At 32.5% G+C, this 116,160-nt stretch overlaps 2 protein-coding genes across 4 annotated transcripts; both read right to left on the bottom strand.

Moving 5' to 3' along the window:
* Positions 1-5,376: 5,376 nt before the first annotated feature.
* Positions 5,377-41,085, bottom strand: LOC127721443 (aminopeptidase N-like). Its single transcript, XM_052228174.1, has 22 exons — positions 40,830-41,085; positions 35,279-35,375; positions 33,944-34,448; positions 33,432-33,587; positions 32,317-32,434; positions 31,568-31,688; positions 30,687-30,841; positions 28,104-28,217; positions 26,595-26,729; positions 26,353-26,418; positions 23,937-24,002; positions 20,337-20,524; positions 18,385-18,485; positions 16,751-16,890; positions 16,063-16,118; positions 14,639-14,786; positions 13,462-13,538; positions 11,421-11,534; positions 9,642-9,809; positions 8,688-8,828; positions 7,256-7,334; positions 5,377-5,996 (listed from the first exon to the last, which is right to left on the bottom strand). Exons 2-22 carry the CDS (start codon positions 35,328-35,330, stop codon positions 5,853-5,855), a joined length of 2,844 nt encoding a protein of 947 aa, XP_052084134.1. The 5' UTR covers positions 35,331-35,375; positions 40,830-41,085; the 3' UTR covers positions 5,377-5,852.
* A 3,982-nt stretch (positions 41,086-45,067) lies between these two features.
* Positions 45,068-106,519, bottom strand: LOC127721442 (aminopeptidase N-like). Of its 3 annotated transcripts, XM_052228173.1 has the most exons (22): positions 105,966-106,517; positions 83,796-84,282; positions 82,287-82,442; positions 78,987-79,104; positions 77,150-77,270; positions 76,362-76,516; positions 74,054-74,167; positions 73,673-73,807; positions 72,188-72,253; positions 70,887-70,952; positions 69,728-69,915; positions 68,702-68,802; positions 66,869-67,008; positions 66,092-66,147; positions 64,992-65,139; positions 64,606-64,682; positions 63,393-63,506; positions 62,034-62,201; positions 61,194-61,334; positions 60,501-60,582; positions 47,206-47,287; positions 46,527-46,666 (listed from the first exon to the last, which is right to left on the bottom strand). In XM_052228173.1, the coding sequence occupies exons 1-21, from the start codon at positions 106,291-106,293 to the stop codon at positions 47,234-47,236; spliced, it is 3,015 nt and encodes a 1,004-aa protein (XP_052084133.1). In that variant the 5' UTR covers positions 106,294-106,517; the 3' UTR covers positions 46,527-46,666; positions 47,206-47,233. The 3 variants fall into 3 exon arrangements, with proteins under 3 accessions (XP_052084132.1, XP_052084133.1, XP_052084131.1); XM_052228172.1 differs by lacking the exon at positions 60,501-60,582 and having other exon boundaries at positions 45,068-46,666; positions 105,966-106,508; XM_052228171.1 differs by lacking the exons at positions 46,527-46,666; positions 47,206-47,287 and adding an exon at positions 56,477-58,428 and having other exon boundaries at positions 105,966-106,519.
* Positions 106,520-116,160: the final 9,641 nt, after the last annotated feature.

Genomic DNA, 116,160 nt, shown 5'->3' with positions numbered 1-116,160 from the left:
AGTAGTGTTTAATGAAGCGATACCATTTGCTTCATTTACGGATAATACAATATTTTCTTTTTGAAATTCATCCACTATTTGTTGAAAACTATAATAACCATTCATAATCCTTTGCTGTTCCTCTCCGGTTTTTGTTATAAACCCATGATAAACATTATACCAACCTATGCTGTATCTTATAAATTTCAAACCAATACGTTTATTTCCATTTCTGTTATTTATGTATTGTTCTAAGTTTATTGTATTATCAATATTTGAAATAGTATAAAACATTTTTAATATAAAAAAATGATAACAAAAGAATTTAAATATAATCCTAATGTTTCATATAATCCAGGTATTAAATATTCTGAAAAAGATCATCAATTAAAAACAAATCTTGTAAATCAAACGATATTTGTAAATCAAAAAGAGAACTTTAAAACAGCTTTTCCTGATTTATTTCAAAACTATCAAAACCCATCAATACACACTAACGAACCATGGAATGCCTGGATTCATTCTTCATTTGATTGGTGGCAATGTCAGTTAAATTTTGCAGTTTGGTGTGCAAGTACAGGATGTGGTGTTTCTTATAATGATCATATACAAAATACTTCAAATCTTACAAAGTCTTTTTATATGTTTCATTTATATTATTGTATTGCCAGAATTTTAAAAGAACTTAAATCACCTTTACCAACAGATTCTTCTTTCTGTTATTACAAGAACCCATATGACAAAGCTGCATATCAGAAATTATGTGATGAATTTAATATTTCTCCAAATACAAATTGGAGACAAAAACTAGAATCATCATGTCAAGGATTAGGAAGTTTTGAGCAATATTATAAACCAAGTGGAGAATATAGACAAAGAAATAAAATTAAAGGACCTTTCTTTAGTACTCATGATACTATTAAGCATGAAAAAGATATAAGTATGGCTTGGACAACATTTATTTTAGATAACTCTAATGGGTTTACACAAGCAGGTATTGAACGTATTAATGAAAGTATTAAAATTTATGTATGGGCTTTGTTAGGTGCACAATCTCAAACAAAAACAAAAATTTGAAAAGTAGGAACAGGATTTGATGCACAAAAACAATTCTTAGCAAATGTACAAGATGTAATAAATAGTCCTATCGATTTACCCACCCAGATATCGAATTATGAAAATGTTTTAAAATATGCAAGAAGTAAAGTTGATTATGCTTATGGACTTGGTTTATATATGTCTCCCAGTGATATGGTTTTACAAATTGGAAGTATTGTTGGTTATAATAATAAAATTATAATTGCAACAGAAAATCAAACACTTGGGTTAAATGATGATTTAAATAATAAAAATTTTGATCATGTTGATTTTAAACCAAAAGAACCTGTAAAACCACAAGAACCTATAAAACCTGAAAAGCCTAAAGAACCAAAAATAGATCCAATAAAAAAAATTGAACATGAAGATCATGAAGATAATAAACAAGCAATAATATTTGTATTTGTATTGTAATAGGATTTACAGCACTTTATTTTTTCAAATAATCTCTAGCAGCAGTAAACAATAAACTAACAACTAAAATAAGCAATGCCCATAAGTTGTTTGCAAACCAATTTACTACGTCTTTTGTTGCAGACAATAACCAAGAAACAATAGAACCTATAATACCTGGTAATGCAGCTGCTAATTTTCCTGCAAGAAAAGATAATAATTTTCCAAGATTTTTTAATTGTTTTTTTATCCAGTCTTGTACACCACCACCTTTTGATGGAGGAGAAGGAGAAGGAGAAGGAGAAGTAGTTCCACCAGTAAATGCTTCAACAATAACACCAATAATCATTCCAAAAGCAGTTAAAACACTAACTATTGTTATTCCTTGTTCTCTGAATAATGTTCTTATTCTTTCACCTAATGTTTTGTCTTCGTTTAACATTTTATGTATTGTTTGTTTAAATCTGTTTACTTGACTACGTAGTTTTTCTTTATTAATATTAATTACTTCTAGTCTTGCTCTTCTCTCAGATTCCAACTCTCTTATTCGACTACTTATTCTATCTATTTGAAATTTATTATTGTCTTCTTTAGCTTGTTCTAATTTGGCATTTTCTTTTGCTAAGTCTTTATTTGTTTCATTCAGTTTTGCTAAATTATTTGCAATCTCATCTTCCGCTGTTGTAAATGCTTTTATTATACCATCCATCTCTCTTTTTGTCATTTTTGTTTGTGTTTCTTCATTTATTAAAGATGTTCCTTGTTCAATAAATGAAGTTTCTATTTCTTTCACATATGTTTCTGCATTACTTGCTGTTTCTAATAATTCTTGTCCTTCTTCTTGTGTAGATATTTCTTGTAATGGAATTTCTATATTATCGAGTTCATTTAACATTCTCTGAAACCCTGCTCTACCTTCTCTTAAATTATCAGATATTTTATAATCATCTACACCTAAAACATCCCTGACAAAATTAACACCGTATTCTCTTTGAAGAGTGCTAAATTTATAAAACTTTAATACTCCTTTTTGGTAATATGTTAATGCAATATCATTACCTTTTTCATCTTTTACATATAAGATTTGTCTTCCCTTATGATTTTCCCCAACAAAAAAAACCTCTTCATTACGTATAGTTTCACCATTTTTTTTATAAAATTGTTTAATCATTTTTTTTGTAGTTTCTTTTTTACGAATTTTAACATCATTTTCTGATAAATCTCTTGATATTTCAAATTCCTTATTTATATTATTTTGAAACTCTTCATCATCTTGAAAAGACGTTTCTTCTTCTTCATAATCATCATCATAATCATTATTTTTAAACTCAGGATTATCAAACTCATAACCTCCTTCAGCCATTTTATTCATCTAAAATATTAGATAATAAACAATAAAAAGAACCTGTTAAAAACAACTTAAGATAAAAATAATTAAATTTTTTATTTAACATTATTTTTACATTTTTTACTAATTTTTCTTTTGTTTCTTCATCCATTTATTTAATTAAAAATTGATTCATAGTTTGGTGGATTTCCGTTATCAACTAAAATTATTTTATTAAAGAAAATCAAAGATTTTCCATTTTTTTTTTTAATTCGTTTTTTACTCTATTTTCTGTTTCCTCAATTAGTTTTTTTCTTTCATCATCTGGTAAACTTTTTAAAATTACTTTTTTTTTATTTTTTTTCATCTCATTAAATTTTTCTAATTCATCTAAAATAAGTTTAAATTCATCTACACTTATCTGTCCGTCAGTTAAAGATTTTGATATTAAATCTTTTATGCTGTTTAACTTGCATTCTGCCATTGTTTTAATTTCATAATGTTTTTTTGATTTTGTTGTCAACTTTCTTCTAATTAATTTAACTAGACCTCCTAAACTTCCACATACAACAGCTGCAATTTGTATGGGAAGTAAGATAGGAAAAGCTATTCCTATACCAGCTAAAACAACAGATGTCGAAATTAAACTTGTATCAACACCATCAGTAACATTAACTCCGCGTTTATATTTTTTGTATAGTGATTTACGTTTATCTCTCTCATTTATTAATGTTTTTTCTATTTCTGTTATTTTTTGTAGTCTATAATTTTGTCCATCTTCTATAGGTAATTCTGGATATAAATCAGGAGCTGTAGGTTGTTTCATTTTTTAAAGTAAAAATTGATTTTTTTTTTTTTCTCTTAAATCCCACAGAATTCTTTCTTCGCCTGTTCTCCCGGTTTTTTTATTTATTTTTTTTTTGGAATTTTTTTGTTGTTTTTTGGGTGTTTTTAATAACGTTTTTTTCCAAAGTAAAAAAAAAATTTTTTTGGGAGTAAGAAAATTTTGTTGTTTTTGCGTTATTTTTTGCTTTTTTTTTTATGAAAATTTAGGGCTCTTTTACTTGAAATGAGGGTAATTTTTTGGGGGTCAAATTTTTTTTTTTTTTGGAGGGGGGTATAGGTGTGTGATATTGTGTGTTCCTTTTTTTCTGTTTTTATCAGCACATCAGTGTTTGTATTATGTTTTTGATTTCTAATAATTTGGTCCTATGCATCATTGATTACATTAATTGTCGAAACGAGCATCTGGTGTAATTAAATTATTCTGGATAATTTTAAATCTCGATCTTTCTCTGAAATTAGTTTTATTAAAACCTTTGATTTTTCAACCCTTTATACCACCAATCCGCATTATCCCCATGTGAAATTGAAAAATCCTCTAAAAGAAATAATCCACAATGCTTTTCAATATAAAAATGGTTACATACGCTATATAGTTATTGCTTTAGGTTACCATTCAGCATATTTTGTTAATAGTGAACAAAAAGATATAACATGCTGCACCGAAAAACAAATGATCAGTATACTGGAGTTTCTTATTGACAGCATATTTGTTGAGTTTGGAGGTCGACTTTTTCAAACAAATTGTCGGCATACCTATGGGAACGAACTGTGTGCTTCTCCTTACCGACCTCTTCTTATTTTCATATGAGTCGGAGTTCCTTCAGACACTTGTCAAAAACAAGATAATCAAAAAAGCCAGATCATTTAATTTCACATCCAGATATATTGATGATGTTCTTTGGTAAAATCCTTTTGGCGTGGTTGGGTATTTATACATCCAGCCATTTTGTTATTGTGCTATGGTCATTTTTTACATTTTTGTCTTTCATTTTTGCTTATGTACTCTGTCTATGGAGTAGTGTCTATATACCATTTTTGTATGTTGACTGCTGTACCCATATTTTTGCATTTGTAACTATTATGGCTGTTTGTTTTGCTCACACATTGTTGTCAATATGATGGAATTTTATGCGATTGTCATATAATTGAGAGGTTTAGCTAGCTATAAAATCATGTTTACTTCACTATTTTCTACATAAGGAAATGCCTGTACCAAGTTAGTAATATGACAATTGTTTCCATTTGTTTGATGTGTTTGAGTTTTTTATATAGCCATTTGATAAGGGACTTCCCATTTTGAATTTTCCTTGGAGATCGGTATTTTTGTTATTTTACTTTTTATCATCGTTGATGTTATTAATCGGTTAAAGAACGTCTTGTGTATGAACGGATGGACTAAGACACATTAATCCGCCTCTGTAGTTTTGTGGCAGCATGTTTGCCTTGATTGCAGGAGCTCGTTGTTAAACCAATGACTTCAAAAATTAATATTTGCCGCTTTCCCGCTTAACACGCGGCGTTAAGGAGAAAGACCAAGAACTGGTTGGTTGAGAGTCATATTCACATGTTAAATATGCATTTAACTTGACGTTTAGCAGCCATTATCAATCATCATCTCAGGCACTTTGAAAGGTTTATGTTTACTATTTGTCTATCTTTTTATCGATATAAACGGCGTAAAACAAACACATAATTCTGTAAATTAATCCCTTATTGTAAATATAATCTAAAAGTTATATTCTTGATTAAACACTTTATTAATTATAACTTTATTTGCAAAACAGCAACACTGTATGCCATAACTATCTGCTATTTTTATCAATCAGTCAAATATCAATTACGGCGTGGACATAATATACTTAATCATGAATATAACATTTCGAGTAAACAATCGTATTATCTTAGCATATAAAAAAGTTATTATACATTTAACATGTTTTAAAACCAACAAAATAAAAATTCAAGATTTTATAAATCAAATGATGTATATATATTATAAAAAATAATGATTGAAATCGTATACACCGCGTAAAATTTAATGTAAAGAAGATTTCATAATACATTTACACGTTATGCTGTTCATCATCATTGACTTAATCTATTTTTATTTATGTTATTACTCAATTATGTGATTACATGAATCATCTCCATTTCAGCCTCTAAGTCAGTGTTTCGAATTGAAGCTCTTTCTAACATCTATCAGTTTTCTCTATGGAAGTGTCTGTAACCAAACCTGTATTATCTGCGGGTTTTTGGCCATCCATTTTATGTTTAGGCTTATTTTCTCAACAGCCTGTTGAAAAGCTCTTGCTCCTGATCCAAGACTTGGAACACTTTCTTTAAAATTGTGGACCTGTAATATACAAGTGTTATAAATTTATTAATGAAATTCAGATTGGCATTACTACGCAAATTTTACTCTATTTAGGTATATTTCAAATTTAAAAAAAAACAACTTCCATCTTTTTCAGCGATCTTTTACTTGTGGTATGTTTAGAAGTCCTTATTAATTTTTTATTTTTTTTTTGCAACTGATTCATACCGCTATAGTCAATTATCAGGCATTTAAGTATGTATTGCATAACACGGGTATTTTTCCACTGAATTGAATACTGAAAATGGACTGAGCAGATCCAAGTGAGGTGGCTGAACAGAGGGGAATTTACTAAAGTAGAATCTTCTGAAAGTCTTTGATTGAAAGTTCAGACGTTAATGTTGGTTCTTTTAAAGCTTAGAATGTATGTCAATATAAAATGACCTCAATAGTATGTGATATAATATATAGTTTGTTTGTTCACAGTTCTTCATCATTTGTGGCTTGTGCTGTGGTACTGTTCTCGCTACAAGTCATTATTATATCAAAGGATCGAAACTGCTCCTGGTGGAATATCACATTTCGTCCTGCAAGGACCTTTCATAGCTCATTATACAGTGCTCATTGTAAAAGACTGTACTGTGACCTATAGTTACTTACATCCACTTCACTAGATCTCTGGTTGATAATTGTCTCATTAGCAATGAGACACAGTTGACTTAAGACGGTCGTGGTGTAGTAGTTCTATTGAGATCCATGTAACTATAACGCTTTCAGTCGTTTAATAGTCCAAACAATGAAATCCTGTTGACGGTTATTTCAGAAACAAATAACTGTATCATCATTGGCCTTTGGTTTTGTGAAAATGTAGCAGTTCTATAGATTTGACTATATTGTAACGTACATGTACATTGAAACCTGTTAACACGTGATTTTGCGTTACTTACTAGTAGTTTACCAGATAGCATGTAAGACATACTAATACAGTCTATAATAATGTATCTCTAATCATCTGTTATACATGTTATCCGTTCAGATGACAAGAAAAGAAACATTTAAGGATATTTACCAAAAATAATTTGTAACTAAACGTGCTGGAAATTATCTTATGATATTTTTTTTTCATTATTTGATATAGCTATCGATTTGTGTAATAACAGCTCTTAATGCAAAGTTAAATCATTCATGTTTGAAATATGGATTTGCTCGCAAAGATATCATAAGTAATAACTTCACACTGTATGTGATAAGAGTACACTATTGGTTAAATAATTTAACATAATTATCCAATGTCGTACCGATTGTAGGTCGAATTCGGTGTTGAATTTAGCTGTAATGCCAGTTATCAGATGTGAAAACAAGAACGAACCACCATATCTGCAAAAGCATAAAAAAGACGTGTTTCTTCATACTATATATACTTCATACAGCAGAAACAAATCTTGTAGAAAAAGTATGCATTATGTATATCATCAATTTTCACAGTGCATATAATAAAAATATATAAAGTTGCGATTGGTAATGATCATCTTGAAAATGTTGGAGAATGTATACAAAATGTGTGATTCAATGCATATTTAAGATATGAATACAGAGAAAGTTTCTTTTTGATTATGTAATAACGTCAACGTACAAGTTTTTGTTTAAAAAAAATGTACATTTTATACATGTCACATTTTTCTTTCTTTTTGCGTGTTTATTAACAGAGGTGTGAAAGGAAGCTAATTTAAATCGAGATTTAAATGTATCGTGATGCGGGAATTCGGAATTTGGCATTTATTTTCTCGGGAATGCAGGATGAGAACCATCGTAACATTGAACGTTCATTCGGTACGAACCACAGGGAAAATCTTAATACATATACAAATCTTAATACGCACATTCTTTAGTTATTTGGGACATATAATAGTTAATCGTTCAACAGAAACAGAGTAATACAATTACTGATGGGCAAGGTGTATGAAGTATAGCAAAAGACTCTTGGAGTTTGATCTATATCATATTCAGGAATACTCATAACTTTGCTATTCTATTTTATTTGATTTTTGTTCACATTTTGTCATGTCGATGCCTTTTAAAGCTTTCTATACGGTATAGGTTTTGCGGATTTTTGAAGGTCGTACCGAGACCTATATTTTCTAAAATATGTATCATTTGAACTCATTTGGATCGTTGTCTCATTGGCAATCATGCATCATCTCATCATATTAAATAATTTTATAATTGAATTTAACTGATAATTGAGAAAATAAAATGTTTGATAACCAGACTGTTTAAAATCCTTCGTAGTTAAATACAGAATTATTCCATAACCAATTAAAACGAGACAGGTACATTATGTTTTTATTTGAACAGTCCTCCTTACCAACAATACTTTAACATATTTTTAAGAAGAGTAAATCGGACAATACTACATATTTCTATATTCTATTACCGTAAAACAAATTGTTGCTTTGCAAATCAAATGCCAAAAAAATTTTTTTTAAATAAATTTGTGCCAAAACTGGTGTGGCCATAACAATTAACTACTACAATATATGAACATGTTGCACCATCTGAATATGCATAAGTCAATTTATTGACATAGCATAGATTAAAAACACTGAAATTTGTTGATTCTATTTTAACAATAAATACACAATAAAATAGTATAGCTTCAATAACTGTGTTTTTTGTACAATTTAAGATAGATAAATGAAAAGTTCAGACACTAACTATTCTAATACTTACTGATTAAAAATAGCATCCCAGTTTCCTCGAAAAAAATCCCATACTAAAGATCTACCAATACTATTTCTTGATATATAAACTATGATGTTAACTGCATCCTGCTTTCGGATCTCCTCGGGCATTAATGCATATCTAAGAAATCTAAATAATTAGATAAAAACACATTAAAAGTAATGTAATAAAAATACCGAACTCCAGGGCAAATTCAAAACGGAAAGTCCCTTGTCAAAAGGCAAACTCAAAAGCTCAAAAATCAAACGAATGAAAAACAACTGTCATATTCCTGATTTGGTACAGGAATTTCCTTATGTAAAAATGGTTATTTAAACCTGGTTTTATAGGCAGCTAAACCTTTCATTTGTATGACAGTTGCATAGAATTAGAAATTGTTCAAAACATATATGGGATTTTCCTGGGTTTTTTTTAAGGATTGATTGATTGATTATTTTTGGAGCAACTTTTAACCTAAATGCCATTTTCTGGTGGCTATTTTCGATTGACGCAGAAAATAAAAGTGCCCGGAGAGAACTGCCGACCTTTGGCAGGAACACTGATAAACCTAGTCAATTAAGATTGGAGTCAAACGCATGTGCGAGGTTCGAACTCACAACTTCAGTGTTGACAGGTTATAGATATAGTAGATGAACTACGTAGACAACTTGGCCACCGACCGAGACCCCTGTTAGAATGGATTTTAAACACTGATCGATACGCAGAAACATTAATAATTTCATAATGAATATTTGCAGCAAGAGAATTGTCATTGTAGATATTAAATTGTCGCAATAAGGTTTAAAGTGATTAATTTTACTGAGAATTTCATGTGTTTAGATTTAATAAAACTTTGAATTTCTTTATAACCACGAATGTGGACTCCACTACAAATATTAGTTTATGTTACAAACTTAGTTACGAGTGTAAAATATAGGCCTTAAATTCATTTAATAAACAAACCTGCTCAAAACCCAAACATCCCTGCTGCAGGACAACGAATACAGCAAAGCAGCCCTTTCAGTGGCAAAATTCGATGTTTTATATTTCTTATATGCAAAGTCCCATTCTTCTACACCCCCAAATCGTATTGCTGTACAGTATACAGTTGATCGCAGATTAACATTAATTCTGAAAAAAAAAAACATTCACAATGTGTTCATACTGTATGTATGACTGAAAATAAAAATTGTCGGTATTCAATATTGATTTATTTTAAGGATATTCGCTCCTCTGATTATGGATAACAAGCTTTTAAAAATACTATTATAAATGATAGTATATGAATAACGGAATTTAAAAAGTAGAAAAAATGACAGGTCCGTGTTCTTGTTTTTGAGATATAATCAACTGGAAATTTGGCCTGAAATTATTCTCTCTAGATTTTTCATATATTTAACATTGGCACCTTTTTTCTTTCAAAACGTGTAAAAAATAAGGATTTTATCAGATTTTCAAAAATAGTTTTTTTCCACTATATGTAATAGAATTACGAAAAGAAAAGTAGGGGTTAGTGGTCAAAATTTGTATTGGCAGTACATGGATAAAACTATAGAATTCCTAAGATCTGACAAAAAGTGGAAAACAAGAATAGCAAACATCCTTAAGTGATTTTGCGGGGTTAAGTTTGTTCGCTTTAAAAGATTAGTCAACTAGTATTTATAGACAGCTATTTTGAGATAAACCCATCACGAATGGTGCGGTAATTATATGGTCCTTGATCCGTTTAAATATGTAAAAAAAATAGGATAACAAAAATACTGAACTCGAAGGAACATTCAAAACGGAAAGTCCTTTTATCAAATGGCAGAATCAAAACCTCAAACATATCAAGTTAGAAATAAATTTAGATACGATCAGGGTAAACTTATTGGTCCTTTGAATAAACTTATTCTAAAAGGTTACCAATTCAACACTGTAATTAGACTTTGAATATTTTTTGTATTGGTTTTAAAATTGATTTTGTTATCAGTAGATTAAATCCAAGCTAAATATTATTTTTATATACATATGCATATTCATGACTCTACAATTTGTCGATACTTGTATCTTGGAATTGCACAAGATCGTTTTAATCTCTGGCTGTTAATGACGTCTTTACATTACATTCATTGGATGGTGGATGTGTACTGATTATTATTTTGGTCTTAGATGTATGAATTTTTATTAGTTTTTATTGGCTTTGAACTAACTGTCAGTACCTGCGAGTACTCTAAGATCTATACTTAATGCCTTTTTTTGTTGAGGGGATGTATAAGTACGTCCTGTCTGTGGTTTTTTTGTTGTTAGATGCATCTCTTTTTTGTATCGATTGATGAGTTAAGCCCTTTTCAATTGATTTTTTTAGTTTACTCTTTTGTTTTGCTGTTACACCACTGTCCCAAGTAAGGGGATGGATGGTGCCTTCAAAATAGTTTAAGCCCGCTTATTCTGTATCTTCGAGGAAAGGAAGACGGGTATGTGGTTACGACAATTGGAACATATTCGTCGTCATCTGTGAATTAGATATTCAATAACGGTCAACCAACTTGCGATGAAGTCCGTAAAAAATTTTAACATATGATTTCAACCTCACCAAATTCTAACAGATTAAACGATACATTTCAACTGTATAGAAAATTGAAAGACGTTAACATTTGAAAGTATGTCAGGCAAAATGCCGTATCTAGCTCAAATGCCTACTTTATTAACCAACAATCAAATACCGGTGTGTTACTCAGTTTAATAGTTTATTATACTCACGGGTTTGTTCCATTTGTCAATTCCATTAGCTCCCTATATAGCTTTCTTGCATTTCCAATACATTCTTCATTACCATATCTACATGCTAGGGCAACAACAATTCTTCTAACATATCTAAAATGTATCCAAACGGACTCATATTTACATGCTAGGGCAACAACAATTATTCTAACAAATATAAAATGTAAAAAACGGACACTTATGTCTGTTTTGTTACTAAACGTTGATCTGAAGACAACACAATCTTTTTTTGTTCTTTGTATCGTTACCTACAGGATTTGTACTTGCATGGGCAACACGACGGTTGCACTATGTGAAGCAGAAACTGCTTACCCTGCAGGAGAACCTGAGGTCACCCCCGATTTTTGGTAGGGTTCGTCTTGCTTAGTCTTCATTTTTGTATGTAGTGCTTTGGGGATTTTTTTTTTTTTGTCGAATTCTGTTTTGCTTGTTTTAGACTTATGAGTTCGCATATACATGTACCTTCTTGTACGTTCCGCTTGTCTTTCATTGTTTTAACCCATTTTATTAGTGTTCATTGGAATGTCTAAATATAAAACTATTCATATAATGCAGATTTGTTTGTGTCTGTTGTAAAGATATAATCTAGATGTTGTATAATACAAAATCAAAAGATAAGGGGTATCCATCCATGACACTAAATCAGTATATTCACAACAAAACCACATAAAAATCGCTTTTATTGCTGTTCTTCATCTCAAAGTATATGACGGCCCTAGCACCGATTTGACAGTTGTTTTTCATTCGTTTGATGTGTTTGATCTTTTGATTTTGCCATTTCATAAAGGACTTTCCGTTTTGATTTTTCCTTGGAGTACGATTTTTTGTTATTTTACTTTTTTGAGAGGAATTTTTTGCAAACAGATTCGGATAGACTTTGTAAGATGTATCACCACCAAATCGGGTCCGGTCAAAAAAGAACATACTGGAAAGTAGTACATATTTAAAACAAAATAGTTCCTACGCATAGGTATAAATATCAAACTAGGTAGAATATATTTTAGTTATTAAGGTAACAAATGAAAGGTGAAGAAGGACTGGTGTGTAAAACAATGTAGAACATGTATGGACTGATGATTTTGAATAATACAAAAGTGTATGAATGTATTATAAAATTGAGGGCATATATTGATTGTTTCTCATATATGACGTGCCTGGTTTTGTGTATCCAGAGTTCCGGTAATCGGTCTGATGTATAAATAACGGTATAATGATCCCGTTCAAATAAAATGTTTTGAAGTGATTTTTTAGCGTGGAAAGGAATGAGGGCCAAGAATAGGAGTAGTGCGTCTTATCAAAATTTTAGTACACAATCTGGCCTTAAATTGAGGGAAAAATGTGGCACACAATAAAAATGTTATCTCAATAATGAATACAACATAACATTAAAAATTCAGAAGAGCATAATAACCTATTTTTTATCTTATTTTCTCTTTTGGAGGTTATGGATGGTGAAGATTGGTTTTGGTTTTCATTTTCACATAATCGGCACTGTTTGTGTTTAAAACGACAAACTATGCTGATTTATTTTGACATATATCATTTTATTCAGAGTATTCATCTAGTTAGTAGGTTCTATTCTTTATTCAGAACTCTAAAATCCCAAAGCAGCGTGTGCAAAGTTGTCGTATAAGGACATAAAAGCTCCGTTTGAACCTCAATTTCATTTGAAAAGTGTTTGTAAACATAAAAGATTGCCTTTTGTTAATTAGTTGTCATTATTCTTTATAACTAGATTTTTTCAAAGCATAAATGGTCAATTGATGTACTAATATACTTTGAAGTTTAGTGCTTCAGTTTTTTCCTATGTTTTACTTTTCCCTGATTTCCGCTCAAAATAACAAGTGTTACATTTTAAAATTCGCTTTTGCTTCTAACCTTATTTAACTGTTTATGATTTTATGCTAGGCTTCTTTTTCATGCATATTATGTATCCAAATGAATATAACCGACTTTTCATACATTTGGTTCTAAGCTATGTATCATATATCTAAAAAATGACAAAGTGTGAAGTACTTACGTTTCTAAATGACCTGACCCCGAGTTGTCCATTCCAAATTTATTGAAAGGAATTGTAAACGTTGATTTCATGAATTTCTTTAAAAATGTGAAACATGAAATCATTAAAAGCAATTTTCAAGTAGTTATATTAGCCAATATATAAAAGATTATATATAAATGTACATTTATAAGCTACTTAGAGAAAAATTAGGCGAACCATTAGAAAACAAACAATCTGTTGATTAAATATAAAAAAAGTATATAGATAATGTTAAAACCCGGTTTCAATAGTATCCAATGTTCAACAGCATTAAATTTAAAGTAACACAAAAATTCACGGATGATAAAAGAACAGAGTTCCATTGTCCCCCGCGTTGCACATATTTTATATTTCCAAGGGGCATAACTCTTTTTAAAAAAGTCAATCGTCCACCATTAAAGAACTTGTCCGAGATATTGCTGATATTAACCTATAGTATAAGTTTTATAAAAATCTGGCAAGAATTGTACCCGTGAGAGCGCTAACGAGGCCATATTCCATAAATTTAATATTTCCAAGGGGCATAACTCTTTTAAAAAAAGTCGATCGGCCACCATTAAGGAACTTGTCCGAGATATTACTGATATTAACCTATAGATTGAGCTTTATAAAAATCTAGCAAGAATTATACCCGTGAGAGCGCTAACGAGGCCATTTTCAATAAATTTAACATTTCCAAGTGACATAAATCTTTTTTAAAAAAGTCGATCGGCCACCATTATGAAAATTGTCCGAGATATTGCTGATATTAACCTATAGTATAAGTTTTATAAAAATCTGGCAAGAATTGTACCCGAAAGAGCGTTAACGAGGTCATTTTCCATGAATAAGATATTTCCAAGGGGCATAACTCTTTTAAAAGAAGTCGATAAGCCACCATTATAGAACTTGTGCGATATATAATGCTGATATTAACCTATAGTATCAGTTTTATAAAAATCTGGCAAGAATTGTATTTGTGAGAGGGCTAACTTGACTGGACGTACGGACAGACGCCCGGTATTTCCATGTCCCCCGCAACGCGGTACGCGGGGGACAAAAAGCGTTGCAACTTAGAATTTATCGCAATTAAGTAATGTTCTCTTCAACTTAGAAATTTTCAAGAAACATTGTCATTCGTTTTTCTAATCACGGTGTAGATATTAAACATACTAACGGCGAAGGCTCCAAATAAAGCTGTTCTTTCAAGCATGCCATCAATATAAAGTAGTTCCTCAGAAGCCGCTGAATACGGTAAAAAGTTTTCTTCAGTCGACAGGTATTCAACTGTTTGAAGGGCTAGATTCATCTTGAGGTCACCTGATCTAGAAATGGGAAAACAATATTTAATAGGCATCTTGATTTTAAGAGTCACACAAATAATGAGTCTATTGAAATTGAAAAAGTACTTTGTAGTCACTTTTTCAAATACCAATTTACCCTGCCGATGCACACGATTACGATTCTCATGGGGTTCATGCGATTCTTACAGTGTCTGATTGTTATCTTTTTTGGCTCTCCCTTATCGATCGACGAGATTTGAACATGTTTAAACTACTGTCGCCTTACTATATAATTAGAGATGTCTTAGAAAGCATCATGACTTAAAGATAAATTTGGATGATAGTGAGCATTTGACGTATAGTGCATTCGTTATGGCATATACCTTAAATTCGATTATCGTCTTTTTAATTAAAATAATTATAAAATATATCATAAAAAATATATTGCAAATGCATTAAAAAAAGATAACAAATGCATTAAAACATAGAATATAAATGCGTTATATGTATGTAAGATAGGACATATACATTGTTTTTTGGTAAAGGATAAGATAAATCGTGTTTCTTGTTGTCCCTACTATAAATGTACTTAATTCAGTAGTGCGTAAATTTGCTACAAATATGTATAACAAATATACCGTAGTATACCAGTACTAGCTATTGCTGTACAGCTTTAATTATGGTTATTTAAATAGAAGAACAACATAACTGTCTAATACAATGTGTCAGTGCGCATGAAGTATGTTTTGGGAATTACTCTTATGGGGTATTCTCGAGAACAAAATTTGGGAACTGGAAACTAAATAATCGTTCAGTACAATGTCAGTGCGCATGAAGTATGTTTTGTAATTACCCTAATCGGGTATGCTTGGAAACATAAATTAGGGATTATAAAAATTATAATATTAATGAGTTACGACACAAAATATGTCAAAACAAAATTGGCATACCAGTGTGAACATAAGTCATTACTTATTAGTTTTCATATAGAATATAATAGCTAAACTGATACATTAATAAGAAACTAAGGTTCAAACTCTTCCATGTAAAGATGATAAATTATTCCTTTTAGGACTCTTTTGATCATACAGCTTCTTATATTTCTTCGCATTTACTCATGCCTGGCTTTCAAATGTGTGAAGTATAGGGTTCCTAAAGAAGGAATACCAGGAAAGCGATTTTGACGCATACAATATATAAAGTGTTATTAACATGTAAATTACAAATGAAGGTGAGTGTGTACTAAGAATCATGCTAATATGAAAGAACCGGGTATACGTCTAACACATATTTATAATTACATTGTTAAATGACTTACTTGGCTAAGTTAAACGCATCATTTATAATTTGAGCTCTATTTATTTGATGAATTTTCTGCAAAAAACAATCAATAGTTATATTCATATAGATATGTTTACGAAAGTAGTACTGAATATTGATAGAAAAGGAAAACACATATACTTGCGATGTGCATGATGTATCCTGTGGTTTAGTTCAATTACTTAAGAAGCCAAGATGATGGCAAAATCACTTTAGGATTTTCCAATGTTGCACTTGTGTTCAAAGTCAGCTTCAAAACAAATTCAAACTTAAATAAAAACAGATATTTCGCAGCTAATGGTTTTTTTTTTTTGTCAAATACTTTTATGAACACGTGATTTCGGTAATAAGGTTAGAAAAATGTAGATAACCTTTATGGTGACCAATATGTAAATACTAGTTCAAACAGCTAACAACGTTCAAAGACGACTGTGGTATTAAACTTTTAATGTTAGATAAATATCAACAGAAACAACGTGCTGTTGTTTTGGTAAAAACATGTACAAAGATCATAGAAATGACAAAAATGAAAAACGACGAAAAGACCAACAACAGTCTACAAAACATATGAAAATCTATAGGATTAACAAAACCCTACCAATGTAGGGGGATGATGCTAGGTGCTCCGGAAGGGGTATCACATCATGTTCCAAACCAAATGTGATTGAATTAATGGGTAGTAATACCGTAAGATCAGTCTTAAGTTGTTGGATCAATTTCTGCCAGTTGCTCTCTGGATAATTCACCCTGTAGTAACCATACTGCATAACATTCCCGATGTACCAGCTATCCATGGATTCACCAGGCAATGCATTTTTAAGCTCAACTGAAAGAAAAATATTGTTTTGTTCTTATTCTAATATTTTAGTGTTTTTGTAATAATGTAAAGTTTCCGCAATCTTCTAAATGAAAAAAAAAATAAACTGGATACATATTGTGCGTCCGATGTGCTTTCCTAAACTCCAAACCATAAAAAATGACAGCTAAGGATATATAAGTGCCAAAACACTTTAAGATACAAATATCCATGTTGAGCGTATGCTTTTATTTAGTGCTTGGTTATTATACAATTGTTTAATGCGCTGCAGAAATAAATGTATTGCTAACAGTTTTGACAATCTGCACTTCAACTGAAAGTCTTGAATAACAACAACATGTACGAACTAAAATCATAGGAAAAAGCCCAAAGCGCGCCAGTGAAAGAGGATAATTAGAAAACCAGCATAAGATAATCATATGCATGAATTAGTCTTACTAAATGAGAAGTCATTAGTATTATTCTGATGCTCCATTTCCGCTTCTTTTGTTCTAAATTTCTGATAAAAAAAATTGACAATTCCTCTCAGTATAAAACAGGGAAATGTCTGCTTTCCAATATAAGAGAGGCGAAAGATACGAAAGGGACATTCAAACTCATAAGTCGAAAATAAACTGACAACGCCATGGCTAAAAAAGAAAAAGACAAACAGAAAAACAGAAAAACAATAGTTCACAAAACATAACATAGAAAATTAAAGACTGAGCAACACGAACCCCACCAAAAACTGGGGAACTGGAACATATTCGCTATCATCTGTGAAACGGAATTTCCATAAAGGTCAACCAACTCGTGATGGCGTCAGTAAAATTTACGAAGGGATGAATTCAACTTCACCACTTTGTACTCTTGGTTTAATAGCCTCCTTGTGAGCAACAACTCTCTATCAAGGAAATCATGATAGCAAGTACAAGCCCTGGAATATCGTATCAACTGGGAGATATATACTCCGTATGCAGGCGTTACTGGAATGTTGCTACATAGAAATGGAAATAATTAGACTTCTATCCACCAGATTTTAAATAAGGTAAATTTAAGAAAGTACGGCCTTTTACAATGAGAAAATCCATACCTAATAGTAAGCTCCATGAAAAATGTGAATAAATTCAAACGAGAAAAACTAACGGGCTAATTAATAACAATACAATTTACGAACAACAAAATTGATATGACGAATATGAACCAACAACAACCACATAACTACATGATCATGACTTGGGACAGGCACATTGAGGAATAGGCGGGGGTAAACATGTCTGTGAGCGACCAACTCTTCCTAACCTGGGACAGTGGTGAACCAGCAAAACATCAAAACAAATTGTTAACTGTAGACTTGTTATGTATTCAATTTGCCTCCATGCCTTCATTGTCAAAATCGTCGTAAGCTTCTGTTGAAGGTCACAAATAAGCATTGAATTTAGCAAAAGTAATATGTTTTGCTTCCACTATATGCAGTAAAATTTACTCCAAAATTCTAGAAAAAATATTGTATGACATAGTTACCGATATCTCCATCTTTTCCCATCCAGTTAATATCAGAGTCTGTTTGGTTGAAATTTGAAATTGATTGACTGGTGTATGTAAAGGGTATTTCCCATTTATATCTAAAAATAATAAATAATATAGTTCGAATAGAGAATACAAGATGCACATTATATCTTCCAAAAAATCATGTCCATATATCAACTGACTTGTTGTTAGAAATCTCTACAAACACTAATAGTGATTTACTAAGTTCAGGCGACAGTAGTTCATCGGTGTTCAAAACTACTAAACTGTCAAATACGTCGACAGGGTAAGCGTCATCTGTAATGCAAGCATCACTCATCATACGAATTTAGACTCATAGTCCTATCTTTGTCAAAGGCAATTTCGAGATAAGGCGGTTGTTAGAACCAGCTGGTATAGTTTGCCATACATTAACACTTCAACCATCTTCAAACCCTAAAGTTTGACTACTGGGATATAGAATTAAGTAAAACAACAAAAATACCGAACTCCAAGGAAAATTCAAAACGGAAAGTCCCTGAACAAATGGCAAAATCAAAAGCTCAAATACATCAAACGAATGGAAAACAACTGTCCTATTGCTGACTTGGTACAGGCATTTCCTTATGTAGAAAATGTTGGATTAAGCCATTGATTTTATCAAATTATACGCCTGGAACCTTAAATGAGTTTTTGTAGTTATTTCTGAAACACCTGATAATACCAGCCCATGATTTCACTACATAAGACATGTGTTTAAGAGAAGAAATATTGTTGTTGTTGTACATGTTATTTTCATGTGGAAATACAATCAAGAATGGTAATATGATAAAGTTGGTTGACTGAATTATTTTTGTTGGCTTTATGTCCAGTTTCAAATATTTCGTGCATTTTCAGGACGATGACAAATAACAATATAACAGAAATTAGGTTGGTAAAGTAAAATGAGTCGACCGGGATGAAGGACAGTGAATTTTGAAGGCACTCGACGGTGAAGGTAAATTGTTGATTGAAAGAAATTTAGTCGTGCAATAGGACACATGCTGATCACTCAAATAAAAAGTTGTTGACCGAATATGGTCCTCCCATGCGCTTTCTCAGACCGGCGGTAAAACTGCTATATCAAGGCGTCAGAAACTTCAAAAGGAGCGAGACCGAATGCTTCGACAGAGTAAGCGTCTCCTTCTATGCAACTATCACCGACCAAACAAATTTACAGTCATAGTTCTGAATCATATAAGGCCCGTTCGAGTTAAAGTGGTTGTTGGAACCAGGTCTTAGAGTTCGCCTAACATCCAAATTTCAATAATTTTAAAACCCGACAGGTTGACTTTGGTATAAATATTGTCATCATGCACGTACGTGGTCTTCTACAGATCATCAGAAGAACCCTTGCTAAGAAAGGGGCGTCTGTTTGCCTGTGCTGTATTTTTGATTTTTTTTTTAAATTCGATGCTACTTCCGAAATGCTTAATCCGATGTCTCTTGTGTATATTGTGCTTCGGTAAAAACAACTCTTTATTTGAGTGATCAGAATGTGTCATGTTGCAAGACTAAATTTCTCTCAATCAACAATTTACCTTCACCGTCGAGTGCCTTCAAAATTTACTGCCCTTCATCACGGTAGACTCCTATTACTTTATCTACCAAATTTCTTTTATTGTTATTTGTCATCGTCCTGAAAATGCACGAAATATTTGTAACTGGACATAAAGCCAACAAAAATAATTCAGTCAACCAACTTTATCATATTATCATTCTTGATTGTATTTCCACATGACATCTGAAAATAATATGTACAACACCGAGAATATTTCCTCTCATTAAACACATGTCTTATGTAGTGAAATCGTGGGCTGGGATTATCAGGTGTTTCAGAAATAACAAAAACAGACTCATTTAAGGTTCCAAAACTATAATTTGATAAAAGTAAATATTTTAATGTAGTGTAAACGTAAATCACCTACCCAAACGGTGATGTATATGTGCCTGGGTCTGTAGCATTTGTATCTAGTAGATATCTGGACTGGCTTAGTCTTAAGTTATCTTCTGTTCTCTCCACGAAAACCGTTGGAAAATTCATCTGCAGTGTCCAAGTATCCATGATTTGTTTGACATTTTGAACTCTTTTTGGTTTACCATCTGCTTTGCCTTGCTGAAATTGTATAATAAAAAATATACTCTTTCAGGTAACAATAATGTTCTATGTAATGCATACTCATAGAGTATAATCCCTTTTTGTAAGGCCCATAACTTCCTTTGTGATAATTAGCAGCTTTTTGTATTGTTTAAGCTTTTTCAGTTTCATTTGCTATAAGCTAAATAGCAAATAATGTTTTAGTTAAATTTATATTACACTTTAGTAAAATTAGAGTCCGTTCAACGTTGACGGGATGTTTATTTGGACTATTTATAATCAAACAACGATCAATTTATTGATAGCATTATACTAGTATTATCAAACTGAAACCATAAGTAAGCATGTGCTATGATGAAAAAGAAAAATTGAAAATCCTTGTTTGTTTAAAGTGACAAGTCTAATGGGCATACGGACGTTTATTTCATAGTTGCTACACATATTGCGTAATAGCAACAATCGTATAAAGGTTGATTTCATTACAATGATGTTGAAAATCGACCAATGCTTAAACCTGACAGACGGAATAAACTCTTTTTGTGATTTAAAAGAAAATATTGGAATCATTTTTTTCTATTGTATCATGTCGTTGTCATTCTATATTTTGAAATTGCCATATTATTATTCTCAAGAACTTTCAAATGTCGAACATAATCTTCCATAAGTGACACCCCACCCCCAAAAAAAACCGAATCTACTAACAATTTCAAAACATGAACAAATAAAGACATATATATATATTTCATAAACTACATACTCTAGTTATCAATTAGACAAAAATCCAGTCTGTTGGCATGTATCGACAAGTTAGCGCTTGAAGAGTATAATTTAAATAACTTTTTATGTCAGCACTCTTGGTCTAATGGTATCATGCATCGACTGACAACTGTACTGATTTGCGATGCAAATACGCGCAAGTTCAAACCCTTCATATTAAACTCATTACAGTGGTCATTGGTCTTTTCGGATTGGAAAAATCTCTACAAAAAATCTGTAACTGTTTGAACATTTAGTTGTTATAAAAACCCTACAAAACTGACAAAAATTCATCTTTTTTCGTATTTGAATGTTACAAAATCAATCACAGTCTCATACATGCAATTGTATATGTGCACTTGCATAAGATCGATTACTATCCGACGCAGCTCAGATGTTAATGAGAAAGAAAACAAAGTTCAACTTGTTTGTCATTTTTAGGTTATATTTACTAATATTATTAATTCGTATTTTTTTACTAATTTGATTCGTTCAGAGATTGTCACATGTTAAACTATATTTTCGAAGGTAGAGAGAAAACGGCGGATAGCAAAAAGCATATTGCACACCAAAAAGAATATTGCACGGTCATTTTTAGAATATCTAAAAACCGATATACTTTGTGACGTCATGTAATCAATTTCATGATATTGTTAAAAGTTTATAAAAAAATATCTATGATCGATTATTTGAAGAAAAAAAATCTTCATATACATAAGATGTAAAACTAAATGTAAATGAAATAACAACTTATATGTTGTTATTGTCTAGGAGACAATATGATATCTATAAAATTCCAACAAAATCAAAAAATCAAATCAGGATTTTGATACAAATATGGTCGGAAATTAATAATATAACAATTATAGCCTATTGATGAGGTCAATACAGGATATATCGACCAAAAGAAGTATATCGACGTCGGACTTCGTCCTCAGTCAATATACTTCTTTCAGGTCAATATATCCTTGTATCGACCTCATACAAAGGCTATAATTGTATAATATTTTACAAATGTAATAAAAATAAAATACATCCTTTTGCAAATCGATGATATACATTGGAATTTCTTATAATCAATATTTTTTTTCTGATTGACCAATACCGATACTGATTATTATTATCTTATTTGTCAATATGTTCAAACTAGGAGTGTACAAGACATATAACATGTATAATAAAAAAACAAAAGATATAGGGTATCCATCTATGACACAACATCAGTACATGCAGAGCAAATTACACGCAAAAAGCAAAGCGCTTTTATTACTGTTCTATGTATCTCAAAGTCACAGTGAGTCCTTGAACACGGAGCAACAAAATAACACTCACATCACTGCAAGTTTAAGATGGCCCCAAGACCTGACGTGAGAGGAATTATTTGCAAAAATAATTCGGATAGACTTTGTAAGATGTAACACCACCAAATCGGGCGCGGTCAAAAAAAGAAAACACTGGAAATAAAATATTTAAAACAAAATAGTTCCTACGCATTGGTGAAAATATCAAACTACGAGAATATATTTTAGTAATAAAGGTATCAAATGAAAGTTGAAGGACTGGAAATCCTTGTAGAACACATATTGTATAACCATTTCATAAATGTTGTCTGCCTTATCTACGTTGTAATTCAAGCCAAAAAGTATTTAACATGTTAAAGGGGCTTTAGCTAGGAATTCGAAACAAAAATGTCTCCAACATTATAAAAGTGGATAAAAGAAATAATATTTCGTTGTTAACAGTTTGTTTACTTCAATTTCGTCCAAATCAGATTAAAAAAATCACTGGAGGTGTATAATTGACTTGTAAGTCAATCATTCAACTCATTTGAATCCGTATTCATGTGACCTTTAATTTAACCTTTTGAGAAAAGGGTTGCGCGTGTAATCAACATGTGGTTCAATCATTAAAAAAAGCATGTCAACATTGATAAGTGAAGCAAGTGAGACACAAGTAATAACCATTTTGTTGACTGATCCGGCCCACAAAAATTATCTGATACAGGTAAAACCATGATTTACATATATTTTTAGCCTAAAGTATGAAATCGAAGAGACCTAGAAATATCCTATCGCACGTGGTCGCTTTCTACTTATATTTATATTCAGTCTGCTGTCTTCGGACGTCATTTCGATGGGTAATTAGTTGGCGTCTGGCCTGTAATACGCACGAAATACTGATACAGTATAACAACCTCATGCATTTGTAATAGTTTCTTTTTGAATTTTTGTAATTTGGATATACCTCTTAGTATGTTATGAATAAAATATCAGAATTTGGGTCAAATCGGTGAACATGAATTTCACAGCTAATGCCTCTTTCGGTTATATATAGAACTAAAGATGAGAAATAACTGACAGCTCGACAATTGTCCACCAAAGGCGAAAGAACAAAGATGATAACAACTATAGAACAAATCACGGCTTTCCATAGTTTACACAACCCATACAGTATAGTAAGCTTTAAAAAAGATAGACTTGACAAAATGATTACAATTCATAACTAACTAATTTATGCATGATATACTCATTATACTTATGCTTTTGTCGGAAGTTAATACATATACTTATTATACTGAATTTACTGAAATACATGCGAAAATACCTAGGGTGTCTTTTTGAACATGAATTGAGTTCTAATTTTTTTCAAAATTAAGAATGTTAAGAATCCATACCTCTGATAAAGCTTTCCATAAATCGTCATGAAAAGCAGATCCGTACGCTAGTTCTTTAAGATATCTCTGCAAAATTTTCAAATTGCATATTAAGTGTTTAGTTGTTAATGCAATGTTAACCAATGAAAAGACCAAATTGTTTGTTTAATATAAGAAGCATAAATATTCTCTATTCTTTTTTAAGATATTATATAAATATAAGAAGATGTTGTATGATTGCCAACGAGACAACTCTCCACAAGAGACCACATGACACAGAAACTAACAACTATAGGTCAATGTATGGCCTTCAACAATGAGCAAAGGCAATACCGCATATTCAGCTATAAAAAGCCTCCAAATGACAAATGTAAAACAATTCAAACGAGAAAACTAGCGGCCTAATTTATATACACAACAATGAACTGAAAAACAAATATGTTACACGGCAACAAACGACAACCACTGAATTAAAGGCTCCTGACTTAGGACAGGCACATACAGAATGTTGCGGGGTTAAACTAGATTGAGGGCGCAAACCCTCTTCCTAACCTGGGACAGTGGTGTAACAGCACAACATAAGAACAAACTATACAAATCAGTTGAAAAATGCTTAACTCAACAGATGGATGCAAGTAGAAATACATCTAACTAAAACACAGAGTTGACATGCCAGGGCACTTCTACATCCCAACAACAAAGACAGTAAGTACAGATCTGAGAGTACTCGCAGTTACTGACAGCTAGTTCAAAGCCAGTAACAACTAATAAAAAAAATCATGCATCTAAGACTAAAATATCAATCAGTTTACATTCAACATCCAATGGATTAAGTGCAACGACGTCATCAACAGTCAGATAAAAAACATGACCTTGTGCAATGCCAAGATACAGGAAACGACAGATTATAGAGCCATGAATGCATATGTATAAAAAAAAACAGTAAAGTTTGATTTTAATTTACTGATAACAAAATCAATAATTATACCAATAAAAACAATATTCGAAGATCTAATTACAGTGCTGAATTGGTAACCTCTTAGAATAAGTTTATTTAATGGATCGATACGTTTTCCCGGATTGATTCCTAATTTCCGGGAACGGTAATTAACATCTCCGTAAAAATTAGGATGTGCTACCCTGTTTGAAATAAGTTTTCTACTGGTACAACCAAACTTTAAAACCAAATCTTTAAATCTATGGAAGAATTTAGTAAAGATTTCAAGTAATTTGTGGTAATGAAATCCCTGACTTAATAATTTACCAGTAATACATAGATTACGTTCATTGAAATCCAAAACGTCACAACAGACACGGGCATAGTGAACGAGTTTTGATATATAAACAGCGTAAGATGGAACCAAAGGAACATCACCGTCCAAAAAAGGAAAATTAACAACAGGGAACGAAAAATCGTCCCTTTTATCGTAAATTTAGTGTAGAACTTCCCGTGTAAACCTGAAATATCTAAATCTAGGAAAGGACAGTTACAGCCCTTGGATGGTGTAAACTTCCCAATAAAACGTGTATGGTGTAATGATGTATTGCATATGGTGCAATGGTAGAAGGTGTATGGTGCTATGGTGTATGGTGAAAGGGGAATGGTGTAATGGTGTAACGTGCGATCGGGAATAGTTTGAATGAATGGTGTACGACATTTAAAACTATGCAAAATATTAATAAGAACTGATTTTTAATTTTATACATTAACTTACAATATTTTGTGATCAAAATTCGTTTTTTAAAATAAATAAATAATTTTGAAGTCGCACGCTTTCTTTGAAATTAAATTGCATTATGGTGTAATGTGTAAGGTGTATGGTGCAAAGGTGTTACGTGCATGGTGTAATTACACAGGGTGTATGGTGTAATGGTGAATGGTGTAATGGTGTATGGTGTTAGTGGGAAGTTTTCACCATCCAAGGACTGTATTACCGTTTATATTTTATATAGATATAAGAAGATGTGGTATGAGTGCCAATGAGACAACTCTCTATTCAAGTCACAATTTGTAAAAGTAAACCATTATAGGTCAAAGTACGGCCTTCAACACGGAGCCTTGGCTCGCACCGATATGTTCACCACATTCTCGAATTCGAATGTAAGCTATCTCTGAAGACACCGTTAAGCTGCATCCACACAACGGCTAATGACAAATGGATTGTGACGTTATATTTAACATTCAGTATAAAAAGTGTTACATTGACTAAGTTTATACAAGAAAGGTGATGAATATTATCCAGTCTGCCTTCGCCATTTTACACCCAAAACGACAAAAATTACACATAAATGTATCACTTTTATTAAATAGAGAGATGGCTCAAAGGTGGTTGCTTTTTATTGATATACTTTGTAAACGTTTGCGGTATACACATGCACTTTAGTGATGCTGTCTTTCTGCAATCGACCTAAAATCTCCTGTATTTAACAAACTTACTTGAAGCCCCTTTTTGAATGTTTCTTCTCCAAGAAAGAACCTCATCATTCGTATAATAGTTGAGCCCTGAAATACATAGTTTTGTTAAGATGTAATGCTAGAAATATGACAATTAGTTAAAACCATCCATTTCCGAACCTTTTCCGTATGAAATTTGAAACAATTCTTTTCAATGTGAATATAAAGTTTAAGTCAAAACAAATCCCTTCCGTATGAAATATTAAAATTGAATGAAAACGTACCTTCTCGTAGGAAATTTGATCAAAAATTTCATTGATTTGACTTGGATTAGAAACTGGTACATAGAGTGGATGTGAGGTAACCAGACCATCCAAATTGAAAACGTCTTGTAAATCGTCAACCACAAATTGTTCAAACTAGAAAAATAAGAAGTATACGTTTGCAATTTATACCACTATATACAACTGTAACATATAACATAATACGACTGAATAATATAATTCATTCAAAATTACATTGTTTGTATTTTTCACACATATTTGCAGATTTCTTTGAACATTATTAGTCAAACGGTCTGCATTTTTTAAGGTTTAAGAACACAATTACTATTTTCTGAAATAACATTCTCTATACAGTCAACAAACTAATAAGTTTAATTCTTAGTTTTCACGTGAGTTATTTTGTGTGGGTCCCTTTTGATACATCTACAAAATGCATGTATTCGTTCAATTTTTGCTCTACACAGTTTTTGCTCAGGATTGTTTTGGTGAATGGAAAAGAGCAACACACGTCAAATACAGCAAATACAATGTTTTACATCGATTTCAAAACTTTGCATGATACATAATAAATGAGATAAAAAAAATCAGACTATTCGTAATAAATGTTAGTCCTCTTTAGAGAGCGGTGAAATATATTAAAGGGACATTCAAACTAATTAGTCGACTATAAACTGACAACGCTATGGCAAACACTGAAAAACAAGACCAATAAACAAACATCATTATACAAAACACAACATAGAAAACTATAGACTAAGCAATACGAACACCACCAAAAACCGGTAGTGATCTCAGGCCCTTCGGAACGGTAAGCAGATCCTGCTCCACATGTTGTACACGTTGTGTTGCTCATGTTAGTACACACCCGGTGATAAGTCCAATTCGGTAGGTCACATTCGGACAAAAAGAGGACGGGATTGTGGTAACGAAGCTTTGAAAATATCCATTTCATCCTTGAAACAGTTATTTCATAACGTACAACGGACTCGGTGAAAGTTTTAAGAGGGATTATTTCAACTTTACCAATTGAAACTCTTGGTTTGATAATTTCCTTGTAAGCAGCAACCCTCTGTCAAGGAAATTTTGATAGGAAATGCAAGCTCTGAAATATCGTATCAACTAGGAATATATACTCCATATGCAGGTGCTGATAAACGTGCAATGGTAAACCAACTCATTAAAGATACCAGGGTTATAATTGTGTACTGTGCGTATCGTCTACAAAAAGTGACGCTCGAATACAAAAGTTAATAAACCAAAACTTCACAAAGGTTTAGCCAAGGAAAGGTAAGATAATCTATATCTGTGGTAGAAAATCCTTAGTATTTCGAATGATTTAAAGTTTTGCAAACAGTTAATAAATAGATATGACAATATCAAGGCTAATGCATGTCAACACGGAAGTGCTGACTACTAGGATGGTGATTTTAATATTCCTTTTTACAGGACAACAGTATAATTGATCTTCTTGTTGTATTTCTATTGTATAAATATAGATGTGTTACATACCATCAGCCAATCTGGATGGACGTGGTCGACTCCCATATATTCAAAAAAGCTGGCAAATCCTTCATTTAACCATAAATCATCCCACCAAGATGGTGTTACTAAGTTTCCAAACCACTGTAAAATAATATGTGTACTGTACATTCAGATTTTAATGCGTACATTAATTATTGCGAATCTTTGCATAACTTTCAATAAATTGTATTGCAATTATAAATACTAAAGGTTATCTTAAGAAGTGTATTGATGCGTTTTCACATCAATAAACTTTAAGGGAAATTGAATTTCTGCTTAAACTGTCGCATTAAGTATAACAATATTATCGAAAGGCTAATGTTACTGTGTTAATGTTTAACATACTTGTAACTTTGAATCAATAAATACAGAAGAAGTCAGAGGGTATATTCAATGAAATAAGTAGTAGCCAATTTCCCCTAAATGTCTTTCACTCACAGCGTCAATGTTCCAAAAGTAGTTAAAACCTACTGACATTAAGAGATTAATTGTAAATAGTTTCCAAAATCTACGGATTTAGACGTTTAAGCCATCTTACGGCATTTAAAATCCAATGGTATGTTCGGGAATAACTGTTGGTAGATAATCAAAGTACACTTATGTCACGGTAGGTATAGTGTTAGGCTGAGATCTTTTTTTTTTAGTGAATCGGTCCTTTTTTCGAGTGTAGATCAGGTTTTTTTCGAGTGATATTACATGCGATCAGATCAATTTACTGCTTTTTCGCGTATATGATAGTTTTATTTATGACTTTTCATCTCATTCTGAATATTAAACATTTTCTGAGCACAAACGACGCAAAATTTCTTGTAGTGCACTAACAATTCAGTGTTTTACATTGTCCGTGTTTATGTGAATAAGAGAGAAAGCATTCTTGGGCTTCAAAACTAACTTTTTCTAGCTTGTAACTGTAATATATATTCCAAACGAGTAGACAAACATATTAATATGTTGATCAATTTAACCCTTTTCAATTTAATGATAATTTTCTGTTCTCAAATTTTCCACAACCTTGCATTATTAAGATATATGAGAAATTACTGGATTTTTTGTAAAACTTTCTTTAGAACCGAGAACAGGGGACTCGTAATCTTTTCAATATAATTTCATGCTACAATATTTTTTACAGTAAATGATAGTTTATGAATAATATATATTGCAGCGGCGAAACCTGGATTTTAAAAGTAGGGTTAAGAAAACAAAGAGACAGAAGTTATAAATTCAGTAAAATGCAATATACCACACATATGCTTCTAAAAGAGGCCTGGGACCAGCAAAGCCCTACTCCCATCTACCCTCCCCCCAAAAAAATAAACCTAATCCGCCCTTGTACTATTTCTTATTGACCAAAATGTTGCTAAATATCTGTCCTACCGCGATGACACATGTGTTGTTCTTCCCGCAGATAAAGCCCAAAACAACATTGTGTTTTTGTGTAATTCACATTACATAAACTGCTTGATAAAAAAGGGATATTGGCAATTCACATAGAAACTCAACATATACCCTAACTATACTTACCAAAGAGGAAATTCTGAATAATCATAAGTTTGTTTTTTGTTCTTTTGAATTTCAACCAAATTTGACGAAATGTATTGGATGCCTCAACTAAATAAGTGTCTCTACACACAACTTTGTATTACTGAGTCTTCCATTTAATTGCTCCACGAAATATATTTCTAAATTATTAACATAAATTTTATCAGCAATCAAAACCAGGTATTGTGAAACTATCTACTCTAGGGGAGTTGCAAAGCAGATGTGCATACTAAAAAAATCAAATATATAGGTAAGGGCTCATACAATTTAAATCTTTTTCCTCTTGCAATAGTATTAGAATATTTTCCTTTTCTACCCTTTACACAAGTATTTTCCATTGCCAAGAAAAATTGAAATAATTGGTTATCCTTTGTTAAATCAAAAATAATGGTCAACGTAGATACAATATAAAATTGAGAATGGAAATGGGGAATGTGTCAAAAAGACAACAACCCGACCATAGAGCAGACAACAGCCGAAGGCCACCAATGGGTCTTCAATGCAGCGAGAAACTCCCGCACCCGGAGGCGTCCTTCAGCTGGCCCCTAAACAAATATGTATACTAGTTCAGTGATAATGGACAACATACTAAACTCCAAATTATACACAAGAAACTAAAATTAAAAATGATACAAGACTAACAAAGGCCAGAGGCTCCTGACTTGGGACAGGCGCAAAAATGCGGCTGGGTTAAACATGTTTTTTGAGATCACAACCCTCCCCCTATACCTCTAGCCAATGTAGCAAAAACAAACGTACAACAGTACGCACAGTAAAACTCAGTTTAAGAGAAGTCCGAGTCCGATGTCAGAATAGGAAACAAAAGAAAATACACAAAATGACAATAATACATTATGAATAACAACAGACTACTAGCAGTTACTGAAATATCTTTTTTTAGGAAATGATAAATTGTACTTTGGAAATGATAACAAAAAAGCAGAATGACATAAAAATGCAGACCTCCCTCCCTGCAGAGCTTCTGGTGTAAGAGAAGATCAATATGACATATTCGAAATAATTGAAACTTACTTGATGTGCCAATTCATGTGAAACGACTACAGCTACTTTCTTTTTGTTGGTTTCTGATGACTCCATTGGATCATACAACATGGCCGTCTCCCTGTAAACAATTAGTCCCCAGTTCTCCATAGCACCGGCAACAAAATCTGGTACAGCTATCATGTCTGTAATATAACATATACATAAAAATGATATACGAAACAATGAAATAAAATTAGGTGATTACTGGGCGAATTTTAAGCTGGGCACTTACTATTTACCATTTACCAGCAATGGAAACAACATGGTGGTCTTGTCTCATCGCGTGATTTGCATGTTCTTATTGACACCCTTTAGCTTTATTCTATTTTTTTTAATCGTCTTTTTCTATATTTGTAATGTTTTGGTTTCTGCAGGATTTGCCTGTAAAGTTTCATGTAAAGTTTAGAATAAAAAGGTTATGTGTTCAGAAATTATGCAATCGTTTAAAAATACAGTGCGTTTGAAATTACCTTTGAAAGTTTAAAATTAGACAACAGCTTGTGGCGACACTCGCCACGAACTTAAAACTAAATAACTTATTCTATCCATTATTGTGAACAGATGTTCTACCGTTATGATTAGGACATTACGGACCGTTCAAAAGTCGGAAGATCTAGTGGCGCATAAAAACTGACCTGTCACTATTGTTTTTAAACACCGTTTTTTATACAAAGTCAATTAAGTAATCGCAAAATTATATATAAAACGAAATCACTAAAATAACAACAACTATAAAAGAAAACGGTGGAAAAGTTGGATTGATAAATTGATAATATTGTATTGTCGAACGCATGGCTAGGGTATGATTTACAATCATAATTTATTTTGTATATTGAAGAAACATTTGCTTAAGATATAAGCTCCCATACCTGATTTTGGTAGAGGGAATGGAATATCAAAGTATTCTTCAAAGTAGGTTAGGATCTTGACGCCAACATCTAAGGAATATGGAGTCTGATCAACCGCCTCTGAGCGTGCCCAGGCTCTATACTACAAATATATTATATGTCATTGGATATTTTTAGTCTAATAAAAATGCATTACTTTTATTTTATGTATAGTGCTTATCGAAGATAAAAGTAAAAGCGTACATGTAGTTATCAATTTTATTATAATTCTTATACGATTTGCATATCTTCAAATTACTAAATATGTTTGATCCGTCCAAATTTCTGTTCTTGGTTTGCACTTCAACTGATCATGTTCACAGAAATACTTCCTTTGAATATGTGAACACTGTGTCGATTTAACTCTTATGTTTTCATGCGCAATACAGAATCAATGTAATGCTAAAGTTACAAGAGAGGTGAATTTTAGACACAAACATGTTTGTATTGTGAATTATAAGGAACAAACACATATTTTAAGAGGTTATTGGTCTGAAAACTGGGCCGATGCACTTCATAAAAGTCCTATACAGCTGTCATTTCTATTTTGTTCTGTTTGCATAAAGAATACATGCAAAATATAAGTCAACATTCAAATAGGCCATTAATAAAGTTTTCTAACTCTTCTGGGGATCATTTGTTTTGAATCCTGCAAAAAGGTGTGTTTTGTTCTTTAAGTATCTTCTTACTTTTATAATTCTTTGTATCACGAATATATACAGATCACTAACCTCTACGTTATTTTTAGTGATGTTTACTGTGTATTTGAAATCACAGATAATAAAAGCCAATAAGTAAGTTGACATCTTTGGTGTGACTTCATAGTAATCGGCAATCCATCCATTTTCCCTAGAAAATACAACAAATATCTTAAGCATGTATATATATGTTGTGTACAAGTTGTAATTTCGTACAAATTATAATTTGTACAGGGTTTTTGTACAAGTTATCAGTATTTTGACACACACCTTCTTTCACCAAGTGATACAAGTTTATATTCAATAATTATCCAGTTCGATGTTTTACTCACAAATTTATGTACTTCAACCTAACATTAGGTACTGTCCTCTATGTCATAAAACTACAAATAAGGACACCTGATTGGTTTAGATTATATTTTTATTGTTTTACTAATACCAAATTCTATGTCCACAAAATACGTTTTAGTGTTTTTGTTTAAACTTTGTGTTAGTACTATGTGCAAGACTGTAGCATGTAGTTGTGGAAATAAAACAGTGATAAGCTTAACCAACGACTCTGTGCTTATTTTATCTAATTATGTAAAGAGATTCATAAAATACTGATAACTTGTACAAAAATACTGTACAAATTATAATTTGTACAACATTAAAATTTGTACACAACATATACATGGCCATTTCATATGGCATGAAACATCTAAAATTATCTCTCAATGGGAATAATCAGTCCCATTATGTACTCTATGTTATATTTCCAAATCAATATACCAAAAATATAGAACTCTAGGTAAATTCCAAAAGGGTAAGTCTATTAAAAATGACAAAATAAAACGTTATCTACAAATGAAACAAGTGGAAAACAATTGTCATATCCCTGACTTGGTACAGGCATATCCGACGAAAATTGTGGTTTAAACCTGGTTTTATAGCTTAAAAACCTCCTATAAAAATTGCAAAAGGGCACAGCAAAACAATCAAAATAACGAAAATTACATCAATGTAATAAGATTTTTTTATTTTTGGTGTATAAACTATAAAATAACTTAATATGCAGTTCTAAAAAATGTATATTTTAGATTGTGCTTGACAGTCGGATATAAGGAAACTTGAATATTAAAGAAATATCCATTATTTATTTTTCTCACCTGGCTATATTATTGATAACTGGCGTGTTTGACAGTGAAACCATGGGTTGTTTTCTAAGAAGTGTAATTTTAAATTGTGCTTTGACAGCCGGCTCATCAAAACATGGGAATGTTTTTCTGGCGTCTGTTGGCTGCATCTGTGTTGTGGCAATGTAACTGATAAATATCGAATGATACAGTAAATCATTATTATGTAAATTGCATGAAAAATCATAAATAAAGTACATTGAAAAGATGTACAAGGAAAAAAAGAATTACAATGATTAAAATTTATTTGCATATTTCAAAATAAAAATAATAGTAATAAATGATATGTTGGCGTGTTTTTATTTTTTTCAAGCCAGGATGATTTTGTTATTTCAATGGTGCTTGTTTTTCAATGATATTAAGTAGACAATAATTTACGACTACAACAAAAGCCAAGAAAAAAATTATTTTTTGTTTTGTTTTCATCGATATTTGATTTCCCTTTCTTGCATTCTACACTGTTCAAATCTATAATTTCTACTTACATTGTATCATTTCCATGTTGGTAAGAACTTTGATAAAACCCAGCCATATCAGCGAGCAAAGGTCCACTGAACTGAATGTAAAGAGAATAGCCCGACCCACTTACAAATTGTGTATTTGATTTCAAAATCAGGAACTGATTGACAGTATCAAACTCAATTGTAGGAATAATTGGTTTTTGTCCAGGTGACATTGGCTCTATTCTAACAGAGCTTGTCGTGATGATAAGTTTATTGCTGTGCAGAACTATTTCGTTTGTCGATCTTCTGCATTCCATATCAATCTTAAGTTTTCCTTTGAAATAAAAGTCTGCTGGATTGCTTTCATATATAAAAGGTTGAAGTTCAAGCTCATATAAAACTGGATATAAATTGAGTGGTAAACGAACACTTCGCACCCCGGATGGCTTTATAGTTCCATTTGGTGGTGTTGTAGTTGTAGTTTTGTTCTGTGGGAACCACGTAGGTTGCCATTGTCCAACATCACCATATTTTGTCGTTGTTCTGTCTGCAAGTAATTATGCGTATCGATAACACTTCTTGTGTTTGAATAGTTAAAATGATTATAAAAATATTACGAATATGAAAATAAAGAGATGTGGTATGATTGACAATGAGACAACTATCCAAAAATGTTCAAATGAAGTGAATGTAAGCAATTATGAGCAACCGTATGGCCTATAACAATGAGAAAAACCAATACCGTATAGTCGGCTATAAACGGCCCCAACATGTAAATATGAAACAATTCAATTGATAAATTTTACAGCCTAATTTATAACAATACCGTTTAGTAAAAACAAATATGACAGACGTAAACCAACGACAACCAACTAACAACATGCTCCTGATTTGGAACAGGCACTTACGGAATGCGACGGGTTACACATAGTTTAGTAAATTTTGAAACCCATGTATCGTTTATACTTTTAGAGAATATTGTAGTGTGACAATTAATTGGAAAAAGAGGTGTACTAAATATACACAAGAGAAAACAGTTACATGTTTAAAAATGTTAAAAATGAAAACAAAATTTCTGTCGTTAAGCATTACGATATTAGAAACGACAATTCATCACAGAGACAAGGATTAAAATTGTATACGCCAGACGCGTGTTTTGATTACATAATTGCAATTATTGTTCGACTCCGATCTTAATTGAGAATGATTTCAGTTTTCCTGCCGAACGTCGGTATTTCTCTCCGGTTGATTTAGATTGCTACACCAATAAAAGAAAATGTCTCCAATGGTTTAGCCAATATTTAAATATAAAAACCAACAAACAGACAAACATTTATTTATGACATATGTGAATATGAACTATTATTTTAAACAGACCTTGTAGAGTATAGTCCACCAATACAAATAGAAGTAGTATTTTCATCATCATCAAAATTCGCAAACTGCCTCGATGTACAGAATTGTATAGCAACAGCTGTAATCAACACTAATAATCAAACCATGATTATAAATCATAATATGCCTTGAAGGCCTTTGAATTCTAAAATTACTAGCATAAACATATCAAATACCTACCAGGTATTAGTTTGATCGATATCAATTTTATGGGTCATTTTTAAATATTATATAACTGATTCATACTTATTTTCTTTAGATAATCAGACGTCTTGTATTTCTAGAAAACTTGGCAATAATATTCACAAGCAAAGACTTTGCAGTATTTTGTATAAAATAAGACGATGTGGTATAATTGCCAATGAGAAAACTCTCCACCAGAGGCCAAAATGACGTAGTAATGCAGTTAAATGATCATTCGTGTGAAAATGTACATTTAATTGCTGCTTTTCATTGACTATCACAAATTAAGCAACCAATGTCTTTCTTGTACACAAATGATGGAACTTTTATATCTAAATTATGATTTGTTACAAATGTTTCAATGAAATTCACATATTTGAATTAAAAAAAATCATGTAATATCTGTGTTACCTCGCACAGATTTATACTCTTGCAGAAAACATGTGATTTAAATGTGCACAGATAAATGTTGTACACGAAATTGTTTTGCTGGACGTTTATCATCCATAACTAACTATCAAAATAATAATAAAGTTTTAAAGTTAATAAAAGTACATCATCGATAAAATTTTACACAGTATGAAAAGTGCACTACATTTTCTGTCAAGTTTGTGTTGTTCCTGAGAAAAAGGGCGATACGATAGCGAGCGAGGAGACAATCAGACACCGTAGGTCAATGTAAAGTAAACAAATCCGTTGAAAAAAAAAAAACGTCGAAAAACAAACAATAGTTTAAAAGTTAGGCGGAAGGAACTAAAGGAATATTCACGCTAATAAGTCGAAAACGAACTGACAATGTCATGGCAAAAAAAAAAACGAAGGTAAAAAACCAACATTCCACAACATAGGAAACGAACGATCGAGCAATTCGAATCCGTGACACGTGGAGTACATTTTCCTGTCATATGTTGTTGCCGAACCTAGGAAAAAGGGCGACAAGATACCAAGCGAGGGGATAATCATAAACCGTAGTTCAATGTAATACAAACAAAACAGTGGCAAAAAGAATGAATAAAAGACAAACAACAGTTTAAAAGATAGGCGGAAGATACCAAAAGAATAGTCAAACTTATAACTCGAAAACAAACTGACAATGTCATGGCAAAAAATTAAAAACGACCATAAGACAAACAACACTCCACAAAACACATAATGTGAAACTAATAACCGAGGAACACGAACCCCAGCAAAACGAGTGAGCTCCAATTAACTTCTGTTTTAAACTTCTTTCAGGATTCTCTTTTTTGTCGTAATGATACATAACTTAAACAAAATGTAGGCAGGAATACAACCGAGAATAAAAGTAAAATGGAAAGGTGTCAGATCTTTGTAAGAAAGGCGTGGACAAATGTTCTGTAATATAATCAGATTCGGAGAAATCGTTTGTGTTTCTCGGAGAATATTGAGATTTGTGGTAAATACCTATGCCGAGTAAAATGCAAACAAAACAAAACAGAGGACCAAAATTTATATAACAAAACTTTAGTTCGCAACACATTGTTTATTGGGATTGAAGGATGGGATTCGAAAGAAAGAAAGAGAACATTTGTAACTCATATTTTACAAATTCAATAAAACAAATATCTATAGAATGGTTTTTGCTGAAAATCGTTAAAAAAATCAAATAGTATTTTTTATCATTTTACTATTAACATAATTAAATAAACACTAAATCTTAACAACAACTTATCAATCAAACCTATTTAATCGAGAAACAAACGAATACCTGTATAAATACTTATTTACTTAGTGTATTCGAACCTTGCGTTAATAACTAGAAACATGTTTACTTAATATTCATTACTGAGTAAATTTGCTCCCTAGCCTACACATAGGTTTTCAGGTTTTCAGAAGTAAAAGAACTAAATGTCATTTAGTCATCAATTTCAAATCAGTTATACGTTCGTGTTCCTTAATATTAAAGATGGAATACATGTACTTGCTTCGTAAAAATCAGTTTGAAGTCGTAATGGGCCGAAATACTTACAACATAAATAGTGTAAAATGTTAAAAGTTACAAAGAGAATTGTCATATATTGAGGTGATGTACATGATGTACATACAAGTAGTCTTATTATATATGAACCAAGTTTAACAAATCGATCTCTTATATTAGTATTGCTCAAATTGTCTCATTGATATAAAATAAATACTGTGTGATCGTGAAGGTTAGGACAAGGTTGTTTCCCTACTTGCAACAGTTTCCTGGCCCTTTTTTAAGGCTTTTTTTTACTTTTTTTAATCAACCAATACGAAGTATATTTTACGTTTTGTCATATGTATTTCCTACATGATTATTTAGTTTAGTTTTCTACTCTATGGCTCACGTACATTTTGTCATTTTCACCAACCAACGATGAGATGGAACACATAATGCATTGGTTTGAAAATTTAAAATGATTGTCACCAAGACATACATAGTTCAACAATGTTAATAATAAACCACAAAGATAGATTCCAAATGTAGGCAACAGTAGTTTACCGATGTTCAAATCTCATAAATCGACTAAGGAGAAATAACCAAGGTATCAAACACAAACTGAGGCACAACTGAACAAGAGGCGAGATCTAGTGTAAATAAGTCACATAAGTAACATACTTATTGGAATAGAATATCTGTTATAGAGATTTGAAATGTTTTGCCAAAGGTAATATGATCAAGTTCTTATTTGTAAAAATATATATCTCATTTTAAAATTGCGTCTTTAAAAGATTCTTAGAGTCGAGCAGTTCAGAGATTTGTACAGGAAGGAAACACGATATAAGATTGACGAAATTTACAGACATTTCTCATTGTTACAACGTTGCCTACATATAATATAAAATGGGAATAAGGGATAATATATGAAGTAAATAAATAATATAAACGTGAAAAAACATAGCACGAAGACCATTAAAGGAAAGAAAAAGACTAAAATAGGTCTACAACAGAAGTACACAACGCACAAAACAAGACCGATCAACATAATCCGTACTTAAACCCAAAGGAGAATTTAGGCTCGATAAGTAGATCCTGTTCCACTCATGAACGGTAATTTATAAAGGGTAAACTTTTTGTTAATATTCGGAAGAGTAAAAGGGATTCCACATATACCTGATTGCTGACAATTTGCAAGTAAAAATGAACATTATATACTTGTTCGTGGTAGTATTGTATCAACCTAAATATTTAATTTATCACTCGTCACCTGGTTATTGAATTGTTATTACTATGCCAAGTTTTAACTGCAATAAGTTCGGTTTAAGCCAGGACTGACACAAAGTCCTGTAGGCATACTAACGTATCTAAAACCTACCTGCTGGATACTATGTCAATAAGGAAATGTTGAAGATTTAGCTAAATGACACACTTTAAGGTAACGTTCCGTAATCTAATTTTATCAATACTGTTTTACACATATGTTACATAAAATACTGATAAGGTTTTGGTTGGGAAAAATGTTTTATCGATAAAAGAAAAGAAAAAAATTCAAATCTCTTCCTTATTCTAGTGAAATTTAACAAGCATATGGATATTTGTTCTCACGTTTCTAATTTCACTCGCTTGATATACTTCCTAATCAATTTATGCGCACAAATCAAAGTTTAATGTTGTATAACATGAATAACATGTATAATGCAACACGAGAAAAACATTTTATCCTTAAGCCGTGTTTTCTTTTTTCTTTACATTTAATTTGCTATTAGATAAAAAAAGGACATTAGAATAAAAAGGAGACAAGATACGAATTATTAGTCTAATAAAATCAGTCAATAACAGAATAAAAGATCATAAAGCGACTAAAAGACAAACACAAACAAAAATTAAAGAACCTTAGTGAGCGCGCTCACATTCCCCACGTCCCCACATTGTCATTGGAGAAATAAAATAAGTGTAAGAAAAAGAAATTGTATCAGAGGTGAACTCAAATGGCTTGGAGATGGAAAAGCTCCTAGTACATACTGAAGTTGAATTCGTGATTTTGCACGCTAACATTCCGCTATATCCTGTCGGTCTTGTATACAATATATTAATATTCAGCTCTTTTCCGTCCTGACTGACATGGTTACAAATGTTAAAATAACGTTTTATAACTATCTATCCAACCATCCATGCTAAAAGACTATGTGTTGCATGTGCACCTACCAAACAATAGGATGAAATATTGCTTAAAAGTAATAGATCAGAATGAGCAAGGACCAAATTGTAAAATGTAGTTACAGCAGTAAATATTCGGACATAAAGGTTTACACAACTTGCGTATATTTACCATCATATAAAAACAATATAATTTTTTCGAACGAGTGATTGAAATTCGAAACATTCGAGTTTACTCTGTAAATTTATACTAAAAACGTGTTTACCTTTTAGTAAATTAAAATCTGATAATCAATGTATTATCCAATTCAAATCAATTATTTCGGCGTATATTGATTTTTCATTACTATATTTAACTCGGTTTTGATACGTTTGTTGACGATGATATTTAAGTTGCACCGTCTAAAAAGAAATGACAACAAACTTTATATTTCTACTCCCCGTAGATTAACCAATCTATGTATGAACGCACATGCAAACATCAGACATGTATTTTAGATTGAATAATAACGTTAAAGTGAAAAGCAATTGCTAAGTATATGTTAGTTCATTCATTCTTATAGTCAAATGCATTACTCGTATTAATGTTTTTAATTTAGTATTGTATAACAACTGAAGGAAAAATTTTAGAAAAGGGATGGCACATGTTTTTACTCGAGGGAACTAAATTGAGTATTTAGTTACGATTTAATTTTTTTTAGATTTAAGTTATTGACTGTATTATTATAATAATAATTGTAATTTACTAAAGATAAACACCTTTGTTGCCGAAATTTATAAAGCTTATTAGAATCATTCTAAATATCAACAATTGCTCGTTCGGAAAAGTGTCTTGTTTTTATATATAAGCACGATTTAATTATGACGGGTGTCACAGGTAGAGTAGAATTTGACCAACACGTTCCGGAGCACCTGAATTTCCAACAGCCAAAGTTTACATACAACTCGTAGGTTTATTAAGAAATTATTGACAACGTTTCAAGAATGTATTTATATAGGCATGCAGTATAACCTCTTCCGTCGTGTTTTTTTTTCTACTTTTAAATTATGTTGCACCCTACATTAATAAAGGTACTAAAAGTAAGCAGTTAGCAACCACACAACATGAATAACTAAAATACATCAATAGGTCAATAAAACATCTTCAACAATAGTCATGTAGTTATACAGTTAAATGATGTGATAAGAAATTGAACAGAAACTTTTAAAGATATGCAATCAGCACTTTATACTCCCATTACAAAAACTAATACAACGTTAAATAAGACTTACCGACAGGTGCAGTCGTAACTAACTGTGAAACCAGAACAGAGAACACCACTGATATAATAAATACATGATTCATTATATAATGACTTAAAAATAAATAGGGACAAGCCTGTTTATATGACGTAGTGCCATCCTACACATTTCTGTCAGAGACTGTACTTCATTGAATATTCATACATACAGCAACGGTACAAGAAGAAACAATATCTATGACAAACTGTACTGAATTGCAAGATAGAAACACAAAATAGATATTTATCATTGCTTCAATTTATAAATTAAGATAAGATTACTTTAGCTGTATTTGGCAACACCTTTTGCAATTGTATGTTCCCAATGCTCGTCAACATCGTACTTGTTGGCCTTTTTTACTTTTTGGATTCGAGGGTCACTGATAAGCCCTTCGTAGACAAAACGAGCGTCTGGCTTACAAAACTTTATTCCTTGTATCTATGATGAGTTTATTTATTGAACTGATGTTTATTCAATGTACAACGATGATAATTATAATATTGACAATGGAATAATAATAGTGAGGCGGAAGATACCAAGAGGATATTTCAAAGTCGATGACAAAATGACATAGCCAAGGCTAAAAACGGAAAACGACCAAATGACAAACAACAGTATACGAAACACAACATAGAAAACAAAAAACGTTCAACAAGACCCTACAAAAACGGGGGTTGATCACAGGTCCTCCGGAATAAGAGGCACATCCTGCTGAACATGGGACACACGTCGCGTTAATATAATAGTTCAAACTCAATGAAAAACAACACCTACGTTCACCATTGGCGGAAAAAAACTTGCATATTTTATTTTTAGGAGTCTTTGTACAAACTTTGTTTTCTTCTCATTTCAACTAAATACAAAAGTTTGTTACTTGAAGCGATTGTACGCATGTGCATAGAAATACGAATGCTCTGGTTGTATTCATTAATCACACATTTAAACGTGAAGAAATATCAAAATGAATAACTATTAGAATTATTCATTCTCTCAGGGTTACAGATGCTATGTTATACATACAAAGCATGGCAACCGGCTGAAAATGTAACGTCGTTACATATTTGAAAAATAAAAAAGGATAAATGATTAATGACGCTTTTTGCAATAATGATATTTTAAATAAATAATCGTTTTGATGAGTTGTTTATGATTATGTTTTAATACCAGAATGTCATCAAATATTTCTAATCTGTTTATGTTCACATGCATTTTGAAAATGCCAAACTGATTATGATTGAAAGTTAAATTATTTATTTTACACAATTTTGCAATTTTATACTTAAAAACATATGTAAATAATAAATTGTCCATAATTGAGGTATATATAAGTAAATGTCACGTCATTTTTCGTCACAATTATTGCTTGTTGAGGGATAGACAATCCGTTTTGTTTATGTGTTAATATTTTCATAACTATAATAGTAGCAATTTTAAACTGAGGTGTAAAACAGATTATATCTATGCCTTTCTTTTTTTTGTCTTCGACAGAAAACTGTTAGAGGGCTCGGTAAGCTTCACCTTTCCCGAGCTTCTTACTATATACAAAAGTTAATATTTTCCTCACATTGTATATGCACTTATTATTTTAGCTAACCGTAGAATCATGATATCAATAGATACTGTAAACCAACTTGTTTTCGCTGATAGAAAAATAACGAGAATGTAACGAATATGTCAAATGTGGATCTTGTCCTTTATTATTTCATAAACTAAATTTGCAAATGCAGGGCCACAAAGTCGAATAATGTGGTCAAACTCTTGTTAAAGACACATAGGCTAAGGATTTAGTATTCGGTTATTTAGTCTTATCAATCAATCGCACTCAAGCCAAGACTGTCATGCGCTTTACCATTTGTTCAGTATCTTAATTTCAGGTTGACTTCAGATGACTGTTGCTATACTTTCATGATCCCTTTGGTTATATATCTCCTAACGTATTCCGGTATTTTACATCCTGGATTTAAAACTATTTTGGGTTTGATTGTTTCTGATTAAGCTCAGTTTCGGTAGCACAAAATGTTGTTATTAATATTGCTGATTTTATACTCATTTTAACTTTCTCATCGTTTATTATTGTTGTCATTTTGTGACATCCAACGTTCCTTGTATGGCTTATCTTTACTGTATATTTTTGTCTGATGAATGAACCTTTGGTCAGCACTGTCAATAATAACGATTTTTTAATACAGTCCTTGAATGGTTAAAATTCCCCACTCAAACCATTGATCCTTATACCATGCAGCATTCACCATTACACCTTTACATACACCATTCCTCATATATAATAAAGTATACCGCAAACCATTCCCTATACACCATTACAGAATTACTCTTTCCCCATTCATATTTAAACTAGATACGATTTGAACCATTCAAAATTACGCTCAATGGAACGAGGTTGAGGGAATTGCAAATTTCAATGTATCTTAACATTTATAAAAAAAGTAAAATCTAAAACCGAAACAACATTCATCATACCAGATTCACAATTCTCTATTGCATCCTACGCTATTTACCATTGCAAAAACAAAAAAGTATTGAATTTGTAACAAAATGCTTACATAGGCAAAAAACGGAAAACGACCAAATGACAAACAACAGTATTAGAAACACTACATCGTAAACTAAAACAAGACCCTATCAAAAACCGGGGGCGATCACAGGTGCTCCGGAATGGTAAGCACATCCTGCTGAACATGTGACAGAAGTCGTGTTAATGTGATAGTTCAAACTCAACGAAAAACAACACCTACATTATCACCTTTATTTCTGAGCAAAATGAAAGAAAGCATTGAAAGAATATTAATAAACGTGCCAGTTTTATCAACAATATTACCGTGAGTAGAAGTACACCTTTCAACCATTGATGAATTAATTGAGAATGGGTCCATGAACGGAACCCTATTTCGGGACGGACAAGGGTAACACTGAATTTCCCCCTCTGGTGACGGCGAGGGCATAAACAAATAGAATTGTTTACTAAAGTTAGCTATACAAAAGAAATTTGCTATATATAAACAAAATACTGTATCGGTTCATTTGATACAAATGAATGTTCAATGAAACTATTCTTCACATATGGTGCATGTTTAAAGTTTACTTGTAAACATAAAAATAGAAAATTAATGGAATTATTCGAAAAATATAGTATGGCAATTAACGTTAAAAATTCGTTCTAGTATGTTCTTTCTCACCGGGCCAAAAATAGCCCAAAAGCGGTCCTTAAAAGTGGCGTTAAAACACCAAAAATCAAATCAAATCAATCCTCTTTCACTATGTTTTTTCTCTGTTTTATTATTTTTCAATTTTTCTTAAGTTATTTTTCACACTATGTTTAAGTGTGAATAAAACAAAAGATGTAGTAAAAATAATAAGAAAACAAAAAGGAAAATTAAAAAAACCAACATATTGTTCGATTGATTGATTGATTTTTAACGTCACTTTCAGCACTATTGGCTATTTCGTGGTGGTCAGTTTTTATTGTTGGAGGAAGCCGGAGAGCCTGGATAAAACAACCGACCTTTGGCAGGAAAACAGACAATTCTAATCAATTACGATTGGAATCGAAGGCACCTGCCACCTGCGGGCTTTTAAATCAACCTCAGTTGGTGTTGACAGGCTAGTGGTACATTCGTTGACCTATTTAGAACACTCGGTCACCAGAAGTCACTATACATTCATCAACATAAGACAGGTAGATATATAATTACAAATGAATATTCCCCAAGAAACTACTGAAATTAACCAACATCAAATGGCGACCATAGAATTTTTAAAGTAAAATTGCTGTCATGAAAACAATTACTAGATATGATACAATTGTATGCATTCGCACGGCAGGTTAAGCGTGCTTAGCAAAAGACGCTTTAATAATCGACAGACTTGGTTCCATTCCTTTAAGAGTTAAGCGATTCATTCATTTTTGTGTTGTTACGTTGATTCAAATCTTCATAATCGATTTATTAGACTTGAACATAGATAAGCTACTGTTGCCTAACTATATGTACAATAAACTCATCATATATACCAGGATAAAAATTGTGTATGCCAGACGCGCGTTTCGTCTACAAAAGTCTCATCAGTGACGCTCGTATCAAAAGCAATTACATAGGCCAAATAGGCCAAATTAAGTACGAAGTAAAAGAGCATTGAGTACCAAAAATTCCGAGAGGTTTTGCCAAATAAAGCTATTGATTGGCAAAAAAGTCAATGTTTCAATAACAAATGCATAAAATGTAAATTTTTATTGTATTATTAAACATGTGAAGTTATAAATCGGATATACAAAGATTTTTATACAATAGTAATACACATTTTTCTTTTTTTCAAAACGATTAACAATAAAAGAATGATTAAAATATTCACTATATTTTCATAAGATTTGATTAAAATAATGAAGTACAATCATATACACATATATGTCATGCCAATATCACAATAGCCATTCATTCTAACAGTTTGATATGTTACCAGACATTGAGACTTGGATATTTCAAGTTTGATTTTTATGTAGATTATAGCTATATTATACAAGTGCTGAATGTTATTATTTACCATCAGTCCTAGATTGAAATTGATTGCATTTGCAAAGTCTTCTCAGGGTCAGTACCAACGGGTTATCATTTGTTTTACTGCAAAAGCCTTACTGTCCAATTAACAAACATATTAACCGATATTATTGCAATAACACCATTACAGAATGACAAAACTATCTAAATGGCTAAAACACTTTGTTTTAATTACTGAAAATAAACAAAGTGTAATGGCGCTCTTTTATCTCACAAGGAACTTTAATTTATACTGCTTGTACATGTTGTATATAAATTTCTTCGATGCAAATACAGTAGAATAAACACATAGTTTTACGATTTAATCATTATCAGGATTTGACAAATGCAATACTGCCATAATTATAAGCTGATTCCTTTAATCAGTCCAATACTAACTACAGCGTGAACATAATCTACGTCAAAGTGTATTCAATTTATAAGTCATGAATATAACATTTCACAAAAAATATGTTCGTATTGTCTTCAAATATAATAAAATGTTATCATCAATTTTACTCGTTTTAAAACAAACAAAACGATATTATTTGAAATATAATAAATCGAATGATGGAAATGCTTATATGTTGTAGAAAAATTGTAATTTATTATTTGAACAGAGGTTTTCTACAATTTATCAGAATTATGGCACTTCTGCCAAATACCACGGCTACAAAATAAATTTAAGTGTTCTTATATAAATTTGGTATCAATGTTATGTATAAGACGGTTGCGTGCAGTCATGAAAGTATGAGAGTTATATGGTGAACCAAAAAGAGTGTTAAATTTCTTGTTGTGTTCAATTATATGAAGAAGTTAACAAAATTTTGATTACTTATACAACAATTCTGTACAATGTACAATGTGTACAACATTACATACAATATGTACACAACATATATATTAAAAAACACATTTTTGTAACAATTGAAATTGTATACACTGAGAATATTTGATGTAAAAAAGACAGTTGAATTCATTATAAATTTACACGTGATATTTTTTATTAATTCTTTTTGACTTATTTTATTTGTATTTATGATATTACTCAATTATGTGATAACATGAATCACGTACATATCAGCCTCTTCGTCACTCTTTCAAATTGAATTACTTTGAAACATCTATCAGCTTTCTTTATGAAAGTGTCTGTAACCAATCCTGTACTGTTAGAGAGTTTTTGGCCATCCATTTTATATTTAGGTTTATTTTCTCAATAGACTGTTGAAAAGCTCTTGCTCCAGACCCAAGATTAGGAACACTGTCTTTGAAACTCTTCACCTGTTATATACAAGTGTCACATATTCATAAAAGTAATTGTCACATATTCATAAAAGTAATTGTCACATATTCATAAAATAAATGAAGAATGTCGTGCACGCATTTTGATATATAAAGGTGAACTTTAAACTTCAAAATTAAATTTCGGCTTTATTCTTCTTTTTTTTTTTGAACTATTGGTACTTATTAGGTAGTTTGGGAAAAATGCCTGAACAGATGTCAGTGATGTGTCTATGCCGTTCGCAATGTATTGCATTGGAATTACCTGAAAATAGTTTTTTGAAAGACTGAATTTTTAAAAATGGTCTCAATTTACTATCCTTATCTTTTCATTTTTGTAATTCAACTAAATTTATGTGGAAATTCCTTGTGGCACAGTTGACCAAAGTTGGACCTGGCAGTTCATGTCAGACAATTTACTTGAATGGTGTCTGCCGTTTTATAGTTATTGTATTTCATGATATAATTTCACTCTTTAAAGGGTAAGAGTAATACACTGTCTATATAATTTGTCAAAACATTTATATGCAATGACGTACCAATTCTAGGTCGAAATCGGTGTTGAAATTAGCTGTAATTCCAGTAATCAGACGCGAAAAGGAAAATGCTCCACCACCATATCTGCAAAAAATAACAAAGACGTTTTTAACATACCATTTTGTTGCATTTTACAGTAGAAAACAATCCTGCAGCAAAATGTAAATATCGTATGACTTTAATTTCAATCTATATATAATAAACCAGTATATCGGCAGGGTTTAAGAACATCAGTTGTTCGACCTGTTAGTCAAATGCGTTTTGTTAAAATAGACTTTTTCACTTTTTTTGGTCTTTTGGAAACTGTTGTTTGTGCTGTATTTAGACACCTCTATCAAGAAATTTGTTTTACATGCACACGTATAAAAATTGCGTTTTTTATCCAACGCATCATAGGTTTGAACGTTGTTTTCAATTTAGACTTTTATATATATATATATGTATATATATCTTTACAAAAGGTAAAACGTAACCCCAAGTGACTGTAAAATAGAAATGTGGTCAACGTTGGTCTTCTTCCGACCGGAAGTTAAATTCTTGCCTAAGTAGGGCGTCAGTTTGGTTGTACGGGATCTATAAATTTGCAGCCATGTTCGGTCAGTATGGATGTTAAATCCGATTCTTCGGTTACAGAGTGTAGAGTGCCATGCTTTCCGCATGTAAAGAACAATTGCAACACATCTTTGAGAAGTCCGTTGCAAGGCTGATTTTTTTTTCCTAACCAATATATCCGAAGTTTTTGGTAGTATTCCTAATTGTGTCTTCTGATTTCACGGTCAACCCCTTATTGCAGGACCTACCCATGAAATTTTTTTTAACTTGTTTTCGTCCTGAACATGCATGCAATATTTGCCACTGGACGTTAAGCAATCAAACAATCAATCAATCAATCTTGCAAACATTGGATTATTTTACAAAATGTATTGTACAGTGAATTTTTAGACATTATATGTAGAGGAAATGGTCTCTATATATCCTACAACGTAATCGTTTCAAAAACTGTAGAAATTAAAATGTCAAATGTTTCAATTGCCGTAGAATGCATTAAAAAGCTCTAAAACACACATAAAAGCTTTAAAATATAACAAAAAACACATAATTCGCTATTTGCGACATGACCTTTACTTTTGACATTATGACTTTTTTCAACGTCATTGGTCCACGATGCCATTGCAAAAGACCCCATAGGACCTTGGTTTAAGAGTTAAAGCTAATTTTGTCTTTTCAAAAACAGTTAACGGATCATATGCCCCTTACAGATAGGTCAAATCTCTTCAGTCAAAATGTAAAAAAGTTGCGCCTTTATGTCCCAACTATTTTTCACTATTTATTTTTTCTGTAAGTATAATCGTTTTTGAGATATCCAATAAAACGTTGTAAGGTAAAAGGTCAAGGTCAACCTTGAAAAGCTTTAAAACACACTTAAAATCCTTTAAATAAGGTCAAAAATACATAATTCGCTATCTGGGACATGACCTTAACCTTTGACCTTGTGACCTTTGTCAAGTCAAGGTCATTTGTCCCCAATATCATTGCTGAAGACCCTATGGGTCTAGGACCTTTGGTTTAATAGTTAAAGCTAATTTTGTCTCTTCAGAAACCGTTAACGGAGGTTATGCCCCTTACGGCAAGGTCAAATCTCATCGGTCAAACTGTAACAAAGTTGCACCTTAAAGACCCAAACATTTTACACTATTCAAGACTTCTGTAAGTATAATGGTTTCTGAGATTATCCCATAACAAGGTGTTAGGTCAAAGGTCAAGGTCAACATGAATATTTGACCTTGGGACATTTTCAACGTCACATAAAATTATGATCATTGGTGAAGATCCTAGGTTACTACAACTTACGGTTTCTGAGTTTTTGTGGCCAACCGACATCGGTTAATTTTCAAAGGGGCATAACCCTGTCAATGAGTCATTGAATCTTTTCGATCCAAATGTAACGAAGAACCAGGGTCTAATCCTGAACAAATTTCACCCTACGGTTTATTCTACCTATTACGGTTACGGTGTTTGAATGCTAACAAGATTTTTAGGTTTCGGGCAGTTAACTCCGGACCGACAAAATTTTACGACTCACAGGGTGAGTTCTGGATAGGTATTTATGACACCGAAACAAGGTGTGAACCTGAAAGCGACACGTCTTATGGTTAAGGCTGCTAACTTCGTCAAAGTTTGGCGGAAAAAGAATAATAATAATTCAAATGTCAATTGTTCTTGAACAATTGAGAGGTCTTTCCTTTTCGTAATGTAAATTGTATTTTTCAATAGGCCTAGAATGCATTGAAAAGCTCTAAAACACACATAAAACCCTGAAAATATGACAAAAACACATAATCTGCTATTTGGGAGATGACCTTGACTTTTGACATTATGACCTCTGTCAAGGTCATTAGTCCACGATGTCATTACAAAAGACCCCATAGGATTAGGACTTATGTTCAAGAGTTAAAGCTGATTTTGTCTTTTTAGAAACTGTTAACGGGCGTTATGCCCTTACGGATAGGTCAAATCTCTTCGGTCAAAATGTAAAAAAGTTGCGGCTTTATGACTCAAACATTTTTCACTATTTAAGATTTCTGTAAGATTACCCTTTTTTGAGATATCCAATAAAAAGTTGTAAGATCAAAGGTCAAGGTCAACCTTAAAAAGCTTTAAAACACTAAAATCCTTTAAATAAGGTCAAAAACACATAATTCGCTATCTGAGAGAACTTTGACCTTGTGACCTTTGTCAAGGTCATTAGTCCTCAATGTCATTGCTGAAGACCCCATGGGTCTAGAACCTTTGGTTATATGGTAAAAGCTGATTTTGTATTGTCAGAAGCCTAAAACATGGTTTATGCCCCTTACAGAAAGGTCAAATCTCTTCGGTCAAAATGTAACAAAGTTGCGCCTTAATGACCCAAACATTTCCTACTATTCAAAATATCAGTAAGTATAATGGTCTCTGAGATTATCCCTTAACAAGGTGTTAGGTCAAAAATCAAGGTCAACATTCAAATTTGACCTTGAGGCATTTTCAACGTCACATGAATTGATGATCATTGGTGAAGATCCAAGGTGGCTACGACGGTTTCTGAGTTTTAGTGGCCAACCGACATCGGTTAATTTTCAAAGGGGTATAACCCTACCAATGAGTCGTTGAATCTTTTCGATCCAAATGTAACGAAGAACCAGGGTCTAGTCCTGATTAAATTTCACCCTTCGTTTTTTTCCTACCTATTACGGTTACAGTGTTTGAATGATAATAAGGTTTTTAGGTTTCGAGCAGATTCCCGGACCGACAAAATTTTACGACTCACAGGGTGAGATCCGGATAGGTATTTGTGACACCGATACAAATTGTGAACCTAAAAGCGACATGGCTTACAGTTACGAAGGGAAATTTTGTCAAAGTTTGGCGGAACAAAAAGATTAATAATCAGAAGAAATACAGTAAGGTCTTTCCCTTTTGGAAAAGGAAAGACCTTAATTATGTAATGAAGCATTCATTTTTATTTGAACGTTGCAATAATCAATACTTTGAAACTTGATTAATTAAACGTCCATTAATAAAAAGCAACTTGATTAAATAAATCATTAACTTATTCTGGAAATGAGTTTTGTTATCATTGGTCTTTATTACTTGTTTTATCAATCATTGAAAATATCATTTCTGTATTCAGTATTCATAGTTTTCTTTGGGTTTTTTTTACCTTATATATAATTTGAAACAAGGATTAAACGTTCAGGTTTACATTTAGATATGTTGTCCAAGAATGCTAATAATCTGCATATAAAAAAAAGAACACATAACAAAAGAGGAAACCTTACAACATAAAACACTTTGGTCGAAGTTATTTCATTGGTTTTCTTTTGTACTGCAGCAGCATTTTTATTATTAATATTCAAAACAAGTATAAAAAAAATACCGCTATCAAAAAAAAAAGGAAATTTGACTATGACACCTACAAAACATTGCTTGTCTTTGACAGTACATACCGTATAGAGTATACACTTTCTCGATAAAGTAAAAATTATGAACATATAAATACAAGGCCATGGTAAACAAAATAGTACCAACAATGTATAACCCGAATCACCCCTCAGAATCCACCTGCAATAGGAATGCCCAAAGTCAAAAAGTAAAAAACCCAATGGTGGGATGAATAAATATTGAGTCACATCAAAAGGCATACGACCTACAGAATCATTTTAACACGAGGACAAATAACAGGGAAACGAAAGTAAAAAAAAAAAAAAAGATACACAATTTCAGCACCTAGAATCTATAACTCAAAGCTATCTTGCATTATAAGTGAAGTAGACACTGAATATTTATCTATTAGGTCTTGGTACTTTCCGATGAAATTTTTTGAAAAAAGGCCGAGACCTACTTTGACAAAACTCATTATTTTTTTTGCTCAGACACCGATGACGCTCTACAAAGTATGAAAAACAGCTGCTGTCGGGTGAAGTTGATATATTGCTCCTGAGGTGAGGAAAAGTTGTAATTGCAAAATTAAAAATCGTCTCGTTTGATATAGATTTTGATGCTAATATGACAGATGTTGTGAAATTCGAGGTATATGTCTAGAAATAATGCAGAAAAAGCTGTCTCTGTGGTTTCTTTAATCTCTAGTTGAGCCACCCCAGGGGTCTCGTGGTAGAGTGTTCGCCTCGAGTGCCAGAGGTTGTGTGTTCGAACCCCAGCCGGGTCAAACCACAGACATTGAAATTAGTATTTGCTGCTTCACCGCTAAGAACGCGGCATTAAGCGGAGACTGGTCGCCTCGGAGCGGTAGGTCTTTTCACCGCCGAACACCACCACACACCATCAAACACCTACGAACACCGCAAAACACCCCAAAAACTATCTCAAACTATGGGAAAATCTTATCTATTTCACATATTATAGTAAAACGTTTAACAAATAAAAAGGAAGCGAGACCAATTATTTACAACCAAAAGAGTGGAAGAGTCTTCTACACTGCAAAACACCGCCGAACACTCATAATTATACCTCTTTGTCAATTGTTGTTATTTATTTTACCTTTTTGTTGTTATTAAGTAAAAAGTTTAACAAATGAAAGGAAAGGCGACGCGTTTCAACATCGTAAAGAATAGGAGAGTCACCGACCACACTGAATTAAAACACTGCCAAACACAAAAAATATTTTTTTTATATTTTTCTTTTTTATATTTATTTAATCTATTTGTTATAATTTAGTCAAGAGTTTCAACAAGTGTTATAGAAGGTTTGGTAGGTTAAATAATGAAGTAATCAGATAACAAATAAAAGGAAACAGGAACAAATATTTCATATTTAAATTGAAAAAATAAAAGAGTCGCCGAACACTTCAAACACCGTCGAACTTCCAGAAAAATATTTGTTCTTATCATTTTTGATAATGAAGTAAACACTTATACAAAAAATAAGACAAACGCTTCAATCTAAATAGATCGATGAAACAGAATAATAATTATGAATATATTTGTGTTTGAATCATTTTGAAAGAGAAGTAAGGGAATTTTAATCAATTTCATTTGTTTTCTCTAGCAATATTTGATATGTTCATAATTAGAACAATTAAGCATTACAAACTTGTAATCAGATATCTTCTTATAATGAAAAGAGCAGATGGAAACAAAAGAAACAGAAATGTAAAAAAAGTAACAGATAGCCAGTTAGTTGTGTTAACAATGTCTCAAAAAATTTCATAAATAGCCAGTTTGTTTTGCTAACGATGTCTCAACCGACTATAAAACAATTGAAAAGTGAAACCATAAAGTATTGGAATCACAGATATTTCCTGTAAAAATTATTAGACAACATTTTATTTCCGATGAAAATAATTAGACAATATTTATTTCAAATGATGTTATTGGTCAAGTTTACGATAAGTTCTAAAATCTGAAGATATTTTAAAGCAGAGGCTTTAAAGAGCCTGTGTCGTTCACCTTGGTCTATGTGCATATTAAATAAAGGACACTTTCCAACACTGTAGACGAAAATAGAATTCATGACAAAAATATCTGTTTTGTTAATCTTGTATTGCTGATCATTTAGTTTCTTTAGTTTCTCTCTCTCTTCTTTAGTGTTTGTTCAAAACAAAAAAAAGAGGATAAAAAGAAAATCATATAACGGTAATCACTCCTATAAGGAGTGACAGTCTACAAACTAAATCGGCAAAATTTGACTTGTTAGTGATCTTGCAATTGCCTTGCTGATCATTTTTGAGATTTAAAGTGTCTATTTATCTTTTATAATTTTTATCATATCAGGCAAAGCACAACAAGAAATTGGTAAAAATCATCATTAAAGGGCAATAACTCCAATAAGGAGTCGTCGGACGATTTCCTCAATTTGTCTTAATTGTACATCTTGTCATGCAAAACATTTTTGCTTATTTAAGTTTCTATCTATCTATATTAATTTTTAAGATATAAGGCAAAAACGCAAAAAATTGTTAAAAAAATCTTCAAAGGGCAATGACTCTGATAAGGAGTCGACTGACGATTTCGACTATGCAGACTTAATTGTAGAACTCCTACAAGAAGTCGTCTGACAGTATTGACGTATACGAACAATTAGTAGAGCTCAACATTTTGAACATGTTTGCTCTTATCAGACTTTCTCTATTTATAGCGGTTTTCAAAATAATAGACAAACCTTGCATTCTACCGCTATATTCTATTTTTAGCTATGTCAGCCATCTTGGTTAGCAGGCGGAGCATTCGGACACACTTTTTTTAAACTGGATACCCCAATGATGACTGTGGCCAAGTTTGGTTAAATGAGGAGAAGATTTTTGTAAATGTTAACGGACGACGACGAACCTTTGGGCCAGGTGAGCTAATACGTTATTTATTTACAGAACAAGAAATTTATAGAAAAATTCTCAATAAAATATCTAAACGTACCTAAAAAGTTCCGTTTTTTGGCCTTGCGCGGACTGCACACAGAATTGTCCCAAGAATTTAGTACAGTGTGACTACTGTAACTCATGGTACCATTATGACTGTCAGCAATTATAACCACCTGATATTAATCACCTTGGACCCAATTATAAATGTTTGGATTGTAAATTGAAAGAACATAATCAATATACCTGTATGTGAAATTTTATAATCTATTTTTTTTTATCTTCTTGTTTTTTACAAGAGTCTTAATGAACTCCCACTCAACTGAAAATAAGAAAAGGTCGACCAGAAATGATGATCAGTTCGTTCCTACGGGAATGCCGACAACCTGCTGGAAAATTTTACCTCCAAATTCAACAAATATGTTTTCAATGAAAAACTCCAGCATACTGATTACTTTCTTCTCAGTAGCATATTCTATTTTCGGGCTCATTTTTTAACAAGATATGTATAATGATATCCAAGAACAATAAATTTCAAGCGTATGGTGCCATTTTTATAGAGAAAAGCATTGTGCATCATTTCTGTAAGACGGGTTTCTATATTTACATTTGTTTGTTGGCGTAAAGGTTGGAAAAATCAAAGTTTTAATAGAATTTATCTCAGAAAATGACTTTGTTTGAGAAGGATGTTGCATACATAAACGAGATGATTAACCATTTCTCCAGGATTTCGGCATAGAGGTAACATAATTGAGAAATTTCTGTTTCTTGGTGTTTAGGACTACTAGTAACTGTAACCTTTCAAACAACAGCAATCATCAAAATTATTCTAGTATATATAAATATGTTGCATTTACACATATTAGAAACACAAGGACAATCTTCTTTTGAATTACATCAACACTCTCTTTGTCGCTCTTTTCAATAAAAATACTCTCATTAATTTGCTTCATACGTTGTCATCTCATGATTATAATATGTGACTATACCACATGATTTTTCTCATTATTGAAGGCCATGTATCAGTGACATTTGACTCTAATGGACAGTTGTGTCATTGGCACTTACAACACACCTAATTTTTATATATAAAAACAACAATAAACTCTACAGAATAGAAGTCAATCAGTCCACATCTAAGCACTGAAATTAATATTGAAAAAGCATCAACATGAACCAAAAAGGGTAAATTATGATGACCCATGCAGAACAGAAGTTCAGAGTCCAAAGTTAAAACTTAAGGTTTCCATTTGGTTAGTCGGTTAATGAGACTCGTTAAACTTTCTACGTTAAGGTCCTAAAAGAATAAAGAATAATACTTTATACATTTGTGGCGTCCGAAGCGCTTTTCCTGGTATGGCTTTCCTTAAGAACGCTCATAAACAAGTAAATTGAGAGCCAATGATTTATAACTATGTGAACCCGTGAGAAAGTCGCTTACATATCAATTGCACATAGGAGTTTATCGCACCTAGGGTAAATTAGTGACGATGTGGTTGGGCTAACGTCGTCACATGGTGACCTCTTATGGGTCCGTAAGGGATCAGTAGATTTCATAAGAGGCACTTTGGCTTCACGTCTCCTACTGTTGTTATTGTATTGTATTGTTTAATTTTACAAAAGTTGGCAGAAAAAGTCCTCTCTGTGATATATTCGTTATAGGGTTCGCTAATCTATTGTGGATTAATAAAAACCTGAAACAAAATAATTTTCAATATGATCATACTCTTTTTCTAATGCAATAGGCAGTAGTGTATGATCAGTTATATTGTGCACAACTTTGATCATGAGAAGTTTACCGGTATTCAAAACTCATCAATCTGTTCTGAACATACACATTAAAGGTGTAATACCACCATTGATTTCCCCTATTAGTCTTTGTTAAATTTGCACTTTTCAAAATATGGTGCAGAATTTATCTTTGTTTCAAATAAAGAAATACTTGGCATGAGTCGAGTGTTATCCTGTTAGGTACTTTAGACAAAATTTCACATAACATTTCATTGCATATAAGGAAATAACCATCATTGGAAGTTAGCCAATCAAATTTTCACCCCTTTTTTCCTGTGTACAAGCTTTAGTAACCATGTAACCTCAAGTTTCCAAAATACTCTATAGAAACATCAAATAGAAAAATAATAGTGCTTTGAAACACCAAAGATATGTGTATGACTCAGAAATTTTTTACTGCAATGAGATGTAGATTAATTTCCTTCAACTGTCAAATTCAAGGGAAACAAAACAAAACAAAACTTTCAGATTTATGAGATGGCAGTTCCATAGAATAATTTACGAAAATAAGAAAAATAGGTCGTCGTATTCGTTTTATGTTACATAAAACAAATAGGTTAGAGCGCAAAACATTATTTGATGAAATTGAACCATATCGGGTATATTCCTTAATAAAGCTTTCAAACATTGTGTAGTATTAACACATTTATTAGCATAAAGAATAAAGCACTACTAAATTATCTCATTGTTATTATCAAAAACTGTATTGGTAACTACTGATACATAACAAAACATTACACTATCCGAGAACAGTGTTAACAAATATTTGATGATTAAAATTTCAGCTTCAAAAATAAGACTTTTTACTACATTTACTTTACGAATGGGTTGCAAAAAGGTAAGACGACACTCATAGTTCAGTGCAATAAACAGTAAAAAAGCAGACAAAGACCAGTGTAAAATAAAACTACACAAAAGCCTTTCTAGAGATCGGTCAAATCGAAGTTCACCAAAAGCCGAATGAGAACTCACATGTTCCAGAAGAACGTACAAGTATAATTGCAAATATACCGTCAGATAGTATGTATGAATTTCCATTTGTTTTAACATTGTGTATACACTGTAATCAAGGCAAGCGGCTCTTATTGACGATTTTCCATGCAATGGTGTAATCATTTCGTTATATACACTGGCCACTTGAGATTTAAAGAGATGGAAAATGAAATAAAACTATTTGTACAAAATCAGAAAGAAAATGGTAAACAGAGGTAATAATAAAATAAGGAAATAAACTGTCAACAGATGTAATAGTAAGATAAAACACCAGAGGAAGGAAATGGGAAAACTGGAGTAAAATTGTTTTGTTCTGATCCTTCAATACAAATTCTGTGTATTTCACTAAGAACTGTATAATATTACTTATCATATGCCGATCAACAGAAAGATCTGATTATGTTTTAGGTGGTAAAACCAATAAACACAATTCCATAATCTTTACTCTTGAAAATATTTAAGAGTTATCTAAGCAAGCTATTCTTTATCAAAAAACCTAACATTATCTGAGATATCAAATGCCATTTTAGTTAATAATTTGTCATCAGTGATGAGCAAATGCTCGCTTATCCGAACTCTACAGATAACATTGAAAAATGGTCAAGAAACTTGTAAATAATGAAGATCAAAACTAAGAGGCATTTTTGTGTAAATGCATTGATTGTGTTTTGATTGTTGCTCTTTCAATATTGAAATATTCGTCTTTCTTATGAGTGCAAATTTATTTCAAGCAATTGTCAAATAATTTAACCAATGTGAAAGGACTACATAAACCTTTGGTTGTTGCAGTCGTTTGCCTTGGGTGGGTTTGCTAGCCTTGTCTCAAGCTACAATCAGATGAGATTTGTAAAACCTTAAAATTCCTTGGTGTTATAACACAGAAACTACCGGAGAAGAGACATAACTTGTACGTTAATTATACTCATCGTCAGTATCAAACGTGGACTGCATTTGTGATAGACGATGTAATATGGTTCAACTGGGGTTATCTCTCGTTTAGCGGAAAAAAAACACTCTTCATTACAATTGGTCAGATATCTTAAAAAAGAATAAGTTATGTCGTTTTTTAAGTCGTCTCTTTATGCTTTGTCAAATGATAAATTAGTATTTCAAATCATAGATTTTCGTAATTAGTAACTGGTTCGTCTTCACATTATCTGTATAACTATATAACTTTATCCGTTCCATTCCTTTACACGTGATTACTGAACAATCATGGATATAATTAAAACAAAATCTAACACCAAGATCACGGTATATGCCGGATTTCCTCGTAAAATTTCGTAAAAGGCATTGAATATGTAGTTTATCGACTGAATGACCCCATATGCAAATGCATATAATTTGTCATACAATTGGGTTGCCCATCATTTTTAATTCTTAACATATGCTGTTTTATAATAACTTCTAATATGGTACGGATTCTGCAATACAACAACCCAAATCAATGGTTATTGGCAAAGAGCCATTGATTAATTATATCATAGTTCATCGCCATCCACCGTATATTGCTTTTTGTTTTCTCTATTGCCTGGTAGAATGCTCTGGTCCCTGTCCCAAGATTTGGATGCACCATAACAAAGTAATGCATCTGAAAGAAACAATTTGTTTCTGTGTTAATGCATTTGTTTGTACATTTTGAATTATTCATACAATACAAATCGTTGAATTAAAGAAGTGAATAACAATAATGCAAGATTCTTGTTTCCTTTTTTAAAATCTACCTTTAACCAAACTATTTAAACTTTCATAATAAGCTATATGGTGTTGTCTTCACATAATATTTGTTAACAAATCCGTTGCAACATTGTTCTTCTTCGTTTCGTCTATTTAACACGTAAGGCATTACAGACTTAAAAATACAGAAATTATGACCTTTCCATTCATCATCATCAAGCTGACGTATTTCCAAAAAAATATGTGACAGTAACACACATGAATTCGCCTAGGTTTAATGTTGGTATTCGTGTGATTAACCTTTGGTTGTCTATGTAGTTTTTGTAGACTTGTTCGTCTTTTCGTTAATTTTGGCGGTTTTTTTTGCCATGGCATTGTCAGATTTTCTTCAACTTATGAGTTTTGAATGTCCCCTTGTTATCTTCCAACTCCACGTTACTGCACAATAACCGATTAATTCTATATCATCATCTCTTTCAACCAAAGCAATTATATCAAGACTAATAAGTAATTAAAAAATATAGTTAAAAGCTAAAACATAACGACACTTGGATGCTCGAAACATGCAACATTCAACATCAACATGACTTTATCGTACATGCACACTACAAAATAATTTGTATTTGTAAAATTCACGAACTGAATTTCCATATTGAAAATGATGAAAAGTAGATATTTAAATTTACATGTAATTGTTCTGTATCTTATAGAATACGATATGCTTACCAATATAAAACTAAAGATGCGTTATGTCATGTATGTGGAATCGTCCATCTGCTTTCTCGATTAAAAAAAAACTTGAATCATACGAAATATGTCGCGATTAATAGGTCTTGCCTATTAATTGTTGCCGAGTTACGAATGAAAAGATATATGGTGTCACATTTAAAGTCATCGTGATTAGCTTTATAACTTAACAGATGGTTTACAGTATAGATTTTTTTTTCAATATAAGAAGTACAATGCATAATTTAGAGAAAATCAAAAAAGGATTGTCACCATTCGAACAGTTTGAGTACAAATAACTAAAGAAAAAATGAAAACACAACGTTATACTATCTAAAAGTAATAGAAGAGTAGGAGCTTTTGCCCATATTTCTACATCCTTTAAACAATTTACTTTTAATGTTAAAAATATTTTTGTAATCAGTTATTGTTATGTTTGAGTTTTTATCATTGACAGAGGTTGCTCTGGACAAATACGGATATCCCTGTTTATGTGATATCTGTTTACTTAATGCAAGTTGAAATGAGTCAAATTAGTCTAAATATTTCGATATCATACATTTGACAAATCGTTTGCAAAGATTGGAACATTTGTTTGTAAAACTGGGTTGGATTACACTTACAAGAATACAAAATTAATTTGAGTCAATCATATACATTTCATATCAAGTTATTCAAATGAAAAGGCTTCACTAGTCAAACTGAATGTATTCTCTTCATGACGAAAGATTGCTTTGTACCAGGAATGGGAAATACATTTGCAATCAATTATGTGTAGTTAAAGTAACCAAAACATAGTAGGGACCTACAAATGTGAAGAGAAGGCCGTTAGCGTAGACGTGGTTATTATAGTTTTGACTACTAGTTGCCTCTCCGGTAATGCAAATCATTGAAGGTAGAAGGGTATATAGAATCATTCCAAAACTTCCGTTTATCTATTACGTCAATACCACTACCATGGGTATGGTTTCCGGGTATTTGAAGTATACTTCTAAATTAGAAATATTCGTATTGTTACGTTTTTCATTATTCCAAATGTAATATACCAATACGAAGTTAGGTAACCGTACAGGCAGTTAATGACTTATTATTGTAGGTTTATATTTTTAATGGCTTTAACAGTTTAAAGTTTTTTAAATTTTCAATATAGAAGCTAATGAACATGCTATTTTGAGCCAACTGAAAACAACAAACTAATAAAAGCAACATAAAAACTTAAAGCACAACATATACAAAACAAATATAACAACACTATATTACCTGTTTAATATCATATAAAGTGTTGAAACTGGAAGTTATTCCTCTGAATAATTTCTCAAATTTCAAAACACCTTGACTGAAACTATAAGTTGTACAAATTGTTGAACATCAATTTGAATTTTGTTATTACTTTCTATGTTTTGTTTTTGATATTTTTGTTTAATACACAAAGTCCTATGGGAAATGCCTTGAGATATGTAATGTGTACCCGATGATGTTATGCACGTCTTTTCAAAAAGAAATGGCTTTATACTAGGTTGAAATATTATTAATGAATTAATTAACTATCATTAACGCTTATTATTTGTAAATAGGAAACTGTTCTTAAATGTTAATTGCATATGATGAAATAAAAAAATGACTATTAATATTGTTAAAGTACAGTAATAGCTGTTGTCCAAATTGAATGCCTCTAAGATTTCATTTCATTTAAGATATCATTTTGATATATTTCAACCAAAACCAATATGACTATAGCAGTTTACTCCTACACAAAATCTACCTGTTCATCCCGCGAATCTCAGAAGGGAGGAAACTTATTCACATAACATAATTTTCTGACGATGAAATGTGTTGTATACTATCTTAACTGTGAACGGCATATAGAATGGTATAGCCACGATATTTGAATAATTCGTACAAGTCAAGATAGATATAATGCACAGGGTTAGATGTTTATTATTTTGTACTTACTCATTAAAAATAAAATCCCAGTTCCCTCGAACAAAATCCCATACCAAAGATCTTCCAATAGTATTTCGAGATATATAAACTATAGTGCTTACTGCATCCTGCTTACGAATCTCCTCAGGCATTAATGTATATTTGAGATATCTAGAAAACAAAAACACATAAAATAGCTGTATTCTCTTTCAAACATATATAGGCTTGTGCTCTGTTTTGCTAAACAAAAATCAGAAGTATCCACTAATCGTTACCCATAAAAAATCATTATATCATAATACATATTGGAAGCCGAAGAATTGTAACAATGTTGATATTTAATGGTCTCATTGAGGTTTGAAATGATTTTTTCTTACTACATGTATGAAGTGCATTTATTTAAATCTTATAAAAGTTTGAAAGCTTTCAAAACCAGAAATTTGATTGACTGATTGACTGTGGGTAATTATCTCTACTATCCACACTGTTGGCTTTATCGTAGCGGTCAGTTGTTATTGGTGGAGGAAGCCGGAATGCCTCAATAGAACCACCGACCTTTGGTAGAAATACTGACAAACATAGTCTATTAAGATTGAGGTGGAACGCACAAGGCACGTGCGGGGTTCTGACAGGTTTGTGGTTCAGCAGATACACTACTTAAACCTCTCTATCAACGATACCCCAACAGATTAGAACTGCCCTACATAGCACAGATATTGATAAAAGTCTTTACATGTTTAAATAATTCCATGTTTACCATTTGTGGATAGAAAACTATGTGTGGGTCGATGCCTTACAAAAGTCAATGAATGTATCAAAAATTAATCACAAGTGTAAAATGTAAGCTTTATATTCATATCAAATACAAACCTGCTCAAAACCCAAACGTCCCTGCTGCAAGACAACGATAACAACAAAACAGCCTTTTCAGTGGCAACATTCGATGTTTTATATTTCTTATATGCAAAGTCCCATTCTTCTACACCTCCATATCGTATTGCTGTACAGTACACAGTCGATCGTAGATTAACATCAATTCTGAAAAACAATATTTACAGATTTCACAATTTATTCACAATGTATGCATGACTGAAGATGAATATTTCAAACTCTATTAGGTTTCTTGCCAGTATGTCTCTGTAAAATTAAAAAAAAACTTACTATTAAAAATTCATTTTAAAAATGAATTAGCAAACTGTTACGTACTGCATGTAACAAAATAAAACGTTCGACTATATCAACAAACGAAACGAATGGAAAACAATTGTCATATTAATGAGTTGGTCAAGGAATTAACATGCTATTGGCTGGTCGTTTGAAAATAATAGTTATCTTGGTGTAATCAGGGGTGTTCACAATTTTACACCAGTGTAAAATTCCAAACACCCATGAATACACCAAGATAATGAATGTATTTCTTGTGAAGCATTCCTTTACTCATTTAATTACCGGGATGTATAATTGAAAAACATGAAAAATGCGTATAAAGAACTTCTATTACAACATCTGTTCAAAACTGATGTTGCTGCGATTTTCAAATAATACATCATTTATTTTTTTTTTGTCATTTCTTAAATTTTGCATTTTCATTTATTGTTTTGGTTTTTTTTTTTTTGGGGGGGGGGGGGGGGGGGGTAAACAAAATGTTATCTTTTGATGAACAGGGGTGGGTTTTTTTTCTCACCCGGGCAATTAACCAATCAGATTTCAAGATTCTTGCTTCATAAGAAATAATTGTGTTTATTGGGTTTCAGACTAGCCGAGGTGTAACCAAAATTTCGGTTTCTTCATTTTTGATATATCTTTTCATAAGCCACATAGGATCAACACTAATGTGATATTTCTAAAAAAAATTATAAAACTCACTGATACGACGGGAGGGAACATGAATATCAAATATTATTTATATTGTAATACACATTTCAAGTATAGCTAAATTTAGTTTTCTGATGTGTTCTAAGAATAAAGATAGACTATCCAATAAACACTTGTTATGATCAATTCATTGTATCACTACTATGGTGGGGGACCTTTGGTGAGGAACGTTTGCTTCCTTACAATTCTACTTCTTCCAAGAAATGAAATAGCACAAGTCGATTGAAAAGGAAAGTTCAATGATATTTACAAAAGTGTGCTTGGCAAAATGACATACCTAACTTATACTTCTACTTTCTTAACCAACAACCATAACCTGGTGTATTATTCAGTTTAATTGTTTATCATACTCACGGGTTTGTTCCATCGGTAGTTTCCATTAGTTCCCTAAATAGCTTAGTTGCATTTCCAATACATTCTGCATTACCATATTTGCATGCTAGGGAAACAACGATTCTTCTAACATATCTAAAATGTATCAAAACTGACACTCATGTCTGTGCTTGTATTGTTACCCAAAGGTGTTGTGAGAGAAAATGATTCTTTGTTTATTATTTGTTTCGTTATTCCTCGGATTTGTACTTAGCATGAGCATCACTGAGCAGAACTGGTTACTCTTCCGAAACACCTGAGTTTGGCCCTGGTATTTTGTGGAGTTAGTGTTCCTCAGTCTTTAGGTTTTGTATGTAGTGTTTTGGGGACTTGTTCGTCTTTTCGAATTCTGTTTTTGCCATGTCATTGTCAGTTTTTCTACGACTGAAGAGTTTTGAATGTCCCCTTGAATTCTTCAGCATCTTTTTTTCCCGTTTGCAGTAGCTCCTTAACATTATCTGCCAGTTAAACAGTTTTAACTCATTTTATTATAATTGTTCATTAGATTGTTACTTTAACCATCTATTTCCTATCTTTTTTTCTATTTTTGTGATTTGGATGGTGAAGTTTGTTTTTGATTTTTAAATATGGCATAATCGGCATTGATTTTTTCTCCACTTTAAAACTTTTATCACTCTAATTAATTGCGCTAACGCATTCAGAGATACATATTATTCACATTTAATGATTTTGAAATGTATCATCTTCTTTGCAGACAATTCAACCATTGAGTTGGTAGATTGGTTACTTAAATCCTATAGCAGCGTGTGGAAAGTTGGTCATAAAAAAGGGATAAAATGACTCCTCTGAACATGATTCAACAATTCATTTTTATTTGAAAAATGCTTGAATAAACTCAGAGATGTAATTGTTAAGTTCTGATTACGATAGTCTTCCTAAAATTTGCAAGTATAAATGTTCAATTGATTTTTTAAAATACTTTAAAGTTTAGCGCATTAGTTTTTTCCTATGTTTCACGTTGTCATCAGTTCAGGTAAAAATAACATCATTGTTATGTTGTTAAATTCTTATTTGCCTCTAAAATCGGATATTACATTGTATGATTTGTGTTTGGCTTTTTCCGCAAACAATTTCACGGTATCACTATGAATCACATTGTTTCCTAAACCGCTGATAAAAATTTGTTCAAATGTTTACTATGTTTAAAAAAAATCACAAAATTAGAAGTACTTACGTTTCTAAATGACCCGATCCCGAGTTGTCCATTCCAAATTTATTGAAAGGAATTGTGAACGTTGCTTTCATGAATTTCTGTTCATATATGAAAGAATAAAAGCATTAAAGAACAATTAACAAGTACTTATATCAGATAATAGATGAATTGACGTAGAAAGAGTCTTCATTTAACATCACCTCATTTTATTACATGTTATCGAAACAGTAATTGAAAAGCGTCAAATGTTTGACATCAATCAATCAAAAGTAACACAAAAATATCCAAAATAAGTAAGGACAGCTAAGAATTACTCTCAATTTACTGTTTTGTTTTGAACTGACATTGTCAAGTAGCAGTGTAAATGACATTTGTTTATAACGGTGTAGATATAAATTCATCCTTACAGAAAAGGCTCCAAACAATGCTGTTCTTTCAAGCATGTCTTCAACATAAAGTAGCTCGCCTGAAGCTGCTGAATACGGTAAAAAGTTGTCTTCTGTCGACAGGTATTCCACTGTTTGAAGGGCTATGCTCATCTTGAGGTCACCGGATCTATAAATGAAAAAAACAAATCTAAATAGGCTGACTGACTCAAAGAAGAAAATAGATAATAAGTTTATTCAAATTAATAACATTTTTGTACGAAAATTTACAAAAATGCACTTATTTTGAAATTCACAAGAGCTTTAAGTTATATCGTACATTGTAATCTATACTGTATTTTTTTTCTTTTTAATTCATTCGAAGAAGGAATAACAAATTCCTCTTTCCTTCTTTAATTTTGATTGGAAAGTATTAATATATATAATATAGCAATAGTCGTTAACAAAATAACGAAACTATATCGATTTAATTCCAAATTATCAACAATTTCTTTGATATAAAAACAACTGTAACGTAAGATAAATCAGGCGGCTGTTTCATTTTTATGATCGCAAAGGTTTATAGTTTTGGTTTTCCAAACTCTGATTCAAGATATAATGAAGACACTTCCGGAAACACGTACTTGTAATTACCAAGCGGTAATTTGTGAACTGTGTCCAATTTTGTTATAAGAAAGGAACATACTGCAGTATCGTTTTCATTTTCTTTACATATATATAGAAAGACTACATCATAGTGTACCAGCACTTACTTAAGTTGTATACCTGTAATAGGTGTAAAAGGGTGATATCATGACCAATGGAACCGTTTGACACAATATGTCAGTGCGCATGACACTAATCAGGTCTGCTTGAGAAGCAGGAAATCCAATTAATCTACACAAACGTGGCAAACTAGTCTGGTAGGACTGGCAACGAGGTACAGTACAAATCAACATTTATTGATAAATCTAGATCTAGAAATTACTAAAAAAAAAATAAAGTTCTACCGCCCTTATGCACAGTTGACCATAGATGAATGTAAATATCCATTCTAGATTCCTTTTTGGTCGTATAGCTTCAAAAAGAAGAACCGGGTATAAATGTAACAAATGTTATGTTTATATTTTTATACAACTTACTTTGCTAAGTTCCAAGCGTCATTTATTATTTGAGCTCTATTTATTGGATGAATTTTCTGGAAAAGAAAAACAATCATAAATATTTATTTCCAGTAATGTCCAATTGATTCAATTTACAAAAGTACGACTTAACTAACAATAACGGAAAAATAAATAACCTGCAAACTGGCGATGGTCATTAAATGTTTCTTTTTTATAAAAGGAGACGCTTACCATTTCTACATGTACTGTCTCGCTCCTTTATGAGTTCATGCGATTTCCTATATATGTGTTTTTATATTGCTTTTTCTTCGTTATCGATTAATGAAATTTAAAAATCGGTTAACCTTTGCTGTATTTATTTATATGCTTATGTAGACGAAACACGGGTCTGGTATACCAAATTAAAACCATGGTATATTTAATGAGCTTTCACATGCTTAAACCATAAAAAAACCTCTTTGAAGCGCCTGCAGTGATAAAATAATGCCAAACCAATTTTTACAAAAATAAGTGATTTTGCTCCGGTAAAAACTGGTACAAGAAAACATAAATGATAAAATATTATATTCGGCCTTCTTAAAGTTCAAATTCGAGCACCACTGATGAGTCTGATGTAGACGAAACGCACGTCTGAGATACATAATTATAAGCCTGTTATCTTTCATGCGTTTATACTTGTTTAGTTTGTTCTAAAACGGTGAACTCTTGATTTTTTTAACGTTTAAGAATAAGCCTAGTATTGTAATGAATTTTAATAGGTGAACACGCAATTGTTTGAGTAATGTGTATAGATACCGTAGGATCAGTCTTCAGTTGTTGAATCAATTTCTGCCAGTTGCTTTCTGGATAATTCACCCTATAGTAACCATACTGCATAACATTCCCGATGTACCAGCTATCCATCGATTCACCGGGAAATGCATTCTTAATTTCAACTGAAGAATATTGGGATATTTTGTCAAAAATAGGTTAAAATATTGTACAAACTTCGATAAAACATATGAAGATTTACCACCGCGAATCTTAAAGATTTAAAAACTTCATCAGATATAGATTCATTTTAAGTAGATTCTGCCTTTTTTCTAAATGTGCATATGAAGGATCAACATAGTATCTTTAGTGTTGTTGTTTAAATGTAAGTGTTTAAAATTCAAAATTCATCTTAAGTATCTGTTTTTTTCCCCAATTTGATGTTATGTAGTGGTTAGTTATTATTAGCATAATTAAATGCGCTGACGAAAATAAAGTGTTGCTTATATATTTGACAACCTTTTTTTGATGTAGTAGATCATCAGCGAAACCTGATAATGAAAACATATTTATAACTTTGTCTAACTTATTTTGATGATTCAAACACTCATTTTGAAAAGAGGTTAGGCTAACTTTATCTGAAATATATTTCCACCAGAATCATTTCAAGAAGTCTAATAAGTATAATAAAAAACCGAACTACAAGACAAATTAAAAAAAATGAAGTCCATAAACACTGCCATATTCCTGACTTGGTACAGAAAAATTAATCATTACAAAAATTCACAGTAACTAAGCTTCATATGCTTTCTTAAAGATTCCAACAATATTTTTGCTTATTTCTGGAGATGACCGACTTATTAGTGTATTTTTGGCAGATTCGGGTAATGTGTTTTAGTATTTATCCAAATAGGTATATAGAAGACATCTTTACGTCTTTGGTTTAAAAAACTATGTATTGTTTTCATAAACTAATTGAATCTTTGTGGTTACGGTGTCCTTTAGTTTAAATATTGTATGAAAACGAAACAAATTTGCATCATTGTATCAAAAACTATGCTCAACAGCAAAATGTGGCAATACACAACATTTTGATAGATGTGTGTACATTTGATGGGAAAACTCATCTAAGTGTATTTTAGGCTCTTGTGTTTAAATTTTTTAGAGAATCCAACAATTTTGAGATCTTGAACCTTTGAAGGGAATAACTACACAAGAAATAGTTTGACCGTTTTCCTTTAAAAGAATTAGCGCTCTAAACCTAATCAGTCAAACGTTGGAAAAACACTTTACAGCACATACTACACAAACCTTAAAAACAAAACTGGTAATGAAAGAATTGTGTGTCAAAAGGTTAATTCTTCAATTTAACAAAAACGTTTATCTATTCTAATCAATGTCAAAGTTCGTTAATAGAAGAAATTAAGCACTGGGTATTTGTATACCAGACAAGTTTAACTTACTATTTTAGTATCAACAAACAAAAACATCGACCAAGTAGTAGTAATAAAAACTTACATCAATTTATCTGGTGCACCATATTTACATTTACAAAACGCTATTTCGACTGTCATCTTTGGAAATCATTCATTTCTAAACTTCCCTATTACTTTCATTATTTAAAAAGAATCATGACATTAACTTTTAATGTTTAATTCTTTTTTATATACAGCAATTTTAGAAAAGCAATGCTTCTTATTCTTTTTATGTAACTTGTCATTTATTCATTTATTCTTCCATATCAATACCACCAATTTGAGCTAGCGATAAAGGTCAGAAATGTGCATTCCACGCTGCAAACGAGATACGTATCGTTTCGGTCATATACAGTACAATCTACAGGAAAATTCAAGATTCAAAATCTTATAACATAGTTACCGACGGCTCCATCTCTTCCCATCCAGCTTATATCATTGTCTGTTTGGTTGAAATTTGAAATTGATTGACTGGTGTATGTAACTGGTATTTCCCATTTATATCTGAAAAGACGTTGCAATAATAAAGTACGAATAGGGAATTAAAATGAGGTACATTTCACGGTATATTCTAAATAAACAACATGCCAATAAACTAGTATTTACTGATTTAGGAAAATTATTACAAACGCTACAAGTGAATTCCTATCAAAGTCAGACTTGGTTATAGGCAAACTTCAATCTTGTTTGAATCAATATAGGCAACCGTAGTTAACCGATGTTCAAATCTCATAAAATCGATATAAGAACTTCAAAAGGATCACGACCGAGTGAAATCAAACCTTTCTTATAAGGTCAGTTTACTGTTGTCCAGAGAATAAACTTTATTTGCAGGCTAGACTAACTATATGACTCATGAAAATTAATACGAATACCACTACAAATCTTTCTCTCCTAAAACACATGTCTTGCATATGAGAGATATTATGCATATGTTTTATAAGATATAGTTCATCAACAGGTAAAATCTTAACAAAGATACCAGGCTTATAATCTGGTTATACATGTTTAATGACGTTCACTCCTCTTGTTTTTGAATTTTTGTCAGATATCCGGAATCCTCTGGTTTTTTCCATGTAGTACTAATAGATATTTTGCCCGCTAACGACTATTTTTCTTTTCGTAATTTTATTACATATAGTCTGAAAAGCCACATTTGGAAATCTTATAAAGTTCTTGTTATTTTTTCATAGTTTTTGAAAGAAGAAAGGTGCCAATGTTAAATGTATGACAAATCAAGAGAGAATCATTTCCCGCCAAATTTTCAAAGGGTTAAATCTCGAAAACAAGCACATGGACCCTTCATTTATTCTGCTTTTTTAGTTCTTTTCTTCATTTACTTTCAATTTATAACAGTCTTTCAAAAAGCTTGTTATTTTGAAACAGAGTAGCGAACATCCTTAATGTAGTGTATACATAAAAAACTTACCCAAACGGTGAAGTATATGTTCCTGGGTCTGTAGCATTTTGATCGAGTAGATATCTTGACTGGCTTAGTCTTATATTTGGTCCTGTTCTCTCCATGAAAACAGTTGGGAAATTCATTTGTAGGGTCCAAGTATCCATGATGTGTTTGACATCTTGAACACTTATCGGTTTACCATCTTCTTTGCTTTGCTGAAATATTTATTTTTAGAACAGTATAAACCTCTTCCGGGTAACACCCAGGTTATATTTGTGCATATGCAAAACAGTTTAGATTCTTGATGACATAAAACAGGAAAAGGACTAGGGTAAATATCATCCGATGTTTTCGGAACCCAAATGGTTGTATCGAAATGTTGTTATCAAGATTTCCACAATCCGGATGTACAGTCCATGTTTAGGTTGGTATCCATATATATGTACAGGATATATAAATACGCGGCATTTCGGTCGGATATGAGACGTGTATTTTAATGTAGGTATAGTGTCATATAAAAGAACCTTTGCAAAAACTCTTTGGTTGGTCCGTAGGTGACCATTTTCAAGTCGAAAATTCTGCTACTATTCAACACACGCTCATGTTTAAGTGGCAGTCGAATTAAGTAATCCCTGTAGACCAACATTACAAAGTTCATCGTATTAATTGTTAGTTTCATCTCTTCCTGAATATGCATGAAACGTTAAGTAAGCAACATTCAATAAAATTTTAAGGATACCAAAATGCTTTGAAGTAGTTTATTTTCGCTGAGTTGACATTTTGTGATTTCAAAGGCAGCATCTGTTCTTGAGGTTTGATTTTCGCGGGTTATTTTTCCTTGACATTAAAAATGATTTCCATCCCCTGTGCGCATTTCATTGTTGTAGAAATTCATTAAAATCTTTATGTCATTAGTTTTAAAAAGGATCTAAAAAGTATTCGAAAAAGATTTTCGAGTCAATGCAAGTTTTGAATGAAGGAAAATATAACGTATACTTGTACATGTTGTATTATTTCATTTTAAACTTGATGCAATGCCTAGGAAACGAAATAAATGCTTAAAAAAGGATGAACATAAAACATTGAACAGAAAATCAGAACGACATCGTTCATCTTATAAACTTAAAAAAATACATTTACAAACTTGCCTATTATCTTCAAAATTAAAAATGTTAAATATCCATACCTCTGACAATGCATTCCAGAGATCGTCATGAAACGCAGCACCGTATGCTTGTTGTTTGAGATATCTCTGCAATATTTTAAAATGTAATATTAAATGTTTAATTGGCTATCAATGTAATTTCATAATTTGAACTGTAATAAATATTCAACACACTATAAAAGTTAACCTCGTTATGATCAGAAACATATAATACCATTACGGTATGTTATGGTATACGATAACTACATATAAAAATTCAAATCATATATATATATAGACCTGTACCGTTATATGCTATGAGAAAGGTATACGCACACCTCTATATACAAAAAAGTATCTTTTATCTTATATATATATTCCTATTCGGGTTTGCCGTGTAAAGATCTGATTAACAAAATCTGACTTTGACAATTCGCCGTTTCAGAATAAAATGTGTACTTGGTGAGATTTTCAGAACCGTCCACCAAGACGTTTTGGTGAGTTAGAAACGTCATAAACAATGAAATTACAACCAATGTGTGAGGCTATTTTCGTTTTTGGGTACGATCAATAAAATTACCCATGGTCCTTTAGATTCTGGGAATTACTAATAGGTATGTTGGAATTGTTTACTGTTGATTCATTCATAGAGGAGAATACTATAAGTTATATGGTTCGCTACTGACCCCCTACGGGGTGAGGCCGGAGGCCGAATCTCCTATGGATTTTATTCACCCTCTATGGTCCGTAGGGGGTCAGTAGTTAATCGTATAACGAATTTATCGCACGTGATACTTTTTCTGCAGCGTTTTGTAGAAAAATAAACAATGAAATACAAAAACATCAATAGATGACGTCACCATTAACAGTAGACGTGACGTCATGAACCCACTATGAAATTTTCTAGCCCTCTACGGATCCATAGGGAGTCACCACGTGACGGCGTTAAACCAATCACAACGTGATAATTTACCCGCGGTGCGATAAGTAGCCTTCTGATGTGACTTCGTTTTTCTTTAAACTTGTTTTGAAGATCATAATGAGATAACGTTTCCTTCGACTATTTTTCACTGGCATGATTTATTACCAGTGGTCCAACCATTTAATCCCAAGCCCGGGGCGACGAGTGGATACACATTGTTTAAACCCTGTCCATATATATATATATATTGTTTGTCCACTAAAGTGGGTTTTTTAAGACTCGTGAAGATTCGAAGTATGACACATTAAATAGATACCTGTCTATTTTTGAGGAATGTTTTTACCTGTCTCGGTTATTTGTGTAGATGAGTTGATGTCGCATTGAAGCTAACCTTATATTTCTTTTTTTCAAACAAACTTACTTGAAGTCCCTTTTTGAATGTTTCTTCTCCCAGAAAGAACCTCATCATTCTTATAATAGTAGCTCCCTGAAATGCATTTTTTATAATTACAAAAGTGTTATCAACGTGTTTCCTCAACTACATTGTTTTATTACAATCGGTAAAACATAAACATTTTTTTTTCAAATAACTTCGATTTTCACAGTATCTGTTTATAATTGCATAACTTAGGTAAATTCAGCCCAGTAGCCAGTACATGTACTTCGATACTGGTATGAAAATACGGATACTGTGTTATTTGAAATTTGCTGTTACAAAATGTTGGAAATTCTTTTAAATTAAGGAATATATCTCCTTCATTCAAAGCTCTTAATCTTGTCCAGCTTTGTCTATACTTTCCTCCTCTTTGGTTTATAAGCTTTTCATTTTTCTTAATAAGTTTTTGATTTTCAACTATTTTGGCGTCGATTATCACTGAAGAGACATTTATTGTCGAAATGCGCATCTGGTGCAATTAACTTGGTATCGTTAATGGTATTGGTTATTTTTTTTTATCATATAGCTTCTCAAGCGCATGTTTAATGCCTTTCCATCTCCTTGGCTGTCAAACCATTGTGTTTGAGCGTTCCTGGTCAAGGTTATTCCACAAAAAGCGCTACGTAAGCATCAACTTTATAAAGTATTATTTTCTTTTAGAGTATTATTTATATGAAAACAATACTCAATAAATACTGTAGATTCTTAGATAAATCTGCATAGAATAAGAGTAAAATGAAGTCGTATATAATTTAATGGATTTGTTGGTGATGTGTGCATGGAAGGAGAGGCTCACCCTGTCAACACATCCGGTCTCGTGACATCTGGAGTTAATGTAAGTCCATTATTAGATTGTCTCATGGTATGTGCAGTTTGAATCAAATTACGAATTTTGGAGATCGATAAACTTCTCTACCTCTATTTTTTATTTGTTGAGATTTCAATTTCCACTTAGTTTAAAGTATATGCTAAACCCCGAGATCACAGTACTGTCATAAAATTTTCTTGACGATAGGAACTATAGCTGAAAATTGTTTGAAAGCTAAAAATGTGTGGTTTTTTTGAAGCTATATCTTTCTGTTTAGAATATAAAGTTTAATTGAAACAACCCCTTTCCGTTTGAAATATGAAGTCAATTGAAACAACCCCTTTCTGTCTGAAATATGAAGTCAATTGAAACAACCCTCTGTATGAAATATGAAATCAAATGGAAACTATAGCTTTCATTATGAAATATGAAATTTAGTTGACACCATATATGTCTATATGATAGATGAATTTTAACTGAAACCATCTTGGAATATAAAGTAAAAAATTGAGACATTACCCATTGAAATGTTACGTTAAATTGAACATATTTTTTTATGAAATATGCAGTTTAATTGAAGTCATACTTTAACGTATGAAATATGCAGTTTAATTGAAGTCATACTTTTACGTATGAAATATATAGTCTAATCGAAACGGTACCTTTCCGTATGAAATTCGATCAAAAATTTCATTGATTTGACTTGGATGAGAAACCGGTACATAAACAGGATGTGAGGTAACCAGACCATCAAAGTTGAAAACGTCCTGTAAATCTTCAACCACAATTTGTTCGAACTAAAGAAAGTAAAACAATAAACAATTACCGTTCATAACAAAATATACGTATTTTCCTCATAAAATAATACAACTGATATATATTTAAAGCATAAAAAAACTCCTTTTTTTGTAAACTTGCGTTATTAGTTTTTTTACATTTATTTCAAATTTCTTATTTTCTTACATTTTTCAGAATAATCTTTAAAAATTATGAGGCAAAAAGTGAAGACAAACTTATTGGTGTGTTATTATTACATAACATACCATCAGCCAATCTGGATGGACGTGATCGACTCCCATGTATTCAACAAAGCTGGCAAATCCTTCATTCAACCATAAATCATCCCACCAAGATGGTGTGACTAAGTTTCCAAACCACTGGAAAAGAAGATGTAGTATAAACAAAGTGAAATACCGATAAAAGCACAACTTATACCAGTCAAGTTGCATGTAAAATTAATTTGTTCTAGATAAATGATTTACAATTTCTCTCACCATTTTCTCTTATTTTTTTGCCATTACTTCACATAGGATAAGAAGTCCACAAGTGTCGATTGTAAAATATTAAAATACTCATTTCAACTATGCTCTAGACACGATTTTTTTAATGACCTTCCTGGGCATCATGGGTACGAAACCAACTGTTTTAAAAGTCAAAAGTATAAAACGTTTGAAAAACATTACTCAGTAGGGACTAAATCAAACAACAAAATATGTCTTAGGTCCATATGTATGAGAGAGTTGCTGCCTTAGTTTAAGTATAATTTACAAACCGAACGTGCAATGTACTATTGAAACAGACTAGTTATAGAACAGCAGCTACTAGGTGGATGGTTTCCTTTCATAATGAAACTGTATTATTTGTAATGATAACTGTATGTTTTATCAATGATAACAGAAGGAGTTAAAAGGTATCTTCAAAGAAATAGGTAGGGACCAGTTTCCTTTAAATTACGGGGCCAAAGACTGAATTTTTTTAAAGTCTACTTGAATTCAAATAATTTATAGTCTAGATAAGACATTAAAGATTTCAAAACAGTTTTTACACAAAGCCATAAAATCAAAATATTATTCAACACAGTATCGTTAATTTTACATGTTCTAAGATTGTTCATGTAAGATAATCCTAATTCACCATGAATCGGGTTTTATCTGAAAGAAACAACATAGCTAAACGTCCAGTGGAATTTTAGTTTTGGATCATAAATTTCTTCTTATTATGATTTCGGTAATTACTCAAAATTTACCAAAATCAAACATGAACTCAGTTTCAAACATCTTTATGTAATGACGTTATGATAGTACATTCAGCAATACACCATGCAGTAATATTTATACTGTTGTTATACCATCAAGGCTGTCATACTGTGAATTTTAGTTAAAAAATGCAAATTTTCTCTTATAACCCTGGTTGACTTAATTTAAGGGGAAATCAGATATACATCTTTGTCATTTTGCACTTAGGACTTATAAGTAATTATGTAGAACTCCCAAATAAAGATGGATTAACCAGAATATTTAAGTCTCCAAATCCATTAAAGTGCAAACTTAGTACAGTTAATTGAAATAACTGCAAAATTAATGTTAATGTAATATGAACACATGCATAACGGATGCTTTTTATGAGAAACGAAAATTATGTTGAGTAATATCCGTGTCATTACTGACCATGTTATCACCTAAACGACCCGGATGCATGTACCAATTTGCACCTTTTTCCTGAGGCTTCTGACAAAAAAAGCATATTTCTTCGTTTTAATGTCTTTACAATGTTTACGGGCATCTGGCTTCATATATTTTTTTCTTGTAATCCGGTTCTGTTCAGTTTGATAAATGCTGATTACCCACACAATGATGAAATTTGTCTTGTGTTATTTCCTGTTCTATCCATTCGGAACAATGCTCTCGGTATTTTCCTTTCAAACTCGTGATAATGTTTCCAATATGTTCAACATAGTAGGATGTTTTCTGCTGATCAAAATTATTATGTGCGTCTACCATACTGTTACAAAGTTTTAGTCCTGGTATCTATGCTGAGTGTATTTATAACATTATATCTATACTGAGTGTATTTATAACATTTTATCTATGCTGAGTGTATTTATAACATTTTCTTAAATGATATCTTATTAATAGTATAAAACATTAAAGTCATGGGAAAATAAAAAATAAATCTGTGTAATTTTTGGGTGATATTACATCCGAAAAAAAATCTAATGTTTGACAAGAAAAAGGATTGTTCTAGAATTTTTCATCCGTAGCCTCTAAAAAACCAAGTTGATTTACAGAATATTTATAAAAAGTTTAAAACTTGAGCAGCGAACATCCTACTTAAAACTTTGGAAACATGAAACCCTTCAATAAATGCAATTTCCTCAAGTGTTATACAGTTATCCAACTTATTTTTGAGTTACATTTTTTCGCGTTCAGTCCTTTTAGAAGTAATCGGCGACTTTCTCACTGTGTTGTCGTATTTTGACATATTCGCGAAAAATTACATTCGGGTGTTATTTTCGCAAAATTCACAAAAAATATTTATGTCTGCAAAATTTAATAGGTAACTTATTCTCACTTGATGTGCCAATTCATGTGAGACGACTACAGCTACTCTCTGTTTGTTGGTCTCTGCTGATTCCATTGGATCATACAACATGGCCGTCTCCCTGTAGGTTATTAGTCCCCAATTTTCCATAGCACCGGCAGCAAAATCTGGCACAGCTATCATGTCTGTAATTAATTACATATTTTTGAACAAACAACTTTCATTGTATATACAAAACAATGTAATACAATTAGCTGATTTTGTGAAATAGTATCAGTGGGCTCCATTTGCAAGCAATAGAAACAACCGGGTGATGCTAGTCTCGTCATAGTTTGTGCATAATTCAAGTGAAACACTCGAGTCATCATTAAATATAAACACCCCTTTAAAAATATCTTTGGAAGTTTAAAATAAGATAACAGATTATTTTTGCAATTTTCGCCACTTGTACAGAACGCAAAACTCATTGATTTCTATGTTCCGTAACAGATGTTTACCAGTTCGAATTCGCGTGAAAATATGTTATAATTACGGCATTACGGACCATGCAAAACTGGGGAGAACGAGTGGCTCATAAAAATTACCTGTCAATAGTATTATTAAACACCGTGTATTATGTAAAAAGTTAATTACGTAATTGCAAAATATAATAGCAACAAAACTATGAAACAACCGGTGATACATTTAGATGTCGAGAAAATTGTGTTATAATGCAAATGCGTGTCTAGGGTATCAATTAGAACTATAACTGTCCTCTTTTAAAATTATTTATGTAAAACGAAGAAGCATTTGTTTAAGATATATATCAGCTCTCATACCTGATTTTGGTAGAGGAAAAGGAATATCAAAGTATTCTTCAAAATAGGTAAGGACCTTGACGCCAACGTCTAAGGAGTATGGAGTTTGTCCAACCGCCTCTGGGCGTGCCCAGGCTCTATACTAAAATATATTAAATGACATTAGATCTTGTAGATTATCCTATGCACAAAATCTTTACAAACAAAGTCTTTTTTCAAATGCATTGTTTTTGTTTTGTATATGCTAGTCGAAGATAAATTTCTTTATATTAACAACAATCAAGAGCATTTATCATATTTATAGTTCCTATATGATTTGATTATCAACAACTCTGAATGCGATTAATCCGTTAGAATGTCTTTTCTTGGTTTTACATTTCAACAAATCATGTTCCCGGAACTTCTTTTGTAACCTATGTAATGTAAAATTCCTTGCAACATCCAGTCTGTTTTTTTTTTATATTTTTCTGCTTTGTTTCGATCTGATGAGTTTATCCTTTTCAACTGATTTTTTTGTTTGTTCTTATGTTGTGCCGTCACACCACTGTCCCAGGTTAGGAGAGGATTTGCGCCTTTAAACATGCCTAACCCAGTCACATTCTTTAGGTGCCTGTCCAAAGTCAGGAGCCTTGAGTTCAGTGGTTGTCGTGGCGTCATAATTGTTTTTCGTGAATTGTTTTGTTTTAAATAAGGTCGTCAGTTTTCTCAATCGAATTGTTTTATATTTTTCACTTTTATAGCCAACTATACAGTATGGAATTCTCTCATTGTTGAAGGCTTTGCCTATTTTTTTTAAATCCACTGCAATTGAACTTTGGATGATAGTTGTCTCATTGGCAATCATACTATATCTCCTTATGCTTATATTGTGTCAATTCCAATGTGATGTATACATGTGCAATACACATCAAGTGTTTGCAATTATAAAAAAAGAATTTAAAAGATGAAAGATGTTTGTATTGAGAATTTCCAGGACAAAAAAAAACATTTTTTTTAGAGGTTATTGATGTGTAAACTGGATCGATGCACTCCCAAACTGAATAAAAATTATTGATGTTAACTTTGCTGGATATACATCAGATGCACTCACAAACTGAATAAAAGTCCTACAACAGTTGTCATTTCTGTTTTACTCTTAGTGCATAAAAGTTGCATGCCATGCTATTAATAAGCAAGATTGAACACAGGTGTGCCAACAATAAAATGTTCGACCACTTCTAAGGTTCAGGCATTCTTTTTAATTCCTCAAAAAGGTGTTCTTTGAGTATCTTTTAATCTATTTTTTTTAAATAATTGTGTCACGAATGTATACAAGTCATTAATTCAATATGGCAGCAATAATACATGTTTAACCTCGCCTCTGGCCTTTGTTGGTCTTGTGTGTTTTGTTTTGTTTTTTTTTTATTTTGGTTCATTTGTATGTTTCGGAGTTTAGTGTGACGTCCATTTTTATTGAACTGGTACACATTTTTGTTTAAGGGCCAGCTGAAGCCAGCCTCCGGGTGAGGAATTTTCTCGCTGTGTTGAAGACCCATTGGTGGCCTTGGGCTGTTTTCGTATCTTTGACACATACCCCATTTCCATTCTCAATTTTATACTATAGATAAGCATAAATGAATACAACAATACAATTTTCGACCACTTCTAAGGTTCAGCTGTTCTTTTTAATTCCTCAAAAAAGGTGTTCTTTGCATATCTTTCAATCTATTTTTTGTTTTATTAATTGTGTCACGAATGTATACAAGTCATCAATTCAATATGGCGGCATTAAGACATGTCAGTTGTGGATTTGACAGGAAATTTAAGCCAATGAAATATGTTTTACATAGAGATTACATTAGAATAACAAATTACTTACCTCTACGTTATTTTTAGTGATGTTTACTGTGTATTTGAAATCACAGATAATAAAAGCCAATAAGTAAGTTGACATCTTTGGTGTGACTTCATAGTAATCGGCAATCCATCCATTTCCCCTACAAAAATAAGTTATAGTTTTATATGCTGAAAATTCAGAAATTATTGCGTGCATTTATTATTGCAATTTTTTAAAAAATTAACAAAAATGCGAGTTTAATTATTGCGATTTTAGGAAAAGCTACAAACAGATATATGTATTTGATATCAGAATGCGAATTCTTATTATTGCGATACTCAAGTAGTCGCATTATGCGCATTAATAAAAACCTCGAAATAATTTCAGAATTTACAGTGTAGCTCCAAATCTCTTCGATGTTCACAGAAAAGAAGTAATCGAATGTACATATATATGTACAAGTTGTAGATGATAATTGATATTGTACAACATACTGTATACAGTAAGTAACCAAAAGTAAGCATAGACTAGTATATCGTATTCCACTAGTGGAAACAATACTTCGAATTAGTGACGTCATCAGTGACAAACACAGTTTTGTTTTAAACAATTCGCAAGCTTGTGAAATATAAAAATCTAGCCTTTCAAATATTCACCAATATTCACTCAATATCTCTATATCACACATTGGTTTAAAGAAATTTAGCCTTATGTATGATAATTTTGCTATTTAAATCCCCTGGTTTCATTAGCAATTAGCAACACAGGGTTGTTGTAACGCTAAAGGGACATTGTTCACAACTATAAGTGCAATAAAATATTTGAAGTTAGTTAAAAAAATGAAGAAATTTAGCCGCATTCCGAAAGTTTTTCATGTCGAGAGTTCTTTGATAGGGGATTGCTTTACAAGAAAGCTATAGGTCCAAGTCTCTTCATTGTAACGGTTATATAATATCTTCAAAAGTTGTGCGGACACATGGGTTGACCGTTATAGAATGACCACATACATGTATATGTCGACATAATCCCGTTGTTTTCCTCGTGGATGGCTTATGATAGGATAGTTAATTGATATCAGCGACAGGGCGGGTTATTGAAATGGGTTGAGAACTAATTGCCCTTCTGAAGCACCTAAATTCGCCCATTTATTTGGTGGGGTATCTGTCACTTTCTGTGTAATATTGTGTGGAATGATATTTTTGAAATAACATTTTTTACCACAGCGTTGTCTGCCCTTCTCGACCTTATTTCATTTTTATTGACCCTTTGAAATCTATCTTTTGGAATAATACATTTAACGATAATGGGGTAAAATAAATTCAGTTACTAGGCCGTATATATGCACTGTTTCTTCTTCAATAACAAAATCATTATTTTGACTATTTCCTATTAATATTTACAAATTAGATAATACATTTAAATGTGTCGAAGTTACGATATTTGGACGGAGGAGATCTGAATAAAAACAGATGGTTTTGTGTCCACACTTCGTTAAAGAGAATCTGACGGAGCTGTGTTCTTTTTTCTGCTAATAATTAGAAAGTCAGCCAATGTAAATTTAGATTGGTTCCCTGTCCTTTATCTGTATGTTGCAAGGGAGAGTACCAGCCTAATGTAAATTCTGCCTCTTGCATTACAACAAAATCCGACGAATCCGAATATGTCTTTTCGACACAAAAAGTAACTTTTTAAACATAACGTTGTCAGATTCTCGTAAACGAAGCTATGATCTTTATTAATATGAGTTTTTGGTGTAGATTATATTTGGGGACAAACAGTCTACTAGCAGCATACCCGACACAGATATATTGTCACTATATTTAAAATTATCCAATAAAAGAAGTTTACGGCTGGTATACAATGTAATATCGACTGTTTCCCGTTAGCCCTTACATATCATACATTTATATTTCAAGTGACCTTGGAATAAAAAATATACATGTATTACGAGGACAAGGATTGTGCAAGTACATTTCATTTGTAGTATAAATTAAAAGATATCAAATCAAATGCTTAGTATAAGATAATTACATTACTGCCATTAAAAGTTTCATACGATTCTTTAATTTTGATTGGCTGAGGCATACCAGAAGTTAAATTTTATTTTCGTATACAATGCAACTGTATCTTGACTGCACGTGCCATCCACGAAAACATTAAAACAATGCATAGAAAAACAAATAAAAGCCTTAATTTGACTCGTTATTTCATGGTTTGCAGCATAGAATGTAATTAAAAGAATAAAATGCTTCTTTTTGTAATTCAATAGGGTTGTAAAGCGTTGAACGTACGCACATGTTTAAGTACAAAATGTACTTCGGTGAACGCTTTTGCATACAATAAGATTACTAAAAGAAGCATTTTGATATACCTGTCTGTTTATATGTTAAGCTATAATGTTTTTTTTTAGACACCAAAAGTTATCTAATGAATTAAACATTTTACTCCCTTTATTTGAATAGCAATGTTGATAAATTACACTCAAGAAAACAAACAGCACAGCAAAGTATATAAGGAAAGAAATGAAGCACAATTTAATAAGAGCTGATTATATAAATCTAATAAGATAGCGCCACCAAATACAAGTTTTCAAATTCCAAAGAATAATGTTCAGTTCTCAATTCAAAGAAATTACTTCATATTGGTTTTTATCAAGGGAAACAACAGAAAGAAAAAATAACAATAAAGAAATCTTGTGCTTTGTATTATATGGGCAAGTTTATAAAATGTAAAGGGAATAAATTGTGATCACTACATCATTATTAAGGGCAAAAACTTTCTCAGATGACCTCTCAACCTCTCAACCTCTCAACCACAATGATAAACTAATGTATTTGTGGTAATATTTTCAAAATTTTCATTGAAAGACAGACATTGGTTTATATTCAACGTTGTTATTGCTTCACAACGTCCTAACCAATGGAAATCCAACCAATAGCGTAAAGTTATTTTCATTCTTGGGGTACAAGCAATAAAATTGCCCATAATTCTTTAAATTCAGAAACTTCTATTTTGTATTGTTCTTGCTTCGATTTTCCATTTTGAAGCACAAGAATGCTTATTAGAAGCAAAAGTCATGAGAGCATTTTTAAAAACTAATACTTGTATATTCTGATTATGTTACAAAGCACCTATCTTTTTACCTTCCTGTACTATTAGTAAGAGCTGTATTTGAAATCGAGGTCATATTAAGCTGTCGAACTAATGTAACCTTGAAACGAGCCTTCACTGCAGGTTCGTCAAAGCATGGAAAAACCTTTCGAGAGTATGTTGGTGCAAGAAATGAGGTAGCCAGAAAACTGAAATATTGAAAAGAAATATATAGTATTAGGTGTTTCTCACCTGGTCATATTGCTGGTTATTGGGGTGTTTGACAATGAAACCATGTGTTGTTTTCTGACAAGTGTAACTTTAAATTGCGCTTTGACGGCCGGCTCATCAAAACATGGGAATGTTTTTCTTGCGTCAGTAGGCTGCATCTGTGATGTGGCAATGTAACTAATAATATAAAACAAAACAATTTGATTAAATTGAATTCAAAAATTATTTATACTTGTGCAAAAAATACGAAATTGTCATTTGGTTTCTGGTGGATAATTGTCTCATTGGCAATCATGATGTGTTTAACTACCTTGACTGCTTATACACGCCTTGCACGGTATGTGTCACTGTCACAGTAAGGGGGGCTGGAGGCGGCCATTTTGGTTATATCAATAATTGTTGGTTTTTTTCCCTCTTGTATTCAAGTTGGTTATATGCACTGAATAATGGCCTTGGCAATCATACCACATCTTTACATTTTATGTACGATATTTTGTGTATTTTTAATTAATATTGTTTACAATTACCATTATCATTTCCAAAATGAGAAAAAAAAAACCTAAAAAGGAGCTTTACAATATAATATGTCGACTTTGTTCCCATAATTCGATACCTAGCCAAACATTAACGACTAAAACATTGGGCATATTTATAAGTGACAATATACTTTTTGTAAGTCCATTGATCAATTATATTAAAAAGGGGGAGGGTTGAGAGCGCAACTAAAGTTTAGCCTGGTTACATGTCCTTGACAAGAACCTCGTCGTACGTCGTCTTTGTATGAAAATGTTTGGTTTTTTTTTATTACGGAAGTCGGTGTTGATAGAAGATCGTTGGTTGATTGTTTGTGTTTCACTCCACTTTCGGCACTCTCTTGATTTTATTGTGGCGGCCGAAGACGGAGAACCCGGAGAAAACCACCGACCATCGGTAGGTAACCTGGTTATCCTTCTAAGTCACGACAAAACAAAACAAAACAAACGTCGAAGAAATACAGAAAACACCATCATGGGAAAACAATCGAAAAGTAACAAGACACTAAAGAGAAATCAGAAGACTGCGCAACACGAAAACACACCGCAAACCAGGGTGGTCTCAAGAAGTTTGGAAAGGTGAGCAGCTCCTGTTTAACTAGTGACGAATAGATATTTTACGCCGATAATAGATAAAACGTCTGTCAGTCATTCATATGAATAAAAAGAATGTGCATATATGTCAACGAGGTAACAATAATTGATAGTAGGTTACAAATTCATCGTGTAATACAAAAATAAAAACTAAATAAAAAGGTCTACATTGTATTAATATTTAAAAAAAACTTTATAAACTTTTCTGCATATTTGTAATCTTGATGATCTAGAATGTCGGTTTTTCGGGATTTTTTTTAAAGCGTAATAAAGAAAATGTTGTATAAGAGATACTTAAGTGATATTTAAACTAATAATTCGAAAACAAACTGACAATGTCATGACGAAAACGAAACATCTGCTTTGTATCTGATGTGAGTCGAAATGTTAAACTTTTACTTACATTGTATCGTTCCCACGTTTATAAGAACTCAAATAAAGTCCTGCTAGATCATCGGTCAAAGGTCCACGGAACTCAATATACACGGAGTAGTTTGATCCCGCCATAAACTGTGTATTAGATTTCAGTATCAAAAACTGATTAACTTTGTCAAATTCTACAGAATGAGATATTTGACTTCCACTTCCCATTTGCATAACCTGAATAGATTGTTCAGAAATATTTAGCTTGTTGCTGTGTAGTACAATTTCATTCGTTGATTTAATGCACTGCATCTCAATTTTAACATTTCCTGTGAAATAAAAGTCTTTCGCATCTCCTTCGTACATGTAGGGTTGAAGTTCAACATCGTATAATGTTGGATACAAGTTAAGTGGTAGCCGAACATTTCGAGTGCTTGCTGGTGAGGTAGTGGTCAGTTGTGCTACTGTTGTTGTTGGTACCAGTGGACTTGATGGACTAAGTGAAGTCGGTCCAGCACAGAGGCTACCTGAAATATAAAATACAAATGATTGTTTGTTTGTGATTACTGCCACTTTTAATTATATCGTGGTGGTCAAATTTATTGGGAGAGGAATCCGAAGTTCCAGGAGAGAACCAACGAATTTCGGCAGGAAAACTGACCATCCTAGTCAATAGAGATTGAAATCGTACGCACCTCTGTGTTTTCAGGCTAGTGATACAATAGATGAACTACTTAGACCATTCGGCCACCGAGGACCCTCAAATAAATATGACTAATAACAAACATCGTATTACCAAAGTACTATATACTAAAAAAACGTTGATAATTCAGCTGGACATGGTCAACTGATACTTTTAACATGGATTTTAATTTAACAAAAGTAATTTTATGATCGGTTAAACAAATTTCGTGTTTCCATTTTATTATATTTCTTTTACGGTTACTAAAGTGGTTGGTCTTTGGAATATCAGCAAACGTTATTCTATAAATACGATATCATACATGTAAGATCATTAACATCCGACCACAACAAGCATAGCAAAAGAGAAAAAGAGTGGTTTTATTTGTTGTGTGTTGCTTGATCGCAATAGTTCTCACTGGCACATTACTTGTTTATACTACAGCTAAAACTGTTTAATGATTGAGTAAGCAAGCATAAACGAAAACGAGGCCGACGATTCACTTTGTCCAATGTGCATATGTTCCGGACCATCTGAGTATTTGGACCATACGCGTATGATCCGGTTAATTAATACGACGAACGTTGAACAGCAACTTTAACTGTTGATTGCATAAGGTGTCATTAATTACGAGTTTCAACAAATGAAGTTTTGACTTATTCAATCTTATGGTAATTATTGTTATATGATTAATGAAATCAAGTATATTTTACTCAAAAATTATAGATTTTCCTAACGAAATGCAATATGTCGACTTTAGAAAATAACTTCGAGGAATATCTAAATGAAATGTTAAACAAGAGGGCTAGCTACTGTTTTACTCGCATGCATTTCTGGGATTGGACACTCTTTTTTTTCTTTATTTTTGGCGTTCAAATTTGTTTTAACTAAACTACGCTCAAGCCAGTGCTAGGGGCCGTCTTAAAGTTGCAGTGAGGTGGGAGTTTTTGGCTCCGTGTTGAAGGCCTCACTGTGACTTTGAGATAAAGAACAGCAATAAAAGAGCCGTGCCTTTGCTCTTTGTGTTTATTTTTGCTGTGCTTGTACTGATTTTGTGTCATGGATGGATACCCCATATCCTTTGTTTTCGTAATAAATTTCTAAATTCTTAAAATTATTACAAGCTTACAATAACAGTAGATTTAACGTGTTGTCCCTCTATTCTTATGTGGAAAATAAGAAGAGTGGGACAGCACGAACTGTTATTGCAATATCGAAAGAATAGGAACAAGAAATCACCAATTAAGTGAAAACAGGTCATATTAGAAGATTTTCTTTTATAAAAACTAATCTAAACATCAAGGAAAAACGAAAAAAAGGTCCATGACTCAAACGCCCGTGGTTTCACTTACGAACGAAAACGTTGCCAGTATAAAGTCGCTTTGAATTGACTTCAGCGATGGCAAGATAACAGATACACCCAGATTCAGACTTCAGTTACTACTGCAGTAGATTTTGGTTCGCAGACTGACGACCTATGTGTTCTTTCTAAGGAATTTAGAATGTTTCGAATAAACTCATATATAATGATTTAAATACTCATATGGTCCGACCCGTTAATGACCAAGCGAGTATATTTTTTTTTATACTCATACACTACATTCCCGGTTGAGAATAATAGGTTTATTAATGAAATGCACATTTGTACCCTTAGGGGTTGAAGGCATATATAAACAATACAATACAAATATATACACAATGCAAAACTTAAGTTATAACATATTAAACATCATATATAAAGTGGTAAACAGTAATATTTATGCAGGTGTTGTGTCCACTCCCCTAAGTGCAAATGACATTTTAATGAACGGAACAGTAAGCTGCATAATTTCAAATGAAGATAAAAGTAATTGTAATCTATCTGTTTCAGACAATTTAAAGAATTCTGGACATATATTATTTATATCTTTCGCAAGCTGATTACGTAAAGATTTATAAAATTAATACAATTTTATAGTATGTCTATTTGTAAAACAAGATGACAAACAACAATCATGTCACTTTAAAATATATGACACTATTGATTGAGCTTCTGTGTAAATGCTTTGTGATGTTAAAAACACTTCTTTTTTGTCATAACAATTCAACAATATATTATGTTTAAAAAATTATCAGTTAAAGTAGACTATTTATATAAAGGTGAACAATGGTCGCTCAGTACAAAGCCTTTCAAGTTATAAATGTACCCTTTCTACGAAGTTGTATATTACATTGAGTATTTGTAAATCACTTGCTTCTACTTCGATCTGTGCTGATTAATGTTTCATTTTACAAGTCGTGCACTTTTACGTCCAACTCGGCCGGTATTAATAATTCTTGGGAATAAACCATCTAGGTGTTAGTAGCTTTACAGTAACACAATTTATCAAAATGCACTTGTTTATAACATATAGGGCTTAATTTCTATGTTTTTGTTTTTCTCAAAGAGTCAGTTAGGAAAAAATAATTAAATACATTTATAATTTGAATACCAAAGAGTTAATATTATAAACTTGTAAAAAAATGTAAGCCTTATTTGAATTTATTCTTCTATCCTGTTACATACAACTGTTGAGGTTAATTTTGATTTCAAATTACATGTCAAATTGTGTATTAGAAAACAATCGAAATAAAAGTCTAATTTCCATTGGAAAGTATAATATGATTTTTTTTTTATCGTGAAGCTGCAAAATAATTTATAATTTCTGTGTTCAGCATAAGTTATACACATAAGAAGGTCAAAGGCAATTAAATTACAAATCCCAATTACCAACAACATCATCGTGACATTTACATAAAAAATAAAATAAAATATTGAATACGCAATACAATAAATGACCTCAAGCTCCCTGTCCTCAACTTTATAGACTCTTTAATAACAGAGCCTAAATATTTCACTTGGTGTCTAGTAGTTGGGTTCAGAAAATATTTAGTTCTATTGTAAGAACAATCTCTGTAATGGATTTTTTAATCATTAAAAAAGACATGTCTTAAATCATTATTTATTTTAAATTACAATATATAATGATGATAATGATCCCCGTGACTTGATAAGATGAGAGATGTGTTACATGCAAAAATTGTGTTGTTGGAATGACGTAAACACTTCTTCTTGTTATACTTATAAAAGATAACTACATTGTATGTTTCATACTCTGATCGATGAACCTCTTGATGAAATTCTAGGATAACTACTCGCACTGATACATTGTACTTACATTAACAATATTTTTTCAATGAGCATATGACTAATACATAAAATGAACAACAGAAAATATCAACGATGTTGGACATTCCAACAGACCACTCTTCCCCCAATACGACCGGAAAGAAAAATAGATGGACAAACAAACTAAGACAACAACAACGTACAACACATGGTCCAGATGGCCTGACTTGCTATAGGTATAACATATATACATGAGGTGAAACCAATCTTACGTGTGCGCTAAACACCCTCCCCCTCCCTTTTCTCTGTCTAGGCCCATGTTATCATAAGTGAGAGTCTGGATGGGAAAAGAAAGGGGTGGGGGCTTAATTTCTGTATTCTGTTAATTTTTAAAGTATTTTTCTTTATCTTTAAAAATAACTCTGTAAATTTCTCATGAACATGATTTTACTATTATTTTTTTTTTATAATGATATTATTTCTTTATTATTATTTTTGTATTACCTCATTGTTTCCCACAGTTATTCGTTTTACTTTTGCACCCGATTATTCTCCATATTTTATATATTTTTTTTCATTTTTTTTATTTTCTATTGCCGTTATTCTCTATTCTGTAAACCCCATCCAGACCCTAAAAAGTACTAGGTGATGTTTAACGACCTTAACTACCAATGAGTGTCTCGCACGGTCGGTCCTCATAAGTAGCTATATTTGTAATAAACATGTATTCATTTTTTCTCATGCTTATTAAGCTTTCATTGTCTTATCTATATCATTCATAAATTACAATTTATCATGATTGAACATTAAACTAGATTAACCTCGTCAAATATGCATGTACATGACTGTACTTGTTCCGATTACGTTTGTGGTTGTTGTACACGTATGACATATTTTATTGGTTTTATTCATTAACTTGAGGATTTTCGTTGATGGCAGATCTTAGATAGTTTCCGTTTAATTCGTTCACAATTAGCCTTGTTTACAAAAAAAATTGAGTCGTGGCATTATTACCATTGAGACAACAATCCACCAAAGACAAACTGACAAAGATTTAAACCGTTCCAGGTCACCGAACGGCTTGCAACAATAAATAACTTCCATACGGTATACTTAGCTAATATGACCTCGAAACATCAAACTGTATCTCATTTTAAAAGCAAAAGCTACGGCCTCATTTAAGCTCATAATCTTAGGCGAAAAGTAATTATGACAGACAGCAACAAACGACAACGAGACGATTTAGAGATGGACACGTTGAACAGAAACATGATTAATGTTGATGGCTGTATGTTGTCGGCAAAAAAACTAAAGTTAATGCCTGTAGGCTTAAACGTTATTGTTATACAGTGTGCACTGACATAAGGGGACGAACATGTGATATAGAGGGGAAAGGGGGCAGGGTGATCTTTGCCGCGTGATAATTGTTTTGCACTTTTGTACACGATTGATTCCTGCATTTGGTGTAGCAGAATATTCATTTTCATCCTTTCTTATGCAAGTTTATTTATTTTCAGCTCTTACCAGGGCAGGTTATTAATTTTTGAAATTCTCCTACCCACCCGAAAATCAAAATCGTCCCCTTATCTCCTATTTTGCTTTGTTGGCATATCTCTATACTAAAGAACAATTTCGAGGAATCCGCATAAATCATTGGTTTCATTTTATAAAAAGAGGAGCGACATAAAGCCAAGAGAACGGTCATATAACTTGAATGTAGTTTGTACATATATAATGCATGTATATTAGTTAATTATCTTGCAAACATATTAGTTTTTTGTCAAGTTATCAGAAAATAGAAAATTTATCAATATAAAAATAAGAAGATGTGGTATGATTGCCAATGAGACAATTCTCCACAAGAGACCAAATGACACAGACATTAACAACTATAGGTCACCGTAGGGCCTTCAACAAAGAGTAAAGCCCATACCGTATAGTCAGCTATAAAAGGCACAAAAATGACAAATGCAAAACTATTCAAACGAAAAAACTAACGGCCTGATTTATGTACAAAGTTTACCACCATCACTTTATCAACAGCATCATATTATACAGAAACACAGTGCAACATTCGATCACCGACTAGACTGTATATTAGTTTGGTAAAACCTAAACTACCATAAAGAATTGAATGGGTAGATGTTGCACCGTTGTTTATTTCAGTTTTTGTGTGTTTTGGGGTTTGTTTTTTTATTTGAATTCGTGTACTTCTACCCAATTATTTCAATTGTGTTCGATCCGTAACATTTTAATAACTTGATTGTATCCATTAAAGGGTGCCCAACACTTTGACTAAAATAGATTTAGCTCGTTTAATTTTCATAAAATACTGTGTTAGATATTGCATCGAAAAGGTTTTTAAAAAAAAAACAGTAACTTCCGCCAAAAGTATGGAAGCGTATTAGGGACTTAGAAAAATAAAATTTTCATTGAACTTATATTTCAAAATCAAAATTTTGCCATTTAAAATCATAAAACTTTTACTCAAAATTTTAACTTTTTAAATCTCGAAATCTTTACTGTAACTTGGAAATTTTGACTTTACAATCTTGAAATTTGGATTTTAAAAAAACTTATACGCTTCCATACATAATCAAGTTATGCTTATAGAATAATTATGATCCTGTGTCTCTTTACCCAAAGAATCGTAAGCAAACAATTAGTTATGGGTATTGCAGTATATCTTGTTATCAATTTTAGTCATAAGATTTTGTGTGAAAAGACCCCCTGATGCTCCTCCATACTAACTTACTATATAATATATTTCAATGGGTATACAAGATGCTTGTAAAACTGAATACTAAATTTTTCAATGTTTGTTAAAAGTCAACCATGTAACATGAAACTTAATAAAATGTTGTACTTCACGGTACAAAACAGAATATAAAACTGTAAATGATATAGTTTGTCAATGTCATATGAAATAACAAATACAAAGCTAATACGACCGATTTAATGCAAAGAATAATAGAAAAATAATACGGAGTCTTTTAAAAGGGAACATCTTTTCAATAAGCGTATTTTGATCGGTGAAGGAATAAAGTTTTATCCTGAGTGTACGAGTGCCTTTGTTGTGAGATATTCGCGTTCGAAAACAAATTTTTTTTTGTTTTTTTTTTTGGAGGGGTGGGGTCTTCAAAGTTTTGAAAAATAAAATGGTATCTGAAGCTTCTTCACTAGTTGTTTACATATATACTATTGACATGAATTAGGGAGGATACACAATTCAACCCTACCAACTTTCAAGAGAGTGTGTAAATTTGGGAAGGGGCTGTTGACCCCGTGTGTGCCAGCTATCAAGTTCAACAGCGTACATGTACAAATCATCATGACATAGTTCTGATCACCTGCTAAAATCATTCCAACAGACCCGAACAAACGTCATTGTTTATATATCATTTGCCAACAGTACTTATTGCTTGTGTTTTCTAACAATGTAAGCACTTGGTTGTTAGTTAATTTACTTTCTTTAGGAATCCCTAATGACGAGGTGATTAACTTCATTACGGTTAAATATCTAAAGTTCTTGTACGATTTCTAAACCGAAAAAAAAATATACTAATGGAAATCTGTAAGAATTCATTTTGACGTTCAGAATTAATCAGTCACTAAACAAGATCATGCAGTTGTATTCTCATTAGCTCACGAAAGAATGTAAATGAAGCTTAACGTTTCAATTGTTATAAGACGTTGATGTTGTTACAATTGTTACAGCTGGGGCGGCTTCGGGCAATTGCAAGTAGGTATTTTGTGCCTCCCACACATTTGGCAAGAAGATACAAAATGAAAATGAAAGAGAACACAGATTAAAACGTAGGACATAAGACTAAAAAAACTGTTTTTTGTTTGTTTGTTACTTCAAGAATTGTGTTTCCACACTTTTCAGTCAAGACACTCTGTTACAAAAGGCTTAATAATACACTGTTAGTAAAATCCTGATGATCGTTTCATAATCGATAGCTTGAAAATTTTAGAAGCTCGGTTGTAAATGGTCAATATTAAATGCTTTCGCTTTCCACTATCTTGCTTGTTCAGCTTTCGATTTAAACTATCTTGCTTGTTCATAAGAATAATGTGTAATGATAGTCATGAGACCAACTATCCACCAGAGAAGTCTTTCATAGTTTTTATGAATGAACAATAAAAATATATAAAATGTGGTTTTTTTTAGAAAATAAAAGTTACAAATTTTAAAGAAATCAAAATCAGCAAATATCGATGTTCCTGAAAATTGCAGCATAACTAGAAGGGTAACATGAATAGAGTGTTTTTCTAACCGACGTCGTGCCCAGTGGCTAATATCTCATGAATTGAACTTGACGGATCGGGGACTGATTTAGGAATAATATATGCATAGTCTGGTATCGATGATCCATAGCTTATTTGACGGATCCTAACTAAGAGTTTCATTAACAGTCCGTCTATCAATCATATGCACTGTTCAAATGGGTATATTAATGTACATAAATAGAATTTGTTTACAAAACGAACTACAGTATTTACATCTTACAAACGCAGACCTAGACGAAGATATCTTTACAGATCGGCTGTATGCAATAAACGTAATGAGTAAAAAAAACAAATGTACAAAAAATGTTCACCATATGATAGTTATCATTTTGTACATTTTAAAAAGTCTGTTATATTATAAATTGTACGTTCAATTCAACATTTAAGGACCAGTATACGCATATCGCCAGTCAGCAAGCAAAGTTTACTCCAATCAACATATCGAGATGTAATACTCTTTCCTCTCCGTCTATAACTGAGAAGACACACACGTTTTAAATTTGAATTAGAATAAAAGATAAAGACAGTTCTTATCATTACAATGAAAAGTTGGGGATAATGACCTATTTTGATACTCTTTCTTTTCCGTCTATAACTGAGAAGACAAATAAGTTTTAAATCGAATTGGAATTAAAGATAAAGACAAATCTCATCATTATAATGAACAGATTAGGGATATTGACCTTTTTATACGGCGGCCTCATTCAAATATTCAGATAAAACTCTTACATGAATAGTTTTTATATGTAATAATACTTATATATTCTAGTCTCAGATATTACTATGTTTTCTTTACAGAAAGGTAGAGCGTAATGACTAAGTTTGTATGAATTCATTCAGTGAGAGTCAAACAGAAAATAATACTCTAAGCAGGAAGTTAAATCATTCTTTTTTCTTCTTTAAAGTTTTATTATAGCCCTTTCGGTATCTTATCTACCTTTAATGGCAGTGTTGTCACTTCAAGCAACAAAGTGGATTAAGTGTCGTAATGAAACTACTTAAATTTGCAGGATTAGCCAGGATATTTCACTACAGTATAATATTTTGTCATATATTTTAAGGCTGGATCAAATTTTGGAATGATTACATAGATGATCGATTTTTTTCTCTCTATTTTGGGAAACTTAGAGTACCTACCTTTAATACTATTATAAAAAAGATTTCAAACGGTTTGTGACCGGATTGTTTCCCTCGAATAGTAGATTCTTAGCCAGCCGTAAGCAGTGGAGTTTGGGAAATACTTCTTTAGCTCAGTCGGTTAGGGCGATGACTTGTAACACAGAGGTCCCGGGTTCGAGTCCCGGAGGAGATCATGAGAATTTCTGATAACAATCATGCTCGTCGGTTACATATCAGGTTATGCAATGGTATCTTAAGCTTGGGATCCAGTTATTACTACAGACAGATCTTAAATTTTATGTTATTTTCGCTTTATTTGGAACATAATAATATACCTACTTACCATTGAAAATTAACAAAATATATACGTGTATCGTTGTTTGCTTTACACTGGAGAGAACGCTGGCCATTTTTAATTAAACCGTTAACGTCTACAGATATAAACTAGTCTTATCAACTGTGAGGTGGTCAAAATAGCTATGAATTTTACATGAAATTAATGTGAAGGCTTTTGACATTTTTCCCCTTCCATATTTCCTATGTCAATCTAAAAACGCATTTCCGAACAATGTTTTTCACTTTCGATTACTCAAGGACAATTGACATCGGTAGTCTAAATTGTGCGATATAATGGTTCATCCATTATATTTGGAAATAACTTAAAACAACGATCTTGGAATTATTGCACATGAATATAAGTACTTGTATATCTGACATTTGTTTCAGTATAAATTATTAGATGTGATATGATTGCAAATGAGACAACTATCCACCAAAGTTTAAATGAAGTGGATGTAAGCAACTATAGGTCACCTTCAACAATGAGAACAAACCCATACCGTATAGTCGGCTATAAAAGGCCCGGCATGAAGAATATGAAACAATTCAATGGAGATTACTAATTTATAACAAACCAATTTACGAAAAACAAATATGACAGATATGAACCAACGACAACCACTGACCTGCAGGCTCCTGACTTGGGACAGGCACATTAAGAACGTGGCGTGGTTAAACATGTACATGCTCAACCCTCCCCTAACCTGGGACGGTGGTGTTACAGCACAACATAAGAACACACTATACAAATCAGTTGAAAAGGGTTTCACTCGTCAGATCGATACAAAGCAGAAAAACATCTAAGAAAAACACAGACCGGACGTGCCAGGGTATGTATACATCCCTAACAACAAAAAGGACACACAGTACAGATCTGAGAGTACTCGCAGTTACTCACATTTAGTATCTTCTTTGAATTAACATTATGACTACATCTCCTTCCAACCCCAAATATTATTTTCTTTTCTTGAATAAGTTATCCCAAAAAAGGTTTTGGTCACATTGATAAAAGAAAAACGTTTTACTTGGAGAAAGTATGAGAGTAACATATATCATCCATTAGAAAACCAAATCATATTCGACGGAACTCCAAGGGTGAGTGGGGAATAGAAGTGTGTTCACTTGTGGTCTTCTTCCGACCGGTTGTAAAACCTGGCCAAAGTGGGGCGTCCTTCTGATTTGGAGAGATGTATAAATACGCACCCACGTCCGGTTAGAATGTAGGTGGCCTGTGGCAAGCCAAAATTTCTGTCCTCATCCAAAGTAACCTCATTTTCTAGTGGAAGTCCAAATTTATTTGTTCTTTATCTCGGACGACCCTTATTATTTTGTGTTAACTTATTCTCGTCCTGAACATGCACGAGATATTTGCCACTGCATGGACATAAAACAAACACACTTTGCTCAATCATTTTCGACGCTGACGAACAATATGACACCGAAAATAAACAGATTTTATTAAGAATGATGCTGATTTATTGTTTTAATCAAGACATTTATACTTCAAATTAATAAATCTATATATGGACTTGAAAAATATGAGCAATTCACTTGGCACCAGAAAGAGAATTTGGAAATTCCGTCATACATATACAAGTCAGCAATTTCCAGTGCATTGACCATGTCATAAAGTGCAATTTTCAATTGCGCCTCAATTTGAATGACAAAAAAGCATCATGGTTGAATACTTTGTATTAAACAGAAAATTTTAAACAGCATAATTTTAAAATGGTTTAATCTTTTCATCAACCTTGACTTCATTTGTGACACAAAAATGAATTACAATGGCTGGTTTGTATTTCTTTATTTCATTTAATATCAAGTGATATAAAAAGTGACTTTTGCAGCACTGGTTTCAAGTATAATTTTCCGAAAGTGCATTTTTCAATTGCGCCTTAATTCAAGTGATACATGTACAATTCAGAGGCATAAGAAGGACAATTTGGAAATTCCGTAATACATTCCCAAGTCAACAATATTGAGTTCATTTGGCATTTCATAAAAGTGCCCTTAAATCCAAATGATAAAAAAACATCCTGGTTCACAGTTGAACATTTTTATTGAACAGAAAATTTTAAATACGCATAATTTTGATATGGTTTTATCTTTCCATCAACCTTGAACTTATTTGTGACACAACAATAAATAAAAAGTGTTGGACTGTTTTGCGACACGCTTTTATTTCATTTAATATAAAGAAAAATAATTGTTGCAGCACTGACACTTGAACGAAACATAATTTCTTAAAATCTCATCCTCCGATAATGAACAACATGACTGTCATTAAAAGAAACAGATTTTAAATAACACTTTTCGTTTTTTTTCAAATCAGCATTCAAATTCCTAATTAAACGAATCATGTTTGAAATTAGTAAATCTATGGACAAAATTGTGGATGTAAAATATGAAAAAATCATATACACTAGAAAGATAATTTAGAAATTTCATAACGCATTCACAAGGCAGACATTTCGATTTCGAGTTCAATGATAAATTCATTAAATGTTTTTATTAATTGCGCATCAATTTAAGTGAGGGGGAAAATACATCTGTATGAGGTAAATACTGATTTTTATTTTTTATTCATCAGAAAATTATAAACACGCATAATTGATGTATCCGTCAACCTTGAACTTATTTGTGACAAAAACTGATTTTGTGTTTGTATTTAAACACGGTTAAATTTCATTTAATATTAAAAATAAAATATTTTCACAGGACACTTGCATGTATACAAACTTGTTTATACCCGGTTTGATGAGCTTTAAGATTAGCAAACCAATTTGGCCCTCGTATAGCAGAACTGCTGTTACACTTCTAGACCCTCGGATTTTGGTGGGGTTTGTGTTGCTAAATCTTTATTTTTTTCTGTGTAGTGTTTTGTAGACTGATGTTTTGTTTTTTCATCTTCAAGTCTGTCTTTTTTTAACTAACGACCCCCCCTCCCCCCCCCCCCCCCCCCCCCAGTAAAAAAATAAGATAATACGTAACTGAGAATAACACCAGACAACCTGGCATTTTGTCCATCATCTGAAGACTGTCTCTCTGACATTTAGCCTATAGTTCGTAGGTTAAGGGAATAATTGGTTTATTCTAACTGCTAAGTGGCAAATATTCTATATATCCGGATTGAATATAAAACTTAACAATAGATCAAATGGGTACATGTATGTTCTTAATTCACAATAGGCCGACCGGAATGAAATGCTGTAAAAAATGAAAACAACACGCTATAAATGTCATGCGTCCGAAGCGCTTTTCTGGAAAGTTGTTTAGAAACTGCTATATAAAATTTGTCGTTTTTCTCTTCTTTTCCAGCCATATGGTGTGTTTCACAATAATTATGTTTGAACACAATTTGTGTCTCAAAACAATCCACCTACCCAACCTTACAAGAAAAGTCATAAAGGTTCTTTGACGTGCAGAAGCAGTGACTCCCTCCCTGTTCGGCTTATGACATACTCATTCCAACTTAGAAATTTCAATGCCCATAAAATATCGCAATCACATAGAATTAGAAAAAAAATAGTTTGCATGTGACAACTTTTATTTGTTTTCATAGAAACCAATTATTTATTACCGACCTATGAACTCACTCTGTCAGCCTGGTCTGTACTTATATTCCAGTGACACCCTTGTCTTTTTATTGTAATGCAGGGGCTTTCGATATTTTTTCGGTTACGAAAATGAGTTGTTAGTTCATGACCTTGATTATGGATCCTTATTTCACAACACTGACCCCTTTATTAAGAGGTTAACACAACAGGTACCTATTAATCTTACTGGTCTTCGTATTACAAATAACTAGTAATAATAATAATTTATTTTATTAAAGTGTCACATACTTGTCTACAGATTTTTATGCAGATTATATAAAATACATTGCACAACAATAAAATAAGACAAATACCCAGCCTAGACAGGCTTATGAGACACTATATATACAAATATATAACTATTTAACAAATACAAATTGTAAAAGCGTAGTAAAATGTCAAAAATGTTTAAAATTATCCGAATTTTTCACAATTTTTTCATTAATTAAATAAAAAGAATAACTTAGAATAGAAATGACACAATTAAGTATGACGTAAAAAATAAATGATATGTGATAAAAAAAAATATGTTTTAAGGGAGTTATATAAACAGATTACATAACAGGTACCTATTAATCTAACTGGGTGTGTATAAACGCAGTAATCAAGGCTATGGACCAGGTAATTATTGAGATCAAAGAGCGTTATTAGTATATTTATGTATCTTCTCCTTTGTTGAAATAAAATAACATAATCTTAATCATTAGTAACACCATTGAAGGCAGTGTAATAGCCTTTAAATCTTTTCCCGTAGATAATACTATGATAATCTAGAAGTAGCTACTTGGTTATTTACTCATTACGACATGTACATATAAAACGTCATTACATAAATACATTTTGTACATATATACCAGCTGAAGCCCGCCTCTGGGTGCGGGATTTTCTCGCTGTGTTGAAGACCCATTGGTGGTCTTGCGCTGTTTTCTGCTCTATGGTCGGGTTATTGTCTCTTTGACACATTCCCCATTTCCATTCACAATTTTATATAGTAACTGGTCAAAGGTACAAATTGCACACGAATTTAAAATTAAGTGTTTTTGTTAGTTGATTTTAGACTTTGTATTGATCTGATGAGTTCAGCCCTTTTCAACTGATTTTTATAGTTTGATTTTATGTTGTACTGTTACACCACTGTCCAAGGTTAGGGGGAAGGTTTTGGCGGTCACACCACTGTCCAAGGTTAGGGGGAAGGTTTTGGCGGTCACACCACTGTCCAAGGTTAGGGGGGAAGGTTTTGGCGGTCACACCACTGTCCAAGGTTAGGGGGAAGGTTTTGGCGGTCACACCACTGTCCAAGGTTAGGGGGAAGGTTTTGGCGGTCACACCACTGTCCAAGGTTAGGGGGGAATGTTTTGGCGATCACACCACTGTCCAAGGTTAGGGGGAATGTTTTGGCGGTCACACTACTGTCCAAGGTTAGGGGGGAAGGTTTTGGCGGTCACACCATTGTCCAAGGTTAGGGGGGGAAGGTTTTGGCGGTCACACCACTGTCCAAGGTTAGGGGAAAGGTTTTGGCGGTCACACCACTGTCCAAGGTTAGGGGGAAGGTTTTGGCGGTCACACCACTGTCCAAGGTTAGGGGGAAGGTTTTGGCGGTCACACCACTGTCCCAGGTTAGGGGGAAGGTTTTGGCGGTCACACCACTGTCCAAGGTTAGGGGGAAGGTTTTGGCGGTCACACCACTGTCCAAGGTTAGGGGGAAGGTTTTGGCGGTCACACCACTGTCCAAGGTTAGGGGGAAGGTTTTGGCGGTCACACCACTGTCCAAGGTTAGGGGGAAGGTTTTGGCGGTCACACCACTGTCCAAGGTTAGGGGGAAGGTTTTGGCGGTCACACCACTGTCCAAGGTTAGGGGGAAGGTTTTGGCGGTCACACCACTGTCCCAGGTTAGGGGGAAGGTTTTGGCGGTCACACCACTGTCCAAGGTTAGGGGGGAGGTTTTGGCGGTCACACCACTGTCCAAGGTTAGGGGGAAGGTTTTGGCGGTCACACCACTGTCCCAGGTTAGAGGGAAGGTTTTGGCGCCAACAAACTAGTTTAATCCCGCCACATTCAGTATGTGCCTGTCCCATGTCAGGAGTCCGTTATTCAGTGGTTGTCGATTGTTGCTGTATATCATGTTTGTATTTGTTCATTGTTTTGTACATAAATCAGGCCGTCAGTTTTCTCGTTTGAATTGTTTTTACATTTGTCATTTCGGGCCCTTATATAACAGTAGTGGTTTTGTTTTAAATATATAGTTCAATGCCTGCACTGTTGTATTTTTACTATTCGATAAGATAGACCGGCTACATATGTTTTATTTTATTTTATGTATAAACACATTTACATCTAATGCATCGTCTTAAATATGCATGAGATATTTGCCAGTGGATATTTAGCAAACAACAACTCATCAATTAATATAGTGCATTGTCTAGCATATGTATGTAATATTTGCCACTGGACGTTATCTAAAGAACAACCATGTATCAACAAATCTAGTGATTCGTCCTGAATATGCATTTACCACTATACATAAGATAGGATTTCAGATAAACTCTTATTCTTGCGGCAGAATAGATAAAAAATACAAGTTTTTATTTGATCGTCTGTTTATTTCCTCAGATTTAGCTGGATGTCATAATGGCAATATGTTCGTGTATTTAACTAAAATTTATAACGACGGGTCAAATAATTCTATAATGAATCCACAGTAAGTCCCAGTTTTGTAATAAATTAAACGTTGACTACTAGTATATAAAAAATATGAAGAAGTTTGATTTCCAATTAGACAACTCCACAAGGGGACCAAATGACATATAAGTTAGCAACTATGTGTCACCATACGGTCTTCAACAATGAGCATAACCCATATTGCATTGTAATCTTCAAAATACCCCAAATTTAAAATGATAACATTTAAACCATTCAAACGAGAAAAATGATGGCCTGATCATGTACAAAACATTAAACGAAAAACAAATATGATATACCACTTGACCAAATTTTAAGAAAGCATTATATCAGACATCTTTCTTCATAACAAGTTTTATAAAGTTTCCCTTTTTAATTGCGTAAGGTTAATGCTGGGCTGCCATGTTGTAAATATTTGCTCTATTTTTCAGATTATAGGTACTTCAACATATCATATTCTATCGAGTGGCTATTAATCGGTGTGACATGCATACATTATCAATAAAACTTTCCACTGAATAATCTTATAGAATAAATAACTTGTGTCAATTTCTACCTAATACATGTATATATTTAAAGCGGTAAATCGTTTTTGAAAACCTTAACAAAAATAAATCAACCGAGAACACCACTGAATTTTATGAATTGCATAAGGTATGGATATAATTCATTATCATCAAAAAATACATTTGCTTTTAGGTTTAGCAGGTGACAGACATGTGTCTGATTGCATGTAAAACTGTATTTCCCTTACATTAAAAAAAGGAACTGTTCACACAGATAAATGTATCGATGTGTGACATAAGAACACACTTAAGGATGATTTACCCTTGTGTTGTTCCAATGCGAAACATAAGGCATTTTTATAAAAAAAAAAAAACATTCCGCAGACTTTTCTCTTGTATTCCTATATTTGACAATTCGGTGCTTAATAGATAGAGGATTATTGCATGCAGTGCTAGCAATCATTTCCCTAAAACAAGAATATGAATAAAGAAACTGGTTAAAACAAGTATAAAAATGGACTTATTCAAGTATACCTTGTAGGGTGCGCTCGACTTTATTGACTCAGCACCAGGTTTTTTGGATTGTAAAGGTTGTTTAGGACATTTTGTAGACAATAAACGCTCAGTGGCGGATCCAGAAATTTTCATAAGAGGGGCTCACTGACTGCCTAAGTAGGGGCCCGCTCTAGTCATGCTTCAGTGATTCCCTGTATAATCAACCAATTTTTTTCCACAAAAGAGGGGGGGGGCAGGGCCCCCTGCCCCCTCCCCTGAATCCGCCTCTGAACGCTAGCACATCATGGACAAGCAAGTGAGTAATCTATGTTTAAAATTTTATAACGAAAATCTCTGTAATACAGTTTTCGGGTTTTTAGCAAAAATGTTGGCTATATTTGCCACCAAATCCCTATTTCCATTTAATGCAATGAAGCATTTTACAGAATTGCTTTAAACACCGTTTCTCTTTGGTATATGAACAAAATGGCACGTCACTTTTATTCTGTATTTTTACTGTTTTGATATTGTAGCACTAAAAATTTCGTAATACACAGGCCTGCAGTGGGGGTATTAACTTTAAGCAAGTGATGCCGCCGATGCCGGTAACAGCACGCGTAAGGTCTCCGTACAGCGACTTTCATCGTAGCTAGGGAGATAAAAGTGAGTTTCATGATCAACGGTTTTAACAGTTAATGCTCAATATCATTCTCGGATTATCATTCCATAGTGAATCATAATTAAATGAAACACATTGTTTCGCCCGTTCTTGAATTTCTCTTTGGAAGGAGCTTTATTCGGGAGTAATATCTTTATCATTTTTTTTTTTTTTTATCGAATACATTTTGTTGACTTTAACATTTTAATTTAACTTCTGTTTTATTATAAATGTTAGTGGTGCGTGTAGCTACATCGCTACTACGACGTTTGATAAAATTGAACTGAATCTAATCTGCTTCAAAAAAGTGCTTCTTCTTATTTTTATATTAGATATTGACCTCCTTCCATTGATGAGCTAACGGATTTTGACGCAAGATTCATGACAGGAAACAGTTGAACTTGCATAACAGAAGTACTTTAAGATGACGTAAGATAACATCAATTCTTCAGATAAATGTAACTATTTTAGTTTCAATAGTAACATTTTGTGTAAGTAAATACAAACGATGGTTTGTGTTACCGTATGTCATCTCTTTACCTGAATAATGCAGTCGTTATATTCAGCTACTCTACGATAGCTACTTAAAGTATGAGAGATCGATCACGGAGAGGAACTGGATAATTTGGATTTTTCATCTATAAAAACTTTTTTCAATATGCAGAGTTTAGATTAAGGCTGATACTTTAAGACATTGATATAAACATAAGGGGATGTTGTATGATTTTCCAATGAGACAACTATCCACCAGAGTTCAAGTGAAGCGGATGAAAGCAATTATAGGTCACCGTACGGCCTTCAATAATGAAGGCTGTCATTTCCCGACTACTTATAAAAACACAAAACAAAATGAAATGGATATTCCAGTATACGTATGTTTGGCTATATATTAAGTATGCTAAACAAAGAAATTGAACGAACATCAAAGCAATATTTTAGACAAACTAATTGTAAATTGAAGAGAGGTTGTCCGATCTTATTGTCCAGACGGACAATCATTATCTCCAATTGAAAATGACTTTTACCAAACAATACAATACCTTTTGTTTGTGTTAAGCTTGTGGTTTAAATAGACAAAATAATTGATACTGAAAGGTAGTTAAACATATACATCTTAAACACCGTATTTAAGAAAATTTAATATCTGATCAACACAACTAGACTAAGTGGACTCTCAATGTAATATTGGACAAGTTATTTACTTGCAAGTGACACTTTGTGGGACAAATTTGCCATCACATAAAAAAAAAACCAATCAAAAATCAGATGATAAACCTGCCTATTTTAAAAGCAATAAGATTTAAAGAAGAAGCAAATCAATTTAAATATGGTTGTTGTTCGAAGAACGTTTGATTCAAATCGTTATCTTTTCGTCAAAGTATTTGGTATTAGACATCATACGTGAGTTGGTTCGACAGAGAATCTACATCAGCACATTTAGCAAAAATGTCAAACGGACATACTGACCTTGTCAGTGCTAGGAGGAAGGGATCAAGTTTGTCCGTCAATCATTTAAATGACGACAGAAATCAGTGTACAATAATCCGAGTGTTTTTCTGGTAACGGAAATGAAATGAATCGAACTTAATTGGATTACTGCATTATGGTATTGATTTTCGGTGATTGCACCGAAATCTCAACTATAATTATGTCATTCTCAAAATTATATTGTTTTCCTCAACCATAAATTAATTCATGTTATGTTTTAAATCAGAAATTAACTGTTACATCATATGTTCATTACCGCTTGTGTATAGGGAAATTTTGATTTATTATATATGTTTTGGGGAATTTATAAGTTCATTACCGCTTGTGTATAGTGAAATTTTGATTTATGACATATGTTTTTGGGAATGTTTGGTTTGTTTGTTGTAAACATGTATTAGTTGAATATCAACATAAACATGTAAAGTTTGCCTGATGTGGTTATGTTGTTTTGAACATTATTGAGGGTGTGAATGGGGTTTACAGAATGAAGAAAAATGGGCAAAAAAATTAAGGATAAAGAAAAGTGGGCAAAAAAAATATAAAAATAGATAATAACGAGGTGCTAAAATATAAATAATAACTGCAACAGTTAAAACATTGGGTAAAAATATACTGAAAACAGGAAAGAGCAATGTCCAGAATACACTTATCAAGTAATTACAGAATAGCCATTATTTTTCAAGATAAAGAATAATGAGCGAAACAATTAAAGAATACAGAAATGAAGGACCCCCATCCATACCCTCATTATTATGTGTATTTATCAAAAGACACTTTTCCTCAAATCACGTTTTTCTAGGAAAAACCCCACCCTAATCGAATACACTTGTGTATAGGCTTGGACAGGCGACTCCGTTTTTTTTCTGATGAAAACTTAAGAAAATATTTCAATATTTAGTATAATTTAAAACATATTCCACTTCTTAATTAACAACCATGCAGGAAATGATTTGTAATAAACTTTCATCATTCGATTAGTGATTGTTATTCTATTGTATTGTTGTATATGTATGTATGTTCTGTATTGTCATGTCATATTGTTCCACTGTGTCTATATTCTATATTACTAAATGAATAGAGTTGAAATTGAGTGTCGCGTTTTTTACTTTCACATAAAATCCACGAATATTGTTTTATACAACAAAGGGGTAATGACCAGCGTAGTTTATTATGTGTTCATTTCAAGATCTTTTGGGGGGGTATTTGGGGGTTAAAATCGGGAAAAAGGCAGTTCGGATCGACCGTCCTTCGCGACGTTCGGCTCTGAAATTTACGCGCCGTCATCATTTCCGTCATTGCACATCTGCCCGGCAAAATTAAATTTTATTTCGTAGCAGATACGGTAAATATTGACCTTACACTGAAACACTTTGTGATACACATTCCCTTGACGCTCTCAGCAATTTAACAACAGATTTTTACACGCCAAGAGCTTTTCCTTCCGGGGAACCGCATTAATTCAACATGAAAAGGGTGGGGGATTACTAAAGTTTTCGGTTAAAAATGGGTACTGAAGTGCGGCTGGAATGTGACCCACCTCCATTCATATATTAATGCATAAAATTTTCAGCCCACTCATATACGGGGTGGTTCTGAGCACGGAAACACCAGAAATCGGGTGCGGATCCAGGACTGAATGTTAGGGGGTGCAAAAAATATTGTTCTGCGGAACGGAGCATGTTGCGAATTATTTTTGGGTAAATTAGCAAAAATTTACGTGCCGTCATCATTTCCGCTTTGTCTGCAAGTATTATGGTCTGCTCAGCGAAAAGTATACCATAAACGGTTGGGTGATTACTTAGTGGATATCGCCTTACACCAAAACTATCTATACTATTAAATGAGAAAACCTCATTTTGTGTGTCGCTTCTCTTCCTTCCACAATAAATTAATCATCATGCCTCTGTGTCCTGTAAGTACCATGCATAGTCGCATTTGTCATCCTCGCTTATGATTATTCAGTTTGGGTTATTTTGGGAGGAAAACGAACATAAATGCGTCCGGATATTGTTTTCGTCATCGGACAGACTTTTAAGTCATAGACAAGATTTTACTGCAACTGCGAGTTTTTTTTAAATAAAGTTAACAAAGATTACATGATACTGTTGCAGCTAACTTTTGATTGGCCTTTCCTATTCCACGTGGAGTTTTTTTTTATAATTTCAGGGGGACATTTGAAAATTCTCAATTTTTAAAACTGTCAAACAAGAAGTCTACAGGTTTATTCTGGTAAACAATCTCTTCAAACGATGTTCTTGGGTACAGTTGACAAATGCTTACGATCAATGTTGTTATTAAAGAATTAATTTACAGGGGCGGATTCATGCGGGGGCGTGGCGGGCGTGCCCCCCCCCCCCCCCCCCCAAAAAAAAAAAATTTGCAAAGCAGCTTAATAAAGAATATTTTGATAATTTTACCTCAAAACAAATTTCGCCTTGCTCTGATCGGCCAAAATTTAAGTTTGCCCCCCCCCCCCCCTAACCTTAAATCCTGGATCCGCCCCTGATTTATAAACTGAAAATGTTATAAAATCATTCTCGGGGACTTACATCGGAGTGAGATAGTATATGAAAATTATTTCTAAAAATTGAACTAAAAATATAAGTAAGATTGATTTCATGTCATGTTCTGTACATATAAATAAAAGAGAGGCGAAAGATACCAAAGGGACATTCAAACTCATAAGTCGAAAATAAACTGACACTAAAACAGAAACTACTTTAAAGTTTTAATTTGAATACGCGATTTATTTCATTAGTAATACATAAAACAGAAGACAAAGACACAATGATTTATGCTTCGACATTAATTTTTTTGCATAAAAATAATTTTTTGTTTAACAGTTGACACACTTTATCATACAGGATATTCTTGTAAAGAAAGGTAAAATCTGTGTTAAATATAATATTATATATAAATTACAAATACAAAAATGTATTTATTTGTGTTCGTATTAAAGAAAAAAAAACGTAAACATAACAATTTTCGAATTGGCAAAGATATAAGTAATAATACAAGTCCAATGAAAACTATATAAGAAGCATCTGCAATTATATCATTATTGGAGCAATCAACGGTAAAGGGAAACTTAATGAGAAAATGATTAAACACAGCGAGACGCTAATTAAGAAGAGTCAATTAGCCATGTTATTTACTGGTACCACTGACATTGTAATTAATAAACAATATATATACACAATTACTTACATAGTTCCTGATTCCCGTGGTTAATAAGATCCTTACATTGATCCAGAATAGGTTTTTGGGAAGTGGTTGAGGGTGTAGTTCCCCCGACCTGAGCGTCATTGTTTCCTCCAGAATTTGGCGGGTAAGAGCACTTGCAGTCGATAGTATTACCGGAAGTAGTAAAATGCACTATAATTCCAACTCCGACAGCCAGACAGGCGGCTAACAGTGTCAACACGAAACCAGTCGCAGTGCTTACGTAGCAACCGGTCTTTTTGTGTCCTCTCACATCGTTCATACTAGAACTATTCTCAATGTTGTGAAAATCGAAAGACTCTGACTTCCCCATCAAATCAGCTTACAGAACAATACATACAGTATGAAGATAGCTAATAAACGTCTTACTCTCAATGTATCGTATTTCTTTGTGATGTTCTTATCAATAAACAGAGAGACTTTTAAATATGAATCCTGCCCAGTAAATAAACGGGTATGTGCTTGTTATATTCTATTTCCTTGACCCAACATTTGCAATTGGCTGTGTGTGTTTATGATTTTTCCATAAACAGGTACAAATTTTAAACCGCGTTTTAACCTCATTTATTTAAACCCATTCTTCTAACTGCGATTTAAACATTTATTTTTAAAAATGCGATTTATTTAAACATCTATTTTTAATAAGTGTGCCTTTATTGTTAGACAATTTTCAAGGTTATGTTGACAAAAAATATAATATACGGTAGATATACAATTACCTGCTAAAATTGAATATTTATGAAAAAAACTTTTACAATATTTAAATCTAAGATATATAACAGTAAAAAAGTTGAAGCATCTGACTCTCTCTTTCTGTCAATTACAGTTGATCGCCTAATAACTTCGAAAATGCATGATCAAATAACTTGTTAAATTGTCTTTTAACATATGAGCTGCGTCGGATAGAAATCGACCTTATGCAAGTGCACGTTGACATGTACATGTGTAAGACGATGATTGATTATATAACATTCAAATACGAAATAAAAGATGAATTTTGAACTGCTTTGTAGGGTTCTTATGCCAACTCAATTTCCAAACAGTTACAGGCTTTCCGTGGAGATTTTTTCAACCCGAAATAGGTTTACAGATGTATTCGAATTCATTTGCATAAGGTCGATTTCTATCCGACGCAGCTCATATGATGATTTGATGTCAACAGGACTTACAATTTAAATCTGTGCTTCGTTGAGATAACACGAATAAAAAGTAGACTTTTTACACTAAACACCTTGAGATGTAAAATTAATTCGCAGTGGTTTTCCCTTAGAATATTTAATTAGGTAGTAATCATATCTTATACTACAAATTAATATACACATAAAGCCGCAACATTTATATCTATTACCTTTTAATATTGTGTGTCTGTAATAATGTAAGATAAAATTTAATGTCAACTTCACGGGATGCCTGGGGTTAAGACATATTGTGAATGGGACTTCTGTACTTGAACGTACAGTAGAAAAAGATCTGTATCCCGGTTGGCATTGCTTTGGTTGTGCAGGTTGTGTAAATACACAGCAACGTTTTCCGCACATATAAGGTACTTAGTTTTATTTAACTCATTGAGTGGCCCCTAATTAACATAGTGATAAAGATACAAAGACAGAGAAGAAAAATATATGACAATTTGTGATTCAAACTGGGATGATTGATTGATGTTTGGTAGCTCAACGTTCAGTAGCAAATATATCATGAATGTTCATGGTGAGAACTAATTCACAATATATACAATAGGGAGGTCGTGTAATAGAGGTCGACCGGGATGAAAGGGGAGGGTGTTAGACTGCCACTGGCAAATAAGGGTAAATTGGAGAGGAACACAAATCCAATCTTGTAACAGGTCACCCAAGAACCCCTAAAAAAGTTGCTGAAAGGATTCTTAACGTGCAGATAGCGTGACACTCTTTTTACACGAGGCAATTACCCCCCCCCCCCCCCCCAACAATTTTTTTTTTTAAATGGAAGACAACTTTAAGCGAAACCGCGCACCGTAATATTATACTGTAAATTCAGACATTTTTGCGATGTTTTTGAAGTTTGCGAATATTACGGGATAGGTTTCGAAAAAATAAAACGTTGCATTTTATATTTAGATAGCATTATTTGCATTCACAATTTAATTCCTGAAACCGCAATGTTTAATCTCACATGTTTAATATAAACACAATATAATCAATGCATGCACAAATATTATTAATTCACAGAACACTTTATGCATTAGTTGTAAAATACTGTTTATTCTCTACGCAAGCGAATCGTAAACGATCAATGTATTTGATTAATGTGCGTCCAGTGGAAAATATTTCATGCCTATCATGACGAGCCGAAACAAGTCAATGTGATATGAATATGAACCTTTAAACAGACTTATTTAGAAGGGATATAGTTACTATACTGTTGTCAGGTCATTAAAGATGGTATATTTTGGTATTAATATTGATTCACTCATAGGGTCTTCGCATCGGAAATAACACATTTATTCTAAAACTAGTTGTTGGCATGGTTATGTTCTTCTCATATATTTTATGATGGTATGATAATAAACCCCTAACGGGAGGAATTGTGAATGATTTTCATATGATGAAGACATAATCTTTCAATCAGTTTAATTGAGATCTGGAGCTGGCATGTCAGTAACTGCTAGTTGTCCTTTGTTAATTTATGTATCATTGTCATTTTGCTTAATTTCTGCTGTTACCTATACTTTTAAACTGAGTTTTACTGTGCGTATTGCTGTGTGTTTGTTTATTCTACATTGGCTAAAGGTATAGAAGAGGGGCGAAAGATACCAGAGGGACAGTCAAACTCGTAGATTGAAAAAAAACTGACAACGCCATGGATAAAAATTAAAAGACAAACAGACAAATAATAGTACACAAGACACAACATAGAAAACTATAGACTAAGCAACACGAACCCCACCAAAAACTGGGGGTTATCTCAGGTGCTCCAGAAGGGTAAGCAGATACTGCTCCACATGTGGCACCCGTCGTGTTGCTCATGTTATAACAAATCCGGTAAAATAGTCTAATTCGGTAGGTCATATTCGTGGTGAAAAAGGAAGTGGATTGTAATTACGACACAAGGAACATATCCGATATCATCTGTGAAACGGTTATTCCATAACGGTCAACCGACTCGTAATGGCGTCCGTAAAATTTACAAAGGAATGATTTCAACTTCACCATTTGGAACTCTTGGTTTAATAGCTTCCTTGTGTGCAGCAACCCCCTATCAATGAAATCATGATAGGAAATACAAGCCCGGGAATATCGCATCAATTGGGAGATATATACTCCGTATGCAGGCGCTGCTAGAATGTTGCTACATAGAAATGGAAAATTTACAATTGGGAAGCTGAAATCATCTCTTTTATCGTAAAGTTTTGTTTTCAACCGACCCTCATGGTCAATGTCTAGATGTATGTCAAGATATGAGGCAGACGTTACTGTATCTGTTGTATCCTTTATGTCTAGTTCGATGGGATAGATGCGTTCAACATAGTCACCAAATTTTGAATTATTTAGTGAGAGAACATCATCTATATAGCGGAAAGTAAAGTTAAAGGATATTGCTAACTTCTTATCTCTCTTCCTAAGAAGTTCCTGTATAAAGTCAGCCTCATAATAATAAAGAAACAAGTCGGCAGGAAGATGGGCACAATTGGTTCCCATTGGAATGCCGACAGTCTGTTGAAAAACACGTTCTCCAAACGTAACAAATATGTTGTCAATCAAGAAATCAAGCATCTTGATAATGTCAGTTTCAGAGAATTTTTTGTTTAAATCAGAGTGATTCTTTACAAAGTAGGATTTATCCCTCCCCAAGACACGATACTTGTATCTTCGTTCGCCATTCTTTTTTATGAAACAAATCAATACCAACTCTTTCAATTTGTCTTTTAGTTTGGAATGGGGAATACTTGTGTAAAGTGTAGAAAAGTCAAATGTTTTAATACTATTGCAAGATGAGAGTCTTAGATTGTATGTACTCTAAAAGATCTTTGGAATTTTTTAGTATCCACATCTTATTCACGCGGGAGGGTTGAGATCTCACAAAACATGTTTAACCCCGCAGCATGTTTGCGCCTGTACCAAGTCTGGCTTTTATTAGTCTTGTATTTTTTTTTAATTTTAGTTCATTTATATGTTTTGGAGTTGAGTGTGACGTCCATTTTCATTGAACTAGTACACATTTTTGTTTAGGGAACAGCTGAAGCCCGCCTCCGGGTGCGGGATTTTCTCGCTGTGTTGAAGACCCATTGGTGGCCTTCGGCTGTTTTCTGCTCTTTGGTCGGGTTGTTGTCTCTTTGACACATTCACCATTTCCATTCTCAATTTTATGATCACTGCTTTGTAATAGACAAACGAGCCGAGACAGATTTTAAACCTTCTATAGCTAGTTCATGAGGTAACAATCTACAGGAAAATATGGCAATCTACATATACACGTTATTCTGACTCCGAGCCTATCAGTCTGGTTCTTACCCCTTAATACCGCATGATAAGCACAGAAGAGACCAATTTCAATTTTCACGTTCTTGGTTTGAGCCTACCGCGGATCAAACCCTGACCTCCTGACCTCCTGCACTCATCAAACTACCACCAGAGCACAGATTCGGTTACATGTACGCAATCGCTGAATTTTCAGTCCATTAAATAAACTGTTAATTACTGTAGTGCCGGAAATTATTGAAAAAGAGTACTTATTATTTGACTTTAAATTTAATTATGAATGAGATTTTGATAAATCATTAAACTTTAAACCAAGCACTGAAAATAAGTTTTGCATTTAAATGACTTTGCAATTGAAAGAAAACAGAAATTGTATTGCAACAGATGTCAGGAACATGTAATTTCAGGAAAAATGAAAGCATGCAAAGATGAAAGAATGTAAACATTATCATGACACAGATCATACTCGTCAGACGACATTTTGTGGCGGGATTAACGCTTATCACTTCGATCAAACGAGCGTTCAACCCCAGACGTTGTTTTAACAGATTTCTTGTCTATTATTTGGAATTTAATTATATTCCTTCAAGATTGAACATGGATTTTGGAACAAAAACTTGACATACGATGATTAATAGCTTAAAAAGCTTGTTTACTTTATACTTGTTTAAGGTTGCATCACGAGAAGCTTGCTATCGATTTCAGCTATATAAAGTCAGCAAAGAATTAACAATTCTGTTTTTTTCGTCATTACTGTTTTTGTTACAATTCTACTCTTCACAATATGCTTTTATTATATATTCCTGATATTTTAAATACTGATAAATATGAAAAAAGGATAGGCGAAATAAACCAAAGGGGTATTCAAACTTATAAGTCGAAAACAAAATGACAATGCCATGGCAAAAAACAAAATGACAATGCCATGGCAAAAAACAAAATGACAATGCCATGGCAAAAAACAAAATGACAATGCCATGGCAAAAAACAAAATGACAATGCCATGGCAAAAAACAAAATGATTAAAAGACAAACAATTAACAGTACACAAAACACAACATAGAAAACAAAAAACTGAGCAGTTTCAAAACATCTTAACCCCATCCCCCAAACCCCCACCCTTGTTTTCATTGGGGTTCGTGTTGCTTATGTAGTGTTTTATAGGCTAGTGTATTTTTCTCCATAATTACCACGACTTTGTCGGTCTCTCTTCGACTTATGAGTTTTGATTCTCCCTCTGGTATTTTTCGCCCCTGGTTTTAGATTGAGTTACATGACCCTCATCCAAATAATATTATTACATAAAATATGCCTCATTTCTGGTCATATAAAACAGTTTCGAGTTAACCAATATGGTCAAAAGAAACACGTTACAGGTGAAGTTGTTTGGCACATGTGATTTATGTTATCTTAATCATCTTTGTTTGGACGAGAACAGTCCGGGTCAGTAAAAATCGTATGAAGAAAAAAGATATGGATGGATCGATAGATTCCTGACAGTCCAAAGTCCAGCAGCAGTTATTACAGGTTTTGCCTTCTGCACAGCCAGACGTACTCTAATAAAAAGGTAATACTTCCAAATATTTTCTCGATATGTTATCACCTCTTTAACTACCAATTATTGAGACGTGGAATGTAGTGCTAGTACCCGTAATAGTCGTTGAAATTTAAGATCCGGTAATAAATGAATATTGTCACGGTTTGATAGGTGTCAGCATACGTATATTTAATTTATCTTCCATTATGGAGACGAGTATGTATTCACACGCACTTCTCCTTTTAGATACAGTCGGTATTAAATTTCAAATATTTACAGAAGTTTATTGTTCGTATGCAACAACACGACAATAAACTAAATCTGTCAGCCATGTTTACGTTTCGAGATAGCACAAAGAAGTACTCAGGTTGAAATCACTAAATGATCATCATAGTCCCTCGTGTATCAACGGATCGTATTTAAGTTAAATAGACAGTCCAATACAAATATACAAACTTTAAAACCGCTTAAAGTGGTGAAGTTGAAATCATCCCTTCGCACGTTTTACGGACGCCATCACGAGTTGGTTGACCATCACGGATGATAGCGGATATGTTCCTAATGTCATAACTACAATCCCGTTCCCCTTTTCCCGAATGTTACCTACCGAATTATACATATTACCGGGTTTGTACTAACATGGGCAACACGACGGGTGCCACACGTGGGGCAGGATCTGCTTACCCTTCCGGAGCACCTGAGATCACTCCCAGTTTTGGTGGGGTTCGGGTTGCTCAGTCTTTAGTTTTCTATGTTTTGTTTTGTGTACTATTGTTTTTCTGTTTGTATTTTTCTTTTTTAGCCATGGCGTTGTCAGTTTATTTTCGACTTTGAATGTCCCTCTGGTATCTTTCGCCTCTCTTTTACAGACCTTTTCATATGAAACAGTGTGCAAATAAATTTAGAGAGATAATCGATTGATTGATTAATTAATTGGCGTTGAACGCCACTTCCGACACTATTGTCCTATTTCGTTGCGGTCAGTGCCCCCCCCCCTTTATGAAAATTTCTGGATCCGCCACCGAGTGGTGCAAAACTTCTGTTAAAATTGATATGGGCGATTTGTGGACAAAAAGTAAGCACGGAGGAACAGCATAACCGACAAACGAAGTACGAATACAAAGATCACTAAATGTTTTCGCTTCTGTATGTGATGGTTCAGTAGGTTGGATATAACAATAAATCAAAAAGACCTGCAGTGTGGATTCACTGGTCCAGGTATGAAGGCTAAAAATTGTTGTCTACAACTGCTATTGTTTTACCAATAATAAATCTGTTAATGAATGTTGAAAATAATGAAAATGACCGTTATACGATTTTCAAAAAGTACATAACGACATATGGGTCCTTGCGATTATCTCTGGAATTTTCGAAAGCACTATTTGTGTATCAATCTATTAGAATACCACATAAGGATTTTCACCTCTCTATATCCTAATATATTGTGTACTTTCGAAAAATATTATTGAAAATAAGAAATAAAAATGCAGGAGGACACACTTCTGGACTGTTTTATTTTGTTACTTTGATTGTCACTTTCCGTAGTGTGCCTTCCCACTGTTTGGTACATAGGTTCTTGGGGTAATAATTTTTTTAGCTCTCCCCCTTTTTCCCAAAATCCGTTATTTTTTGTTTTCTATTGATTTCAATTATTTTCGCGTTTTTCTGTATTATATGAACATAAATATACTAGAAATACTATATAGAGAGAATCTCTCTATATAATATATCAGTGACCGCCGTGGATTGTAAACTTGGAATTGATATTAAATAGCAAATACTAGTTATTTCTAGTATATTTATGTTTTAGCAACGCTGTAATAACAAACAACAAAAAACGAAAGCAGTATGAAATAAAGTAGCCGTAACAGATAAAGCTTTCTCCTAAACGTTATATAATTCAATCATCATCAGGAGCCATTAATTGACACATCAGTTTACTTTGTTTTTATTTTGATACTACGAAGTCAATCACCTTACAACGATCTAAGAATGCGATGTGAAGTTTAGATAGGGTTGAGTTTTTTGATATTCTACCGACATTTTGTAGCTTGTAATGTTTTTTGATTGATTTGTATGCGTAATCAAATTAAAAACATCAACGTTCATGGATATTAGGCAATGTCATAAAAATAACTTGTTTTTCTAGCGTCAATTTTATTTTATGAAATTGTTTACTTATTTATTAGTATTTTGTTTATTAATTTTTAGTTTTACGATTCTGAAATAACTACAGGAAATATTGGCAGCTACGTTGTACTAACTTTAATACATTTTAATGCATTCTATAGTAGAAATACTGATCGTATAAGTATATAAGCGCCGAGTATACATTGTAACAAGAGGAACGATATGATTAATGTCTGAATAAAATCTACATCGATACAGTCTTAATAATTTATTTCAAATACTATTGGCTTTTTGTTTATATATGTGATAAAACATCCATATATCTTTTTTTCTTTTTACTCGTAAAAAACACAAATATCGATTATCAGGCCTACATCACGCGCATCCTGAAAACTGATTATTGTGTCACTTGGCACGTGAGCCTATAGAAAAAACTTAACATTTCGATATTATCTTTGACAGTTAATGAATTTACAGTAGAAATTTGTAATTTTGATTGACAGTTGATTTTATGATGTTTGTTTCGTGTCTGTAGAAGTATTTATGGGTCATGTGCAGTTTTGATTAGAGAATAGTAGATTATTCATTGACAATTGACATAGATGTAAATAAAAACAATAAGATGCTACAGTGTAAAACATATAAGTATGAGGTAAAATTGAGAATGGAAATGGGGAATATGTCAAAGAGACAACAACCCAACCAAAGAGCAGACAACAGCCGAAGGACACCAATGGGTCTTCAATGCAGCGAGAAAATCCCGCACCCGGAGGTGGTCCTCAGCTGGCCCCTAAATAAAATTGTGTGCTAGTTCAGTGAAAATGGACATCATACTAAACTCCAAAACATATAAATGAACTAAAAATAAAAAACAAAGACTAACACAGGCCAGAGGCTCATGACTTTGGACAGGCGCAAACATGCGGCGGGGTTAAAAATGTTTTGTGAGATCTCAACCCTCCCCCTTTACCTCTAGCCAATGTATGAAAAAGAAACACATAGAAATACGCACAGTAAAAACTAGTTTAAAAGAAGTCCGAGTCCGATGTCAGAATAGGTAACAAATGAAACTAAGCAAAATGACAATGATACATAAATGAATAAAGGACTACTAGCAGTTACTGACATGCCAGCTCCAGACCTCAATTAAACTGATTGAAAGATTATGTCTTCATCATATGAAAATCAAGTACAATCCCTCTCGTTAGGGGTTTAGTATCATATCATCATAACATATATGAGAAGAACATAACCCGTATCATGCCAACAACTGGTTTTAGAATAAATGTGTTTATTTCCGATGCAAAGACCCTATGAGTGAATCAATATTAATACCAAAATATGCAATCCTTAATGACTTGACAACAGTATCGTAACTGTCTGGAAAGGGGAGGGTGTTTTCATTTCTGTACTTTTTTAAGGAATTTTTTCTCTATTATTTGTATTTTAGCACCAGCTTATTCTTTATTCTATTGTTTTGCTTTATTTCTCTATTTTGTCCCTTTATATTCTTTTCTTTGCCAAGTATTCTCTATTCTGTTAATAAACTTCATCCAGACCCTCAAAGATTGCATCATAGATTATCCAGATGATTTTTAACAGAATTTATTATCAAACACTTATAAAAAAATGATTACCAGTGAGACAATATGTATCCATAAGACCAAAGGACAAAAAGGAGAGAGAAGAGATAACATGAGTCCAATAACAAAAGCCAACAATAAAAACGTTTAAAAGACACATAACAGTAACAAAAGATTCCACAGGAAACTAAGAACCCCGCCAAAACAGAGGTTCTACCCAGATGCTCAGGCTAACAACCGAACAACAATAGACCTATTACCTATTGATAAAATGTGATTAGCGTAAATATATATACAATTTGATGTTATTTTTAGTAGGTAGTTGTGCTTGTAAGAATGAAATGAATATATTTACTTTTTAGTATTCATAATATTTGATAAAAATGGTTTCAGTTTGAAATTATACTTCATTAAAGATTCATTTGCTATCGTAAAAAACTAAATTAATATATTTTAAAGATTTGCCGTTGTAA

The sequence above is a fragment of the Mytilus californianus genome, unplaced genomic scaffold (genome assembly GCF_021869535.1).
Source record: "Mytilus californianus isolate M0D057914Y unplaced genomic scaffold, xbMytCali1.0.p SCAF_12, whole genome shotgun sequence".
NCBI lineage: Eukaryota > Metazoa > Mollusca > Bivalvia > Mytilida > Mytilidae > Mytilus > Mytilus californianus.
The sequence above is the reverse complement of the archived record's forward strand: the minus strand, read 5'-3'. Positions and strand labels throughout refer to the sequence as shown.

Bases quoted from the DNA above. Each gene is read 5' to 3' on its own strand.
- LOC127721443 (XM_052228174.1), bottom strand. From the start codon at position 35,330: ATGATGATGAAAATACTACTTCTATTTGTATTGGTGGACTATACTCTA. The intron at 16,119-16,750 runs GTATTACTACCC...TGTTTTTTGCAG, and splicing joins AACTTAAGACTGATCTTACG to AAAATTCATCAAATAAATAG. The intron at 5,997-7,255 runs GTACGACATTGG...TGTATATTACAG, and splicing joins CCGAATTCGACCTACAATCG to GTCCACAATTTTAAAGAAAG.
- LOC127721442 (XM_052228171.1), bottom strand. From the start codon at position 106,293: ATGGGGAAGTCAGAGTCTTTCGATTTTCACAACATTGAGAATAGTTCT. The intron at 69,916-70,886 runs GTATGGATATTT...TAAATATTTCAG, and splicing joins TCTGGAATGCATTGTCAGAG to CAAAGCAAAGAAGATGGTAA. The intron at 58,429-60,500 runs GTAATATAGTGT...TGTTTCTTTCAG, and splicing joins CTTTATATGATATTAAACAG to ATGCATTACTTTGTTATGGT.